The sequence below is a fragment of the Sabethes cyaneus genome, chromosome 3 (genome assembly GCF_943734655.1).
Source record: "Sabethes cyaneus chromosome 3, idSabCyanKW18_F2, whole genome shotgun sequence".
Lineage (NCBI taxonomy): Eukaryota > Metazoa > Arthropoda > Insecta > Diptera > Culicidae > Sabethes > Sabethes cyaneus.
In genome coordinates, this window is record NC_071355.1 from 22222886 (window position 1) to 22357375 (window position 134490).

Sequence of the window (134490 nt, forward strand, 5' to 3'; positions counted from 1 at the left end):
GAAAAGCCTTGCCATTGCTGTTGAGAAGTTCAATGAAGTTGTGGAATTTGGCTGTCCTTGGTAACGTAGAAGCAGCAATCCGCCCTATGTACTTTCCGTATGTTTGTTAATATAGTAGCTGGAAGTACCACTTGATAGATTTTTCAGGTTTTATTTTAAAATGTAGCTCAGTACATACCTCAACCGAATAATTCGATGTATACTCCTTGCCAAGAATTATTTGAGATGGGCAGTCGAATGTTTTTAATCATCGTTGCTTGTTATTGAAATTCAATAAACAACTTAATCGAGCCACAGTCGTTGTTACGGTAACTGGATAATAGTTGCCAGTAAATCAAATATGCGAAACATCGTATAGAAAAATATATTGATTATGGCAACATTGATGCAGTTTATTTAGCGCACCTTAAAAGAGATGTCGCTAGTGTGTTATTTAAAACCTTACACACCATTTGAAAGATATTTTGTATGAACATAAATGTCTGTTCTCTGTGCTTTTACCATACTTGAATGTTTCAATTATAGTTGCGTAATCCTTCTTACAACAAATGGTGCTGCTTGGGATGTGGACGACATGCTGGTGAGCGTTGAATCCAGTGGATGTCACATTGACCCCACGCAAAGATTATCTCACAAAATGATAACTAAGAAAGCACAAAAACTCGCTTCCCTTCAATTAAATTACTCTTCGGCTGGTCTGCGAAAACTAAACAATGTTTAAATTTTTCCACTCAACCGGCAAACAACCGTATTGGCGTATCAGCCGCCATTATCGCTCGTGGAAATCGGATTGAAGGATTACTCGAAGATTACATAAAAACCTTTTACACACTTTTTGTCAATTACCTGGTAGTCTGTTCTCTGTGATAATAATACTACCAAAAACTATACTTATTCAGCTTTTTAGGAGCCATAATGGAGCATAATTCGTCCTCGTAATATTCGGACAGTATTTTTTGACATTTTTGTGAACATCGCACATTTCCTTGCACTTCGTTCTCATGTGTTCTCACGGTAGAAGAACCAGGGAAAAGTGCGAAAAAAAATAAGCGAAAAACAGTTGAAAAACATGTTAAAATATTGCGATTATTATCTAAAATTTTTCTTTCGTAGGTTTAGTTGTGCGCCTAACAGTTGCGCGCAGCTCTGTTCTGGTTGCTCGCAGTCAAAGTATCTCTTTTACACTCACACGAAATTTCGTAAGAAACTGTCAACGCAAGTGATGAGAAAAGCAACAATATTTCTCTCTCGCTCATCAGCTGAATGCTAGGGTAGCTTGCTTCGTGTTTGCCCGTTCAAACATGCACAAATTTTTTGCAAACGCAATCAGCATTTAAATTTTATCATTCTCGGTTAACGTAAAACATTGTGACTGTGTTGTTTGTAAGTCTGTATGTAATAGAACAAAACGAATGTTATCTAAGCAAAGAATAAGAGCATAAACATAGAAAACTTACACGAGCTTACACTGTCAATAATACATGATTTACCTTTGCGCACAACTATATAAAGCTGAAAAACGAAAGATTTTCTCGGGAAGCACAATAATACAAACCGGATTATGCCTTCCACCATTATGGGCCATAAAAAGCTGGATATTGTAAAATCGGTGGTTGCACATTTTTCGTCACACTGGCGATTTTTATCTCCATTTTCGCTAAGAAAAAAAATTAAATTAGAGACCTCCTTCAGCAAGAATTTTCGACTTTCAATGCCGAATCCGTTCGTTCGTCTAATCATGTTTTGTTTACGTTCATATTTTGTGCATAGAACGGGAACGGGAGAACGGCACGGCTAATGTGGATTTTCTTTTGCTTGTTTTGTTCTGTTATCGGTTATCACCCTGATATTTAGTGCCGCCTAAAAAATGGCTTCAATTCCTAACACAAGCGGGGGCGATTCGCCGGAAATCGTGTGCTCCGAGCGTATCAAGTTCCGTCGCTTGCGATCGCAAAACATCGTCCATCGGTTGCGCTACCGGGAGATGGGCCTGGGCGTAAAGTCACCCCAGCATTCGGTGCGAGAGTTCTACCAGAATGTCTATCCCAATCTGACGGTGGTGAACGTGGAAAAACCGCCCTGCTATCTGCGCAAGTTCAGTCCGGATGGGCGCTTTTTGATTGCCTTCTCATCGGACCAGGCGTCGCTGGAAATCTACCAGTACATGGGCTGCTCGGCAGCTGCTAGCCTGTTTCAGGAAAGCGACGATACGGAACTGATCATGAACAACGGTACCGGGGGGCAAAGTTACGAAATCAGAAGTCAAATATTTGATAAACTATTTAAGGTAGGTTATTTTTTGAAATAAAATTAAATTCTCTCAACTGTTATCTGCACTTCGGTTTCAGCTAAGACATGTAGTTAATATGGAGAACAATGAAAAGCAGCTGAACCGAGAATGCAGTTTGTTCACCAACGACGGGCGATATGTGATTATCGGAGCGGCCGTCTTCATTCCAGAAGAAAATAGACCACACTTTTATGAACTATACACGAACAATGAGGCAATCAAGCCTACGGCTAGCTGTCCTTTGGAGGATTTTACCTTATATATTATAGACCTTCATAATGGTCGAATTTCGGACTCGACCGATTTTAAGGTGGACAAAATTATTCTATCACACAATCAAGGTGTTTATTTATACAATGACACGCTGGCAATACTATCAATTCAGCACCAAACCGTGTATATTTACTCGATTGCGGACGGGATATTTATAATGGAACGCACGATTGGAAGGTTCTGCTGTCCTGACGAGAGCTATCTGTATTGCATTGGAACGACGGGTGGTCGATCCGGGAGTAACACCAATCTTCGCGCATTTCGAGAACCAACAATCAACAGTTTAAAACATCGAATGCTGGTCTTCCTGTTTCACCAGGCAAAAATCAAGGTAGATACGGCGGAGGATAAACTGGCACTGCGAAAATTTTACAGACGATTTGACGAATACAGAAATCTTCGCATGTGGAAGATGCAATTGCTAGACGATGATCATTTGCTTATAAAGTACGCTAGTGAAGACGTGGTCACACTGAAAACCATCGAGCCTAACAATCATAGTTCTATGTTTGTGATATATCATATTTGGAAAAATCAAATAATCGGAATATACGGCAATCAGTCGCAGGATCTGCTGTATTTATACGAGAATTTTTGCGACAGCTTTCGCAATGCCAACCTTGCCCACCAGACGCAGTTCACTTGTTCGCCGAGCAATAACATCTACAGCAATCTGATTCATCAGCGCTTCAAGCAAACCATGATTGGAGCCCGTGGAGGGGGCGTACAGGAAGCTACTAAACGTATCCTGGCCCAGCTGCCAATCAGTGCCCAGAGCTACAGCAGCTCGCCTTACCTGGACCTGAGCTTGTTCAGCTACGACGACAAGTGGGTTTCGGCTATGGAACGACCGAAGGCGTGTGCCGAGTTTCCGATTCGATTTTTCGCTCGCGACTCGGGCCTGCTAAAGTTTCGGATCTACGCCGGTGTGCAGAACCAGCAGGCCAGCTCTAGCTCGCGCCGGTTAGTCGCGTTCACCTTTCACCCGACGGAACCGTTTGCGATCAGTGTGCAACGGATAAACACCGACTACATTGCCAACTTCCACATACGACACGCTGGGGCAACCTGCACGTACGATATGCTGCAGAGGTGATGGTTCTTACGGTTGAGTGTGATAGCAGTAGGTATAGGCGGTATTGGACGCAGTACCTCCAAAAATCGGATGTTTTATATTGAAATGAACGGATGAACCAATACAAATATAGAAGACAATTACAATAACAGAAAATTTGACATTGTTTCTTTTTACTGTTAAAATCCAAATCAATCCAATCCACTCGCCATATTTTTTGAAGCGGGAGCAAAACTTGCGATTCTAAAGGTGCGTTTAGCCCAAAAATTGCCCAATTCAAACGCACCTCAAGAGTCACCTCAATAATCCTATAATAAAATAGGTAGGCAGTCAATAAGTCTTTCTTGGATGGTAGTAGCTTAAGTAAATATGAAAAAATAATTTAAAAAAAGGGGCTTTCAAGATTACCCAACTTTTGCTAAACAACCGTAGCATGCCACGTGTTGTTCCAGTTGCCATCTTAACATTTGCGTCATGTTGCCATGGTTACCTGGAAACATCGGATAACATTTGGGAACAAATTTATTGATTATTAATTAGGTAAAAGTCAACATAGGTATTTCTCTATCCTACTTAAAAACTAATAGCTAGAGTTCTAAATCGGGTTTTCAGCACGTTGCAGCTGGCGTCAAAGTCCAAATAGGACACAAAACGGTTGAAATTGCATTGAATGAAGTGAAGACGGTTGGCCGTCAAACCAACCCCAATGTCAAGAAATTCTTCGTCAGACGAGATAGACTTCAAGTTGTTGACGACTGTGTTATGTTCGGCGAACGTATTGTGAACACCCTACACTCTTAAATGATTCTACCTGTAAATAGGTCGGATTTAGTTAAAGCCAGGTTGAAACTACTCAAAATGCCCTTAAAGTGTACAAACTCAAACTTTGGGTAAAAATTTCAACCAATTTTGGCTACTTGCTACCGATAATTGAATTATTCTCTATGACAAATAACGCAATTTTAAGTTCCTACTACCAATTTTTTGGTTGAAAAACTACTCAAAATCTGAGTTTGTACACTTTAAGGGCATTTTGAGTAGTTTCAACCTAACTTTAACTAAATCCGACCAATTTACAGGTAGAATTATTTAAGAGTGTAGATGCCTTCTTGGCCACCCCGTCTCTAGGCTGCTATAGGAGTAAATATCGTAGACACCCTGGGATGGACCGTATGAAATCTATTGTGCGCAGTTACATCTACTGGCATAGTATCGATCTCCTGATCCCAATCGCAGCTGGAATGCCACAGGTGTAGGATGATTTGCCGTTGATGGTGAATGGTGACAACAAACCGAGCGGATTGAAAAACCCCATCACGCAGCTTGCTACAATCCGTTTTGTCGGCCTCTTTCCTTCGAACAGGTACGGAAGTAGCCCTTCGCGGTGCGTCGTGGAGAATGCGAATTCATCTGTGTTCGGATCCCAGATCACTCGTAGAGCTCGCTCTTTCGACGTTTGTTTGCCCTGGTTAAAGTGTACTGGTGCGACTGGTTACGTCTCTCCCAGACTCTGAAGTACTTCTGGCGAGTTAGACATCCAGTTCCGTATTTCGAAGCCTCTCTTTCGGTGTACCGGACGCCTCTCTCGCGCCAGCTTTACTGCTTCTTCGGCGGATTCAACGCTGTCGAAGTAATGCCGTTTAATAATGGCCGCGGCTGCTTCCGGGAATCGACCAGCGAACTCGTCTGCGTTTTTGTTTTTTACAAATTGGACGAACATGTAGAACATGGCGACCCAAAGGTTGCCACGTATATGACATAGATACTCGGGGGAACGTTTGGATCCTTCCTGTAAAGAAACCGCTGCTTTTGTCTATCCTCGACGCGAATCTTCATCTGGTGCAACATTTCCTTCACATCTCCGCCGAAAGCGATTCGCCATTCTCGGAAACCACAGAGAACCTTTACCAACGGTACAAGCATGTCTGGCCCTTTCAGCTGCAGCTAGTTCAGCGAAACTCCTAACACAGTGGCTGCGGCGTCCCACACCAAGCGTACCTTATCAGGTTTTTTCGGGTTTTGTACAACATTCACCCTTATTCTGCGGGTCACGTGGCTCAATACGACAATTGTCACTCGCCGTGACTCGCCACGGCCAGTCGAATCACCTAGGTGACAACCATGTCACCTAGGTGACAATTGTCACTTGATTCGCGGCGACTCTAACATAGTTACGTCACTCGCCTCGCAGAATAAGGGTGATTGAGTGGCAGATACCAGACCTCGTCGGGTGAAAATCCGGTCAGCTCTTCTACTGATAGCCGAATGAGCGTACCCCTTCTTCTGATACTCGTCGATTTGCTTATTCACGTTCTCCTGCAGCTTCGGGTTCTTCTGTAGTCGCTTTTCTAGTTGCTTCATTCTTTTGACAGCCATGGGATAACTGTGCGGGAATCGGGGTTCATCTAATTTGAACAATGGGCCGGTTTCGAAACGGTCACCTACTCGTTTGTGGTATCTCTACAACCGACTGTTCCAGAGCGTAGTGACTTTTGAGGAGCTCATGTAGGTCCTCGTTCGTTATTGCTTGGTGGTGACCGATGAAATTGCCAGTTCCAACCGTAACAGAGTGCCTTGGGCCGTATGCGGTCCACCCAAGTTTGCAGCGAACCGCAATAGGCTCAACACGTGCCCCTACCTTCGCTTCTATCGGAGCAAACGAGTGGATATTATTCAATCCGATTAACAATTCCGGCCGACCGTCGTATGACTCGATTGGCAGGTCCCGCATATGAGGATATTGCGCGGCAAGGTTCTGAACATCCAGTCTTTGATGTGGAAGCATTAACTTTCCAACCGTCCGGACACTGTGCAGTAACAGCTTACCGTTTGCACCGCCGCTAATTCCCGACGCCCAAACATTCATTCGCCGAGATTCCCATTCCTTGCGTGTGACCGTCCACCTTATCGTCAGTCGCTCTTGTACGCCAATGACACCTAGTCGGTCTGCTAGCTTCCGCGCTAACAGCGTTACAGAGGCACCGTCGTCAAGGAATGCCAGTACTGTGATCGAGGTTCCACCGCAGTGAAGCTGTACCGGTACCATCCGAAACATAGCAGTACAATTGGATCGGATGTGTGCACTCAAGCCGACTGTGTTTCCGACGGGATGCATTAGAGTTGTGGTGCTCCTTACAATCTCCGACACTACAACGAATTTTGAACCTACAGGTACCGCTGTGCTCGTTGTGGCAAACGTATCACGGGTCACTATCTTCAACCGATCCACGTACGACGGCTTCTTGATCTTTCGCTGGATTCTTCTCTGCATGGCAGTACAGCGCACCCTTTTCTTTCGGTTTCTTCTTTCCGAATGACGACGATCCGGCTTTGGACTGGTACGCTGGCATGAGATCTACGTCGACATCTGCCTCACAGGCGTCTTCGACAATCTCCATAAGGAAATCCGTCAGAGTGCGAAGCGTCGGCTCCCCTTTGCTCTTCCGGTAATGCACTCACTCTCGTTTTTTCCCGATCAGGAAGCTTGGCGACCAAAGACTTGATGAGCAACGGGTTGACGAGATATTGCCGAAGATCCGCGGATTCTAAGTGTCCGCAAAGTTGTTCCACGGCATTCCCGAAAGGATCGAAACTACGCAGATTATCCGGCTAAGGTGGCTCCAGGTGGTTAACTTTGTCCAGAAGATTCTGTTGTAGTTGTTGCGAACGACCGTAATGGCGACGCAGCTTCTCTATAACTCGCGGAATCGACTCAGGGAGCAATAGTTGATCGGATACCAATTCGAAAGCTTCGTCTTCGAGGGATTCTTGCAATCTCATTAGGTTCTCGTGGTTCATATAGCCACAGGTCTCGTTTGACGTTTTGTAGACCGCATAGAACAGAGGCAATTGCGAAGGTTTGCCCGAGAACTTCGGAAGTTTAAAAGTCAACCCCTTTCTCGCTGCTAGCTGATCCTTTGCCGGTTCTACCCACTTTTGGCTCGCTTCTTTCCCACTTTTCTTCTTTCCCGGTTTGCTCTTCACCGACGGACTGAACACTTCAGACTCTTCGTCCTGCACTTGATCGTCTTCTTCGCTATCAGCATCTTCCTCGTCCTCGGTTTCACTCTGCTCCCCGTGCTCTTTACTGTCCGCCTGCACCACCGTTCTCGAATTCTTCGGCAAGCTTCTTTACGTTTGCTTTGATCAGCTTCAACGACTTGTTTCCTGCACCGGACGATCGTGCTTTACCTTCATCGGCCTTCTTCGGCGTGAATTTCGGCACCTTGATTGTCGACAACTTCACCAACTCTTTATCCAGATCCGCCATCTTCCGTTCGAACGCCTTTTTGTTTGCCTTCATTCGATCGATCTGCTCTTGCCTTTTCCGAAGCATCTCCTCCTGGAACACCATCTACTGTTCTTCTTCTTCGGCGCGCATTTTCAACTCCATTTCCATTTCTCGCGGTCCGGTATCTTTGCCACAAGTTGCCTAATTAGCAACGGGTTAACGAGGTGGTGCCGAAGTCTCGCAGCTTCCAAATCCTCACAGAGCTGCTCCATTTGGGCAGCAGCTTTTTTACCGCTGGAACGACTTCTTTTGGCTTTGGGGCTTTCGGTGCCTTTGCTACGGTCTTTATTGGCTTAGTAGATTCTTGTTCGGGGGCAGCAGCATATTTACTCCAGAGTAGTCTTTCTGATAGCTAGGAAGCTAATTTCAAAACCTTTTTCCCGAATTTGGCCAACCTTGAAACGTCACAATTGTGGCTGGCGGCGATTTACTTCTAAATGACTCGCAGCAAAAATCCGTTGATTATACAAGGTAGTGATAGCAGCAAAAACCATACCGTTCGCTGGCGGACGAGCCGATGGCTTCTTCGGTTTGTTGGCGTCTCACTTGGTGAGCTAGGACGTCTTCGATGCCTTACTCCGGAGAAGCAGCAACAGCTGAAGCTCAACAATTTTCGATTCTATAGGGCGTAAATTAATTTATGCACTACTACGGATTTCCGGATAAACTAACGCGATTGGTCAAGGCGACGATGGATCGAGTAATGTGTGTTGTTCGAGTATCAGGGGCAGTCTCGAGTCCCTTTGGATCTCGAAGAGGGTTACGGCAAGGTGATGGGCTTTCATGTTTGCTGTTTAACATCGCTTTGGAGGGTGTGATAAGAAGAGCGGGTATAGACACGAGTGGCACGATATTCACGAAGTCCGTCCAGCTTCTTGGTTTCGCTGACGACGTTGACATCATTACACGTACCTTTGAGAGGATGGCGGAAACGTACATCGGACTGAAAGCTGAAGCCAAACGGATAGGACTTGTCATTAATGTATCGAAAACAAAATACATGAAAGGAAGAGGTTCTAAAGAAGTGAATGCTGACCTCCCTCCCCGAATTCATTTAGACGGTGATGAAATCGAGGTGGTAGAAGAGTTCGTGTATCTGGGCTCACTGGTTACCGCAGACAACGACACCAGCAGAGAAATACAAAGACGCATTATGGCAGGAAATCGTGCCTACTTTGGACTCCGTAGGACGCTGCGATCGAACAAAATTCGCCACCGCACGAAGTTAACAATCTACAAGACGCTGATTAGACCGGTAGTCCTTTACGGCCATGAGACATGGACTATGCTCGTGGAGGACTAACGCGCCCTTAGTGTTTTCGAACGGAAGGTGTTGCGCACCATCTACGGCGGAGTGCAGATGGAAGACGGAACGTGGAGGAGGCGAATGAACCATGAATTGCATCAGCTGCTTAGGGAACCACCCATCGCTGCCACTGCAAAAATCGGTCGCCTGCGATGGGCTGGGCATGTCGTGAGGATGTCGGACGACTGCCCGGTTAAAAAAGTTCTCAATAACGATCCGACTGGAACGAGACGGCGGGGCGCGCAGCGAGCAAGATGGATCGATCAAGTGGAAGGCGACCTGCGGACCCTACGTAGACTACGTGGCTGGCGAATTGCGGCCATGGACCGAGTAGAATGGAGACGACTTCTTCGTACAGCAGAGGAAACCACGGCCTGGAGCTGATTAAGTAAGTAAGGGCGTAAATTAAATACAATCAAACGGAGCTTAACCCATAGCTCATCTCGTATATATTCTTGTCATCCGTGCTATAGAGAAGCATTGACGTGGGAAGGCAAAAAATGAAAATAATGAATATTCGTCTAATATTACACTCAAATCTCGTTTTACGTCCACTATTGGTCCGGTCGTAAAAAAGTGGACGTTAATTCAAATTTCGGACGTAAAACGAGAGGACGTTCATTCAAGTTTTGGACGTAAAAAAAGTGGACGAATTGACATAATTGGTTCCAACATGAAATAACTCGTGATCTTGACCGTGTAGAACGTTGGTGTTTTCGACAAAGTTGTTTAGCGGATCAAGGGCTTTTCGTCGGATTGTATGGATTATAGAATTGTCTCACTACGTGGCGCTAGTATATATGTAGTAGTCTTATGCAGGCTATATTTTGCGCTGCTGACTATCTAGGAAGTTGCGGTCTTCGGGAAGGTTACTTAAATGACTGCCGCCTTCAAGATCGGTCAAATTTGAATATAGGTCCAACTTTCCCCGGTTAATGAGGCAAATGGGACCTATCGCCATGGTTACGAAAATTCTCCTTAGATTCATTTCATGTAAATCGATAGGCCCTTTTTGTAATTAAATCTACGGAGTGATGGCACTGAAGAGTCTCTGTTCTACAAGAATTTTAAAATAATCATAGGTGTGTATTACACAGTCGAATAAATCCTAACTAAACATATTTGCCCCGGGGTACCTTATATGTTTCAATTACATATAATAAATATAATTGGGTCTACACGGAAAGAAATCTGTTTCTGTTTTCATGAATAAAAAATCATGAAAAGAAAATCCTTGAAACGTTTAGTGATTTTTAGTTTCGCTGACGTGCGCTGTGTGTTAAAAGCGATGAATGCATGAATGAATATAGTGATGAATAGTTCAATGGAAAAATCTGCTACCATGGAAGGAAGAATCCCTTACGATAAAAGTGAAGGAGGCTATGATATCCAATATTCTGGATATGCAAATTACACCATCGGTCTATTTTAATTAAGGCAGTTACGGTGAGGTAACAATGACGACCGTTTTACCCGACGCAAGTGTTGTGGTGAAAGAAGAACCTATGTTTCAGACATCCTCGACACAGTCGAGAAAGCAGAAACGGAAACGCCTTCCGGCTCCGAACATTTCTCAAGCAATTCCTAATATCCACTGATCGATCGATCGATCTAGGTAACTCTGGCAATATGCCATAATTTGTGGCATTCGAGGTATCTCACTTGTTGCTTTTGTCGCCACAGCAGAAGCAATAAGTCGGATGTCATATGTAGCATGCTAAATATTGCCAAAAACTTGTCCAATCTAAGCCCAATCCTCAACCCAATTGTCCAATGTTTTTTAAACTTTGTATCTTGGATAAATTCAACGGTTTCTTCCGCTGGTGGGGGGGGGACTAGTGGAGTACTGTTTATCGCAGTCGGATCAATACAAAATTACTATCAATATAAGTGGCAAAATCTATAGAATCAAAACCTTAAATAAAAAACAGCGACCATGTCTGTTTTAGCAATTGATATTTGTTAAACTTGGTGGCTTGCCGTCCTAAGACAAAGCCTGTTGAACAAAGTTTATCCATGTAACTCGGTTGAGGGCTACCGCTCTCCAATTCCTCGGACATCGAGTACTCTCCGCCAGATCTCGCTCCACCTGGTCTAGCCATCTTGCTCGCTGCGCTCCTGGTCGTCTTGTTCCTACCGGATTTGAGGCGAACACCATCTTTGGGTCCGGCATTCTTTCAACATGTCCTGCCCATCGTATCCGTCCAGCTTTAGCCACCTTCTGGATACTGGGTTCGCCATAGAGCTGTGCGGGTTCATGGTTCATCCTCCGCCTCCATACTCCGTTCTCCTGTACGCCGCCGTAGATCGTTCTTAGCACTCGTCGTTCGAAAACTCCGAGCACTCGCAGGTCCTCCTCGAGCATTTGTTAAGCATTTGTTGTTAAAGTTCATGTAAATAAACCAGCCAGATTTGTCATTTGACAGCTAAATGACGTCATCGTGATTTCAAGATTTCATTCCAAAAGCGCATGATATCATGAGTAAAATTCCACTCACCAGGACTTTTATTGATGGTTCTAAGTTGAAAGATTCATGATTCCACTATTTTACGCGAAAGATAAGACGGCCTGGCGAGGGTGAACATGTACATTCCAGAACCTTCGTTCACCAACTCCTATCCCTACCTCCACGTGGTGCTGGCTGAGGTACGAAACCTCGGTTATCGTACGCTAGCAGGGAAGGGGGCACAGTGGCTCCCGCCCACCTTAAGATGGCAGCCCCGTCAACGGGATAAGGACCTTAGGTTAACAGCCTTTTGTACCGGACAACAAAAAATTAATGAAAATGGAAGAAGACATCTATCTGGATTATTGGCAACGACCTTTGAAAACAGGTTGGCAAAGGGTGAACATGTGCATTCCATAACCTCTGTTCATTAACTCCTATTCCTACCTCCACGAGGTGCCGGCTGGGGTACGCAACTTCGGTTGTCGTATGCTAACAGGAAAGGGGGCACAGTGGCTCCCGCCCACATTAAGATGGCCCCATCAGCGGGATAAGGACCTTAGGTTAACAGCCTACTGTACCAGAACACACAAAAAGTTACCGAAAATGAAAGAAGAAATCTCTCCGGATTATTGGCAACGACCTTTAGCATGAAAAAACGGACACGAATCGGAACATGGAATATACTGACCCTTGCCCAGCAGGGCAAGCTGGCTCAACTTGCAAGGGAAGCTAGCCGCCTGAAGCTTGAAATCCTGGGGCTGAGCGAGGTCCGCTGGCCGGGTACTGGCGAACACAGGACATCATCCGGGCAAGTCTTGCTCTACTCTGGCATACGAGGTGAAAATGCTACTCGAGAAAGAGGAGTTGGATTCCTACTGAGCCCAGGGGCACATGCGGCCCTAATGAAGTGGGAACCAATAAATGAGCGAATAATCGTTGCCAGATTTAGAACACGGGTTAGGAACCTTACGGCAATCCAGTGCTATGCGCCAACAGATGCTGCCGACCTGCAGGAGAAAGAGAGCTTTTACAGCCAGCTGAACAGCGTGGTTGAGAAAATCCCGAAGGGGGACATCCAAATTCACATGGGCGACTTCAACGCGAAGATTGGCTCAAACAACGCGGACCTTGAACGCGTCATGGGGCGCCATGGCCTAGGAGATATGAGCGAAAACGGGGAGCAGAACAGAATTCTGTGGTAATAACGACATGGTCATTGGTGGATCGCTCTTCCCCCATAGACCAGTACATAAAGTCACGTGGGTTTCCCGCGACGGCCGAACAGAAAACCAAATCGACCACATCTGCATCATCCGGAAATGGAGAAGGTGCCTTCTTGATGTACGCAACAAACGCAGCGCTGACATTGCATCCGACCATCATCTTGTTATCGCTGAGATACGTCTGCGCGTCGCACGTGTCCAACGACGGGAGGAGAAAGTTGGGTGCCGCTAGGACGTCCGCCGATTGGAGAATCCTGAGGTGAAAAGGGCCTTTGTTGAACAACTTGAATCTCGAGCCTCGGAGTTGCCACCTGGTGGAACCGTCGAAGAGCAATGGACCGACATCAAGAACGCCTTCATCACGACCAGTGATGAAACCCTCGGCAAAGCGCGCAGCAGGCGGAGGGAGTGGATTTCGGATGAAACTTGGAGGAAGATCGACGAGCGGAGAGAGGCGAAAGCCGGTATTGAGCGAGCGCGGACCAGATCGGCTAAGACAGCTGCCCGTCAACGATACGCCGAACTGGAGAGGGCTGTTAAACGTGCTTGTAGGTGGGACAAGAGAGCCTGGACTAACTCCCTAGCCGAACAAGGAGAAACCGCCGCCGCCAATGGTGATATCCGTTTGTTGTACGATATTTCTCGCCGCCTTAGTGGTGTCAGGATGAATACAAAGATGCCGCTAAAGGACAGAGCTGGTCAGCTATTGACTGACCGAACAGAACAGCTTAAGCGATGGAGTGAACATTTTGAACAACTCTTCCGAGTTTCAAATGTCAGAGACCAACAAAACCAGCAGCGTACGACGCCTACAGTTCGTCGAATAAATCGCGTGAACTCGGAGGCGCCATCGCTGGATGAAATTGTAGCAGCCATCAAGAGTATGAAATCCAATAGAGCGCCAGGGATAGATCGTATTTCAGCCGAAATGCTCAAAGCAAGCATTTCTTTGTCAGCCCAGATGATGCATCAGCTTTTCAGCAATATTTGGGAAACCGCAACTTTTCCGGTGGACTGGATGCAGGGCATATTGGTCAAAGTCCCTAAGAAAGGAGACCTAACGGAATGCGGTAACTGGCGTGGCATCACGTTGCTCCGTATTACTCTCAAAGTACTCTGTAAGGTAATCCTCAACCGGATCCAGGAGAAGATCGACGCTACTCTCCGGCGGCAGCAAGCTGGATTCCGTGCTGGCCGATCATGTGTAGACCATATCACAACGCTCCGCATTATATTGGAGCAGATCAACGAATTCCAGGACTCTCTTCTGCTGGTGTTCGTTGACTTCGAAAAGGCGTTCGACCGACTCAATCACGAAAACATCTGGGGCGCACTTAGGCGTAGAGGAGTTCCAGATAAGCTAGTCCATCTCATCGAGGCTCAGTACGAGGCGTTCTCGTGCAAGGTTTTGCACGACGGCGTCTTGTCTGACCCCATAAGGGTTACTGCTGGCGTGAGACAGGGCTGCATTTTATCACCGCTTCTGTTTCTCATCGTTATGGATGAGATATTAGTTGGAGCAATTGACAGTAGACCAAATCGAGGATTGCCTTGGAATCCTCTAACGATGGAGCAGCTAAATGACCTCGACCTAGCCGACGACATTGTCTTGCTCGCACAACGCCGAAACGATATGCAGAGCAAGTTAGACGACCTCTCCGAGAGCTCCCAGGCAGCAGGTCTCACAGTCAATGTAGCGAAAACTAAGTCTATGGTAGTGTTAGTGAACACTGACAATTCCACCAACTTCACAGTAGCGGGACAACAAGTTGAGCAGGTAGACGCCTTTCAATATCTTGGTAGCCAAACAACGCCCGATGGTGGTACCAAGACTGATATAGCCACACGGATCAGGAAGGCCAGGGGTGCTTTTGCAGGTCTGCGAAACATTTGGCGCTCAAACCAGATCACTCTACGTACGAAAACCCGAATCTTTAATTCAAACGTTAAATCCATACTGCTGTATGCCTGCGAAACGTGGTGCGTCTCAGCGGAGACAACGCAAAAACTGCAGGTATTCATTAACCGGTGCCTGCGATATATTATTCGTGCCTGGTGGCCTGATAATTGGATATCCAATGAGGAACTCCATCGTCGGTGTCATCAACGGCCGATAGCCACAGAAATTCGTGAGCGTAGGTGGAAGTGGATCGGACACACCTTGAGGAAAAGAGCGAACGAGGTTTGCAGAGCAGCACTCGACTGGAATCCACAAGGACAGCGTAGAAGAGGCAGACTCAGAGGCTCATGGCGACGGAGCTTAGCCAACGACATCCGGGCTGTAGACGAGAACCTGTCCTGGCGACAGGTAAAAGCCATGGCGGGTAACCGTCAGCAGTGGAGATCTCTGATTTCATCCCTTTGTTCTGCCGGACCGGCGGACATGGACACATAAGTAAGTAAGTAAACCTTTGAAAACACGGACACGAATCGTAACATGAAATATACTGACCCTTTCCCAGCATGGCATGCTGGCTCAACTTGCAAGGGAAAATGGCTGCCTGAAGCTTGAAATCCTGGGGCTGGGCGTAATCCGCTTGTCGGGTATTGGCGAACACAAGACATCATCCAGACAAGTCGTGCTCTACTCTAGCATACGATGTGAAATACTTCTCAAGGAAGAAGAGTTGGATTCCTACTGAGCCCAGGGGTACATGCAACCCTGATGAAATGGCAACCAATAAACGATAGAATAATCGTTGCCAGATTCAGAACACGAATTAGAAACCTTACAGCAATCCATTTGCAAAACAGTCATCGCCTGCCACACCCAATTAGAAGAACTAAGCATTCTAAATGCCGTTCATCTGGTTTGGGTTCCTGGCCATTCTGGTATAACCGGAAATGAATGGGCTGATGAACTAGCAAGATCTGGAGCAGAAAAGTCGGTTTTCGGACCGGAACCTGCTTTACCAATTGCGGCATGTTGGATAAAACAAAAGATTCGATCTTGGTTTTCATCTGAACATGTACGTTATTGGGAAAATCTTGAAACTTGTCGTCAAACGAAAAGTTTCATTGTTAAGCCTTGTGAGAAGGTTGCGAAATTTCTTTTGCAACACTCAAAGGTAAATTGCAGTATTCTTGTCAGATCACTGACTGGTCACTGCAGACTAAATTATCATATGGCTACGATTCAGCGAGCTGAATCGTTTCATTGTATTTTATGTGAATCCGACTACGGTACACCATATCACGTAATTTGCAACTGTCCTGCAGTAGCACAATTGCGTCATAGGATCTTTGGATCCTACGTCTTAAATGAATCGGATTTTAGGAAACTAAAATTACGAGACATTTTGATGTTCCTTACCGAAAGCGGTATTGAGCTATAAGCTCTTATTTATCATGAGTATACCCCCCAGGGGGTGTACTTTTGATAAGTTAACTACCAAGGATTGCAGTATCCCCTCGGGGGTACAATATCGGTATATATATGTTTGTGTTTGTCCAAATTCCTCATCCACCCCTTCCTATTCCTCCTGTTTTCCTTCCCGTCCTCATCAGATAAATGATGACACGGGCAAGATGGGCAAGGCACAAATCTTCCACATGATTGTGAGGAACGTGCTGCTCGAGCCAACGATGCTGATACCTGATACCTGATACAGCAATCCAGTGCTATGGGCCAACAAATTCTGCTGGCCTGCGAGACAAAGAGAGTTTGTACAGCCAGCTGAATAGCATGGTTGAGAAAAAAATCCACATCGTCGACTTCAAAGCAAAGATTGGCTCAAACGCCAGAATTAAATATAAAAATTATTTTTATATTTTTGGTCTACATAGCATAAAACAAAAAAAATATTTGAACTTTAACACCATATTTTCCCGAAAAGCTTATTGGAATAGCTTTCATTTGGTATCAAAATAATAAAAATCAATTCAATGGTTCAAAGGTGACAAGTTATTAAAGAAGGAAAGCTTGGCAAAAGTTGGAATTTTTGGGACCACTCTTTCTCAAAACGGGGCTCCCTAAGTGTCAAATGGAAAAATACGGGTGCAAATTTTATAGAATTTTTATGGACGGTTGCCCAAGCGGGAAAGAAAGGGATAAAAAATAGACAATCATCTTAAGAACCTTCCCGGTCCCAAAAACCCTTGCACGTTAATTCAAATTTTGGACGTAAATCGATACAACGTTAATTCAAATTTCGCACATTAAATGAAATCACGCAAAATGAAAGGACGGTTCGGTAACTTAAACTACCTTTCCGGAGAAAGGAACTTCTTGTACAACCAAGATCATGAGTTATGGCAAATACAAAAAAAAACATACACTAGTGCCGCCGGTTTCAACCATCTTGAATTTTCCATACCATCTTGAAGGTGGCAGCCATTTGAGTAACCTTCCCGAAGACCGCAACTTTCTAGATAGTCAGCAGAGCAAGATACAGCTTGTGTAAGAATGCTATTTTCCATACCATCTTGAAGGCGGCAGTCATTTGAGTAACTTCCCCGTAAAACGAAATCACGTAAAATGAACGGACGTAAAATGAGATACCAGTGTATCTCAATTTTTAGCATCTGTTAGGGAAACATGTAATCTAGTGTGTTGTAATGGATTTTTTGAAAAATTTCCAATCGATTGATACCAATGTCCCTAGAATCTATTGACGGAGGACTGAGTTATAAGCGTGCAAACTATAACCACTTTTCGTTACATGCTTACATGTTCCCTTTTCATGATAGAATAGTCCTACGTCAAAAATTATTGGTTACATGGGGAATGCCAACAAGCGGTGGGGAAGAAAAAGCGCTTGGAAAAATTATCTGAGCATTGCCACAGAAGGAGATGCAACGAAAATTAATCTAGGAGTACCTACAAACGATAACAGCGCGCCGGCTCCCAATCTCGAAGCGATCTGTCGAGAAATCGGCCAGCTGAAGAAAAATAGAGCCACCGGAAAAGACAGACTACCGGCAGAACTCTACAAAAATGGCCAAGAACCGCTAGCAACGGCAGTTCACTGGATAATTTCAAGGATTTGGGAGGAGGTAGGAGGAGAAACTGCCGGAGTAGATCTTCGGACCAAATTTTTACCATCCGACAGATCGCACAAAAATGTCGGGAGTACAACGTGCCCACGCATCACATTTTGATTTCAAAGTGGCATACGATACAGTCGATCGAAACCTCAGCCATTGCAGATAATGCATGAACGTGGTTTTCCGGAAAACTGACGCGACTGATCAGAGCTACACTCCCGTGAATCGTTTAACAGTCCCATTTTCTATGGAGTTTCCTGCCTGGAGAGATTTTCATCGTGGGCCGAACGACAGTGCGACGAAAACGGTTCTCAACAACCCCACCGGCACCGGAAACAAAGCCGGTTTTGGTTCACATTCGTCAAACATGGTACAGCAAAGTTATTACAGAACAGCGTAAAGTTACATTTCTTCTCTAACTTTATTTGTCTAGACCAAATACTTAAGAGAAACGAACGAATTCAACGTATATTATTAACGCTTCATATTACATACACTTCTAATGAAGTGCAATATAATACAGTTGAAAGAACATTTTACAAAATGTTGCGATATATATAATAGCAAGAATTTATCAACAATATATCAATTGTACATCTCTCTGTGTGACGACGTTCATTTTTTTTCTTGAAATGCGATAACAAAATAATATTTTGTACTGCTTTTGTACGTGCTAATCAACGTTGTAGTTATTCGATCACATCGTTTTCTCTCAATATAATAAAATTATTCGAAGGCATTACAAAGAATGCAATATAGTTCTAGTACATACAATGTACCTTGTACTTCGACCGGTATTTGATGCCCGTACGCACTGCAATCGCCCGATAAAATCCAATTCAATTTGTATCTAATTTGTAAGATTATATAAACAACAAAAATAAGGCAAATTTTCAATAGTTACGTCCCTTTTCAATTTTGTAGTGCAGATTGGAGGGTGCAAAAATTGCCGTTCCATGGTTGCCGGATTGACTGCGCACCCGTTTCCAGTAGTCGTTGCGAACGATTTCGTGAACGGCATCATCTGAAAGCAGCAAAACACGAAAAAAGAAAACCTATCACAAACCGATTTCACCGAAGGTTGGTTGGTTGGTCACTTACTGGGATACTGCACGTACAGCTCGTCGTACGTGATCCGATAGTAGCTGTCCCGGTACACGTTGCCGGCGGAACTGGCCAGCGATTCCAGCCGCTTCTTCAGCCGTGATTGATGAACCTGGCCCTCCATGTGGTAGTTCAGATAGGCGACGTTCAGTCCTTGGTAATCGCAAATTTTACAACCGACTCGCGACGGCAGCCGACTGTCGTCGACCCGGATTGCGTAGATGACGGAGCCGTTGTATAGGTGCCGATCGGCGAACAGCGATACGGCAGCGTCCGTACGAATCTTCATGAAGGCGTAATACTCGGGCGTGTTATCGCGATTATCCAGCGTGAACAGTTCGAGGTTTGTAACGACACCAAAATCGCTAAAATAGTTAGTTGTTTCGTGAATCACCGGTGGATTGGAGCGGAAACCAACCAGTAAAATATTTAGCGTACGATAATTATCTTCGAAGACAACGGTTGGCTCTAGCTGCCGGCGGACTGGGCGCGCGTGCGAATTCAATCTGCGACGCTTCTCGTTTCTGTCCCCTTTAGAATCTTCATCCGACTCGTAGCGCCGTTTTCTGGTGTCGTGCGTAACACTCTCCTTGCCAGCCCATTTGCGCTTAGTCAGAAGAGCAGTTGTACGGCCTTTCTCATCCTCGATCTTTAATATCTTGGAATCACGTTGTATGCAACGTCCCTGTCGTTTCAAAGTGATTTTTAACGGTGTTTTATCGTTTACATTCGCTGTCTTTTGCGAACGGGTAGCCTGATAGCGGTTTAGCATGTTCTTATCTTTCGGAGCCGTTTCCACTTTAATCGTGATCGGTTTTTTCTCCCTCCCATGAGTGTTGAAATTACTTTCGACCTTTGGCTCTTGTTTGATTCTGTTGCTAAGTTTAATGGTTTTCTTTTGGTACTCTAGGTCGGAAGTCGAAGAAACGCTAGGGCCAAGTTTTGCCTTTATGCCGGCTATCGCAGGCTTTGCTACAATTGGAGTAGCGGGAAGCTGTGGTGGACCTGGAGGAGGCGGTGGAAGGTTTTGCACAGTATCGTTTAATTGCGAGTCGTGAACTGAAATAACTTCAATCGTTTTTTCGTTTAAAATAACGTCCGATGTAGATGACACGTTCTCTACAACAGGCATGAATTTTACCGGTTTAGGAGTACTTTGAGCTCCCCGTTGCATCACGTTCGCCTCATCGAACGATTGATGCAGAAACGACAAATCGTTTCGCTCCGATTGAGCCGTCTGCTCTTTTTTAAGTTCTATGGAAGGAACCGTTCCTGGACTACAGTTGTTGTCTCCGGTCAGCGCCATGAAAGCATTTATATCACCCACATCGTTGTAGTAATAAGCGACAAACCTCGTATTATTCATATCCAGTCCGGGTGCGAATTGAAAATAACCATTCCGGTACGGTACATACTTACTTTCAACCTGATTATTGCTACCAACCTGATTGTATTTGATACCAAAGCATGTCGAATAATAACCTCTAAGATTTTCCAAACTTAACGTTTTATCCGGCTCCAGCACAATCCAATGGCCCACTTTGGAGTGCTCGGATTCGCCCACGTAGGCATAAAAATACTCTACTTCTCGGTGCTGCAGCAGCAACTGTTGCTGTGCCAGAATATTGCTGGCCTGTTGCGACGGTAGCTGACCGTAGATTCCCGCTAATGGTGGGTTTGTAGGACGAGGCATCATTTTTGGCAGCGAGAAACCAACTTTCTCAATACTTGCTACGGTATAAGGAGCACACCGGAGTCTGGTATTAAATAAATCGAAAAATATAGAAGGCTGCAAAACTCGAGTTAATATGGTTCTAACCTTACTCTTTTTTGTGAACAATCGTCTTATGGGACAAAGTCAGACGAAACCAAACTTACAACAAAGCAAAAGGAACTTTTGATCCTCCGGTCGTCGGTTGGTCGTTCGTGTGTCGTGTCCTCTCCTCTCCTCCAGAAACAGAGATGCCAGCGTTTTTAACAAAATTTCATTCAAGGGGTTCTCTGCTAGGTGAAATAGCTAGTGCGTAGAAATCAGGAATTACCGCGACCGTTCTAAGCGTTCAAGGGGTTTCCAGAAAAGTGTATAAGTGCGTAGTAATCAGAGATTACTTTTGTAATAATTTCTCGGGAAATTTTTCCAAGTTTTGAAAGAGTATAATCCAGGGGCTTGCGATGGGTGCCATGTTTTTGTTGCCAACATCTCAGCACATCTCGACAAGGTTGGCAGCAAATCTACCTGCCAGACGGGCGCTATTTCTTGATGCATTTCTTGAAATAGCGCCCTTCGTTAAGTCGACTGTCAAACACCGTTCGTTAAGATAGGGATAGCCACCCCATCGGCAGGCAACCATGTTTTCGCTGCCAACATCTCGTGTGTGCGAAAATGAGATAGCATGTCAGCACTGCGTTTCACTCAACTGCCAGCAGTCTGATTTGGGCCCGCTCTCAAATTTTGAGCCCCGGACATGCTGTCGCTGACGTTTACTGCAGCTCGATATAGAGATGTCAATGGGGTGGGGATAGCACCCCGCTGGTATAATCAATATATATAGAATGCCAGTGTCGCTGCACTGAGAAAACTTTTCGTATAGTTTCTATGTGTCCCACACATAGGTTTTTGCAATGTGCCTAGTCAATGAACTTTATATGCCACACAGTTATAATGTATGGGTACGCAAAACTTTTGCACATACTATTCATTTGCGTATATTTTTTATGTGTATAATTGCACATACTATTCATATCCGTATAATTTCTATGTGTATTTGTTGGCGGATTGTGTTTATATGCGGCACATGAAATTCTAGATGATCTTATCATCTAGAATTTCATATGGAAATTTACCATTAGTTATGTGCAGAATATTTTGAGTGTGGTGTTTCATGGATATTTTGGTGGTAAACATGTTGCTGGTTCGTGTCTTGGATACGGGAACTATACATTGCCAAATTGCCCAATAGAAAATTTTCCTCCCGACGAAATACCCCAAAACAACCAAATCGGGTGATTTATCCACCCCGTCGGCAGGCAACCATGTTTTCGCAGCCAACATCTCGTGTGTGCGAAAATGAGATAGCATGTCAGCACTGCGTTTCACTCAACTGCCAACAGTCTGATTTGGGCCCGCTGTCAAATTTTGAGCCCCGGACATGCTGTCGCTGACGTTTACTGCAGCTCGATATAGAGATGTCGATGGGGTGGATTTATCCTACGTGATTTACGGAAAAGCATAAGGATTTTTTATTGGGTGGCCTTTTTAGTTTGACAATCAGATTCCCGTTTCGAATCGATCACTCACACATATGCGCATACAGTGTAAATACGTAATTTTCAAATGTGTGATGTTTACCACGAGCACTGCAGCGACACTGGCATTCAATATATATTGATTCAACTTTTCAAAGGGACTTAAGCCGCAAAATGTCAACAAATGGTTTTTATGCTATGTTACTACAGCCTGAATTCGTTAATTGGGCCACGACTGCACTCCAGCTGATTCGCTAATTGGGCCGACTGACAGTTGTTAGAAAATTCTAAACTCGAAAATTCCATACAATTTTGACATTCAAGTTGTCACATAGCCCAATTAGCGAACGCCCAATTAACGAACCGCCCAATTAACGAACCACCAATTAAAGAAACTTTGCTGTATATAACATGTTATGAAAGCACTTATCCCGCATTTTGCACCTTACTGGACACCGCAGTCTAAAAGTGCGGCTGGCACAAAAAGTGCGACAATGCGAATGCTGGCTGTGAGTGAGAAAGAGAAAGAGTGACAACTGCAATGTTGCTGTTTTCTTTTGTCATATACATTGGCATTAGAGAAAATAATCTGGATAAATCCAGGTACAGCTGCAAAGCACAATATTAGATTAGATTAACGAAAATCGACTCTTCAATAGGCGAATTCGAGCAAAACTAAGAGCAACCGTTCGCTACCTGGTTGTGATTATTGGAACTACAAAAAAAGTGCATTTCCCAAAATACTTGCTGGCGCCTATATGGAACTCGACTTTAAATGTAATATTTTTTTGAATTACCAACAGTGGGAATGATGAAAATGGATAATAAAGGTAAGAAAAAGCATTACCCAGGTAACCAATAAGCATTTTCAATGCAATTTAAAAGCAAGCCAATAAGCATTTAAGTTGCCTTAAATGCTACTTAAATACTATTTTGGCAAAATATGCGACTACTTTACTGCTAGCCCTCTTATAGTGCTGACAATGCTTATTTGCAGCTAGTTATCAACAAGAAGAATTTAAATAGAATTGTGGATGCCAATTTACTACAGTTATGCAGTCAAAAAGCTGATAAACCTCAACCTGCAGTATAAAACGCCAGGGATGCTAATAAACGACTGATTTACTGCTTATTTTAATGCTTATTGGTTACCTGGATACCTTTCATTTGATATATGTTGTTTCTGTTTCGGGAGATTATTATAGAGCTTCGCAAGTGTATTTATGTTTACGAACTGATAGGTTATATGTTTGGTTCTTGGCGCAGATTATGCTAATCACGAAAATAAATCCATTAGCATTTGAAAACACATTGGAAAACACTGAAGACTGAAAATAATTGGTGATTCTCTATCCAGGATATATAAACATTACAGCTGACTCTATGTACTTTTGTTTCATGCGGTACAAAATCAAATATTAACATTTTTCTGCCATAAAGTTAATTAATTCGAATATTTTCACTTACCTTAAAGTAGATAAACAAGTTTCTTCCAATATTTCGCTATCTAAAATCCTGACAATTGAAATGGTATGCATTTTATTTCAGCTTTTTTTCAAAAATGTATGGAGCTTGACAGCGATTTTAATTTTCATCTTTTTTTTTATGCAGCGCCTCCAAGCGGGCGATAGCTTGTCAAAAACGCCTATTCATATGCATATAATTTTCATGTGTACTTCTTGGTGGATTGTGTTTATATGTGGCACATGATAATCATAAGGATTTTCATATGAAAATTTTCCATTAGTTATGTGCGGATTATTTTGAGTGTAGGGAAATGTCATAAATGCTGTTCAAATTTTACGAACACGTCCGCCATTATGGCTCGTAACAAGCTGGATAATACATCGCATGTTTTCTTTCCGCACGTTCACGGTAAAACTAAAGAAACGTGCGATGTATTTGGGAAATGTGCAAAATGCTGCTCAAATATTACGAACACGTCCGCCATTATGGCTCGTAAAAAGCTGGATAACGAAGCCAGATTTGCAGCCGCAGTTGTTCCCTTGGTTGTGCCACAAAGAACAGGTAAATGACGAGATGTGTAAAAGGTTGTTATGAAATCAACGAGTAATCTTTCGACGTTTTTGGGTTGTCAGTGTATCCAGCTTTTTATGAGCCATAATGGCGGACAGCATAATCCGTGGTCGTAATATTTGAACAGAATTTTTGACATTTCGGCATACATCGCTCATTTCATTTCTCCATGTTCACGTGGCAAAACAATCCAGCTTTTTACGAGCCATAATGGCGGACGTGTTCGTAATATTTTATCTGCATTTTTGACAATTCCCTAATCCAGCTTTTTACGAGCCATAATGGCGGACGTGTTCGTAATATTTGAACAGCATTTTTGACATTTCCCCAATACATCGCACGTTTTCTTTCCGCGTGTTCACGGTAAAACTAAAGGAACGTACGGAAAGAAAATGTGCGATGTATTAGGGAAATGTCAAAAATGCTGTTAAAATATTACGAACACGTCCGCCATTATGGCTCGTAAAAAGCTGGATACATCGCACGTTTTCTTTCCGCGCGTTCACGGTAAAACTAAAGGAATGTACGAAAAGAAAATGTGCGATGTATTAGGGAAATGTCAAAAATGCTGTTAAAATATTACGAACACGTCCGCCATTATGGCTCGTAAAAAGCTGGATAAAGAAACGCACGAAAAAAAATAGATAAAAGGGGCAATAAACAAATTCGCTAATCATTAATTGTGTTCCGTGTTTTTCAAACAATCCCGCAATACCAAAAAGAGGTGAATTAAAATTTGACATAACCGCAAAATGTCATCTCTTCAATTCATCGTTTTTCACCATTCAAGCCAAGTGAGCGAGAGCGTTCGGATGCGTGTTTTCGAGTGAAAAATTTACCAGTTCCGCATAGAATTTTCGTCCAGTGAAGCTATAGTGAGGTTGTGACTTTTCGTGGATTTGATCATCTCACCGCACAGTTGCAGAGAGTGTATGGTAGTCGATGTGTTGAAAAAGTATGGCTACTAACAATTATTTCGGATTTCCGCACGGTGCAACGCAGTACGGGTAAGTGAATCTATCGTTAAAGTGCCCGCGAAGTACCCGGGATCCCCGAGGCGGTGAAGTTTCCTGCTGTAGTGTGTTTTCCTCTGGGGAAAAGGCGAATCTAAATCTGGTCAGTGGAAAATTTTGCTCTTCTGGCTAGCATTCGGTAGCGGCTGCCCTGCAGCAGGCTGCGTCGTGATGACATTGAAGTGAGCTTGAGATAGTGAGATAAAGTGGGAAAATGTTTTACTAGAATGAATATGAATGTGAGAACAACGGTGGTTGTTTAGGAGTAATAAGCTTGATAAAATATTTAGATTGCGCGATTTGTCATTATAAAATAATCTGGAGAACTCGGTGCTAATGTAATCTAAAACCTGATTTTTTTTTGTATTTGTATTTTCGATGGTTTCCAATTACACCACAAGTTTAATAAGAAGCAAGAACCTCTTAATCCTTATTGCCCCTGTGGAAACTTATATGGAGTTTAAAATTCAAATTTTCTCAAAATTCTAAATTATCGTAAAAATAAATAAACCTTTTTGAGAGACATTCGAAAATGTTGATTCGTTGGAATAAAGTTTTCTATCAAACCGGGACTCAGTTTGGTGTTCTGTTTAAATAAATAATATTACTGGTATTGTGATAAGACGAACAGGGTGGTTAAGAGGGAAATGTGGTTTACCAGTTAAGTATTAAGTTTCCTAAATGTTTTGGTGGACATCCAAACCTTATGATATTTTATAATGTCCAAACCTGCCCATCATATAAAACTCTTGAATTTTGATAACATGCTAAAGGAAAAGGGTTAAAGTCAGCCTGCGGATGTAAATTTTGTCACTGAAATTAAGTTTATTGGACGGTTTAGTCCTAAAATTTTTCCCATAACATCAAGTATTTCAATTTAATAGTCTTTTAACCGTTAATTTCACTTATTAGTCATTTCTCATCCTTATAAACGGAAACTAAATCGGCAGACGAGGACTTCCATCCCATGGAAAACCCCAGTTTACCCCCTATTTAGTAATTTAGTAAGTACGCGTGTAAGACGAATTGCCTTATTTTGCTACCTACTTGTCGGCCTATTCTTGCAACAACCCTTACGGGAGTTTTACAGTCAGTTTTTAAACCATTGATAGGGAGATATACCGTGGACCCTCGTTCGCTTGACCGTTTTCAATCTGAACACTAATGTACTTGAAAGATTCACCTGTAGATCACTATTTAGCTACTAACTTGTTTGCAAGGTAATTTAGCTTAGTTTTTTTCTTAGCATTGCGGTTGGTAATTATGAGTGTTTGCAAATATATAGCGAATTTGTTTATTCAATCCGGGATGGAACTGGATGAATTTTATCTGTCAGAAGCGAACAGGTTGAAACCGACTTGCGCGTGTCCAGACGCTCAACGAATTGGCAACGAGAAAGTGAACGTTAGAAGTGAGCGAGTTGGACGTGAAAATTTCGGTTATTTGACATAGAACTACGTCTTACCGCAGGGTGTCGATCCAACATTTGGATTCAAGTTAGCGTCACGAAAGCATGAAAGATTTTGAACGCTAATAGCTCTTCCAATTTAGGACGGATATTGATGGTTCGCATACCATTCGATTCATAAAGGATGCAGCAATTGTGTGGCTTAATGAAAAGATTATTTTCTAATCGCTACTCAGTGAAAATTAACGGAAACTTTCAAGTTAAAATTTTCCTATACATTTTCCATATGATAGCCTTGCTTCCTGCTGCTGCTCCTGACTTGTAGGTTTCATCAGTGGTTGTTTTGGAAGTTAGGTTCCAAGCATGGCGGATTTGAAAAGAATGTCTAGTAAAACGTTTATAATTTCACCTAATTAAGCTGTTCACTTGATATTGCTGTTGCAGTTGAAAACCGTAATAATCGACTCGCGACATTCGCTTTTATTCTTGTTCTGTGTGTCGCAACTACGTCGCACGTGGTGCGCTGTGATCGCACATTGATGCGCTGTACAGCGCACCACGTGCGACGTAGTTGCGACACACAGAACAAGAATGAAACCGAATGTCGCGAGTCGATTATTACAGTTTTCAACTGCAACAGCAATAGCGTATAAAACTATGCCGGACCCTTTTGTGTGATCATCAGCACTGCTCATTCTGGACACTGCTCATTCTGGAATACCACAAGGCAGCCATCTTGGTCCTTTAATATTCCTTATCTACTTCAATGACGTCAACTACCTGCTTAAAGGTCCGCGACTCTTGTTTGCTGACGACCTCAAGTTATGCTTAAAAGTCGAAAATCTATCCGACGCCGCTGTACTTCAGGAGGAACTATCGACCTTTGACAAATGATGTGTCGACAACCGAATGCTGCTTAACCCCAACAAGTGTGAAGTCATCACATTTTCCAGAAAGTTGAGCCCATTCGCTTTTGACTACAAGCTGTCAAATACGCCATTACGTCGTGAAAACTGCGTGGGGATACTGCTCGACTCAAAACTTACATTCAAACAGCACATCGCGTACATCGTGGACAAAGCCTGCAGAAACCTTGGCTTCATTATGCGCATCGGCAAGAACTTCAACGATGTTTACTGCTTTAAAGCTCTTTATTGTGCATTAGTCCGCTCCAACCTTGAATACTGTGCTCCAGTTTGGATCCCATACTATCAAAATGGAGTTAGCCGAATCGAGTCAGTGCAGCGGAGATTCATCCGTTTTGCTCTTCGGAGACTTCCGTGGAATAACCCTTTCCAGCTGCCAAGCTACGAACAACGCTGTAGGCTCATCGACCTCCTTCATGTTCGTCGCGATGTAAATAGAGCAACAATTGTCTCCGATTTATTGACCTCACGGGTGGATTGCCCGTAAATATTGCAAAACCTCGATATTCACGTCCGGAGTCCATACATTGCGCAATAGCCACTTTTCACACGTGCCGAATCGACGGACTAACTACAGCAGCTTCAGCACGATTACCGGTCTCCAACGCCACTTTAACCGCTTTTACTCCAGCTTCGAATTTGACGTCAGCCGTAACGTGCAGAAAAATCGCTTTTTTTCAATAGCGCGTAGTTTTTAAGTTAAATTATCATTTGGGCTACAAGGCCTGTTGATGTACAAATAAATAAAAAAATAAACAGAGTATCAGGGAAACCTCAGGCACCAGTTCTACCTGACGACATAGGCAATGTCGCCCACTAAAACACAGGAAGAGCCCCAAGCATAGCCGATAGACCTATGCGTTCCGATCCTGCGCGGGCTCTACGTAATGACCCTGATAACTCTCTGTCAAAGGCCAGGACGTTATACTTTAAATGTGATGGCGATAAGAGGAAAAATTATAGATCGAATTTGTGAACGTGCTTTCCCTGGACATTTTCTACTACTTGAATTTTAAAATGTATAGTGAAGAAGTGGAGATCTCGTCAGCCCCGTCTGACATTGGTTGTCCTCAACCGCGCGCCCGCCATCAATTATCCAGACAACCAAATCTCGGATCATCAGTGATTATCAGAGCTCGACCCATGGAACAAATTTCATCTTATATTTCCCGGGCATTTATGCACTGTCCCAAGATAGGTCTACAAAGTAAATTGAGCGCAGCACGACCTGGGCGTTCGCGGTAGTCGACAGAAGCTTTAAACAATAGAGTCGCACATGCCTCCCAACCCTCGAGATCGAACAGCTAGTGCGTAATATGTATAACGTTTAAGCTCTTGCCTTGGAAAGGCGCAGCCACCCAGAAGGGGAAGCTGCCAAATCTCGCACACTGGGACTCTGGGAGTCGTGGAGTGGGCACAGAAGGCCTCTTTTGTTTCCGAGTCCCAGGGCGTTGTGACGTAATACAGATATTTATGCATTTTATATATTTATATGCGATTGTTTTGATTGATATTTATTCGATTGTAAGCTATCTGCATATAATTGGGCCCTACAGTTCCACACTTTAATCAAAGTTACCGACGAATAGTAGTAGTAGTAGTAGTAGTAGTAGTAGTAGTAGTAGTAGTAGTAGTAGTAGTAGAGGAAAGCCACCATCATTTCAAGGACTTGCCAATGTATGTGGGTAGAATCTCACCAGTCCTTCGTATGGAATAGAGTAGCGTCCTTTGAGGTTCCATAAGTGCTTCTAATACTTAGTTTAATTTTTCATTCTGGTATCCATGTACAGTATTAAAACTCGTTTTGGCCAAAGTTTTTACTAGTAGCAGGAGATGCTTCATAAGCTAAAACAACAAAAAAATAAATAACTTATTAAGCTTACCTATTAGCTAGGCCGTGTGGCTCCGCCGTCTGCTCAAAACCACGGTTTTGAGACCAGGCAGCCGGGAACCACCCAGCATCGCACCTCCTATCTTGGCTACTCAATAGAGCATTTCCAGGTATGGCCACGTGGAGGCGCTAGCTAGGGGCTTGGGATGGCTAGAGCTATATTGGTCGCTCCTCATTTGCCTTCCCCATTTCATATCCGCAATCAAAGTTACCGACGAATGGTAACAAACGGGAATTCGTTTCCAAACACCTTAAACCAACCACTACCAAGTCCCCGCAGCCTGTAGATATATGTTTGCAACTGCGTAATACGGTCAAATGACTGTAATACTTTTCTGAATTTATAAAATCAACTAAAATTTTTAATATTTTGCTTCTACCTTCCTTCAGTCGTCCGCTTTACCTTTTCTTATCCTCTTCATGATTAGCTTTACCTAAATTTCCTTGCTTATCGAGATGACAATACAATCTAGATTACTTCGATCAACATTACCAGAAATATTACTTGACCTAAATGGGAACCTTGTTGGAATGAATTATGTAAAATACACAGTGTTGGGCACCGCTAATTCGCTAACCGATATAATTTACTCGATAATCGTACAAATTTCGCTAATCACTAATCTGCGTCAATTACCTGGAAATGTCAGCGAAATTCGTTTCAACCTAGAAAAGTCCGGGAATGTCAGGGAATTTCATTTGAAGTCAGGGATTTCAAGTTTATTTCAAGTAGCTGGCACATTTTTTCTCAATGCCATCACGTGTGCACAAATGAAGTTTTTGACTCACGTGCAACCAATCTGCTGCGTACAAATTTCACAGAGTTTCGAAATTTAGAATTTCATGAATGTGCGACTGATCCGCTGTTTACCAGACCACGTTTCTCAACAACGGTTGGAACGATTTGCTCGACTTTCGGAAGGGCTCACCGCCTAATTGATCATTATCAATATTTATTGGATTCTTCGATATTGATCGGATATTTAGCATAAAAGTTTTATGCATAACCTGTGCATTTGTTTATTTTGCATGGAAAGTGACATAAAAAGTTCGTGCTAGGCTAGTGGATGTTGAAACGCACAGCGCATATTTTTAGTCTGTGCATCACTATTGTTGAAACAATACATTTTCTGCTTTCTCTGCGGCCAATGTAGCAAGATTCTTAAAACACTATTCTACGCTTCGAGCACAACTATTCATTGGGTCATGGGAGTTGACATTTAGAAAAAGTCCAACTATTAAAACAAAGAAATTTTGCATGTCGATAATTCCAGACTTCCGGACCGGAATCAGACTGTAACCGAAACAAGAACGAATCAAACTGAACCAAAATCAGCTTTTGAAAATTAGCTACAACTTTTAACCCATTTGTACCGGAACCCGGACTTTAATTTTTATTCTGATGTCGATCACTAGTGAAAACCTACGATTAATTCGTTTTCGGAGGATAGACCAATTCAGCCTCAAAACCTTGATTTAGTCAAACAAATCAGTCATATGTTTGAAACTCGACTGGGAGCACAGAGTCGATAGAATCGCAAACCCGAAGTTATCCTGAATATTATAAACTAGCGGCAAGTAGATTGAATAAAAACAAGATCTGGATTCAAATAATACAACGAAGATAAATGGATTCATCAAGAATAAGTAATTAAAGAGTTAACAACCAATTTAGTCTAATAAACACTTTGAAAAGAGAAATTAGCGAGATATTTTGCAACTGGATTTTTTCGAAATACACCTGGAAAAATCGGGAAAAGTCAGGGAATTTTATTTCCACCGGATAATCGACACCCTGGAGGAGTTATAATTCCCCTTATAAAGAGGGGAGGGGTCTCAATTTATCATAGAATAAATTCTTGTCACCGAAAACACCCACATGCCAAATTTTGTTCTATTTGCTTGATTAGTCCTCGAGTTATGCAGAAATTTGTGTTTCATTTGTATGGGAACCCCCCCTTCTTAGTGGGGGGAGGGTTCTCTAACCATCACTAAAACCTTTCCTGGCCCCAAAAACTTCTACATGCAAATTTTCACGCCGATTGGTTCAGTAGTTTTCGATTCTATAAGGAACATACGGGCAGACAGAAATCCATTTTTATAGGTATAGATAAAGGCACTTTCTGAACAACGCAACAATCGCATTTGGTAATTTTTCTCCCAAATTCCATTTAAATTCGTTTTGCTCTGAATAAAAATGAATTAGTAAATACACTGTCTATACGCTCACAAAAATTTTAAGAATATTAAAAGGTTTAGACATTTTTGTAAAAAATCCGGCATATTAATCGCCGCTCAAAGAGTGAGTTGGTGAGAAGCGGAAGAGAGCGCTTGGTTGGAGACCGGCAATTTTTTTTCGCTCACGGTTCATTCATAATGGCTGCCTGAGACACGGCGTTTTTCACACATTATCTCGAAGACGGTCTCTGCTCCAGAAGGTGAAAAATCGATCGATCTCTTTTTACGGCTCCGCAACCTGCCTGGTTGGATGCGCTTACGTTCGATCCTGCCTCGGCGGAACCGGAGAAGCTTCAGTTGTGTGAAACTAGTGTCCCGAACCGGTGCGTATCGCCGTCGTCTTATTAATGTTTGTTGTATTCTGTTCCTCTCCGGCATCGACGACGACGACGATTGTGTCCTGCAGTACTACGGCCACCGGAACAGCCTATCCGACAACGCAAACGGGTTATGCAGTAGCGACTGCGGCCGCACCGTCAGCAGCAGCCACCTACGGAACAGCAGCGGCCGCAACAGCGCGACCAGCCGGATACGACCAGGCCTACCAGACGGCGGCTACTCCCGGAACGTACGCGAGTAAGTAATCTGTGCTTTGCTTTCTAGGTACATACATAGTTGCATAGCGGTGCAATCGGTTCCTTCACCTCTGCCTAACAACGTGCCGTTGTTTCGAGGTCAATGCACTTTTTTAAAGATAGGTACCTATCGTAATGGTAGTTTAGGTTGGAGGATCTCTCCAACTTTAGTTCGCTTCGGAAAGTTCAAACCATGGTGCTAGCTGCGTGAAATGGATGTAAAATAGGACTTTTAGAAGCGTAAAAACATAATTAAACAGATTTAGAAGTATTCGATAGTGACCTATCAACTACAATTCTAATTTTTCCAATTCATTGTGTTTAGGTTTTTACAAAACAATTGATGCAAAAGCTTCCATAAGTATTAATAAATCTTGCGTAACCTCCGCGGCATTAAAAGTCTTGAGTTTTATAACCTTCAGCAAGTGATTTTTTGCGCAGTCTTTAAAGCTAAATTTAATTTTCTTTTTAATGCACTTACCAGCCACGGCAACAGCGGCAACCTACGACTACGGTTACGGTCGTACCACACAAACCTACGACACCAGTAAAACCTACTACCAGCAGGCAGGAGCGGCAGCTGGCTATACGGCGGCCCCGACCGGGTACGACACTTCTGGAGCTGGTACGACTAAGGTAATCAATTTTCAGCCGGCTACCCAGGCCACGTATACGGCTCAACCGACGAGAGCCACTATCCAGACGGCCAAGGCGGCCACCCAGTACGGTGGACAACCGCAGGCCTACGTGCCGCAAACTACCGGCTACTCGCAAACCGTGACCACAGTGAACACAGCTCCCAAGTCGGCCGCAACGGCCCAGCCCGTCGCCCAGAACACTAACACTTATTCCGGATACGAATCGGCGTTGTACAGCGCTGCCACCATGTATGTCGCTCAGCAGCAGAACAACAAAGCCAACAATGCTCTTGGTGGTCAACAGGGACAAGGCGGGGGTTGGCAAGGGTATGTACCTTCGAATAAAGCACTGTTGAAGTGTAGAACAATTTCCGTTATTTCATTTTTTTCAGTTACAAAAAGGTTCCTATGGGAATGCACCCATTCAACAGACCTCGTACGAAGGCTCCCCCTAAGCCGCAACCAATTCACTATTGCGACGTGTGCAAGATCAGCTGTGCTGGGCCGCAAACCTATCGCGAACATCTCGAAGGTCAGAAACACAAGAAGCGTGAGCTTCTGCTGAAACAGGCTACGGAGCCGGGAACTGCGACCCCGGTCCGGCCGCCAAACAGCTTGCACTGTGAACTTTGCGATGTAACGTGCACCGGAAATGACGCCTATGCCGCTCATGTCCGTGGCGCCAAGCACCAGAAGGTGGTTAAACTACACACCAAGCTGGGAAAACCGATTCCGGCATGTGACCCGGCGCCGAACAGCGACGAAAAGAAGGAGGGTGAATCGGACGAGCACGACGAATCGGTTAAACCCGTAGGCAGCGAATATATCGAAGAGATCATGGACGATGAGGGCAAGTTGGTCAGCTTCAACTGCAAGCTTTGCGAGTGCAAGTTCAACGACCCGAATGCGAAGGAAATGCACATGAAAGGTCGCCGTCACCGTCTTCAGTATAAGAAAAAGGTTCAGCCAGATCTGTTCGTTGATGTTAAGCCAACTTTGAAGCAGAAGAAAATGGCCGAAGCTCGAGCCCACCGTCAAGCGATGCAGGAAGAGTACTGGAATCGCCGTCGCATGGCTGAAGCCGAGCTGGACGATGGAGAGCACGGAATGCGTCAGTTTGGACGACATCCGTTCTTTGGTATGCTTCCAGGGCGCCGTCCGGAATCGTCCGACGATCGGCATGTCGTTGCCCGTCATGCTGAGATCTATCCGAAGGAGGAAGAGCTGCAAACGATTCAACGTATCGTTTCGCACACCGAGCGTGCACTGAAGCTTGTCTCTGATGCTATGACCGGTGGCAAGGAGGAAAAGAAGGAACCCGAGGGAGAAAAGAAGGACGGCAAGGAGGAACAGAACAAACCGGACGCAAACCAGATGATATCCTTCCACAAGGAAACGGAAGGTGGCAGTATCCGTTTGCTGAAGGGCGTTATGCGCGTTGGATTGCTTGCAAAAGGTTTGCATTTCTTTTGAAAGTGAGGTTTTGAACGAATTTAACAATTTTTCATATCGTTTCTGAACAGGACTGCTCTTGCACGGTGACAATACTGTTCACTTGGTGGTACTGTGTGCTGAAAAACCGACCACTTCTCTGTTGAAGCGCGTCGTTACCGAGTTACCGATTCAGCTGAAGAAAGTTACCGAGGAACACAAGTACACGGTCACAATGGCTCCGGTTGAGGGTGCCGTTATGGTGTCGGACGGTACGATTACGGTAAAAATCTCGCTCACTTCGCCGCTGCTGCGTGAAGGTAAGTACTGGCGGTTCCTTTCCGTCCGCAAGAAAGCTAGATGTTCTACTTTCTGCCAAACTGCTCTCTCTCTCTATACCTGTAATCTGTAATCGTTAACCTGTACCATCGGCCAGAAGACAAATCACGATTTCGAGCTACCAGTTTCAATGATACCTTCCCGCTCTGCGCAGTCCAAAGTTCAAAGTCATGCGATCTTCGGTTTTTCTTTTGCTTTGCTTTCATTCGTGTTTGAATTTTTTAGTCCAGAAGGGTTGACAAACGAGGATTCAATAATCATTGATGGTCCGCGGAACGTTGTGAAATTGGTGTTTCGAAATCGGACAAATTACGATTTGCTGAGAATGAAAGAAATATGAGAATACGTCACGGGTTCTTGATATTTTTTTCGAAGTGCTGCGTGTATGTTTTAAGTGCTTATACCAAACGGGTTTCGCGAATGGAGTCTATTATGTTTAGAGTTGGGTAAACCGGGCACAATTAAGCCCATATATTTTATAAATTTGAATCGTTCTGTTTTCTTTTATTGGCAGTCTTCATTAAAAAGATAAAACATTAACTACCTTATTTAGAATATCACAATAGAGCATTCGATTCAGCATTTTATACATTCCTAAAACCGTCAGGTTATTTTCAATTGAAGAAATTAGTATGATAATAATCTTAAAGAAATTTCTTATTTGTTATAGTAATGTAAAACTTAGTCATGTAATAGTTAGTAATGTAATGAAATGCTTAGAGTAGGACAATTATGGCGTGCAATAGAATATCCAGGGTCATATAACGCATACAGAATTAGGATTACGGATGGGAACAGTCGGCAGTCCTGTAGAAATCCTCGGATCGACAGAGGGTCGATCTTTGCAGATCAAAACTGAGCAATGATAACTAGCAGCTTGTCGAAACGTTTATCGACGAGAGAACGAAATTGGTATTAATCCCGTCAGGGGCACCCAGTGTGGGTGGTACCTGGGAGCAGTTAGAACGATCGGTAAAAAGAGGCATTGCGTCTTACAGCAATGGATACGACATGAACATCCATTGATGAGGCCCGCACGAGTCTGCTGAAAGAGATGAAAAATGTGGTAAATTTACGAGATCCGACGACCGGGTACGCGTATCTTTCTCTATTCTGGAATAACTGATATCACATATCAGAACATGACCAGATTTAGAACATGGGTTTGAAAGCTTACCGCAATCCAGTGCTATGCGCCAACAGGAACAGATGCTGCTGACCTGCAGGGTAAAGAAAGTCCATAGGTAGTCAGCAGAACAGCGTCGCCGAGAAAATCCCGAAGAGTGATATTCCCAAGTGGACTGGCTAGTTCAATGCGAAGATTGGGTCAAACAACATGATGTACGCAACAAACGCTGCGCCGATATTGCATCCGAGCATCACCTTTTTACCACTGAGATACGCTTGCGCTTCGCACCTGTCCGATGACGAGAGGAGAAAGTTGATTGTCGTTACGATAGGTATAGAGACTACAGACTACAGATGCTACAAAGCACTCAAAAACCGCACAAATTTTGAATCAAAGCGGAGTTACCTTAATTGATAATGGTACTCTCCGTTTTGATTCAAAATTTAGCGGTTTTTGAACGCCTTGTCGGCTCTCCCTACTAGCACAGTTGTTATAAACTAGTTGTGGTAACCGATTAACGACTAATTTCAGTCATACATAAGTTGCAGCAACCAGAAATGACAAAAGTGTGCTGCTTGAGCTGTAATCTATAGTCGCTGTAACGTTAGGTGCGCCCATTGGAAAATCCCGAGGTAAAAAGGGCCTTTGTCAAACAACTTGAATCCCGAGCATCGGAGTTGCCAGCTGGAGGAACTGATGTCAAAGTGCAATGAACCGGCATCAAGTACGTCTTTGATTTCAGATGAAATTCGGCGAACGATCGACCAGCAAAGCCTAGACTAACTTCCTAGTCGAAGAAGGAGAAACCGCCGATGTCAATGGTGTTGTACGATATTTCTCGCCACCTTAGTGGTTCCAGGATAAAAACAAAATTGTCACTAAACGACAGCACCGGTCAGCTACTGACTAAATGAATAAAACATTCGCATCAACTCAGAGGTGCCATCATGGGATGAAATTGAAGACAGCAGACTACTAGAGACAGAGTACATTTCAGCCGAGATGCTCCAAGCTGACTCAACTTTGTCAGCCCAAATGACGCAGCAAATATGGAAAAAACGCAACTTTTCCGGTGAACTAAATGCGGTGACTAAGCGTAGCATCACGTCGTTCTGTATCACTCTGTAAAAGTACTCTGTAAGGTAATCCTCAACCGGATCCAGAAAAAGATAGGCTACTCTCTGGCGGTAGCAAACTGGATTCCGTGATAATCGATCATGTGTAGACCACATCGAGGCTCAGTACGAGGTGTTCTCATGCAAGATGTTGCACAATGGCACCTTGTCCGACCCTATTACTGCTGGTTACTGGCTGGCTACCCCGGTTACTGCTGGTGTGAGATTGCTTACGTATACCAGCAGAGAGCCAGGGTGGCTTTTGCCGTACGAAGAATTCCTCTCTACTGTAGTCGATCCTGGGTTAACTTGTCGCCAAATTCTTGAGCGTCTCGACACACGCAAGTCAGCTTCATCCTTGTCAAGCCATCTATCACGTTGGCGTCCCTCTATTCTTGGTGTCGGTGGCGTTCCTGAAGAGGACGGATTTCACTGCACTACCGTTCGCCATCCTTGCGACGTGTCCGGTCCACCAACTTCCGCCAGGTGTACAATGGGGATCTCTCCAAATAGTGCTTGCAGCTCGTGATTCATACGCCTAGGTCACTCTCCGCTGTCCATTCGTACTACGCCAAGAATAGTCCGCAACAACTTTCGTTTAAATACGGCAAGTGCACGGATGTTTTCCGTAAGCAAAGTTACTGTCTCAAGTCCGTAGAAGAAAACAGGTCGGAATTTCGATGACTTACTCCAACATAACAGCCTCCCAGTTGACTCCGAGGTATGACGCTGGCCTAATAAGCCAGTCGTCGTATGCTCGAATCCCGACTGGGAGAGGCTGTTAGGGTCAATACGATCGTACCAGCTGGCCCTGCAATTGTCCTGCATTCTAACAGCTGGCTGCGAAGTTTGTCGTATAAAAACAGAAGGTCAAGTTTCGATAACGGAATGTGGCACCTAGGCTTTGCTCTTTGCTTTGCTTTGCTTTGCTTTACTTTTCTTTGCTTTGCTCCAACATAATACATACATGAGAGTCATGTTATGATCCACACATCGATTGGCAAGGAATCTAGTTTACTACTGCCGGAGAGCAGCGTCTATTTTCTCCCGGCTCCAGTTGAGGATTACCTTACGGGGTACTTTGAGAGTAATGCAAAGCAACGTGATGCCACGCCAGTTACCGCATTCAATTAGGTCTCCTTTTTTAAGAACTTTGACCAATATGCCCTGCATCCAGTCCATCGGAAAAGTTGCGGTTTCCTCATTGCTAATATATTGCTAGCTGATGCATCATCTGGGCTGACAAAGATGGGTTTGCCACTAGCGGAAGGCTGCAAAAAATAACGTCGTCATTCATCAGCTAGATAGTTGACCCTGGCTCTCTAGTCCTGCTTACAAGACTTCTTAACAGCCCTCCCCAGCTTGGCGTATCGTTGACGGGCTGCTGTCTGAGCTGATCCTTGTTTCGCTAGGCTGTCAGCAAGCTCATTACTCCCGTTTCCGCAGTGTCTAGGCACCCTGAATAATGAAACTTTGTTTTGGCGGGAAAGTTTCCTTAGTTGTGCTGCACTCTTAAACTAATTTGGATGCACACTTGGTGGACTTGAGAGCCAGTCGTGCCCAGGCTGTCTATAAAGATACCTGCTTTTCGGCTACTACATTATTTGAACTTCCACTTCTGTTTCGTGGCAGAATCGACAAGTGCACTCCGTAGACTCATAGTAGAGTTATAGATAGTTTTGATCCTTGAGCTTTGCTCTGCAATATACACAGCATATGTTACCTTTTTTTATAACGGAACAATAAAGGAAGTTTCTGTCGGGAAAGAAGTTCAAGAAGTTTTGTGGCCACCCTGCAGAAGAGAAAACCTATTGTAAAAGCTGCATCGGCTATATCCGGAGCGCGGCGCTCCCTGGTAGTATTATTTTATCTGTCGGTCCATGGACATGACTACTGAACTGCTGGCAATGTTTGTCTTTCTACCTTTCAAAACAATTTATTCATAAATTACAGTACTGAATGATCAAATCTTAAACATGTTTATTATTAATTAATGCAGAAAAGGAAAACCAGTCTTCAGCGAAAATATTTCTGAGATTGAGCTATCTGTTGAAATAAACATGTTACAAGAAGAAATGTGATTTGCGGGGTCGAAAGTTCTATGGCTGAAAATGGGTAAAAGGTAGAAGTTTGATATCTTCAGAAAAATTACGGTTTCAAATCCCCAGCACTGTTTTGGACTTGGTCAGCAGCTTCCCCTATCAGCATACGATCAGCAGTTCCATCGGGGTTGGCTATTCGCATCCCTGTTCGCATTACCAGACACTGGGGGTTCGGTAGCTGCGAGCCTTAGGTTCGCAAAATGCGAAAATTTCGTCGACACTGCACTATGGGCCAGAAATTAAAATTTCGGGAAAAAAATATTTCCGGTTAAACGGCATGTCTTAGTCTTAGCTCAATGTGGCCTTCAGCAACTTTTTGAATAAAAAATTGATGCATATTTTGAAGGGGTCGTCCAATATTTGAGCGTTACTTAAACAACAATTTATGTAATAACTTTTTGAGTAAACTTTTTTTCACCTTTTTGGTTTCGAAATATTAAAGATAAACCAATTTCAAGTAATTTTTCTGAAGATTTCACACTTCTACCTTTTACCCATTTTCAGCAATAGACCTTTGGTTATAAACGACCCCTCAAATCACATTTCTTCTTGTAACATGTTTAGTTCAACAGACAGCTCAATGTGATGTTCTAGAAAATATTTTGCACATAAAAGAGGAATATTTTTGCTGAAGACTGTTTTGCTTTATTTGCATTAATTAATAAGATATAACTGATTTTAGGTTAAAAACATCTGCAAGTATCTGCAATTAGTTTGCATACCAATTTGTAGGGAATTGTTAAAGTTGTCTGCCCAAATGAGTATTTCAGAGAATACCTGGAAATAGTGCGGATTTCTTTTTCTAACATTTTATAACTTAACAAATATGCATCCTAGCGTCAAACAGTCTTCACAAAAAATATGTATTTCAACATACTGAATAACTTCAAAGCAATAAAATAATCGTGTGCAAAGTTATTGAGTGTAATTGAATTTTAAGTGTTCTTTTTTAACACATCATTATATTTCGCAACCGGTTAGAGATAGATAGTAACTTTATTCAGCAAAGTTGCTTATTTTTGTGTGTTCTGCAACTTTTGAAGAAAAAGAACTTTTTAAATTATTTAAGAAAACAAAAGTTTGTATCACCCTAATAGGTGAATTCATGGTCACCCTAATAGTGCAATAAGATGCGCTATATTTTATTATTTTACCTCTCCGAAGACACCACCCTTGAAAAAATACACATTTTTAATCAGACGGTTTTTAACCTAAAATCAGTTAAACTTATTAATTAAGGCAGAAAAGGAAAACCAGTCTTCAGCGAAAATATTTCTGAGATTGAGCTATCTGTTGAAATAAACATGTTACAAGAAGAAATGTGATTTGCGGGGTCGAAAGTTCTATGGCTGAAAATGGGTAAAAGGTAGAAGTTTGATATCTTCAGAAAAATTACTTGAAAATGGTTTACATTTAACATTTTGAAACCAAAAAGGTGAAAAAAAAATTACTCAAAAAGTTATTACAGAAATTGTTGTTAAAGTAACACCTAAATATCGGATGACCCCTTCAAAATATGCATCATTTTTTCATTCAAAAAGTTGCCGAAGACCACATTGAGCTGCGACATGCGGTTTAACTGCAAATATATTTGTCTCGTAATTTTAATTTCTGGCCCATAGTGCTCTGGGTGTAGGGTGGAAGGACTTGACTTAAGTGATCCCTTTTAAAATAACAAATTTTAAATAGTTTAATAAACCGATAAAGCCGTAAAATGTAGACATAAAATCTGCGAATCAAAAAGCATCGGTTCTAGATTGCACCCTTGTGGTACATACCAACTTAAAAACGAATGTTTTTCCTTAACAGATTAGCGGTTAATGCTTTTCTCAATGAAAAGATAACTATTAGATCAACAAGCATTGCATGATGTGTTAAATATATGTTTCAATAAAAATAGGTGAATGCTACGAAAACGAGCAAAAATAAGGGGGGTCAAATGATCGCTTCACGGTCGTTTCAGTGTTAAAAAAGAAAGAAAAATGATTGTCATTCTAAGAAACGTGTTTTCCAACTTGAACAAAATAGACTCCATTCGCGCGCTGTTCAGAATGATCGAATACCATCGAACGGTATTCGTAATAGTGAACAAGTATCAGTTTAATCGTGAGCGGTTATTAGGACGGGCGATGTGTGCACGAAAGAAATGAACACCTAAGCTGCGGCCAAAACAGTTTAATCGATATCTTGCCAGGCATAACACCGATACTGTTGGTTCCTAGTCGCATAGAACTGTATGATAGATAAATTTCGAGTATGACGTTTGTGTTCAAGTTCAAAGCAGTTCATCGGCGGCGTGGCAGGATTCGCACGTTGGTTAAACTATTTTTCGCCATGTTTTGTTGAATCGATGGAGAACAAAATATCTGACGGAATCAACTGGATTCGCTATTTTATGGTGAAAGCAAGATAAAAAACGTATCGGAGCCCAGCAAACCAGCATTTCCGATGACTTTATCTTGCTTCTTATCCGCCCTACGAGCATCATTCCTAGCATTCATCGAAGGATACTTTGTTCTACTCAGTCCATTACCAAAAAAAAGGAAACTATTATAGATAAGCCGTAATTGCAACCGAAGGCATATTACGAAGTGCAACCACGACCATACACCGAAATAACAGTGCACAGAGGAAAAACAAGCAATCTGGATGTCATCGTCTGCTCCGAGTAATTCACACACAACTCACACGATGTTCGAGGATTCTTCACACTGTTCTATATTCTCTCTGCTGAAAGAAGCATTCAATACTCAGATGACATCCACGTTGGTGTTTGGAAAATGATGCATTGAAGATGGGCTTAATAGATTTGATATCTCTAACAATGTCAAATAGAAACCGAGAGAAAGTGCTGTGCTTAATGGATTAGCTAGGTGTACATAAATCTAGCCCCCTGCAGAACTGATAAAAGTAACCACAAATATGATTGCAGAACAACCCTCAACTACCGAAAAAAAACCACACCCCTATGATAGAGCAAAACAAAAACAGGATTTTTGACCATCCAAAACGTGTGTTGTAATCTTTTTCCCCTCCACATCCAATGAGATTAATGGTAGTTGTCGCCGCTTGGTTGCGAGAAACTACAAAATTTAGTTTACTTTTCATTGCCCCCGCCACAGCAGATGACTATCATTGATCCTGAAGCACAATGAAATCAATCAAGAAAAAAAAAACTAACTCGAGTGATTTGTCTTTTGTGCCTCCCAGCAGCAAAAGAACAATAATAATGGTCAAACACCCTGTAAACTGTAAACTGATTTACTTTTTTCTTTATTTGTTATCTTTTCTGGAACAAAAACAAAAAACGAAAAAAAAAAAATCTCGAACACTCTTCGGAACAACCCTTTCAAAACTATCCAACAAAACTGAACAAAACCTACTACCTACTACTACTACTACTACAATCGAACGAACCGCAACCGAACGCGAACGAAATGTAGATGCTAACAGTACCGCTACGACCGACCAGGTCGCTCCGAGCACGGAAGATTTACTGCCACGGGAGCCTTGTCTCCAGGCGCTCGCCGCGCTGAGACACGCGAAGTGGTTCCAGGTTTGTGTGTTTCTACTAAAGTACTTCATTTTAATATACCTTACCTCTACTACCTACTATTATGTTATGATGCCTTCTTTTAGTTTTAATCGTCGTAATACCGTACAGTTTTCTTTTTTTTTTTTTTACTTCTACTGGTTTCATTCGTTGTACGATCTTTTTTTTCTCTAGAGTATTTGAGTAGGTATCTCAAGGTTGGAGGACGGGATTAGTTCTAGATTTTACGATTGAATTAGGTTTTCAAAAGAGACGAATGCAAAAAGAAGGGGGTGGGAAAAGTCCAACGACATTTGCTTTTCCGCGGGGGAAGTTAAAATGAAATTTTTCAGGAAATCAAATTTGTGTACGCGCACGTATTTGAGAAGTGTGTTGGGCTGTCTCAGTCCGTAAATTTTTATCCTTCCACACAGTTTTTGGTTCTCGCAATTTTTATTTCTAAATGTATACTCACTAGTTTAATAATCAGTCTTCTTCGGTAGGTAGTTTTAGAAAACCATTCAACACTCATACAAAACCTGTGTGTGACAGACAGTAAAGGCGTTTTTGTTTTCTTGATAAACCTTTTATAGTTGCGTAAATTTATATCTCCTAGCTAAGACCTAAGCACCGACGTGTAATAAACACAACGTGAAACGAAAAACTAAATAACCCAATCGTGTGTATGTGAGTGAAGCATAAAAAAAAGTTTCTTTAAACAAAGCCATTTGTTTTGGTTTAAAATTTGGTAACGAATGAGGACAATACCAAAGTGTAGATTTAATAAGAGTAGTAATTGTCTAGATTTGGTTAAGCTAAGAGTTGATTCCGAGTTTAGTTAACTAACTGTTTTCCTGCCGTTTCGTTTCTGTACCATAAAGGCTAGAGCAACTGGACTGCAATCTTGTGTGATGATCATGAGAATCATGCGTGACCTTTGCCAGAGAATTCCGATCTGGGGACATATTTCTCAATGGGTAAGATCCGCTTAGATGTCCTCCGAAAAACCATCACCAGCACTAATTGAGTAACTGTCGTTTGTACACGCAGGCTATGGAGCTGCTGATCGAAAAGGTTATTTCATCGGCCGGCTGTCCGCTGACTCCCGGCGAATGCATACGTCGCGTAATGGAAGCCATCTCCTCGTCCCTGCTGATCAACGGTCCCGGCGTGTTGGACCCGTGCGAAAAGGAACACGAGGATGCCCTCGCCGGGTTGAGCAAACAACAGCGCGAGGACATTACCGTGTCGGCCCAAATGTTCCTTCGATTCATCGCCTTCCGGCAGATTCACAAAGTGCTCGGAATGGAGCCACTTCCACCGCCAAAGTTTGTCGGCAATCGCAACTGGCGCTTCACCCGCAAGCGCAGGCGCTCCGGAACCGAGGGAGCCGACAATGAAGGTAAGCGTGCGTGTATTACTGTTTTTGAATTGTCCCAGATTTGCAGCTAATAGCCGTTGTTTTAGCCGACGGAAAAATGGTCAAAAAGGAAGAGAACAAGGGCGAAGGCGGCACCAATAATGCGGTGGTAGACATGGACACCGAAGGTGGCAAGTAGATATGTAGATGATTTGTCGTTAATAAGGTAGGTACTCTGCTCTGCTGAAATTTTAACACATACAACACGTATTATAAAGAGAGAAAATCCTTTAAGAAACTAATAGATATTGGATTCAAAGTAATTATCATTGATTACCTGTCACAAAAGCATGTGTGAGAGATTACACGAAAGAATTAGATTTGAAACATTATAAACAACACGGTGTCTTTAAGCGATATTAAAGCATAGGTTGACTCCTTAATTGAAATGCAATATTCAAAACATAACCAGATGCAGCAAAACTTATATCTTTGCCTCTCTATCCACAACAAACACCAGCGACTATATCAAGTAGGAAGGAAAGCAGGCAATCTATTAAAATTAAACGTCAATTTTCAATTTTCTGGCATTTTTTCCAACGAAATTGCAGAATGTGTTTTAGCCCGGAATCTTTGGAAATGAAAATCAATACTAACTTTAGACTACTGAGAACTTTTGAGAAACAAAAACCTGACACAAAACGAACACATGTTGTATGGACGTATTTTATTCTTACTCAAAAAAAAAATCAACTAACCAAAATTAATAATTAAAATTTTGAATCAATCAAGGAAATCCTCTTAAAAAAATATATAAAACAAACCACTAGACACGTACTAAAGTGATTACTGTCGAGCGCATGAAAGGAGAAAACGTGTATCGAACATTATATCCTAAACTAGGTACGGAAAGAATAACAAACAAAAAAAGTCTAATGCAGAATTGCAAGCGAGCGTGTCTACCAACCAAGCAAGTAGAGTTTTCCAAACTGAAACAAATGTATTAGCAGAACGTAACCAATACAGATAGAATTATCCAATCCAAACACGGAGAAGACACACATACACATACACACACATGTGTACCACACATTTTACAAACTAGGTTTGAGCTGACGCGGGGCGCACGCCCCGTTCCTCGATATAATAATGACAAGTGTAGGTATTTCAACAACAGAGAAAGAGGGAGAGAGAGCATACACATTTTACAACCAACCATCAAAAGTTTGTTGATAGGCAGGCAGGCAGGCAGGTAGCGGGCGCATCCCATGCGCGCGCACTCTAGCGAGCAGCGAGTATGTAATAAACCAATTTGAAGTATTTTCTTCTTGAAGGAAGTTAGGACCGAATGGTGTTGGTTATTCCGGATCATCCGAAACCGGGCACGAACAGTCCGAAATCACGTCCCAAATTCCTAACAACTTTTGAAGATGACAACTCCTGTTAACCAGTGTGTTTAGTTGCGGGTTGAAAACTTGAGCAACGAAAGACCTAATAAGTAACTCGTATCTGAACAATCGACAAAGACTCAAGCGATGAAAAACGGACTTTGTATTGGAAACTCGGAACATAGAACAACGCTCTGGGCCTGATTCGCAGCAGAACTCCAATCCGCTGCTGATTTACTACCAGAACGTGCGTGGACTTCGGACCAAAATCGATAACTTTTTTATTGCTGTAACAGAGTCCAACTTCGATGTAATTGTTTTAACGGAAATCTCGCTTGACGCATCCTCTCGTCAACTGCTTTTCGGGATTGCATTTTCCGTCTTTAAAGGGATCGCCATCAGTAGAACATCGGAAAATCTGATCTTTATTTCGTTCGACTTGTTTCACCCATTTGATTTTGCTGGCGGAATAAAGAATACCATCCACTTTCGTTCGAAAAACCAATCCGTTCGAAATACAGAATAGGGATGTTTCACAGAACGTACTAACGCCTACGGTGTGTTAGATACAAAAATAAACCGTGTAAAAAAAAATCCGTGTTATTTCGAGAAACCGTGCAAAAAAGTCGTGCAAAAAAAATCCGTGTAAAAAAAATCCGTGCAAAAAACGAATTGGGTGTACTACTACGTGTCTTCCCAACAATATGGAATTGGCCTACATGTTTCCTGTTCATAAAAACGGGAATAGGAGAAATGTGAATGACTATCGCGGCATCTCTGCACTAAACTCAATATCAAAACTGTTCGAGCTTGTTGTGTATGCACCTGTATTCGCATTCTTTAAGCAATATGTCGTAGAACGGAGACGATCAACACGGCTTTATGCCCAAGCGGTCCATGACAACCTATCTTCTAACTTTTACGTCCGACGTGATAAAAAGTTTTGACGACCGGTCGTAGACGGACATTATTTACATAGGGGCCATCCATATACCACGTGGACAGTTTAGGAGATGGTGGGGGTATAAAAATGTTCACGCTTGTCCACGGAAGGGGGGGGGGGAGGGGTAACAAAAAATGTCCACGTGGACAAGTTTTTTTTTTTCATACCAAAAACAGAAATATTGCACTAATTATACATATTACCATTAACCATTGTTCAGTGATTGTTTATAACTTAAAGTTTTATCCTCTGATGAGGCATATGTTGACGTAAACCTAGATGTAAACACATGAACCGAGCATTACGGAAGGATTCGCCTTTAGAAAACTTTACGAACCACATCGCGTCGGAAAGGTCATGTTGAAGTAGACGGGCAAACTGAGGTGCTCTGGTTAGACAGGGATACTCTCTATAAAAATTGGTATTTTTCTGTCCACGTGGTATCTGAATGGCCCCTCCCACGGACCATTCCGCTGCTTTCGATAAATTAAACCATCGAACCACACTAGACCAGTGTTGAAAAGTTCATAGCAGCAAAAAACTCAATGAGATTTCAAGCACATGAAATTTCAACCTTTATCACAAGCGAGAAACGCACATATGAATTTCTCTCGTTATTATACGCGATGTTTCTGTTGTTATGCGATGTGAACCAAATTCAGCTGTGATCATTTTGTTTAATTCTTCCACAGCTGGCATTGCATGCAACGAACCAGAGAGCAAAAGAGAATCTACCGTCAGAAACGAGAAATGCAGCTCACATTCATGAATTAAGATGGCAAACATATTGGCGGAATTTATGTTTTACCTTCGCGGGAATCGACATTTTCTTAACTAGAAAGTAACAAGCCTGATAAGAATTAGATAAACATGTAATTTAAATGTGCGTTTTAGTTTAAGTTTGCGATTTATTTAGAGATTCATTTTCTCATGCTCTCACTCAGAGCTACGTATCGCACGAGAATGCTTATGCTGTTCAACAAGGAATTTGTATATGTGCATAGCTCCAAGTAACAGTTGAAGCAAAGCAGAATATGATCAAGCGGGAAGAAATATGTGTGAGTTTTGTACTTTTGCTATGAAAACAGAAAAACTCACGCGTGAGTTTTTTCTGCATAGGATCAAGTTGATTTGGATTTTTGATAAGTCTTGAGATTTCGAGTTTTGAACATCACTGGGAGGAATACTACTACCCTCCTGCTACTGTAGACACCCTTCCAAAATCAGCCTGTATTCGCCTATACTATCAAAATGTTAGAGGACTCCGCATCAAAGTCGACGACTTCTTCATCTCAGTTAGTGATACAAAAGTCGATGTGATGGTTCTCACTGAGACCTGGCTTAATGACCGGTTCCATTCACCGCAGCTGTTTAGAACGGAATATAATGTTTACCGCAATGACCGCGACCCCATTGGCACGGGCAAATCAAGAGTTTGATTGAAGAGTTTGCAGTTTCTAAGCGATACAAAAACCAAGGCATTGGGTTTATACCGTCTTTAGACATTACCCTTCATTATCAAGAGACTTCGCAGCCGGCTGTTAGTATTAGAGTACAGGAAAATTACTACTGACTCTAAGCGATACAGTTCTTCTGCATGCGAATTGTCGATGATCGTGAGATTGAAACTAGCGTCACTAGACTTTCACCTACTATTTGGTAATTACAACCAATCCGGCCTTCGTTGGAATTGCCCAGCTTCTGGAAAAGTTCAAATCGATCATACATACACTGCTGTAAATGGTGCACTTGTGGATACTTTGGCATTACTCGACATGCAGCAGATAAATCCATTCACGAATAACCGTGACCGGGCCTTGGACTTGGTATTTGCTAATGTCAATCAGTGAAGTTGTTAACAAAGTTGTTCCGTTACATCCTCCGGTACTTGTCTCTCTTAGCTGTCCGCCCCTCGTTCGATACAAAGAGGGAGGGTTTATTTCTAATTCCCGTCGTAGTAAGTAAAGCCATTCTAATTTTCATCATTTGTTGGGTAAATTTAATGAATACTACAAAAGTTCTTGTACTAATTTGACTAAAACACACTTACCTTCCGATTCGTGAACTCTGAAATCACTAAAACGCGATTACTAAAGCATATTATTGAAATTACCCAACTGACTTTATTTCTTAAACTCGTCGTACCGCTTTAAAATCCGTCCATAAAAATTTTTCATCGCCCGAACTAAAAATCACTACAATGTTTACAAAGCTAACGCATATGTATTTGTGTAGGACGACATGACAAATGTTATTCTGCAAAATTTCTGCAGGTCAGGCAAGTCTTCCTGGCTGTTGAACAACGAAAATGCCTTACATGAGTTATTTTCATTTATGAATGACGGAAATTGAAACGATTAGTCGACATTTTCTTCGTCGCACGAAAAAACGTACGAAATTTGGCTGGCAGGACTTCTTTAATGATAAAAAGCATTTAAATAGATCTCAGCTCACTTTGATTGATCGCGTATGATAGACAACAAACTAAAATATTAGGGAATAACTAGTTCTGCATAGTGTGTCATAAAAATGGTGCTATTTTTAATAATTTGTGTTGGATAGGACGGGAATAGGCAATTACGACGAAGCAGCAACACACTCTACTTGACGAATGAGAGTTTGATTTCTATCGTACAGATTTTTCTGGTCTGAATGAAGCTTTGCATTCAATGTTCCTGGATGGGGTTGATGTGAATATGGCCGTTTCCCTTTTTAACCAGCTGCTCTTATCATTCTTTCGCGACTTTGTCCCACGACTTAGGCCTAAGCGGTAACCACCCTTGTTAAATTCATTGCTCCGTCGTTTAAAACGTAAGATATCCAGTGCGGCGCTGAAGTATTTCCGTTTACAAGACGCGATCGCAAAACAAGAGTTGGTTAGAGCTAGTCGTCAATACAGAACCCCCCAACTGCCATCTTTACTCGAGATATGTTTCGCAAAAGCAAGGGGTCTTAAACAAAATCGTAAATGCTCTGGGCATTCGTTAACGAGAAGCGCTTCTTGGACTTTGAAACTTCCTGCTCAAATGTCACTTGGTGATCTATCTGCCAGGAATGCTATAAACATCTGTAATCTTTTTGCTCAGCTTTTTTTGTTTTTTTTTTTGTATTCGCTCTAGCCCTTGATGTGCAGGAAGCTCTGAAGTTCGTTCCTGCAAACGTGTGCGATATAAACATAACTAGTTTAACGCAAAATGAAGCTGAAGTTGCCTTGAAGCAATTGAAATCATCGGCGTCTCCCGGGCCGGATGAAATACCTTTGATTATACTGAAAAATTGCGCATCTGCTCTTTCGAAACCTCTACAGTTTATTATTAACCAATCGCTTCTTCAGGAAACATTTCCAGTATGCTATATATATGTACTCAAAAAGGGAAACAAAAATTGCCAATTACCGTGGGCAAGGTTGCTTTGCGCTGGCTCGAAATTATTTGAGATCCTTATCGGTGCCTCGTTGCACAGAAGTTTTCCACAATACATCTAAACTGATCAGAATGGCTGTTTTCCTGGTCGCTCAATTAGCATTAGCACAAATCTGGTGGAGTTCAGCTTATATTGTCTACAACGTGGAGCACAACTCGACACGGTGTATATTAACATCAAAGCTGCGTTCGATCGGGTTGACCACGCCATACTGCTAGCCAAAATAAAGCATCTTGGTGCTTGTGTCGCTTTTGTCCGATGGTTGAAATCGTTCCTTGAAAACCGCTGTCTTGCTGTGAAACTGTGGAACTTTGAGTCTTGCGACTTCCGGAGTACCTCAGGGCAGCACCATCGGACCCTTGCTATTTTCGCCGAATTACAACGATGTCTGCATGATACTTCCTCCAGGATGCAGAGTCGGGTATGCTGATAAACTCAAAATCTACTTTGCAGTTCGCTCAGTCGCTGATTGTATCGAATTACAAAAGCTAATATGTTTTATGGTCATGTTTATGTCTGCCGGTAGCCGTTCCATATCAACCGTCTTTGTGGTTTAATGCGCCTAACTGTTCGGAAAAGGGGCAGTGCCTAATCCAGTATTCACGCGTAATTCTCAGCAGATTGTGGGTTTTCCAGTCAGCCGCGAAAAGAAGCTTTGACTTGTCTGTTTCACGGATGATCGTTTTGTGCGCAAATACAGTCACCCCAGTATTATGGGCCACCCAGTATTATGGGCCAGTCTATACTTTAAGTTAGTTTTATACATAACTATTGAGTATGAGTTCAATAGATAACAGTAACATTCTGCTGCATGGTTGACAGCAATACACGCAATTCCAATGCGTTAATTTTCTTAATTTTCCAAAAGGCGTCAGTAGGCTCCAATCGACTTTCAAATTGTTGTTATTTTTGCGGTTGTTATAAAAAGTCGGTTGTGAATTACAAGCTGAATAGCGGCGTAAATTTGTGTGTCTGAGCGTAAAATGGATGAAAATTGAGGGAATAGGTATGTATTCATAGAATAACGGTGAAACCACCTAGAAAAATGCATTTTCCGTTTTAATATACGAAATTAAACAATGGCCCATAATACTGGGAGCAAAATTGACTTTTCCCAGTATTATGGGTCAAGCATATACATCAACAGTATTCGCTGTTTTTGATTATAATTTTAATTTTTTTCCACAGTAAAACGAAAAAACGTGCAAGGAAAATCAATATACAGAAATCGAAGCTCTATGATTCTGATATATTGCATTACGCTCTTGATCTAGCAAGACAAACCGAGAAAATTCGGGAAGTTGCAAGGGATCACAATCTACCGTACAGTACAGTTCCGCGTTATTTTTGGAAACCACCCAAAACTAATAAGCCAGGACCAAATACTTTTCTTCTTCTTGAACTTACTTACTTTATTTAGTTGGCTTGCCGTTCCAAGACAAAGCCTGATGAACAAAGTTTCTCCAATGCACTCGGTTGTGGGTCAACGCTCTCCAATTTCTCAGACTCGCTCCACCTAGTCTAACCATCTTGCTCGCTGCAACCATCTTGCAAGACGACCAGGGGGTCTTATTCCTACCGGATGTGAGGCAAATACTTTGCAGGGTAGTTATTCGGCATTCTTGCAACTTGTCCTGCCTATCGTATCCGGATAGCATTAGTCGCCTTCTGTATACTTGGTTTGCCATGTGCTATTCTGGAGACCATCACCTTGATGAAGCCCTCTTCATGATTCGAATGAACTTGACAATCTACTCGAAATCCGAACACAGCAATGAGTACCATCCATCATAGATTGAATCAGTTTGATGAGCTTCCTGAAGAAGAAGCTAAAATTGATTCTAATCTCAACTCACTCAGACAGTTGCTGAGCACAGTACAAGATACAGCAAGATCACTAAATCGAGAGAACTACACCCACAACCAACCAACCACCCACACACCCACACATACACACACACGCGCGCTCGCTTTTCTCTAAATAAAACCAGTTTTGTTTTACTGACCCATAATACTGGGAGCATTGACCCATAATTCTGACCAGGTTTAAAAGTGGCCCATAATACTGGGAATGGAACATGCTTACATTTTGTTGTTCTGCAAAAAAGTGTGTGATTTTGGAATAAGTTTGCCTACAGAACATCAAATTATGATATATTCATAACCATTTAAGTTATAAATAAACTGTAAATTATTTAAATCTGTGTTTCTACCAATAATTTTGTAGCATCATCATGCTTAACTGGCCCATAATACTGGGATGACTGTATACTGCTACTAAGTGATGGTCAAAGTCAATATCCGCACCTTGTAAGCAAAGCAAAGCCTGGATGGGTGCTAATTCCGTTATCGAAATTTGACCTGTTTTTATACGACAGACTTCGCAACCAGTTATTAGAATACAAGACAGTGCGGGGTCAGTGCTACGATCCTATTGACTCTAACAGCCTCTCCTAGCCGAGACTCGAACATACGACGACTGGCTTATTAGACCAGCGTCTTACCTCGAGGCCAACTGGGAGGCCGCACCTTGTACGGAACGTATGTTCATAATGTTAGAGAAGAACCAGCCATCTATGAGAACGTGGCTCATCTGGTTCATTGTACGTTGGTCAGGTGATCTCCAGGTGGCTTTTTGGACCAAGCCTCGCAAAGCTGCGGTGTTTATACATCGATGCCGGTTTTCGTTCGTGTCGGTAGGCTATGGGGTCCTATCACCGATCTACATACATTTCTTTCGGTCATACATTTCTTTCCTATCGACCTGGGCGTTCATACCCCCGATGACGGATTGAATGTGTCAAATTCAATCAGTGTCGCGATAATTGGTTCCCAAACAAAGTTATGTTAAGCATAACAATGCGCCTCAACTACCGCAAAAACAGTATAATTATAAAGTACACTACAGTAAAAGTTGCAAGGCCAATTAGAGCAAGACACCGCAGAAAGAAAACAGTCGCAAACTCGCACCAATAGAAGCATTTTGAATCACCCTAGTGTTATCCTTTCTTTGTGCGGCGAGACACACAACTATAGGACAGACAGCACCAGCTATCGCGCTCGGAAGCAAATTTCTCCGAGCGACAGCTGATGCGATGAGCAGCATGTGCTGCGGCTGCGGCCGCGGTGCGCGTGTGTTGAAGAGAGAAAGGTGTAACAAAACACGACACTACGACAGCACCAAACGGCGGAGAGTGCAACAGCTGTGCAGCTGAATGGGAGAGCAGTCCAAATTCAGTCAATTAGATATCGTTTCGCGTGGTGGATGTTTTACGTTGATTGCGCCGTTCAGTGAAGGCTGTTTTGGAATTCCAGTTGAGTGTGTCTACGGCAATTGAACTGACCACTGCATAGATAGGTATACATTTAAAAGTGCTCTAGCTTTTTTTTGTGGATCAAGTGGGAGGTGGAACAGTTCGGTTGCGAGTTGGATTGGTTGTAACCGTGGTTATGCCCATTTTCGCATGTTTTGGCAGCTTCGATTAAAAGATGTGCAAAAACAAGCCTCCAAAAAATAACAACTACTAGTTGCTGTAGGTAGCTGCTGCAGCAGCTGCTCCAACCAATTGAGCTGCCTCTCAGGCCTGCGGATTGCAACGGTTGATTAATTGAAATTAGATGAATTGGAATGAATGTTAGCTTGTAGGGGTTCGGGTGCGAAAATAATGCAGTTTGTTTTTTTTTGTGTGATGAGTGAGTGAATCGCGTAGACACGTCGCCGTCATCGCATGCGAACCTAGCAACCGTGGCGGTGTTTATCGGTGCTTGTTAGCTTTAGTACTCGGGCGACGGGAAAAATGATTTATTTACGATTGTCGTAATAGTGTAGAGAAGTGTAAAAGTGAAGAAAAAAAGCTATAATATACAATGAAGACATTACGACCAGTGAGAAACCACTACTGAAGAATTATTGATTAAATAAAGAATGAAGAATGACTAACACCTTCTTATCAAGCGATTGTAAAATGACTAACGTGAAGTTTAGGAATGCATCGTCTTCGTAGCAGGCGTGTTTATCATCATGTTATCGCTGACAAAGCAGTGTAATCTGATGATAAAACCCACTTTTACATGACTAAATTGAAGTTTTTAAAGTAAAAATTCGTTTTAAGTGCGTGTCAAATTAAAAGTGAACCTCTAGTGCTTTTTTACGGGCAACTGTCTACCATTTATTAGATACGTTACATATTTCGATAGCATAAATTCCTGATGGACCCCTGAGGGCGGGTGTCAACAAGCTGTAAAAGAAAGAAAAATAGTTGAAGAGTGAAGGACACCACTGACTGCAGTACATAACACAGCACGCGACGAGCCTCCCCGAAGGATATTAACTGGTGACTGGTGAGTGAGCATTATTCTCTTTTTAGTCTAGAACGGCTCTTTCTCCGAACGTTCGCTTCGATAGATAGACAAGTTGGTTGGTTAAAAACCAACGACAGACGACACGGGGGGAAGTGGAAACTGAACCATGTGTTCGGTAAAGCGTGGATGTAACGACTCGCGCCGGAAAGGTTCTTAACAATATTTAAAGTTTAAAGAAACCTGCCAGTCCCTCCAGCATAAGACGTACGTATCTACTTTTTCCAACAGATTTCTATATAAAAACCGTCGGAATAGCAGCTGCCAGCCACCATTCGTCCTTCATCAGAGTGGCATTCTTTTCGCTATACATCCGCTCTCGAATTTCTAGCAGGAAGCGGTTCAAACACATGGGGTTGTCACGACACGAGGGAAAAATAGTCTCGCGTTTAGGGGAAGAAAGAAACGAGCAAAAATGCTGCTACGATGTCGGTTTAGGCACAGAAATAAGCGCCCCGCTTTTTGGCGTATCTGAAACACGTTGACGAGCTAACAATGAAACGAAACATTCAAACAGTCACGGAGTGGCCATAGATAGTGATTAGTAACAGTTGAGTATTATGGAACCGTTTGGTGTTATATATTTCAGATTGAAAGCATTGCAAAATAAGATTGCCCGTTAGCAGTATTGCTCTCTGGTCGACATCTCGAGTTGAACAAAAACTTACAAATTCACAATCAATGGCTAAATGTCATTTCAAGCTGGCAGTCAACGTTTTTAAATTCATGCGAGCTTCACGAAATAATGAAAGATTTTGAAAGCTTTTGTTTACCAATCGATTCATATACCTAAGATATAGTAATCGTATGGTATGGTATTAGTATAACATTGTTTTTCAATTGATAAATAGTGAAAAGCAGCGGAAAGTTTTAAAGTCAAATTTTCCTAACCATTTTTAGTGTGATCGCTTTACCTGTCAGGCACAGACAACTATCTGATCAAATCTAAATCATTACAGAGCTATAAAACATCTTTATTTATCAATTTAAAGCCCTGGTACCGTCCTAACACGTTTGGCAAACAATAACGAAACAGACTTCTCGGGTCTCTCGTTTCTGACGTTCCTAAAAACGATTGCATTCTCCGGAAGAACTCGCGGACATTCGCCTTTGCTATGGTATCGCTAATCGTTAAGCAAGGACAGCCTCGCAGGGGTATGGTTGTAGATTTTCCGACCATCGACTACCTCATGATTTTAATTCAGAAACTTTTATGACAATGCACCATCGCTTCCGAGACCGAACGTATTTTTAAAGAGATTTCGTGTAGAACATGACTTTTTCCACGAAAAAACTAGCCTTAACAGCCTTAAAGGTTGTACGAATGGGTGACGTATGACTATATCAGGTCATTAGATCAAAGACTAATGCACTGCATTTCTGGCAAATGTATGTTTATAAGAATTTCTGAGTGCCGTTGTTCAAGTGAATGTTTAAAAGAGAAGAGCGAAATATTTAGATTCAATTCTTCGTTGAATGCAATGGTGGCTTTGACAATACGTGGACGAGGGTTCATAAGTACAACGCCTACAACCATTAAGACATAGATTTCTTTTAAAAATCACTTGTGTGCATCATAAAGGTTGAAATAGTAATGAATGACCAGCCCACAGATTATTGCATTAAATATGATTATGTGTAGCTTGACATGTTTCAATAATCTTACTTTTACTCGCTTGTGACTTTAAAAGGCCATTGGTTACAAATAACATTAAAGCCAAAGCACGTTCATCGTAAATATGACGTGTCATTTGAATGTCCTTCTCTTTTGACATGAATGGCAACAGGCACGTAAGTTAACGGCGTCGATTCACTGTCTTTTGCTCCGAGAAGATTTTACTAGTTTACTTTCACAGCTTACCGCTTATTACATAGCAGAAAATATGGCACATACGCAAAAATTTCTGTTTTATTTGTATGAGAGTCCTTATCCTCCTACCACAGGGGTGAGGGGTCTCAAACCATCATAAAATAAATTCATGCCTCCAAAAACCCCCACATGCCAAATTTGGTTCCATTTGTTTTATTAGTTCTCGAGTTATGAGGAAATTTGTATTTCATTTGTATGGGATCCCCCCTTCTAAAAGAAAGCAAAGGTCCTAATTCACCATAGAAAAAAATCCTGCCTCCAAAAACCCCCACATGCCAAATTTGGATCCTTTTGCTCAATTAGTTCTCGAGTTATGAGAAAATTTATGTTTCATTTGTATGGGAGCCCCCCCCCCCCTCTTTGAAGGGAAAGAGGTCTCAGTTAGAGGTGTGCACAGTCGCGCCGCGCCGCTGCCACCGACACTTTTGAACGTGCCGCCACCGCCAATGATTTAGAACCGGCGCGCCGCCTAGGTCCTTTTTCCCACGCCGACGAAGCAATTCACCCACGCCGACGATATAGCCCAACATTGACAAAAATGCGGGTCAAAATGTTGACAGCACATAGTGAACCCGTTTTGTGAATTCATTCTTAGAATGTACCTGTAATTTAGATTCAATTAAACTATCCTAAGTACCCTGAGTGTTATCTTGCGTCCAACTGAGAGCGAATTGAAATGACCTAACGTAAACGAACTTTAGCATGACGTTTTCTGTCACATTTCTGTCTTGCCTCCCGGTGTTCATTTCTTTTTAAGGAGACATAAGCGATCAAAATGTTTGAAAAAGTCAAATTGTTTATTTCAGATTTTGATTCTGCAGTCTTTTTCGTTTATTTTGATACTAATTTTGTAATGATCCGACCACGGGAAGTAACCAAAAAACGACCGAACACATAAGCATTCCACTGCGGCGTGGAACAACCTCACTGGGATAAAACGCCGCTCTTGCAAAAACTCTATTTTCAAGCTTTATGTACTGGTGCCAAAATTAGGTGCCGGTCTTACCCCTTATACTGAATTCCAGTGTTGCAAGCCCGCACTTGTGTGGTCTAATTTTCTCACACGCGCGTTTTAGTCCTAACGAACACGCCGGCATGAGTATCTACTACGGACTCTCGCTTTTATTTTTTCATGCACTGCGACAAGTTTTTGCGAGTATGTATTTATCTATGAGCCACAGTCGCCGCTCGTCATTGCAATCCAAGCAGCTGACACTCGCGAGGGCTCGCAGTCTTATCCGCGTGTGTAAGTGAGGGCGTAAGGTGAACAAAACAGAAAAAAATGCAGAATAAGTATCCATATATCCTAGTATGCCGCTAGCCCGCACGCGCTGTTGGCTTCTCACAAGTGGTTGGCTTTGTAAGCGGGCTGTGCAGAAAGACACTTCGAGGCTGTGCGCTCGCTAGTAAGTAGGTAGCAGGATGTATGCACGCAGCATCGGTGGTTGCTTATCGTACGCTTGCATCAGTTGCGTATGCGCTGGATGCTGCTTATACTCGCTCGCATGAGACTGGGCATACTTTGCTTCTTGCTCGATTTGCAACATTGCCGATTTCACACGCCAAGTTTCAGGCGCCATCTATTATATGCAATGCATGTAATATCCCTTAATTTAAAAAAACACATTGGCAGAAAACTGAAATTTAAATTCGATCTATAGCAATCGGATGTTCATATGTTTGGTATAAAATCGAAAGATGGGATGGGTCTACCATATCGCATATTCGCAAACATACAAATAAAAAATAATTCAAAGATTTAAGGGTCATTAGAAATCATTCACAAAATAAGCATTATTAGGATTTGTTTTACTTTTCAACTTTAGTTTGATTTTTAAAAAGATTTTGCTTGAACTTATTATCGCAATTCGTGATAATTTAACGGTGTAAAATACTCGCACACCGCCGCCGATAATAACGAACGGCGTGACGCCGTTGATAAAAATGATTCCTGCGCCGCCGCCGCCGATAATCTGACCGGCGCACACCTCTAGTCTCAGTACACCATAGAAAAAATTAGTTGATTAGTTCTCGAATTATCAGGAAATTTGTATATTATTTTATGGGAGCCCCCCCCCCCCCCTCCTAAAGGGAGGAGGGGTCTCAATTGACCATTGAAAAAATTCTTGCCTTCTGAAATGCCAAACATGCCAAATTTGGTTCCATTTGCTAGATTAGTTCTAGATTTATGAAGAAATTTGTATTTCATTTGTATGGGAGCCCCCCCCCCCGTTTAGAAGGTGAAGGGGTCTCAGTACACCATCGAAAAAAATCCTACCTTCTATAACCCCCATACGCCAAATTTGGTTCCATTTACTTGATTAGTTCTCGAGTTCTGAGGAAATTTATGTATGAGCCCCCCTCTTACGCCGTCCATAAAATTGCTTTCTCGCCCACTCCATAAAATTGTTGGCCATTTTATCTTTCCAACGACATATAAATTGTTCAGTTTCGTTCAGTAGTTTAGTAGTTATTAGCATTTGAAATCTTTCATTCCAACGTTACACTTCTATTTTCGTTTTCACAAAGTGCTACCCAGTCCCAGATAGTAAACAAAGACGTAGTCCCACGTCAAAATTCACACTTTACTCAGTCGCGAATTATTGTGCTCCGGTTTGTTTTAACTTTTCTCTTTTTTACTGACTGCGATTCCTCAGCAACCTGCACATTAATGTTCTACCTTCTACTCATTGACGGAGTGATCTGAGCAACAAAATGTTAATACACTTTTTGGCTGCCCATGATATGGGACACATTTTGCACAATGAGTGAGGAAATGGCAAGCCAGAGCGACGGTTAGCTTCATAAAGTTTACCCATGCGTTGCAGGTGATTCTTACAACGACAATGTCTTGTTATCAAACCGGTGTATGTGCTCCAATCGGATTTTAAGAGGTTTAAAAACTTTTGTGCTTGAATTGTTGGTAACTCGCAGTCATACTAACCAGTTTACATGCGGTCCCGGTAAATTTTATCAACTTTCCCATTAACTAGTACATGAAATTCATGTAAGTTACTGTACAGAAGTTTACATGATTTTTCACGTGGATGTGACGTGTCGATTTTTTTGAGTGTGAGAACAATGCAGGCGCTCCACATACTCCGGCTTTTCCTCCCAGAAGATTTGGGTCCGCTGCATCTTCTCTTATTTTATACGAGCTTTCTATGGGCTTGAGGTCCCTGCTGACTGACTTTGGATGAATTACTTATTTTAAGTACCTAAGTTTTTTTTCGAGCTTGGACCGCAATAGTTCTATTTTAGGTTGCAAAAAAATGCGCTTCAACTTTTTGAATTGATTAGATAATTTCGTAAATCACGGGGCTTTAACAATTCAATATTTATAAGCAGTACAATGAGCTCGACTTGAATAGAAAATTTTACTTAAATTTGTGGGCATTCAAGCTGTTCAGATAAGTGTTCTATAAATCTTAGGACAAGTAATATTTCATGATTGGGGCCCAACCAGTTCAAGCTTGAATCGAATAATGTTGTTGATTTATATACACATGTAAAACACCATAAAACCGTGCAACTTATCTTATGACTCGAAAAAATCCAGTTTTAGACACATTCATGTTTAGAAGGTTATTTTTGTTCGTCTATTTGTAGAACTTTGGCATTCTAGTTGCATTCAGAATCACTAAACAAAAGCACATTTTACAATTCAATTTGTATGCATTCAATATATATGACATGTGATTTATACTATCTTAGAGGCCCAACTGATAAACGAGTTGCTTAGGATTTAAAAATCTCGTTGTTTTACCTTTGTTATACTATATAACAAAGGTTTAGAAATTGGTCGAAAAACACGAAATTGATCCGAGGCCCGGAGGGCCGAATCACATATACCAATCGATAGAGCTCGACGAACTGAGCAATGTCTGTGTGTGTGTGTGTATGTGTGTATGTGTGTATGTGCAGCTCATTTTCTATCGCCTGTTTCTCGAAGGTGGCTGAACCGATTTGACCGCTGTTACTTTTGTTTGAAAGGTATTATTGCCTAGTATATCACTATTGAATTGCTTTGCGGTCCGACGTTTCGTTTAAAAGTTATAAGTAATAATGTGAAAACTACGTGACACGCGTTTCTCCGGAACTACGCAACCAATTTTAACGATCTTACTACCAAACGAAAGCTCTTGCTATTACTAAACTTTTTACCAAATTTTATTGGAAACGGACAAGCAGTTTAAAAGTTAGCCTTAAAAAACCACTTTTAATAAGGTTCAAATGATCGCCTGTTTCTCAGAGATGGCCAAACCGATTAATGCGCTATTAGCTTTATTTGGCAGGTAATATAGCCGGATAGATCACTATTGAATGGTTTTTTGATTGGTCGTTTAATTTGAAAGTTATGAGCAATCGTATACACCACACCAAAATTAACAATAATTTATAATGATTTTAACCAAGATAATTTACCTGATTTCAATTATTTTAATATCAAACGAGAGATTTTGACACTACGAATATATATGCAAAATTTCATAATAATTGGTTTTACCGGTAAAAAGATATTAATCCTCGAACGCTTGCGCCAACTTTTGCAACACAGTTACTCGCGCGCAATTAACCAAAACCAAAGAAAACGTGCGCACTAGAGTTTTGACTAGGAAAACTTGGTTTTAAGTTTATCAAACCTTTGAAAGAGTATCTTGAAATTGAATGCTCTGTCATTTGGTAGAATTTAAATTTTGATTAATCCCCCTAAAAGTGAAATAAAAAAATTATTTTTCTTCAGTTTCAATATAACACATTGATGTGTTCTGCAAAGTTTTAGAGCATATTATTACAAGAAATTTTGCTGAAGACTGTAACCTTCTATCTCTTCAGCGAAGACAGAGAAATCTTATTTATTGTTTCTGAATTTGTAAAATCAGTTTTTCTAGTTTAGCTCTTTTTGTAATTGTTGTATGACTTTTTCATGTATTACAAAGTTATACAAATAGTAAAAATACACAACTTTGCTGAAAATAGTATACCTCTATGTTTGCTTGTTTAGGAACTGTAGAACTTTGATTATAAAAATACCCTGATTTTAACCCCGAATTACTCGACTATTAACTGACGGATACATTTTAAACATTTTACATTTGCTGATAGTTTTGCTTCATACAGACGGCATTTTGCCATATGAAGTAACGTGAAAAAATTCCAGTTGGGGCCAATAGCGATACACCTCACATGCTGCTTGCTTCGTTTCTGTGCTCTCGGTTTATGCTGATCTATTTTCCCAACAATTTAAAGTATAATGCATTGAATAATTATGACATTTTGCTCATAACAAGTTTATTGAAGAATATACGTTAGTTACACAACGATTTGTAACTTTATAACAATATGGCGTTCAAAAACCTACACGTGTTATACAAAATACAGCAGCGTGAGTAACCGAAGGTTAATAAAAATTGATGAAATTTATTCTAGAAAACTTTATTGGTGTGAATCAAATAGGCATTACAGGAAATTATGTATAGTTCAAAAATCTATAAACTAGACCTTTACTACGCAATGTATATGTTAAAGAATAATATTTGCTCTTACAACCTACTTTTACTTGCACTTACTCAAATTATTAACAACTTACTTATCCTTATTCAGCAATTTCATGAAAAAGGATCTATCAAAATTTATAAGTGGTCATATTTTGTTCAAATTTTGTAAACGTATTCAATTTTCAAAAATTTTATGTAAACCAACGCACTACGCAACGTTAACCAATAGATGGATTATACTCCGCAGACGTGTCGGTTTCTATCTCAAATAGCAAGTAAGACCGTATAACAAAGGTTCCTTTCACCACTAGGTGGATTAAATCGGGTTTTTTATTGTGAAGCCGAAATTTTTTTCGATGGCAAATCTCGGAACTGCGATTAATTTAAAAGTACTAGGCTATAATGAGGCAAGCACTTCGGAACGGACCAGTGTTGCGAAACCCACACTCGTCTGGTTTAATTTTCTAACACGCGCGTATTTAATCTAACGAACATGCTGGCATAAGCATTCCTTTCGGACTCTCGCTTTTATCCATCGTCGTCTCACTCGTTCGTCATTGCAGTCCGAGCTGCTGTTACCGATTACTCGCGAGGGCTCGCACTCCCGTCCATGAGAAGAATCAATGGCGACGATAAAGAAGAAAAGAAAAAGTAATGTAAAATCTGAATGAGTATGTGCCATCGCGAGTGTGTAGGTAGCAGAATATCTACATACAACAATGGCGGCTGTTTGTCTTACGGTTGCGTAAGTTTTTATAAGCGTTTAATGCTAAGCTTCTCATACTCTCTTCTTTTGCTGTAACGGCGTTATTTCCTCGCCCAATTACGTTTTAATTATTTAGGAAAGTGTCACTATTTAATGAATTTACAATTATTATCCGATGTTGCCGTGAATCATTTATAAGCGTACGTTTGCTCTGGTATTTTGAAGGTGGATTGAAACCATTCTGGCGATATACCAAGTCTAAGTGCTGCTCAATTGTACGAGGACCCAAGAAGATTGCTGTTTCGAGAAACAGCGCAGTGAATCTATTTTTAATTTCACGTCAGGTCTAACATCCAGCAGTGCCGTCCGGCGCAAAACCCACTTAGCCTTTTCTAATTAAAACGGTCTGATGCACATTCTGGACCATGTACTTTATCTGCTTCTTGCTCAGAAATGTTCCGGCGATTGATGCCCTAAAACGAAACTTAATAACGAGAATTGTAAACAGCTGGCCATTGAATGTTTATTAACGCTGGGGGAAAATTCATTCCACCTCAGCGCAACAATCTGACAGATGGACTAACAAGCTGACGACTGCCGCCGGTCCGCCGGTACCGCGGTGCCGGCACCGGTGGTAGTGGTGGCTAGTGTCAGATCGAAGAGCCAATCGCTGGTTTATTGTCTTTCGCTGGCACACCGAAAAATGCACTCCGGCCAACGGAGGTGTAGCCAGAGGTGGATACGATAAACGATTTATACGAGTCCGTCTCGTTCGATCAACGGCAACGGCGGGCGATTGAAAATGCAAACAATTCCCCCTGGTGAAACAAGCCAGAACAAGGCCTGATGGTGGTGTTTATATTTATTTTTCGGAAAATCGCACCGATTCAAAATATTTGCATTCAAAGTAATGATATTCGAGGGTATTTTGCGAATAATCAATTGGCCTACATTGTGGAAGCTGGAAGGTTTTTGTTCGGTCTAGCTATCTGAGAGGCTTCTCGTATCACATTCCTATGTGTAACAGCCCCCAAGGGTATAACATTCGATGGTGGGGCAAACTGATACGTATTGATTCCCCAATTTTTTCATAAACCTTCATCCGGAAACTTTTGAAGCAGTATAGTAGTAGCTATACTATACAGCACAAACATAAAAATTTAAATGGGCAGCGAAATGGCATTGCCTAATGTTTCATGTTTTGTTTTTTTTTATCAAGGAAACACTTTCACTGAAGGCTAAAACCACGCGTGTTCCACGCAGTTGAAGCATTAACCGAAAACAATGTCGGTCCTTCTGCTGCGCAGATTTCGCCTGAAACATGTACCTATTCATTCTGCTTGTACGATGCTTGTTTTTGTGAGGTTCGCGATTTCTGAATTCAGTTATAGATATGCACAGCTTTTGGAACAACTTTTTTTTTGTGTTATTTTGCCACAAGAATGAGGCACGGCACACATTGGGAATCCCGATGAAATGGAAGGCGCTGATGAATAAATTAATTGCTGATGATATTTATGTATATAGGAGAGTATCGCTGCTGAATCTTCCGTGTCTTTGCTTCACCACAAACGACCACGGTTTAAAGTAAAAGACATCAGTGATTCGATAGAATGATTTATTTTGTTGGCAGAATTACGGAGCAATGACCCAGTATCCCCTAGAGAGAACCGACGGAACGCCTCGTTCCAGCTTTGGGGAGACAGCGATGAATGTGCCCTCCGAGAGATGCGTGCTTAGCGCCCATTGGCAGCGCTCGGAATCGGCGACCTAATTTCGCTCGGTTATGCTCGAATAACAGGAACTTGTGTTTGAATGCGGATTTGTCTCTGCAGCAGCGAGACGTTGACTTTTATTTATTTATTTAACTTCAACGATCTGCTTCTTTTCATGTCCTAGTCATCTCTCTTTTAATTGTTTTCTTAATGCTTCCAAAAACTTCCAAAGAGACAGTAAAAAGCTAAGATGAGAAACAAAGATTCTGTTTTGAAACAATTTATTGGCGGGGTAACAGCCTGCAGTGAATCGATAATTACAGACAATAAGGCTCATCTTTTGGCACTTACTTTTGAGGTACAATCGTGTTCGTTTCAGCGTTTGAAAATGCCAACTATAACTAGCGCGCATTGATTCTACCCAACTTACCGTGAACTTCAGCACCACTCGAGAATAATCAATATATGGTTGCTATGGAAGGTACGATACACAAACAATTTCGCTAAACAACTACCTGCCTTGGCTAATAATACCTTGCTGTATCGAATTCCGGACACTTGGGCATTGAGGTGATGGGTTTTAATTGGTTGGTTATTTTTAGAAATTATGCTGTGTGTTATTGCAAAGTTGCATCGAAATTTAACTGAAATTTTTGTCACTAAAATTTATGAATTGACGAATAATAAAAAAATATTCTGCCATTTTTCAACAAATAGAACACGACGGCGGGTCGCCTTCGCTTCCACGTCACTGTTTGTAGTTTTTACAATCTCTTTGGGTGAATATAAAAGTATAGCAAACGTACATTATGGCAATCGTCTTTATGACATCCGTGCGTATGACAAACGCATGGCTAATAGGGAGGCATCCTATTAGGAGATAAGTAAAAATTCAAGATTTTTTTTCAAAAAAATACACGTTTATTGCATTATTATGAAAAATTCAATTTTATTCGAAACATTTTTCATCGAAACATTCATTTTCCCCACTCTCTAGCAATTTGTGGACGCAACGCCAAAAGAATTGTACTTTAGAAGGATAATTTGGAACGGTAGTTTTTTTACAATTGACGAATGGACGATAGAAGAAAGTAATGACATTTTTAAAGTGAAGGAGAAAGGCGATAGAGGGGGGGGGGGGTTAGTGTTCCCTTGTAAGAGACCATCTTCCTCTTTTGTCAACCCTTTGCCCATTCCCGCTACATTTCAACAAATACATTTGTTTGACGTCGTTTTAATAAAGAACAGTCCAGAAGTTCCGGAGTTATGGCGGAACATACATTCATACACACGTTCCTCGTCCCCCTATATGTCGGTTCTTTCTCAGTCAGCTCCCTCTTCTGTCACGTAACTAATTATGCATCGGTTTGGTCAACGAAAATGGCTATAATGGAAATGAAACAAAGGTTTATTTACCATATATTCCTCTTCGGTGGAACCACCCTCTTTTCTCAAAGGCAGTTGCATATCTGCAGTCGGCTTAAATGCAAGAGAAACGCAACCCTATTTACTTATTTAGATTTCTGATTTGTGGGTGTTTTTGGAGACAAGAACTTTTTCTATGGTGAATTGAGACCCCTTCCCTCTTTAGGAGGGGAATTATGACCTGGGAGAGCTCCCATATAAATGAAATAGAAATTTCCTCATAACTCGAGAACTAATCAATGAAATGGAACCAAGTTTGGCATATGAGGGTTTTTGGAGGCAAGAATATTTTCTATGATGAATTAGGACACCTCCCCTTTTTAGGAGGGGGGGGGGGGGGGCTGCCATACAAATGGAATACAAATTTCGTCATAACTATAAAACCAATCAATCAAACGTTCGCTCTTCGTAACCTGGGTTGGCGTGATGGTTTAGCAACATACGTATAGATCTGTGCATAATAATAAATCTAAATTCGCTGAATTGCAGACGCAAAATGAACGATGTACTGTTCCTGAAGGACCTCCTAACAGACCGGTTCTATTCGCCATATCTTAATAAGTCAAGTAACGTTTAACGAAGGTAATAGAAATTTGAGAAGAGTTCGCCAGTTCCAGTTACCTACGAGAAACACGAACTACAGCTTGGACGAACCAGTTCGTCGCATGATGTCTATTGCAAACGACGTACAGAATGTAGCATCGATATTAGACTCTAGACAAACAATTAAAGATAAGTTGAAAGCACATTTTATATAATTTATGTTATACGTTTTTTTGTGTCTGTGATTTTTTTAATGTCCTGTGGATGAAGGGCAAGACCCATATATCCGGATTCCAATAAATAAATAAATAAATAAATAAATAAATGGAACCAAATTTGGCACGTGGGGGTTTTTGAAGGGAAGTATTTTTTCTATGATGAATTAGGACCCCTCTCCTTTATAGGAGGGGGGGCTCCCATACAACCCAAGCAACAATGTGAGTTTTGTTTTACTCTTATGGCGGTTTTCATGACCAACTTTGGTCTTAGATGCTATCAAAAAAGTGTAATGAAACCCAAATTGTTACTTGAGAAATGAAATACAAATTTCCTCATAACTAGAGAACTAATCAAGCAAATGGAACCAAATTTGGCATGTGGGGGGTTTTGGGGGCAGGAATTTTTTTATGATGGTTTGAGACCCCTACCCCTGTGATAGTGGTCCCTTATTTTTAGCATTTTTTTGCACTTCTTGGACTATACCAAGCAAGGCTTCGTGAAAACAAAGCTTAAAAACCTAATAACCTTGTGTAAAGAAGTCCACAGAATCGAATTGGGTTTATCCCATTTAGTTTAGAGCACATAAATTTTATTGGTTGAGTTCCTGACGATACCAAACGGGAAGTCAACCAATAAAATTAATGTGCTCTAAACTCGTTTTTGTCCGTAGGGGAGAGTTGTTCTGAGGAAAATTTGTATATGAAACCACCAATGAACTCCTCAGAAACTTACAAAACTCGAGATTGTGACAAAGATCATCCGAGATTCACGATAAATCGTACAACACAGTTTAATTTGTGGCAATACGAAGTTTGTCGGGTCAGCTAGTAGATTACAAAATTTGGTGCTCAGCACACTTCAAAGACTATTTCTCCTATTTTTATAAAATAAGCTCCTTGCACAATGCGTTTGCCAAAAGATTCATTATTTTTTCTTCTCACACGGGCGAAAGCTAAACTTTGTTTACATTTTGTATAGAAACGTCGTTTGTAGCCGGTGAGTGCTGGAATCGATTGCGAACACTAAGGTTCAGCTGCTTTTTCATTGGACCTTACCGTTTTCATCGTCTTTTTTTATTTTGATCGTTTTGTTGTCTTTTTGCCATCTCTCTATTGTATTTTTGTTCTTGCTTTGCACCGTTTTTGGCGACTTTTTTGTCGCTATTATGGTGTCCTTTCGTCGTTTTTGGTCGTTTCACTGTGTTTTCGTTGTCTCTTCATCACTTTTTTGTCAATTTTTCGTCATTCTGTTGGCTATTACTTTTTTAATATTTTTTGAAACGGTGGTTTTACAATTGATGGATGAACGGTAGGGGAAAGCAATGCAAATTTTTTTTGGAGTGGAGGGGAAAGAGCTGGAAGGTGAGGGGAGAGTGTTATTGGTAGCTACGCTGAAGGTGAAGGTCGTCAGAGTCCAGTTGCTTTTTTACTGATTTCAGTACTTGTTGCCACTATCGTTTTGTTGATAATTGAGTTCCTAGTAGTTGCACTGACGAACTGACATGACACATAGAAGAAAATCCTTTAAAAACCATCGTCCTACCCTCTGTTATGCATGTTGCGGAGTAGCTTGCATTTGCAGGATTTTATGCTGCAGAGTTTTTACATTTGTATGGTTTTATACTGAAACTCGAAGCAACACTCGCGCGCCGCGGTGTGGCCATGTTGCGAAACATGCTTTTTTGAAAAATGAGTGGTTTTTGATTGGACGATGAAATAATTGTAATAATTGGTCAATTTCATGCTCAAATGTTTACGTTGGCATCACTCCATATAAACGTCCGTTCCCTTGGCAACGTGCATCAACGACGGTCGCGGATTCGGAATTGCAATCGAAACGAAGTGAAGTTTTTTCTATCAATTCAAGTGAACAATTTGGGCAAAATGATTATAATATCTCTCTAAATAACTGTTCGGGTGGAAAATAAAATTTTTTGTGCCTCAAGCAGGTTTGGCATACACTTTTCGCTTCGATTTTGCTCTTTTGATTACTGCATCTCAGCCAAGCAAAATTTGAAAAAGTGATGTATGGGGCGTTTGTAGAATTTGTTATTATCTACAATATTGCTGAAGAACGCATTACTGTGCGTTTTGTATTTATGGCGCTATGAGGCTGCTAGTCTCTTGGTAGCAAAAAGAGCGCTCTTTTTGCTACCAATCGCATTGCTGCCCTACAGCGCCGTAAATACAAAAGATAACACTTCACTTTCTTCAGCATTAGTATAGATAATTACTAGCTCTACAAATGCCCCATACATCACTTTCTGAAATTTTACTTGGTTGAGGAGCAGTAACCAAAAGAGCAAAATCAAAGCGAAAAGTGTATGCCAAGCCTAGCCTCAAGTTAAGTTTCGCGAGTGATTTGACGACGGAGCTGAAAAAATTTATGAAAAACCGACGGCGAAAATATGGTGATGAATATTAATTAGTCACTAATCTCAGTATTTAGTGTAATTAATGACCGAAATAGTAATAGAACTTATAGAATGCAATGTTTAGTGCTTCGAGTTGCAAGATCTTATTACGGCTAGCAGATTAATTGAATTTTATATTTTTGTGATGGTTTCCCGAGTCTATGGGAGCATGTTGGTACACTGAAGAAGGGAAGGGAAGGAGAGATTTTCGGAGTCATCTGACTGCCATAAATGGACTCAGACGACCTTGTCGTTAACAAGTAGTCGTTATGACTCCTACCTTTTGTCCAATGCTGGAAGGTACATGGGTCGCACCAAGTTATAATCTAAGATTATAACCGGATTTGAACCCAGAGCACCAGGGCATGTGGCTCGCTGCCCGTGTACCTTTGAACCGCAGAGACGCTGGCGTAGCCACCAATAACCCCCCCCCCTCACCTTCCCGCTCTTTCCCGTCCACTCCAAAAAAACTTTCATTGCTTTCCCCTACAGTCCCTCCATCAATTGTAGAGCCACCGTTTCAAAAAAATATTAATATTAATGCCTGGCCGCATTTCAAGGTCAAAGACTAAAAACACGAGTTTCGTCTATTACTTTTTTATCTTTTAATTCTTCTTTCGTTGTCGTTTAAGCATGTTTCACCGCATTCAGCGCAATTTCGTGGTCTTTACGGCGTCTCTTCGTTGGTCTTTCTTCGTATTTTAAATTTCTTTTCGTCGCCTTACTGCAGCGTTTTCTCAAGGCTTAAATGTTCTCAAGGCTTAACAGTTTGTCAAATGCAAAACTGATTCGATTGGCTGTATCGTAAGCTTCTAAATAGGTGATGCGCGGGCACGTAGTACTCCCAACATTTCTGCAAGATCTATCTGATGGTGGAAATTGGGCGGGGAGTACCTTGTAGGCGGCGTTTAACATCGTTATGCCGCGATAGTTGCAGCAGTCGAGCTGATTCCCCTTTTTGTAGATGGGACAAACCACTCCTTCCATCCGTTCCCCAGGTAGCTTCTACTCCTCTCACATCCAGGGTAGAGCCGTTGCCAGCGTTTCTCATGTTTGCAAAGCTCTTCAGGTAGGCGGTCGTTTTCAACGGCTTTGTTGGTTTGCAACTTCGCCATTGACGTGTTCATCGAAGAACTGCTTCCACCTGTCGACCACCTCGCGCTCGTTTATGATTAGATTTCCTCCCTCGTCCCTACACATGTCAAGTTTTGGTGTGTAGTCCTTACGAGATTGGTTCACCTTCTCGCAAAACTTGCGCCTGTTCTAATTCTAATCAAGAACTAACAAGAACGAGAACTAATCAAGCAAATGGAACCAAATTTGACATATGGGATTTTTGGAGGCAGGAATAGTCGTAAAAAAGTATTGAATATCTAGCGAATGCCGCCAAAAGGCGGCAGTGAACACCAAAGGGTTAACCAATGTTAATAATTGATATCAAGGGAAAAAGTATAAGTGCCCGGAATTTCGGGTGGGACGGTACCGAAGCGGGTCAATTATTCATACAGGAACTTTTTTGTGTGTTGATAGTGAATATGAAACGACCGAAGGCTAACTAAGTAATTGAGATTACAATAGGTTCAATTACATACTTTTTGTCGAAAAACTTCGGCTCACTAATGGTAGGGCGTATAAGTTTGGTTACATCTAATTATATACCTTATCACGTCGACCAAAAATTTGCTGTGTAAGAAACATTCATAAACATCATTAAAATTATTAGATTAAAATATTGGTTTTCTACGTATGTCTAAATTGAGAACAACTTTTGCTTAATTCAATTTCCTGTTTGAACACAAAAAATATTTTAGCTTTTAATAATCAGTAGCATAATAACCATTATTCGTTGTGCTTACGATGAATAGAACCTATTTGCTACTTAAAAATCAAGTGAAATTTAGTAGGTTTGATAATGTCGGTTTTACATAATGCCGAATGGTAATTCTCATCTATTGAAAATCTTGATATCGGTTATAATAAAACTAACAGGCTGGTTTATTATGACAATAATTTCTCGATTATGGCGCAAACATTACACCATCGATGATGGCCATTGTTCTACCGTGTTTCGAAGTGATAAATCAAACTGTGTTTTCATAAGAAATGCCACAAAACAAGTTTCGACGGTAGAAAGCGATCATAATCGAGCTGCTGTGCATCCTAGTGCTGGCCAGTCATGCAGGACGTAGGCCTACAACTCACTCGTAGACGCACCGCTGCGCCGTCGGAATCGGAATGCTGTCGTTCCACATGATAGGGCAACAAAAGTGCGGTACTTTTGCGGTTACTCCCGTGGGCCAATGCGTACCTACCTATGCACATCGCTGACACTGATTGTAGGTACGCGTTGTATCTGCCGTTATCTGCCGATGCAGTTGTATCAACCTATAATATTAGCTAATTAGAGGCACAGAGGCCAACTGAGCACCGTTCGATATGCAACTGTTAGGCATATTTGAGTTTTGAATGGAAATTAATTTTATAAATATTTTGATTGATACCTGAAATTTATTATGAAACGGTACATACTGTTTGGAGATTTCTGAGACAGCTGGGAAATTGGCGACGAGTGGCCCAAATCGAATTGAATGGAGACGACTGTTTGAAACGACGACGACGAGGTCGTTGCTGTAAATTAAACGTTAACCGCTATAGCTAGCGAGCTAGCTAAAGTGACGAAAGAATTCCGTCGGTGTTAATTTATCGGCGGGTCATATGCGTTTCCGTTACGCTTGTGTGACGGTGTCAATTGAAATCTGCGGATCCCTCGGAGCCGGTATCGAAGGAAATTTGCGGTAAGGCTGTGTGTGGCTTACGCTGAAAGAAATAAGATCGGCTCTGGTCGTGGATACATGGTTTAATTCCTGATAAGTCGATCTTCCAAACAAGGGTGTGAAACTTCTCGGATTTCAATTTCAATTGAAACAATGTTTCTACCTTTCGGAAAAATATCTATTAAGTGACGGTACATTGCATTTGATCGATATCAAATCACCAAAGCAATCAAATTCGAGTGGTAGAATATACCAAGTATCATGAAGTTGTTTCCCTAGCAACAGGTTCTATAACATAACAAAAGTTCAATTTTTACACCTCATCCGATTCATTTTGAGTAACTTTCCCAAACAGTTGTCCGGTCGTTTTAGTAATTCAACCTTTCACAAATGCCAATAAAATCAACCAGTTTTTGTTCAACTTGTTCGATTTTCTATATCATCGAGAGTGAAGTAGGTACCTATAGGTAGGTATAAGTGAAAAACAGGCAGCGTAAAATGTGCAAATCGTCGTTTGCAGTCTGCATCGTCTGAACTGAGTACACGATTACACGCGGAGTGGAAATGGATTTCCACTCCAGCTGCCAACTCTGTCTGTGCAGGTTTTCCACCGAAAGCCGACAAGTGTGGCAGTGCATAGTAGGTAGTTTATCCCAGTTGGTCACGTGCCAGAAGCGATGCTGCAAAGACGTAACCTTGCTTTGCGAGCAACTATGCACTGGGTGCAACAGGTTTGCCCGATTGACCTGTCAGGTTTGATACCATTTGGAGATATATTAAGAAAAATAGGAGAGAACTTCTAGACTAGTTATTAGGATGTATACGAAACTATCGGAGCATAGTAAAAATGGTTGTGCCTTAATCCGCAGAACATTTTTTGGGTCATCGAAAAGCTATACCGCAGAAAATATTTTTTTGACGTAGGACTACGGCATACCGGAAGGTATCATTCCATAATTTAGATTCTAGGGCTTGTCTCTGTTTGGCTGTCGTTGAATCGTCTCTTCGTCGCCTTTTCTGCATCTATTTTTAGTCTTTCCGTCCTTTTTGACATTTTTTGTCACTTCTCTGGCGACTGAAGGTTCTTGAGCGTTTTTAGTGGAATACAAAGATTGAAATTAAAGAAAACTTTGAAAAACTTTGATTTTGAAAAGGAAAGGAAATGTCTAATGCGAAGAATGATTAATTGGATGAATTGGAAAATTTCGATATAAACCAAAAAGATATCGTGGCAATGGCAGGTAGTGTTCGCATCCACGTTCTTTCGGTCGATACCCGAAAGTTTTACTAACTAAAGTGCCGTCGCCAGTTATATAAGGTATTCTAATAACTAAATTAGGATACGAGATACGAAAGTGAAAACCTAAATTAAAAGTGGAATTCATCGTGAAGTCGTATTTTTGTCGTCTTTCGATTTTAATTTTCATCAGCCTTTTCGCCTATTTGTGATAACTTTTCCGCCATTTTTTCATTGTCTTTTCGCCGCCTCTTCACCATATGTTTGTCGTCTATTTGCTATCTTTTTGCCATTCTTATGTTGTCTTTACATTATTTTTTGTTGTTTTTTTCGACGTGGTTCGACTTTCGGCGTCTTTTGTCTTCCCTCTGTCTGTCTGTTTTATCGCTGTTTCATGATCGTTTTGCCATCTTCACGATCACATTTCCGTCGTGTGTTCGTCATTTGGTGGCCCCGTTTTTACATTTTTCGTCAACTTTTCGAACGCCTTCTTAACGTTGCGTTGTCGTCTTTTTAGTTGCTGTTTTGGCACCTTCATTTTGGCATCGTCATTCAGACGATTTTTTTTTCGTTTGTTATCATCTTTCCATAATTTTTTGTCGCCTTTTCATTACCTTTTTGGCACTTTTTCTCGCTGTCTGCGTTTGTTTTGAAGACAATCAAAACTGCCACAAAAGACGATCATTAAGGCTGTCACAGTGGCCTTTCAACCCTATTGGCATTCTTATAAAAAAAACACCCAAAATGTTGTTTTCTTTACCGTCATTTCATCGTTTTCTTTTGTTGTCTATATTCTTCATCCTTTTTGCATATTTGACCGGCATTTTGGCGCTTTTTAAATCATTTTTTGTCGCTGTTTCCCGTTTTTGTTGGTTTTTTGGCGGCTTTTTGCCATTTTAGTCGCTGTTTTGACTTCTTTTCGTCATCATGCTTTCTGCCGTATATTCGCCATTTTTTGCTTGCTTTTTTGACGCTCTATAAACGTCTTTTTATCGTTTTTTTTTTGTTTTTTTTATCGCTGTTTTGCTGTCGTTTCGTCGTCTTCACTCATCATCATTTTCAGGTTATTTCCGTTCATCCGTTATTTTTTCGAGCTTCGTTTTGACATTTTCGTTGATTTTTTCGGTGTCGATTTTTTGTTGCTGTTTTGGCATCTTTTTATCGTCTGTTCTTTGTTTTTTTATTGTCATCTTTTCGTGGTCTTTTGTCATCGTTTCGTAGTTTATTTTGTTGTCTTTTCGTCTATTTCTCGTCAATTTTATCGACACCTTGTTTGTTGTCAAGACAAAAACAAGCTGTCTTTTTACTGTCTTTTCGTCGTCTTTCTGCCGTATATTCGCTATCTTTTCGTCATCTTTTTCGCGTATTTTGTCACCTTTTTAAAGCTTTTTAAATTGTTTTTTTTCATGTTGCTTTTTGTTCCTGTTTTACCATCTTTTTAGCGTCTCTTCATCGACTTTTCTGCATTCATTTATAGTCATTTCGTCATCTTTTTGCTGTCTTTTCGATACCTTTCCACATTCTTTTTGTCGTCTCTTCTATTCGTAACTTTTTGGCATTTCTCTGCCATATTTCTGTCGTCTTTCAATGGTCTTTTGCCACCATTTCAACGTATTTTCGTCGTTTTTTTTAGTCTGATTTTTCGAGCTTCGTTTTTGGCACTTCGATGATTTTTTCAGTGGCATTTTGACATTTTTGTCGGTATTTTTGTTGCTGTTTTGGCATCTTTTTGTCTTCTTTTCTTCGTTTTTATTGGCATCCTTTCGTTGACTTTTGTTATCGTTTCGCCATTCATTTTGTTAATTTTTCGTCTACTTCTGCAATTTTATCGTCATCCTGTTTGCTGTCAGGACAACAAATAGCTGTCTATTCGTCGTCTTTTAGTCGTATATTCGCCATCTTTTCGCCGTTTTTTTTGCGTATTTTGTCGTCTTTTTGAAGCTTTTTAATTGATAACAAAAAACATGTTCGCTTTTTGTTCCTGTTTTACCATCTTTTTATTGTCTCTTCATCGACTTTTCTTCATCTATTTATAGTCATTTCGTCATCTTATTTTCTTTTCGATACCTTTTCACATTCCTTTTGTCATCTCATTAATTTCTTCTATTCGTAACTTTTTAGCATTTCTCTGCCATTTTTCCTGTCGTCTTTTAATGGTCTTTTGCCACCATTTCAACGTATTTTCGTCGTTTTTTTAAGTCTGATTTTTCGAGCCTCGTTTTTGGCACTTTTCGATGATTTTTTTAGTGGCTTTTTGGCAGGTTTGTCGGTATTTTTGTTGCTGTTTTGGCATCTTTTTGTCTTCTTTTCTTCGTTTTTATTGTCATCTTTTCGTTGACTTTTGTCATCGTTTCGCTGTTCTTTTTGTTATTTTTTCGTCTATTTCTTCAATTTTATCGTCATCCTGTTTGCTGTCAACGCAACAAAAAGCTGTCTTTTTACCGTCTTTTCGTCGTTCTTTTGTCGTCTTTCTGCCGTATATTCGCCATCTTTTCGTCGTCTTTTTCGCGTGTTTTGTTACCTTTTTTAAGCTTTTTATTTGTTTTTTTATCATGTCATTTTGTGTTCCTGTTTTACCGTCTTTTTGTTGTATTTTCGATACTTTTTCGCATTTTTTTGTCAACGTATTTTCGTCGATTTTTGACTTTTTTGTCGTTTTTCACTGGATTGTACGTTTCCATCATCTTTTTAATTTTGACACCTCTCCGACACTTTTAAACGCCTTTGCTCGCGTTTTTGTTTGCCTTGTCCTATTTCGTTTTGGCCTCTTTTCGTCATCGTATTGTTTTTTCGATGCCTTTTCGTCATCGACACGGAGATCTTTTTGTTGTTTTTTTGTCATCTCTCTGTCATATTTTTGTTCTTGCTTTGCACCGCTTATTGTCGACTGTTTTGTTGCTATTTTGGCGTCTTTTTGTCATCTTTAGTCGTTTTATCTTCAATTTTGACATCTTTTCATCATCTTTTGTCCTCGTTTTGCCGTTTTTGTAGTCTCTTGATCACTTTTGTCAAATTTTTCCCTTTTCATTGTCGCGTTTAGCATGTTTCGGCGACCTTTGAGACGCTTTTAAAACCTCTTTTGACGTAGAATTACGTCTTACCGCAGGGTGTCAATCCAAAATTTGGATTCAAGCCAGCGTCACGAAAGAATGAATGATTTTGAGCACTAATAGCTCTTCCAATTTAGAACGGATTTTGATGGTTCGCGGTGGCTCGCGTACCATTTGATTCACAAAAATTACAGCAATTGTATGGCTTTCTTGAAAAGAGTGTTTTCTAATCGCTAAATTTAGTGAAAATCAGCAGAAACTCGACGGACGACGATTAGATTCACCAATTAGATTGATAATTGTCAGTGCGGAAGAACGTACGCTAAATATAGTATTATTTGATTTTTGTTGAAATCAGAACAAGAAATGTCTCTTATTAATGGCAGTAACATATGAAAATTTAATTCTTTTTCCTAGAATTTTGTTAATAGTTGGGTATATAAGGGAGATTTCTATTCTAAAAAACAGCAATAATTCTAATTGAGGGCTCGCTAATTGGACGGTTCTTTAATTGGGTGTTCGTTAGTTGGGTCATTCCATGAATGTCAAAATTCTATTGAACTTTTGAATCTAGAAATTTCTAACAACTGTCAGCAGTGCAGTCAGGAGTCCAGTCGTGACCCAAATAACGAATTCAGGCTGTATTCCGATTTTGGCACTGATAAAAATATTTGTTTTTCGCATCACAAAGTACCCAAAATACATTACAAAAATACGAAACAATTATTTAGCACTATTATTTACTTAGCGGTATTTTACGCCACAAATAAGTCAATATAGTCTGAAAACTTTCCTTCAACATTCAAGGTGTCTTCGCAAAAACCCGCCTAACGTAGTTCTACGCCAGCAACGCGTTTGTGTCTGGAATACAACCATTCTGATTTTTATCATGTTTTTGTTCTTTTTATCACTGTTTTGGCGTCTTTGCACTGCATTTTCAGGTTGTTTCCTTCGTATTTTTCTTGTTTTTCGTTGTCTTTTTGTCGACTTTTCATCGTACTCGTATTTCGTCATCTTCTCATCACCTTTCAATTTTTTAAATCTCTCGAACGAAAATTCGCATTTTGCCATACACCAACGGGGTATGTTTTGTCGTTCTTTCGTCGTCTTTAGTCGTTTTATGTTTGATTTTGTCATCTTTTCACCATCTTGTGTCGTCGTTTCGCCGTTCATCGCTTTTTTGTCAATTTTTCGTCATTCTGTTGATTGTCAAGGCAACAAAAATGTTACCTTTTTACTATTTTTTCATCGTTTTTTCATTGTCGCTATAACTTTTGACGCTTTTTAAAGCGGCTTTTGTCATATTTTTGCTCTTTTTGTGGCTGTTTTGGCGTTTTTACACCGTATTTTCATGTTGTTTCCATCATATTTTTGTCGTTTTTCACTGTCTGTCAACTTTTCGTCGTATTTTTTCTATCTTTTCATCATTTTTTAATTTTTATCGCATTTTCGTTCGCATGCTTGTCATATTGCAACCAATATTGAAAATTAAGTCTTCTCTTTCTGCAATGCAACGCAATGATAAATTTATTAATTTTCTTATTTTTTGTTTCCATGCAAATAATTTGATAAGCAAGCTCCTAACTCTTTAAACCCCAACTTTGCGTGGTCCTACGTTAACACGGTGGTAGTGTCTCGGATACAACCTTCAACTTTTTTGTCACACGAATCGGACAAAATCCTAAAATCAATAAAACAACACTATGAGAAAATTATATCGCGTCATACTACCTATCATATACTTCTGTCACGATGGCAATTAGTGCATAAAACATTAGAGGTGCTAAAATCCTACCGGTCCGGTCCTCGTACCGTGATCGTGATCGGACCATGGCCGGTTGGTGTGCGGCACACCTAATAATTTCCTTGTCACGCCAGTCGGTGTTCCGTTCGAGCTGATTAGCCAACTTGCCAGCCAAACCACCAAACCAACCAACGGTTCCAATAGCTATCTATTTGCATATTTGAAAACACTGAAATAGATACGGACGGCAATGGAAAATCGAACTCGATACGTTTGACTTTCTATGACTTTCATTGCACTTACGTTGGAAGGCACGAAGTTGATTCCGCGTTCTCGTATAGTAGACCGTCGTCGTCGTCGTCGTCACGTTGCTCGATACCTTCAATTTTCCGATTCGAAGGGTACCTACGTTTGTCGATGGTAAACTTTTTCCACGTAGTTTGGTCGTCTAAAAGTAAATGAGAATTTCAAAAACAGACAAATACTAATTAGCGTTATTAGCTTCTGAAGAGAAGAAATATAAATATTCCAAAAAACTGGTACGACTGGTACTAAAAACTGGTATTCAAACGAACGAAAAGGTATTCTAATATTGCAATATTGGACCAAACGTTGTTTTTACTCTATTACTTACTGCAACACCGCAGCGTGCAGTGTGGGACAAACTGCAATGGAGCCAACTAACGTATTGATTTTCTGTTTCGTTGAAAAATTGAAGGGGATATCGGATGGAATTCGAACGGACGTACGTACATGTAAGCTATCGTCGTTGGCAAACATATAGGGTTATATGAAGCGAAAGGATTGAGTAAAATAATATTTTACAGTGTGAAACTTCTATGAAAAGCCAATTCAATTCAGTATAATGTTTCCCTTTCTCTTCCTTGATCTTCCCTTCCGCAGGGTATCCGCAGCGCTGGTGGGATGTCGTGAACCAGTTGAAGAAAGTTGCATTTCCATAAAGTGGCCTGAAACTTACTCGTAAAAGTGTAACTAAACAACCAAACAAAGGAACGAACTGTCTAGGAAGAGCTATGAGCGCTGCCAGCATACTAGAACTGCAGACGTGGATTGTGTACCAGAGAATTGCAGCCGAATGTGCCCACTGTTTGTGTAAGTATTATTCCCTTGCTTTTGATTATTCCCCAGTGGCAAATTTTTCCTCTGATACATGTGATGGGAGGTCTAGGAATGATAGCAAAACTTCCACTTAGCAGCTGTGTGCATTTGGTTTATACAATACACGAAAGGCTCTGAAAGTCAGGGCTTGATTTTATCATAAAAAATTGATGCTACTTATTGTTTCATAATTTTTCTGCCTACGTTATCATCTTTTTTCGTTTCCTTTTTTGTCGACTTATACTGGCCAGGTATTTTTACTTTACTTAAGGGAAGTGAATTCATTCGATTTCCGTTCTTCACAAAAACACATTTTAGCGCCAAGTGTTTTTCACTTTCTTTTAACTTTTTTCCCCAAAGACTCATTCACTACAAAGTTTTAAAGGCAACTCACATGAAATACTGCACCAGAAGGAATACAAATGGAAAATGCTCAGCTCAGCAATATTAGCGAGGCGAAATCCTGTAGTTCGATTTATCAACTTTTATTTCGTTTTTACGAAAATATTTTCATCAAAATTTGTAGCGTTTGAAGGCCTGGCTTCGAATCATGAAGATGCAATGATGACTGCCGTGGTCACATTATACTCAAAAAAATAAACAAATGATTTTTTCTGGTTGGTTTTGCATTCCATGGCATGAATAGAAGCGGTATCATTTGAATACTCACGGGAGCATGCCGAACCATTTTTGCGTTCGTGCCCAGCGCGAAGGGTTAACGAATATATTCTTGTAAAGTTTTTTTTGTGCACAGTTCGTGATCGGCTCGAATGGATTAGCTGGATAGTAGGGCAATGCATTTAAGGGCACATAGACGACTATAAATTTCGGAAAAATCACTTTTTTCTAATTTCATATTTCGAATCTTAATATTGACTTTGCCGCTTATTTTGATACTAATTTTCTAATGATGCGACCGCGGGAAGTGGATGAAAAACGATTATTTTACGCACAAGTATTCCAGTGCCGTGCTTAACAAACTCAACGAAAGAAAATGTCGAAACTCCTGTAAAATGAACCGTGGGCAAGTTCGATCATAGAGGAAATGACTCCGAAGAAATCGTCTTATTGCTCTCCAAAAAATACATTTTAAAACTCAAAAAATTTCAAGTAAATCTTCGATTAAATTCAAATAACTTTATCAAGCTGACCGTTTCAGGGCTGTCCAGCCCTGTTCCGTTCCGTCCGAACGTAATCTGTGCTGTCTGCTTCCTTATTTGCGAGCTGCAACCGCGACCGCGACCGTGACCGCCGCCGGGGCACCGTATCAAAAGAAGAATATCTTTTAAAACTAGCGATAAATGCGATACAAGAACTTGCGAAGAAGATTTGCGACAGAGTGGACGACAGAAGAAAGTAATGAAATAAATGTGTTTATAGTATCCAAACAGATTGGTACAAAACGTGAACGCTAAATTACGAAAGTGTTCCGTTCCCACGCATCACATCTTTACAACGTGCCCACGCATCACATTTTCATTGATTTCAAAGCAGCATACGATACAGTCGATCGAACCCAGCTATGGCAGATAATGCACGAATACGGCTTTCGGATAAACTGACGCGACTGATCAGAGCTGTCATTGGATCGAGTGATGTGTTTCGTGCGCATCTCGGGGATACCCTCGAGTCCCTTTGAGACGCGGCGAAGGTTGGGACAAGGTGATGGCTTATCCTACATGCTGTTCTGTTCAACATCGCTCCATTGGGGGTGATCGGACGAGACACGATTTTTACGAAGGGTAGACAACTTGCAGGGGCTCTGCAGATGACCTTGCTGTCATAGCCAGAAGCTTTGCAACGGCGGATGCAATCTACGTCAGACTGAAAGTGGAGTCTAGGAGAATTGGGCTCAAAATAAATACGTCGAAGACCAAATTTGTGAAAGGAAGGGACTCAGAAAGAACAACCGCGCATCTCCCGCGGACGGTAACCGTTGACGGTGATGAACTAGAAGTGTTAGATAAATTCGGATTTTTGGGATCGCTGGTGACTGCGGACAACAATACTAGTAAGAAGATCCAGCGGTGCATTCAAGCGGCTAAATCGGGCCTACTTTGCCCTTCGCAAAACGCTACGGTCAAGAAGCATACGCCGTCAAAACCCTTAACAGACCGTTAGTTCGTTATGAAGTTGGAGCTGTGACATTGCTCACGGAGGTCGTACGCGCCATTGTCGTGTTTGAGCCGAAAGTGCTACGGACGATATTTGGCGGAGTACAAACTGAAAACAGAGAGTGACAGAGACATGTAAACACAAGCTACAAGCATTGGTAGCTACGCTTAACAAGTATATATATGCTTGACCGCATTTCAAGGTCAAGACTAAAAACACGAAGTTGGTCTAACTTTTTCGAGCCAATATTTTTTTGATTTCCTCCAAGAATCGGTTAAGGGTTTTTTTTATGTATTTGATAAGTTTTGAAGGACTTGGCTGTGCTGTTGAGAAATCTATAATTTTTGTCAGTGGAAAATTGTTTTTCAACGTTTTATCCATTTTATCCATCATTGTAAAGTACTATATAAGTAAGTTAAAGGCTTTTGAAATATGCGTTGTGCATTTTTATGCTTTATATTGGGCTGACGGTCAAATAAACATTGGCGTCCCTACCGGTCGCTATTGTCTTGTCTTGGCCATCATTTTCGACAGAAATTGGTCTAAATTTAATGCTTGATGTTGGAAAAATACCATATGTACAAAAATATGGATTTTATTTTTATTATTGTAAAAACGAAAAATGTCTCAACCTGCAGCAACAATTTTTTTCGCGAATTTTAAGGACTTCCACGGAAACGACCTGAAATTATTTTTCTAAAATCAAATTATTGCAATTTATTCTGTATAGACAATAGAAATACCTTTCCATTTGAAATAACTCATGATATGATACTGTCAGCTGGAAAAAACACTGAAGCGATCGTATTTCCCTGGACCTGACGGTATCCCAGCGGTGGTAGTCTTCGCTCGTTGAGCAATGACGTTAGTGGAGCCTTTGTGCCTTATACTCAACAAATCGTTCGAGGATGAAAAATTGACAATGATCGATAAGCAGTCACTCATGTTTCCTGTTTTCAAAAGCCGGAATGTTCGCAATTATCGGGGTCTTTCTACTGCATCGAAATTAATTGAAATAGTAGTGAGTAGTTTTACTGACCACCAAGGATTTGTGCCTGGTTGATCTGTAAGCATGAACCTTATGGATTTTAGGTCTACCTGTTTCTCCCACATGGAACAAAAAGCGCAAATCGCGTAATCTATACTGATCTGAAAGCAGCGTTTGATCGTATTGACCATAAAAGACTACTACAGAAAATTTCGCGACTTGGCGCACCCTGGAATTTCACGGAATGGCTCAGATTTTATTTATACGACAGAGTTCTGCTTGTGCAGCTTGACTGGTGTTATTCTTTCCGGTTTACTAATTTGTCGGGTGAGCCTCAAGGCAGCAATATGGGACTTCTCCTGTTTGTGCTGTTTTTCAACGATATCACCTTGATGCTTGGAGTTGAATGCAAGCTAATGTACGCTGATGACTTGAAATTGTATTCACCGGTTCGCTCTATAGATGATTGCATGCGGTTTCAGAAGCTTTCGGATATGTTCGCAAACTGGTGCAGCAAAAAACTGGCTGGTCATCAGCTAAGTAATGATTTTCCATCGCATCGCTAGTCCGATCTTCTTCAACTATCAAATAAATGTACATGTAATTTTAAGTGTCGACCAAGTCAATGACCTCGGAGTACTGCTTGATGTCAAACGGACGTTCAATTTATATCGAACCACGGTAATATCAAAAGCTATCAGGTCAGCTTGGCTTCATCACTAAGATTACCCGTGATTTCAGCGATCCTTACGGCTTATGCTACGAGACTTGCCTTGATTCAGCAAATCTTCCACCGCACCCTGATAGTTGTCGTCTTCTGGATCTTCAAACACTCGAGCGGCGTAGAAAAGATCTTAAATAGTGAGATCGATCCGAGCGTCGCAACGCTCCCGCTGATCAAGCGGACTTCTGCAGCCTAGTTTCCATCGAACCACTTTTAGATGCTACGAACCAATAACTGCCTGTATTTAAACTTTCTCTACAGTTGAAATCCTCTTTGAGTTCCGCGAACCATCACATAAGTTCGCACATAAATTTAAATTAGCTAATATTAGTTTTTTATAAGCATAACTAATCTATACCTATAAAAAAGGACTTCTGTCTGTCTGTCTGTCCGTATGTTCCTTATAGAATCGAAAACTACTGAACCAATCGGCGTGAAAATTTGCATGTAGAGGTTTTTGGGGCCAGGAAAGGTTTTAGTGATGGTTAGAGACCCCTCCCCCCACTAAGAGGGGGAGCTCCCATACAAATGAAACACAAATTTCTGCATAACTCGAGAACTAATCAAGCAAATGGCATGTGGGTGTTTTCGGTGACAAGAATTTATTCTATGGTAAATTGAGACCCCTCCCTTCTTTATAAGGGGAATTATAACTCCTCTCCCCTTTCCGCTGCCATACAAATTTCCTCATAACTCGAGAACTAATCAAGCAAATGGAACCAAATTTGGCATGTGAAGGTTTTCGAGGGAAAGAAAATTTTCTATGGTGAATTAGGACCCCTCCCCACTTTAAGAGGGGGGGGCTCCTGTACAAATGAAATACAAATTTCCTCATAACTCGAGAACTTATCAAGAAAATGGAATCAAATTTGGCATGTGTGTTTTTGGAGACAAATTTTTTTTCTATGATGAATTGGGACCCCTCCCCACTTTAGGAGGGGGGGCTCCTATACAAACGAAATACAAATTTCCTCATAACTCGAGAACTAATCAAGCAAATGGAACCAAATTTGGCATGTAGGTGTTTTTGGAGGCAAGAATTTTTTCTATGATGAATTAGGACCTCTGCCCACTTTAGGAGGGGGGGGCTCCTATACAAATGAAAAACAAATTTTCTCATAACTCGAGAACTAAACAAGCAAATGGAACCAAATTTAACATGTAAGTGGTTTTGCAGGCAAGTTTTTTTCTATGGTGAATTGAGACCCCTCTCCTCTTTAGAAAGCGAGTTATGACCCATCTCCCCTTTAAGAGGGTGGGCTTCCATACGAATGAAATGCAAATTTCCTCTTATCTCGAGAACTAATCAAGCAAATGGAACCAAATTTGGCATGAGGGAGTTTTAGATGGCGGAAATTTTTTCTATGGTGAATTACGACCCCTTCCCCTTTTAAGCGGGGGGGGGGGGGCTCCCATACAAATGAAATTCAAATTTCTTTATAATTTGAGTACTAATCAAGCCATGGAACCAAATTTGGCATGTGGGAGTTTTAGATTGCAGAATTTTTTAATGTGGTGTATTACGACCCCTTCCCCTTTTAAGAGGGGATCAGCGTATCTGCGTATCCATCATTTTATACTGCACGTTATTGTATGTTAGCTTTTTGACTGCATAGGTGTTGTAAATTGGCATCCAAAATTGTATTCAAATTCTTCGTGTCGGTAATTAGCTGTAAATTAGCATTGTCAGCACTATAAGAAGGTTATCAGTAAAATAGCTGTATATTTTGCCAAAATAGCATTTAAGGCGACTTAAATGCTTATTGGCCTATATTTGAATAGCATTGGTGATGCTTATTGGTTACCTGGGATGCTTTCATAGTTACGTAACTGCCAAAATGAATCATCTAAGGTTGAATTCCTCAGAAACTTGCAAAACTCGAGATTGTGACAAAGATCATCCGAGATTCATGATTTATGTACAACATAGGTTAATTTGTGGCAATACGAAGTTTGTCGGATCAGCTAGTATTCAATAGAACAATTATGCCAGTTGAATTTAACATTAACAAAGAAACAAATCATTCAATTTTAAAATGCTGATAGAATAGCGGCGATAAAAAAATTAAGGGTGCCTGTGCTTTAACCCAATCCCTCCTAGGTATAAACGTTAGTTCCGCCAATGGAAAAATGGGTTTTTTTAAATTTGAATTCTGAACCGTTCACCAAGGTTTTATCTACCGCCCGGACCATGTTCACTGCAGATCTTGTCTATTGAACAGATTTTTTCGTGAGTAAAAATGATTTAAACGAAGAGAATTGATAAATTTTTTACCAAAAAAGTAGATTAAAAAAGTGAAGATTTCGTGATACGTTACCAATATGAAAAAATCCGATTTTTTCGATCTATTTTCACTACAACCCCTCCTTGTAAAGTGTCCCCGCCCCCTTTCGCCAAGCCTCTATTTATAATTTTCTCATTCAGCTCAGTAAATTGCCTTTCTAAAACATCTAAAAATTTGAAAGTCCATCTAGTTTTCCATCTAGCTAAAATATAGCAGTTTAAATGTTTGGGGTCAAACCGAACCTAATGTACAGCCAACGTAAGTATTTTGACGTAGGATTATGTCTTTGTTTACTATACTGGGACTGTGTAGCACTTTGTGAAAACGAAAATGGATGTGTAACGTTTGAATGAAAGATTTCAAATGGTAATAACTACTTAACTACTGAACGAAACTGAACAATTTATGTGTCGTTGGATAGATAAAATGTCCAGCAATTTTATGGACGGGGTAAGAGAAGAGGGTGTAAGAGGGGGGGGGGGCTCCTATACAAGTCAAACACAAATTTCCTCAAAACTCGAGAACTAATCAAGCAAATGGAACCAAATTTGGCATGTGGGGGTTTTAGAAGGTAAATTTTGTTTCTATGATGTACGGAGACCCCTCCCCTCTTTAGGAGGGGGAGTTTCCACGCAAATGAAATACAAATTTCCTCATAAATCTCGAACTAATCAAGCAAATTGAATTAATTTGACCAAACCTCGTGATTTTAGTCATGACCTTGAAATGCGGCCATGTATATATTAATATATTATTATATAATATTAATATATTAATATATTAATATGTATATATTAATACACGATGGTTCTACGTTCTACAATTGATGAAGGGACGGTAAGGGAAAGTAATGAAGAGAGATTTTTTGGGAATGCACAGGGGAAAGAGTGGAAAGGAAAGGGGGAAGGGGGGTAATAGGTAGCTACGCTTAACAAGTTGTCGTTGTGACTCCTACCTTTTGTCCAATGCTGGAAGGTGCATGGGTCGAACCAAGCTATAATCTGAGATTATAACCGGATTCGAACCCACAATACCCGCCAGGGCCGTTTTTTTCTGCTGGACTAGCATAGGGAAAGAAACCCTCACTCGAGTTGTTTACATTTTGCAGATTTGCCCTTTTGGTGCCGATATGCCAGAAATGCAGTTTACATTAGTCTTTGATCTAATGATCTGATATTGTCCTACGTCATCCTTTCGTACAACCCTTGGGCTGTATACCTTGTAGTTTTTTGCATAGACAGACAGAAGGTTAAATTTGGTTGAAATCTTTCGCTTGCGTAGATTTTCTCTGATAGCAAAGACAATGCTCGAATGTAGAAGAAGGACCTATGGACTGTAGATCCGTAGATCACTGGTTCAGAACCGGTTCGAAGGACTAAAATGTAGTTTTTCCCTGATAGCAAACGACACAAAAAATGCTTACCAACGTAAGAAGGACGATTCTTCCGTTATTATTTGCTAGGAAACTTCAAGGCCACTGTTTCAGACCAACAGAGCACGATCTTTTACCGAAATAATAACGCAATCTATAGCTATTACTTAAACTATATAGTCGGTGTTAAATCAGATCAGACCAAGTCGCAAAATTAAAAAAAATTAGAATCAAGAATTTGCTAACAGCCAGAACCATGAGATGCTTCGATCTGGGAGCATACGCCGCCGCACAAAACTGACGATGTACAAAACGCTAATCAGACCGGTAGTCGTCAATGGACTTGAGACAGTAACTTCGCTTACGGAGGACATACATGCCGTATTTGAATGAAAGGCGTTGCGGACTATTTTTGGCGGAGTACAAACGGAAAGCGGAGAGAGGCGGAGGTGTATGAATCAAGAGCTACAGACACTCTTTGGAGAGATTCCCATCGTACACCTGGCGAAAGTTGAGAGATTACGGTGAGCCGGCTACGTCACAAGGATGCCAGACGACTGTGCAGTGAAATCCGTACTCTTCAAGAATCCCACCGGCACCAGGAACAAAGGGGCCCAACGTGCTAGATGGCTCGACCAGGTTGAAGCCGATTCGCGTGTGTCGAGGCGTGCAACGAATTGGCGACGAGTAGCCCAGGACCGAGTACAATGCAGAGGAATTCTTGATACGGCAAGAGCCAGCGTACAAACCATACAGAGCAACAAACTTTGAACGCGTTTTTCTCGAAATCAGAATTTTGTCACTTGGTTCGGTCTAACTTAACGCCGACCAGATTTAACTATCTATATTTGGATAAAATGTTTATTAGAATTCACGAGCTTGAGAAAAATGCTTTTTGTTCAGACTTCAGGTTGTTCGAGAATATGAAAATTTTCATTTCGTCTATTTAGACCACCAAACAAACTTCCGTTGCCAAGGAAACCTGTTGTATCAGCGCCGGCATGGGGACATTTACATTTTACGAACTCTAGTATGGACAACAGCTTCTCAATCCCTTTCTCCCACTACGAATACTGCCGATTTATTACATCCTCTTGTTGGTTACTCCAGGTTATTTTAAGTTAAGATTTTGGATTTTAAAATGGCTTCGGAAAACGACATTCGATTTTTGCTTGTTAACTGCTTTCATTGAATACCTAAATTATGAGAATTTTATGTAAATCTCTGTCAAGTCCCACACACATAGACCACTCTGGTTGCGCTCAGACCAAAAATGGAAAAGTGAAAAAAGCAGAGTAAAAAGCCGATTTTTCGAAATTTTAATTTATTTGCAGAGTAGATCTACGCAGCTAGATACGGTTTATGCAAAAATCACATTTTCGATCAAAATGGTCAATAGGCAGACCACTCCTGGTTCCGTTCGTGACGGTTCATGTGTCTTTTGTTGTATGCATCTAATCATGTCTTGAGTTCAAAGTGTATTATGCTGATTGCAAGAGAAACTTTCGCATCAAAAGTGCGCAATCGCTCGTAAACGGGTTTTAGTTTTAGATTGAATCGTGTCGGTATCTTCGGCGCACTTTTTCGCCGTACTCCAAAGACACTTATATACGATTCAATCTAAAATAGCATTATTTTAATGAGCGACTGTGCACCTTTGAATGTAAAATTGTTCTTGCAATCAGCAATACTAAATCGTTGATATATTACCTTTTGGTTTTGCACTTTTCTATCTAGTTACAATATATCTATTACGTTTATTACGTTCCATTATCTTACATTTGTTTATTTTTGTTTTTTTTTCTGTTTCTTTTTTATTGCAGGATATTATTTTCAACGAAACAACAATAGCTTATCGCACAACACATCTTAAGTTCGTTTGTGTTATTAGTAACGTTCGACTATCGCCAGCCAGCCGACCACTTGAAAGCTTTTACATGTTGCAATACCTTGCTAGTGGTGGACTCTCGAACAGCACAAGAAAAACACCGCTCGAGTTGATAAACAACAACTTTTTTGCCTATTCGTTATCGTCGTTATCAATCTTCAGCAATTGAAAGTGACTGCTGACAGCAGATGATTCGGATTGATTGAAAAAGTAGATCGCTGCTGCGTAAACGTGTTTTGTGTGTTGTGTATCGGCAAAGGTACGAGCGGAACCGGACGAGCCGAGGGGATTTTTTTTTCAACCTAAAGGACGGAATATGTTACCGGTTTGCTGAAGGTCGCTCGTGACGGCACTGCCGAAAAAAAAAACAAAAATAAAGAAATTGTTTGCTGCTACACCGGCGGCGGCCGGTTTGACCTTAATTGAAGTGAAAACATAGCTGTCGATTTATGTGTACAAGTAGTGAGTGACGCGCAGTAGAAACAAAGCAAAACACATTAATTTCCAAACATTAGGAACGAACTCATCTGGCGACAACAGCAAACAGTATTCGACCGGAGAACCCTGACGGATACATTTCCTTTTCCACAGTAACTAATTTGTTGGAATTAACGGTTTCCAAAACGGCTGAACTTCGTCTTTTCTGCTTGTAGGAGGAAAATGATCGATACCGGTAAGTTTTTAATTTGAAAAAATCAAGATAAAAAAACGGACTTCCAGCGCACAATTCTATTCCGTCCCGCTGGTTGGTTCGAACATTGCGTTTAGTTAGTTAGAAGCTGTGTTGATCACATCGTACTTATGTACGTATATGGAAGCAGGCGCACTCAGTGAGCTGTCGAATTCTTCACGCTCGTTTGCACTTTGCGTGCGTTGGCCTCGGCGTACTGTTAAAGGGTTCTAAGCGACGCTCGTTTGTAATGTGAATAATAATAGTAGCGAACAGCACAGCAAGCTGTCTTTCGGAACAGTTTCAGTCAAAGGTTTTGCTTCAATTCGCTAATTAGCTAGTCGGGCATCACCGCCCACGACGAGGAGACACGTCAAGCGCTTCTAGTGAGATCAAAGGATGATTCATTTTAGGGCGAAACATGCGAAAAGGGTCCAAATCCAAAATGTGAATAATCCAAGTGGGAGTTTTTTTCCTATGCTTATCCAGCGAAAAGAAACTCTCACTTTGAGTTTGATTAAACATAGAATTAAACTCTTCCTAGTTCTGTCCAGCGTCGCAAGAATCAGCGTAATTAGTGTCCTCGGAAAACCATGTTCTAGTATTATCTGACACAGCTCATTTCGTTTGACTGAATCGTACACCGCCTTAAAGTCCACAAACAGAACAGAGGAATTTGTCTACCGACCCTCGTAAGAGACTGGCTTCAATCAGTCAGGCTTCAATTTGGTCAAAATTGACCATTTTCGATATCTCAATTATGCCATATTCTGGACTTAAATCAATCAGATTTAAACAATTTAATATCTACTAGTACTGACTGGAGAGCGAAACCAGGTAACGAAACAACGCGAGGAAAAGCATTTATGTTCGGTCGTTCTTTTTCTCTTTTGTTTGAATGGTTCAATAAAACCTGTGCATTGTGGTGTGGCGCTGCTGGAATCTGTTAACCTGTGCTTGTTTTTTTATTCTTCATTAAATTGATTGCACACATTCTCGTTGAAGAGAGCTATTTTATGTGGGAATGAATGCATCTTGCTTAATGGAGCTGTAATCAAACTGAGATCTGTCGTTTATTGTTCGTTCGCGTGATAAAACAGGTGAAGGATCTGCAAGCAGCGGCATAAATACCTACATAGTTGCTATCACTATTATGTGGAGCAAATTGTTGACAGCTTTTATTTGCTTCTTTTCATTACCATTTTCACAATCAATTGAATGTTTGTTTTCTGCATTCCATTCCATTGTAGCTTATGGACTTGGAATTCATATCGTAGAGTAACGTTTTTCTGACAAGAAACATAATGTAGTTTTTCTCTACAAGCTATAGAAACCTCGAATTCGTAGTGATTATAAAACACCAAAATGCACTTTAGCCAAGCTGTAGGACATACAAGAACTTCGAGCTTGATTTTCACTTTGTTTTCAATTTGAGTTAAAATGCATTTATGCCACCGTGATAAGCATAAGAGAGGAATCTCACAGTCTTGATCACAGGAGGTTCAACCAATTCTTAAGCTACCGTTTCATTGTTTTATCGCCCAATGCTTCTCTCTTAGCCGAAGCTGGCGACAATTTGGTGGATGCTATTAATTCTTTTGGAATGATCAGAACTTCATTGTCGTTTCACCATTGGGGCACATTCATGCTGTAACTGGACCATCATGAGACTTAATGAAGGGTAAAGCCCGTTTGTTGAGGCACTCCCATTTGTATACTTCCAAATTCATGGTATTATCACATAACAAAAAAACGCAGGTTTTCTTGTCACTGAAACAGAACTTACCCACTAAAACAAACCGCCTCTGCTAGGAACTTTGCCGCGAGCGGAAGCATTGTAGAATTTGACCCCCGGAAATTGACAGCAATCGGCTTTCTGACCACTCTTTGTTGTTGGAGTTGTTTGTGTTGTCTAAGTGGTCGGTAACACTTGTAGATTTTCCGGAGATGGATTTACCGCCCGGATGGATTTACTGCGGTCAGCATTCGGTTTTTAAACCAAATCATCATCGAGATATTGGGAATTGGGATCAGCCTCACTGAAAATATATAAAATACACCAGCAACCCAACAGTAGATAATTAGGTATTTTATATAATACTTACTACTTACTTAGGTGGCTTGCCGTCCTAAGACAAAGCCTGTTGAAGAAAATTTCTCCATGTAACTCGGTTGAGGGCTACCGCTCTCCAATTCCTCGGACACCGAGTACTCTCCGCCAGATCTCGCTCCACCTGGTCTAACCATCTTGCTCACTGCGCTCCTGGTCGTCTTGTTCCTACCGGATTTGAGGCGAGCACCATCTTTGCAGGATAGTTGTCCGGCATTCTTGCAACATGCCCTGCCCATCGTATCCGTCCAGCTTTAGCCACCTTCTGGATACTGGGTTCGCCATAGAACTGTGCGAGTTCATGGTTCATCCTCCGCCTCCATACTCCGTTCTCCTGTACGCCGTCGAAGTTCGTTCTTAGCACTCGTCGTTCGAAAGCTCCGAGCACTCGCAGGTCCTCCTCGAGCATTGTCCATGTTTCATGCCCGTAGAGAACAATCGGTCTAATAAGCGTCTTGTACAGGGTGCACTTTGTACGGGTACTTGGTCTGCTCGACCGCAATTTCTTGTGGAGCCCATAGTAAGCACAACTTCCGCTGATAATACGCCTCCGAATCTCACGGCTGGTATCATTGTCCGCCGTTACCAGTGAGTCAAGCTAGAAAAATTCATCGACTACCTCAAACTCATCGCCGTCGATCAGTATACTACTGCCCAAGCGGTGTCGTTCGGCATCGGTTCCGCTGGCCAGCATGTACTTTGTTTTAGACGTATTTACCTTTAACCCAATCTTTTCTGCTTCGCGCTTTAGTCTGGTGTACTGTTCAGCCACCGCCACAGATGTTCTGCCGATAATATCCATGTCTACGGCAGAGCAGACGAATTGACTACATTTGTTGTATATCGTGCCCCGCGTGTTGATATCCGCTCGGTTCATAACACCTTGTAGTGCTATGTTGAACAGCAAGCATGAAAGACCATCACCTTGACGAAGCCCTCTGTGTGATTCGAATGAACTTGACAATCCACCCGAAATCCGAACACAGCACTGTGTACCATCCATCGTAGATTTAATCAGTTTGATGAGCTTCCTGGGGAAGCTGTTCTCGTCCATGATTTTCCATACCTCTTTCCGGTCGATGGTATCATATGCGGCTTTGAAGTCAACGAATAAATGATGCGTGGGAACTCTGTATTCACGGCCCTTTTGGAGGATTTGCCGCAGTGTAAATATTTGATCCGCTGTAGACCGACCTTCGACGAAGCCGGCTTGATAAGTTCCCACAAATCAATTCGCAATTGGTGATAGACGGCGGAAAATGATTTGGGACAGCACTTTATAAGTGGCAATGAGAACGGTGATCACTCGATAGTTCTCACAGACCAACTTGTCGCCCTTTTTATAGATCGGGCAGATAACCCCATCTTTCCACTCCTCCGGTAGCTGTTCCGTATCCCAAATTCTAACAATTAGTCGGTGCAGACAAACGGCCAGCTTTTCTGGTCCCATTTTAATAAGCTCCGCTCCGATGCCATCTTTTCCAGCTGACTTGTTCTTTAGCTGCATGATGGCCTCCTTAACTTCGCCTATCGTTGCGGCTGGCACCTCTTCCCCGTCTTCCCCGCCTGGGCGCCATTTAGGTGTTCATCGAAGTGCTGCTTCCACCTATCGGTCACCTCGCGATCGTCCGTCAGAATACTGCCAGTCTTATCCCGACACATTTCGGCTCGCGGCACATTGCGCCATTGCGGGATCCGTTCAGTTTCTGGTAGAACTTCCGCGTTTCCTGAGAACGATGCAGCCGCTCCAACTCTGCATATTCCTGCTCTTCCAGGTTGCGCCTTTTCTCCCGAAAGATTTGGTTTCGCTGCATCTTCTTCTGTTTGTGTCTTTCCACGTTCTGACGTGTGGCACTGCGCATCTTGGCCGCCCGCGCAGCGTTCTCCTCATCCATCACCCTCCTACATTCATCGTCAAACCAATCGTTCCGCTGATTCCGGGCCACATGCCCGATGGAGCTCTCCGCTACACTGCTGATGGCTGTTTTGATAGTGTTCCAACAGTCCTCGAGAGGGGCGTCGTCCAGCTCGTCCTCTTCCGGCAGCGCAGCTTCGAGTGAATGCGCGTAGTTTGCGGCGACGTCTGGCTGCTTCAGCCGCGCGAGATCTAACCGAGGCTGGCGTCGGTACCGAATGTTGTTCACAACGGAGAGTCTTGGGCGCATCTTAACCATCACTAGGTAGTGGTCCGAGTCAACGTTAGCGCTTCGATAGGATCTGACGTCGATAATGTCTGAGAAGTGCCGACTGTCGATCAAAACGTGGTCGATCTGTGATTCTGTCTGATTTGGTGACCTCCAGGTGTACTTGTGATGGATTCTGTGCTGAAAAACGGTACTACGTACGGCCATATTCTTGGAGGTGGCAAAGTCGATAAGTCTTAGGCTTATTTCATTGGTCCGCTGGTGTGCACTGAACCTTCCAATCACCGGTTTGTATTCCTCCTCCTGGCCGACCTGAGCATTGAAATCCCCGATGACGATCTTGATATCATGTTTTGGGCAGCGCTCGTATTCACTCTCCAACTGCGCGTCCTCATCCTTGTCGTCATCGGTACTTCTGAGGTGAGGGCTGTGCACGTTGATAATGCTTATATTGAAGAATCGGCCCTTGATTCTCAACCTGCACATTCGAGGATTGATTGGCCACCACCCAATCACCCGTTTCCGCATCTCGCCCATCACTATGAAAGCTGTACCCAGCTCGTGTGTGTTGCCGCAGCTCTGGTAGATGGTATGTCCATCTCTGAACGTACGTACCATTGAGCTCTTCCAGCACACCTCCTGCAGCGCTACGACGTCGAACTTGCGGCTCTTCAATACGTCGGAGAGCACTCGAGTGCTCCCTTGGAAGTTGAGAGATCGCCAGTTCCACGTCCCGAGTTTCCAATCCATAGTCCTTTTTCGTCGCGTGGGTCTATTCCGATTGTTCCAGTAAGAATATATTTGTTCTTCGTTCCATACTTTAATATTTTTCGTGGTGACGGCTTGCAAAGCCTGTTACACCAACCCCCTGTTTCGCCGGAGGGCCAACGAAGCTCAAAAGAGCCCTCCTTTCCTGTCAGCATACGACCTTGGCTTCCACCGGGATGGGTTACCCGATCTCCACCAAAGTTGCTCGTATCCCGGCTGGTACCACGAAGCGGTAGGAATAGGAGTTGCTGAATAAGAGGCTATGAACCACTGTAGGGTCTATTTTATGCTTACACGTGCACAAGGTACCGACGGTACGCATTATTCAGCCGTTTACCAGCCAGGCGACAGACATAAGCCTCTTATATTTATGATGAAATGAAATATGTATATAGATTTTCATGAAATCGTCAATAATTTTTGGTTCGGAGCTGCATATTTCTGCGTTCTGCGCAAACTGCCTCTCCAACACAGAACAGAAGTGGAAGTAGAAATCGAAACACGTACATGCTACTTTCCACAGATACTAGCGAACCTGGCGGTAGCGAGTTACTTTTTTCCACGAAAACACACGAAAGCATGTGAAATCTGATATGCGATTGGCAGTGAGCATTCTGCTTATATTGCTGTTATTCACTTCTAAGCGAAAACCTTCCCAAAGAAAAATAAAAACAAAAAAGACTGTTACCAGTTTTGAACGCCGAATCGTTGGGACTTCCACTTCTTTTCTGTGTCTCCAACCAAGGTTGACCCCCCGGGCAGTTGGTGACACGGTATAGGCTTTTTATTCAGAGTGAGTACACGGGTAAACGAAGGAAGCGTTTAGGAAATAAGGTTCTTTGGTTAATTTGGATCCCCAACAGCGTCAGGACCTTACATTGTTGCTTGGACAAACTTCAAACTGTATGCTATGTTCATAGCATAGAATAGCATAGCATAGCATAGGCAACCGTACATGGGTGGCTGATATAGTGTACCCGTAAGTACACCATACACCTGGCCATGTCCTTACGGTTGTAGAAATGGGTACGTTAGTTGTACACCTACTTTAAGAGGATGCGCAAAAACTCACGCAATCTTCATAGCCCAAGCAACAAAGTGAGTTTTATTGTACTCTTATGGTGGTCTTGAAGACTAATTTTGGTCTTAAATGCCATCATAAGAGTGTAACAAAATCCAAATTGTTACTTGGGAGATGTTCATGTACCCAGTAATGTAGGGGGAAGTCGTCTATGCTCGGACACTTTGAGTTTTTAAGATAAAACACAAAAATACCGGCTTTATTACCTCTAATTACACTTCAATGTACAGAAACAATATTATAAGCAAAAAAATACAAAATACAAAAAAAATTTGCGTTGATTTTGAAAGTAGATAGTATTTTGAGTACAAATTAGCTCAAATCAAATCTTCTATGCTCGGACATGATAAACTAATCTATTAAAACAAGCATCAATTAGAGAAAAAGATCCTAGAACAATTTAAAACTCCAGCACAGACCTTGTGACTCCAGTCCTGGCAGGTTTGCTGTATGAAAATTGAATGAAGTTCTATTCACATAAATTTTTTGTATGACATTTACTCGATTCTCTTTGTTTTAATGGTTGAACCGTTTGACAGTTCTCATTTGTTTACTTTTTGAAAAAAAGCCGTCATAATTGGGACACCAAAAAATCTTGCAATTTACTATTGTTCCATGCTTTCCGAATATTTTTATCAATCTTCGTTTTTGAGAAATCTTAGTGTCCGGTCATTGAGGCTGTCCGGCCATAGACGACATCCCCCTACGATATGAATATAATATGAGGTATATAAGCATAGAAATAAAATGAAATGGAGCATATATGGGCAAAAATAGAACAATCTCACCAGCAATCCATCGAATGAAATATAGTTGCGTCATTTGAGTCTCCACCAGTGCATCTAATATCCAACAATTAGTTTAATTCTTCCTTCTGATATCAATGTGCCTTATATAAACCTGTCACGGCCAAAGTTTTCACTGTACAGTAGGAGCTGCTTGATGAGCTCTATCCATTACTGGCTGCCTCGCCGCATTAGACTTAAAACTGAACATGAACACGAAATTAGAGACACGAAGTTTAACTTGAAATTAGAATTGTTCCATGTTTTCACCTTTTCTGTGTTCGTTCTTTTTTTATCACGCGTTTCCTGTTTCATTGTTCCACTTTTATTTGTTTTCGGTTCCATTTTTTTTCTTATTTTAAGTCCTCATGTTAAGTGTTTGTCCTCATGTTTTTCTCTCATTTTTTGTTATTTTCTTTCTCGTATTCCAATATTTTTTTGCTCTTTTCCCCTCTTCGTTTCCATTTTTCGTCTTTTTCTAACCCCTTTTATCTCCTTTCATTTTGATTTTTTTGCCTTCGTCTGTCCTTTTTTTCCTCTTTATGATGCCTTGTTTTTCCTTCTTTTCTGTCACGTTTATTCTATTGATGATGGCTTCCTTCTTTCTATTTCCTCTTCAGTTTTCTATTTTTTTTATTTAGCGTTTTGCGTTTTTTCTTCCATTTTACCTTTGTCTTTAATCCGTTTTTCTCGCCTTTTTCTCCTTTTATATCCCGTTTGAACTCTTTCGATTTCCTTCTTCCCTCTATCGGTTTCCTTTTTATCTCTCGCTGTTCGTCTTTTCCCCTTTTGGTTTCTCTTTTTTTCTCTCGTATTTTCTGGCTGGGAAAGGGAATACCCTTTCTCGTCTCGTTTTCCCTCTTTTTTCTCCATCGTTTTCCGCTATTCCGCTGTTTCCTTTTTTCCTATTCCTTGTCTCTTTTTTTCATGTCCTGTCAATTCATCCTTTTCCTTTGTCCCGAATTACCTCCGTTCCAGTTCGTCTTCGTTTTCTTGCTCGTTTTCTATGGCTTCTTTATCGTTTTTCCTTCTATTCTATAGCTTTTCTCTTCCACTTCACCTTTTTATGTTTTCTGTTATCTTCCGTTTTACCATTTTTAGTTCGTTTTGCTTTTCTTCTTTTTCTGTCTCATTTTCCCATGTTTTCCCAATTTTATTTTCTCGTTTTCTTAATCGTTTTTCCTTCTTTTCTTTAGTTTTTCTCCAGCGCTTTCTCTTTTTCTTTTCTTTTCTATTTTACCTTTTTCTTTTCTCCTTTTATATCCCGTTTGACCTGTTTTCTAATTTTTCCGTCTCTATCGCTTTTCCTTTTTTTCTGCCCGTTGTTCTTTTGCTCCGTTCCTTTTCTCTTCGTTGATTGTGCTGATTTCCCTGAGTCCTGAATCTCCTCCGTTCCGTTTTTTGTCTGGTTTCTTTCGTTTTTTTCGTGTTCAGACCCATTTTTCCTCTGTTTCTGTTTCGTTTTTTGACATTCTCTGTCCCGTTTCAAATTTTTCGGTCGTGGCTTTCACCTTTTCTCACTTTTAACAGCTTTTCTATCCCGTTTTTCGTTTTCGTCTGTTTCGTTCTTCCTCTCCTATTATGTCACGATACGCTTTTCTTTTTCGTTTTATCCTTTATGTCTTGCGGTTGCATTTTTTTCCTACTTAAGTGTCCTGTTTAGTTGCTTACTGGTCCGAAAAGAACAAAATCTATCTCGCAAACTAACCCATCTGACGGTGCCTTGTCTGGCATTGAATGTCTTAACAATATCATAGTTCGACAACACTGGGGTTTCCATTCTCAACGCCTTCAAATCCTTAGTTTCACTGCTAGTTCTCACGGAAATGTTTAAAAACAAATGTTTGTTTCCGGGTTTTATCTAATAGTATAACTTCGTTGAAACAAAAAGATGCGTTATGCGTTTTCCAGCACTGAAAGAGGCAACATTTAAAGTTGAAAAAAAGTTAGCAAATCGCTTCCGGATTGCTATGATCGATACAAAAAGCACACAAGATGCGTGTGCTGCAGAACGATTTTGACAGAAAATGTGTAATGTGTGATGAATAATATTAACCTACTGTAATTTCTAATGATTATTTGCAATATCTACAAAAATTATTGAAGCTTGCCATTCATTACTAATTAAGCTAATTTTTCCTGTTTCCAGTTATGACCGATAATGCCTTCAAAGCCAGAGACATCGGTCTTCGTGCACAGAAGAAAATTCTGTCTCGGATGGCCACCAAGAACGTTGCCAAAGTGTTCATTGACGGTACGACCGCTTCCCTGCTGGACAACGTCTACCGGTTAGCCAAGACACATGTAAGTGTTAAGTTTTCTATTTTCCCATAACGTATAAATCCTATTCACATTATCCACTGCATTCCAGACCGGCAGCAAGAAGGACGCCGAACGTCTAGTCAAGAACGTGATCAAAATCGTGATCAAAATTGCCGTCCTGCACCGCAACAATCAGTTCAACGCCGACGAGCTGCGGATGGCGGACCAGTTCCGCACCAAGTTCCAAACGCTGCAGATGGCCATCATATCGTTCTACGAGGTGGACTACAGCTTCGATCTGAACTATCTGCTCAAGTCGCTGCAGGCGGTGCACGGGTTGTGCAAGTCGTGCGTCGAGCGCCACCTGACGGACAAATCGATCGGCCGTATCGACGAGGTGTTTGCGTTCTTCAGTGATCCCACACTGCTGGAGACGGCTTTCCGGCAGGATTCGCCCTACCGGGAGCTGATGGATAAGATCATTGCCGATCTCAACAAGGCGATGGAGAATGGGGATATTTAGGGTGGGACTTATTTTCAGTTTTTTTTTGTTGGTGTAAAAGTATTTTGAGAAAAGGCACGGGCGGGTGTTTAACCGTCTTGTTGCCCAATAATTTGTATCGTTTTTTGTTCTACTGTTTAACTAGTTGTAAAGGAACAGCCAGAGTGGGGTTTCATTGCACCGAAACACAGCTGTTATTAGCTTGAGCAAAGTTATTTTAACTTATAATAGACGATTATTTATCAACAGTTCAATAAACGTTGCTTGCCACTTAAATGTCTAATAGCGTAGGAACATAAGAAAATTGCCTAACCTATATATTAGAATTCTGATACTTTTCAATACGGAATACGGAGCTAGATCATACTCAAAGATTGTTTTAGTCATTACTTGTGTAAAGAAAAAGGAGATTGTCTGACACTGTCATGTTGCTTTAATGTATAAAAAACAGCAAATTATCAAGAATAGTACATTTGCGATAGCATATAGTGCTTGCTGGAGGACGAAAGTTTTAATTTCCAAGAAGAGCTGTAAATAACAGCATTGAGTGCACTGGCCATTTTTTGCGCACTTTCGAAGAATCAGCGTAAACTAAATATTTGTTCCAAGCTGTTGGAACGACTTAGGCAGATTCAAAATTATTATTCCTTGAGTTAGCCACAATACCGGAATTGAGTTGAGATCCGATATATCATGATAACTTGACAACATGTAAAATTTTTATTAAACAGTTGCATACAAAAGCTATGCTTTCCGCGGTATTTATACTAGATCTTATCACTAAGTTAAACAAAAACTATCTAAGTCAGTCGTACTAGAGAGAGCCTATTTCTGCGCAAAACACAGAAAACTCATATCAAGGCACACAAAACAATTTACAGTCTATAGGGACTGTGTAAGATGTACTTAAAATCACGCACTGAACAATAAACAACAAATATTTCTAAGTATGATAGATAGTCAGTCAGTCAGTCACTGAGGACTGTGGCACGCCATGTTTAACACGTACTAACATACCTAAAAACCGAACTTATAGAGAAAAACACATCACTCGGCACACTCGGTGAAAAAACTAGAAAAACAACGGAAAAAAACACTCACAAAATGGACCAGTTATTCTCCTGTAGTACTTCAGTTTACAAAACAGCTAGCTAAAAACAATATCAGTTAGGAAACGAAAATGAAAACCTAATCCAATCACTGCACACAAAACGAAAATTCGAAATACTCAAGTTTCGTTGGAAACGATGAAAACAAAAAATAAATGAGAAAATTTGCTTATAACATTGATGGAACATGCAGCAGTTTACAAACGTTCAAATTCAGTTTGCGAGATTTACGAGATGATATTTTGAATGATTAACGCTGGCAGGTAATAAAACAAACGGCGGTGATCCAGTAGAAGAAACGGATGTTTCGCGGTTCGCGGATGTTCTATCATTACAGTGAAAGAACTGTCCACTTTATTTTTTTTTTCATATTTCATATTGTAAACGAGACATACCTAAAAATACTTTTTTGTGCACCTCTAGTCACTCCTGCCCTTCAGGAATCTTTTAATTACCAACACGGCAATTTCTTTCATAACCATAGTAACCACGTTTGTTGATCCTAGCAACCTGTGAACACACGTGTTCGATGTCCGTCCGTTGCGGTAAGTTGTACTTGCATAGTGAAAAATGGATTCGCGTGTTTTTTCGGAACAGGAATTCCAGTCCAAGTCATCGATTCAGCACTTTCTTTGCCTACGTAGTGTTGAACGTGTCATTTATTAACTGCACACTTTCCTCCAGGAAGTATGGATATGGCGATGCGCGACTAGCCACCAACACCGACCGGTGAGTACCGAATAAAATCTGTTGCACTCGTCGTGAATTTTTTTTAGCAAGGCAATTGCCCAATTTTTAATTACACTTAATGACCAATTCGTGCGAGATAATCATTAAAGCATCGTTTGAGCCATCGGAAAGCTCGTTATATCCTCATTTAAAAAGCAAACAGTAGGAAAAAAAGTTAGTTTTGGATAGAAAATTTTTGTCGGATTACTGGTACACCGGGTGCACGGCACGTCCCTATTACTAATGAATAAGGGTCATTCCATGCCAAGTGACTGAGAAAAAGTTCAAACGTGTAATCGACCTTCACGGATTTGAACCAAATTTTGCCAGATTGTTCGTTTTCGGTCAGAAAGTAAAAATCCAAAATTTGATACAGATCGAACATTGCCTCGATTAATGCGAACGCCTCCATTTTTAAGGAAAATACCCGATTTTGTCAAAACGTCTTTTTTTCTCTCAAAAATTTCAACTTCATCGTATTCCGCAGATTTTTTTACATAAGAATCACTCATCGGCCCCGAGGTATTCTTTGCCGATCCCGAGATACAGCGTTTTAAAGCATGCAATTCCCCAGGCACGGTGTCGCAAGTAACAATTTCAGGTTGATCAAACGCTTTTATAGCTGATTTTAATCAATCTAAGGCAGAACTATGGTTTAGGTTTAGGAATAAAAACCTTTCTTCAGCTCTTAAGCATCTAAATCTGGTGATTTTATCAAGCTTCGGGCTTGTTAATAGCTGCTTTCGAAGCCGCAATGAAGCTTAATAGAGGCTTTTGTGCGCTTTTAAATAGCCAACTTGCGCAATACTGTCAATTCTATTTTTAGAACGCGAAATAGTTTTGCAATATGCTTTTCAAGTCGCTTAATCAACTTCTTATCAACTTCTTATCAACCTTTATACAGCCAAAAAAAAGCCTAATGAAAGCTTCTACTGTACACTTTAACATCTTTAAGCAGCCATAAGACAGTTAGATGTTTATGGCTGTTTAGAAGCGGATTGTTTAGCAGAAAAATATAGTTGCCACTGCCCCTCTAGCGCATAATGTTGGTGCCAATATGTTTGCCACTGCCCGTCTGGTGCAAAACGTTTATGGCAATATTGTTGCCACTCTCTCGCAGGATCACTTTTAAGAAACTGATCAAGTTCTACCATTTAAATCTACAACTATACGAAGTATTCGTTAACATTTAGCTTTTTTTTTGCTGGAAAAATAGTTAGAAAACTTAAAAAAATTGGTGGCAACATGTTTGCCGCAGCCCGTTAAGCCCAAAATGTTCTCGAATATTGGTTTTTGGATAAACCCGCATAATCTATCACAAGACGCCGTAAACTGAATATTACCATTCAAAAAGTTTCCAATTCAATGGTTTTTCTACGAATTTAAACTTACAAATTTACTGTTGACACTCAAAAACCAAGATTTGTTTTCATAAAAGTGGTTCGTAAATTACCATTTTTGCAAATTTAGCGGTTCAAAAACATTGAGAATGTTGCCAAAGGCTATCTGAACATATTGAGTACAAAAAATGTTAAAACGATATTGTTAGAAAAGCAAAAACTATATTTTTCGTTGGACACAATATAGTTGCCACTGCCTTATAAAGGGTTAAGCCTGTTTATCAGCTTTTGAGAGAGAGAGCTGGTTTGAAGAACTTAAAGAAACGAAAAATTTCGACAAGAATCTTTTCGTCGAAGCACTTAGAATGAGCGGTGAGCCTCTGAGTCGAAGTGCGGAAGGGGTAACGAACATGTTGGTAAGGGCATGCCAAGAAAGCTGGCACCCAAGAGCCAACGTCGACCAGTGTTTTGGTGGGATGAGCAACTCAGCAACCTCCGCATCCGCAGTAGTTGCCTCAGAGCCAGAAGACGAGTACAGAGAGCGGGAACTGCGTCAAACCTAGAAGAGCGTAGGTCGGTGTTCCAAATAGTAAGAGCCGCACTAAAAAGAGCGATACAACAAGCAAAAAGGACTGCTACAAAGAGCTGTGTCGTGACGCTGATGCTAATCATTGGGGTACAGCTTACCGGATTGCGATGGCGAAAGTCAAAGGACCAAAGATGACAATGGAGTTATTACCAGAAAAGTCAAAGGTCGACGACGAAGACGCCGAGAGGGTACAAGTCTTCAACGAGGAAGTGCCAGGTCCTGACGGGATTCCCAATGTAGCTCTAAAGGCCGCGATCCAAGCATTCCAGGACGTATTCAGGACGATGCTACAGAAATGTCTGGAGGAAGGTCGCTGCCCGGACATATGGAAGACGCAGAGGTTAGTTTTATTACCGAAGCCGGGAAAGCTTCTTGAAGATCCAGCATCGTACAGAACAATCTGTCTGCTGGATACACTTGGGAATCCGTTAGAAAGGTTTATACTCAGCAGGCTGACGAAATTTACGGCGAGCGCACACGGTCTGTCTAAGATGCAATTTGGTTTTCGGAAGGGCAGGTCAACGGTTGATGCCATTCGTACTGTAGTGGAGAAGGCCGAAAAATCGGCCAAACAGAAACGAAGGGGCGATCGATATTGCGCTGTGATAACGGTCGATGTCAAAAATGCCATCAATAGTGCCAGCTGGGAGGCCATCGCCGCGTCACTGCACAGAATGAGAGTCCCCAGCTGCCTGTGCAAGATCCTGAAGAGCTACTTCCAAAACAGAGTGCTAGTCTACGAGACTGCTAAAGGTCAGAGATCGGTTAACATTACGGCGACAGTTCCTCGAGGTTCCACCCTCGGACCGACCCTCTGTATAATGGGCCAAAAGGGCAATGGTCGTTGGTTTTGCGGACGACATAGTACTATCGGTAGCAGGAGAGACGCTGGAAGAGGTTCCCTTTAACACCTTTAAGCAACTGTAAAACGGTTTGACGTTTATGGCTGCTTAGAAGCGGATTGTTTAGCAGAATCCGCTATTAAGCGTGTTTATCAGCTTTGGATGAAAGCTGGTTTGAAAAAACTTTAAGGGGGGACCCTACTCTGGAAAGTCGAAAAAATCTAATTTTATTTTTTTGCATTTTCGAAACATTGATACCTTCGGAAATGTCATGTTAAAAGGTTTTATTGATATCTGATTTCGTTGAAAACTTACGGAAAATATTGTGGAGTCAGCTCAAGGGAATCCACTGCTGTACGAAACTTTGAACGCGTTTTCCCCGAAACCATGTTTCTCTAGCTGGCGGTACGTGGATCTCTGAATGAATCTAGTCGACCGATTTGGCTGAAATATTTTTTCATCATGTAAAAATGAATTATCTAAATTGTTACGTAGCCGTTTATTGATATCTAATTTTTTTATGAGCTCTTAATTGGCAATTTTTGACGAAAAAACACCTTTCTTTTAGAAAATTTTGGTAATTTTTCGAATTTCCAAAAACCGCTACGAAACAATTTAGGTATTGATCTAAAGCTTCAAAATCATCCTTGAAATCTGTTCTACGATACTCCGTTGGTTCCCGGCACGTACCGCCTGCAAGGAACTATTTTCTACAGGGCATTCACTCGCCCACCTGCCACCAGCATAATAATCACTATTCTGGTATCCAAAAAATGCAAAATATATCTTCAAATATACCTTAACCAATAACCGAAATATTCCAACACTTAACTATAATTCTAACAACTGAAAAAAATTACGAAAATCTATTATTTTTCGGTCTTTCAGAGGGGATACCCGCTTGTTTCGCTCCGTAACTTTTCCCTTAAAAGATAGCTACTTTCTTTCTTCAGTGAAGTTGCTCAAAACAATATGATCAATAAATGTTTCTCACCAATCGAAGACGTTAAGCTTGAAACTAAAAAGTTATTTTTCCTATCTGTTACGTTATCCCCTTAAGCCCTACTTTTCTAATACAATTAGAAAGTTCTCACAAATCAAAGAAACATCGCGGAAGACAGTAAGTTGATATCTTTAATAGTTTCGTCACAAATATCGATGACCGTCTTCTTTTGAATCCGTCCCACTGTGCGCCGCAGCGTGCGGTTGGCCAGAGAGGTCCCCGTCAAGGGCGCTAGCTCTTGGGGGACCTAAAAAGGGCTTGTAAGGCAGTAATGCATTAGCAATAACAAATGCCATTAAAAAACTGGACTGATTTTAGCAATTTCTCATGCCACGTTATCAGTTGATTTGCATGCAACAGCCATGGCGAAAACAGTCAAACAACTGCGCTTGATGCTTTGTTCGTACTGCTAACGAACATGGACATTTTTTTATGCGAGCCTGAACCATTGCGACCATTAGTTAGATCTATTGTGGTATACTCCGACTTGCTGTTTGCATAATCAGTTCGTTCTGCATTGCTGCATTGACACAGTATATGTTCTGAGGTCTCGATCTCAAAATTACAGAATCGACATACAGGGTACCGGCACCAGTTTTCGCGTTTTCAGGAAAAAAATTAAGACTAAATGTTTGAAAATATGATTGTAAATGTAAAATTTGTGATGCATATTCAAGCACCAGTTTTCGACCCCCGAAGAGCCAGTTTTCGCCGCTCCCGTGCTCCAGTTTTCGCCACCCCTAGAAGCATCGTTTGCGGCATGTTCTAGTCTGGAAATTCATAAATATATTTATGTATTTTTCAAAAACTAGAATCAGTTTTCAGTTCCATGAAAAAAAAGAAAATGGAAATCCGTTGAGAAATAACCCGGGTTCAAATCCCAACTCCGCAGAAGTCACGAATGACCCAAAAGTTGGTTAAAGTGACTATAATCTAAACAAAAAAAAAATATTGGCACTGTTTTAGGAACTAATTCACGGAAGTGGCTACTTTTCATCATTCGAATTCCAGTTCAAGAAATATAAACGTGCAGAAGCCGAAGAAACCAGTTTTTTTAAATAATTTCCGATATCCTTTAAATATTCAGGAAGAACCAGAGAATATACCTCGGCAAATGCAACCTGCTGGGGAATTGAATTTTTTTCTAGACTCTGTACATTTATTTCTAATTTATGAACTTGCTGTTCTTTTACAGAAGAATGTATCTCTATCTTTAAGTCACAAATATGGAGATCCAGCGGCGTATTCAGAAGGTTCGCTGCGGTTTAGAAGCATAAATGGCCAAAAAGAATGCTGCGTCAACGATTCCGTCAGCGTTATTCTGACAATTTTCCCATGGGTTTACTGTCAACAGCAGTAGATTCCAGAAACACCGATGGTTGCGAAGTTGGAATCATCCCCGCTGCCAGCATCGCCCAAAATTCCCAAATCGAAGATAGCCATGAGCGAGGAAAAATTTTCACCTGACAAACTAGACGATCAACATCAAACCAGCGTCCCACAAGTGATTGAAATATTTGAGAGTCCGATTCCTACAACCCTTCAAACGCAAACCGTCGAGGCAATTGCTGGAGGTAGCACCACAAACGCTACGGAAATGCCACCAAAGCTGACTGCTGCGGAGTACATTATTCAGAACAGTCGTAAACGGTCCCTGTCCGCTAGTGATGCTGAAATATCGAAAAAGAAAGTGACATTCCACAGCCCGGCCAACAGTACCAAAAGTGTCAACACTACGGGCAGTAACCAACGCAAACGTTCGCTGTCGGAGCATAGAGATTTGGCAGCCAGTGATGGTGTGAAACCGGCAAAGGTGACAAAACTGCCCAAATTTAAATCAATCCATCGGCAACAGTTCAAACGCATGGAGTTAATCGAAGAGTTCCACAATAGAAAGGTCCAGCGTGCGAAGGTCTTGGCTAGCAGGGGTAGTAAAAGCCCAGCGGCAGCTGCGCTGGCAAAAACCGATACAAACACACCGCACAAATCGACAGCAGTTCCTAGCAAGTCACCATTCAAAGCCGGAAATGGGACCACCTGAACTGGATCGAAATCGTTTATCGCACGGCCGATAGTGACCCTCAGGCGGCAGCTCGAATAGCAGCAACGGCATCCCCGATGGAACGCGTCGTGTCAGCGAGCAAAGCCGACACAAGGAAAGTCAGATCCTGAAAGGTGTCCGAACCAACAAACGGTTTGAGCTTCTGATGAAATTCCGTGACACGCAGGAATAGCCGTGCTATTATCAACCAGAAGCAGGTGTTTTATCGCTAGTTGGCTTACGATAATTGGCATAACATATTCATTGCTTTAAACAAAATTTTATACTTAACCAATAAAATACGATTCCAAAACCTGTTAAATCGTGTTTAACACGTACTAACATACATACAAACTAAACTCATAGAGAAAAACAAATCACTCGGCACACTCGGTGAAAAAAACAGAACAACAGCGGAAAAAACACTCACAAAATGGACCAGTTATTCTCCTGTAGTACTTCTGTTTACAAAACAGCTAGCTAAAAACAATATCAGTTAGGAAACGAAAATGAAAACCTAATCCAATCACTGCACACAAAACGAAATTCGAAATACTCAAGTTTCGTTGGAAACGATGAAAAAAAAAATAAATGAGAAAATTTGCTTATAACATTGATGGAACATGCAGCAGTTTACAAACGTTCAAATTCAGTTTGCGAGATTTACGAGATGATATTTTGAATGATTAACGCAGGTAATAAAACAAACGGCGGTGATCCAGTAGAAGAAACGGATGTTTCGCGGTTCGCGGATGTTCTATCATTACTGTGAAAGAACTGTCCACTTCATTTTTTTTTTCATATTACATATTGTAAACGAGACATACCTAAAATACTTTTTGCGCACCTTTAGTCACTCCTGCCCTTCAGGAATCTTCTAATTGCCAACATAGCAATTAGTCTTATAACCATAGTAACCACGTTTGTTGATCCTAGCAACCCGTGAACACACGTGTTCGACGTCCGTCCGTTGTAGTAAGTCAAATTTGCATAGTGAAAAATGGATTCGTGTGATGTATCGGAACAGGAATTCCAGAGCATCGATTAAGCACTTTCTTTGCCTACGTAGTGTAGAACGTATCATTTCTTGATTCGTCAAGTTCCCAGCAAAGGCGGACATGGCGATGCGCGACTTACCACCAACACCGACCGGTGAGTATCGTATAAAATCTGTTGCGATTTTTTTTTAGCACTGCAATTTTTAATACCTAATACCTAGTGATCAATTCGTGTGAGATAATTATCGTTAAAACAATGTTTGAACCGTCGAAAAGCTCATTATATCCTCATTTGGAAAGCAAACAGCAGCAAAAAAAAAGTTCAGGAGAATTTTGGATAGAATTTTTTGTCCGATTGCCGGTAGCGGGGTACACGGCAGGTGCCTTACTTATTTACTTAATTGGCCTAACGTCTTACGACAAGGCCTGCGCAGTATAATTTCTTCATCTGTTACGGTCCATGGCAACTGTCTCCAGTTCCACGGGCACCCAGTGCTCGCCAGATCTCGCTCCACCTGGACTTGGTTCGCCGTAGGACGCGCGAGCTCGTGTTTCATTCATCGCCTCCATACACCGTTCTCTTGCTCTCCGTCAAAGATGATTCTTAGCACCCGTCTTTCGAAAACTCCGTGTGCTCGTAGGTCCTCTTCTAGCAGTGTCCACGTTTCGTGCCCGTATGGGACAACCGGTCTAATTAGCGTTTTGTACAGTGTGCACTTTGTATGGGGCTCAAATTGGTCGACCGCAAGTGTTGGTGGAGTCCGTAGCGGGCCCGAAAAAGCCTGGGTGCTAATTCCGTTATCGAAATTTGACCTTCTGTTTTTTATACGACAGACTTCGCAACCAGCTGTTAGAATACAGGACAGTGCGGGGTCAGTGCTACGATCCTATTGACTCTAACAGCCTCTCCCAGCCGAGATTCGAACATACGACGACTGGTTTATTAGACCAGCGTCCTACCTCGAGGCCAACTAGGAGGCTGTAGCGGGCCCGACTTCCGCTGATAATACGCCTTTTAATCTCACGACTGGTATTGTTGTCCTCTGTTGCCAGTGAGCCAAGGTATACGATACGAACTCATCGACTATCTCGAACTCATCCCCGTCGATTAACACGGTACTGCGCAAGCGGGCCCTGTCGCGCTCGGTCCCGCCCGCCAGCATATACCTACTTCGTTTTAGATGTATTTATCTTCAATCCAATTTTCTCTGCTTTGCGTTTTAGTCTGGTGTACTGATCTTCCACCGCCTCAAATGTTCTGCCGACAGCATCCACGTCGTCAGCAAAGCAGATAAATTGACTGGATTTATTGAAAATCGTGCCCCGCATTTCGATCGCCGCTCGCCTTATAACACCTTCAAGCGCAATGTTGAATAGCAGGCAGGAAAGACCATCTTTTTGTCGAAGTCCCCTGCGAAATTCGAATGGGTCCGACAATCCACCCGAGATAAATAAAATAAATAAAAAGAAAATTTATCCAATTTAATTCTGCTAAGTACATTTCATTCTTGACAGATACAGACAGACAGACTGTTCGAAAACAGACACTGAGGAAGCCTGCAAGTCGTAGGCGAAATACAAATCTGTCAAGAATAAAATATACATAGTAGAATTAAATTGGGTAAAACTTTTTTTATTTAATTTCCAGGTTTCGTATTCTACTAAGACGCTCCAAAAACTTCAGTCAATCACTTGATGCAAACAGCCGGCCAACATGTCCGGGCCCATTTTAATAAGCTCCGCTCCAATGCCATTCTTTCCCGCTGCTTTGTTGTTCTTCAGCCGCTGGATGGCTTCTTTAACTTCCCTTATCGATGGGGGTGGCACATCTTCGTCGCTTGCTGCACCAATGTGGTCAGCACTTCCTCCGCTATCATGGGCTTCCGCCTGCACACCATTCAGGGGCTCATCGTAGTACTGCTTCCACCTTTCGATCACCACACGGTCGTTCGTCAAGATACCTCCATCTTTATCTCTGAACATTTCGGCTCGCGGCACGAAGCTTCTGTTTGTATCGCTCCACATTCTGACGGGTGGCTCTCCGCGGCATTTGTACTCGCGCTACGTTCTTCTCAGCCAATATCTGCTGGCATTCCTCGTCAAACCATTTGTTACATCGATTCGGTGTCACACGGCCTAGGATGTTCTCTGCTACGCTGTTTTCACGGCATTCCAACAGTCTTCAAGAGGGGCTTTATCCAGCTCACCCTCTTCCAGAAGCGCGGTTTCGAGATAACGCCTAGCTTTCGGCGACTTCCGATTGCTTCTACTTCGGTTCTTCTTTCACTAGGTAGTGATCCAAATCGATGTTAGCGCCCGGATTTAGATTCTGACGTCGATAATGTCTGAAAAGTGTCAACCATCTATCAGAACGTAGTCGATTTGCTGTGTGATTTCCAGGTGTACCGATAGTAGAGGTTATGCTGGAAGAAGGTACTACGTATGGCCATGTTCTTGGAGGCGGCGAAGTCGACAAGTCTCAGGCCGTTTTCGTTCGTTTGCGGGTGAGCGCTGAACCGTCCAATCACCGGTTTGAATTCCTCCTCCTGACCAACCTGAACATTACAGTCCCCGATGATAATTTTGACATCATGTCTTGGGCAGCGGTCGTATTGACGCTCCAAATGCGCGTAGAATTCGTCTTTGTCATCATCGGTACTTCCGAGGTGAAGGCTGTGCAGGTTAATTATGCTTATATTGAAGAATCGGCCCTTGATTCTTAATCTGCACATTCGGGGGTTGATCGGCCACCACCCGATCACCCGCTTCTGCATCTCGCCCATCACTATAAAAGCTGTACACAGCTCGTGTGTATTGCTGCAGCTCTGGTAGATGGTATGACCATCTCTCAACGTACGTACCATCGTTTCTTTCCAGCATACCTCCTGCAGCACTACGATATCGAACTTGCGGCTCTTCACTTCTTTAGAAAACAAGTGGATACTTCCGAGGAAATTTAGAGACCGACAGTTCCATGTTCCTAATTTCCCATCGTTAGTCCGTTTTGGTCGCCTGGGTCTTTGCCGATTGTTCCGATTAGAATTATTTTTATTACTTACGGAGTCCATTGCTTTGATTTTTTTAGTGGTTCAGGCTTGCAATGCCCGCAACCAACCCCACAGTATCGCCGGAGGGCCAACGTAGCTCGAAGGAGCCCTCCTCTCCTGTCAGCACATGACCTTGGTTTCCACCGGGGTTGATTACCCGAACTCCACCGAGGTTGCTTGTATCCCGGCTGGTACCACGAGGAAGTAGGGGTAGGAGTTGCTGGGTAAGAACCGCACCGCATCGTGATGGCAAAGATCAAAGGTCATGTGCCAACTAGGGAGCTGTGCTCGGATAAGCTGAAGGCTATTGTGGATGAATTTTTCCCGAAGAACGACCCTACGATGTGGCCGCCAACGTCGTATAGTTTAAAAGAGGCGGATAATGTTGAAGGTCTGTCAGTCTTCAGCCAGGAAAGCCTGCAGGACATCCAACATCACATAGACCGACATGTCTGCTGGATACATGCAGAAGAACTCCTGGAGAGGATTATCCTAAACAGGCTGACGATGTACACAGAAGGTGAACACGGTCTGTCAAGCATGCAGTTCAGATGCCGGAAATGAAAAATCCACTGTAGATAGTTAGACTAGACGGAGCGAGATCGGGAGGCGGGTACACGGTGTCCAAGGAATTGCAGTGCGCCAGCCCATAAACGAATTAACTGGAGAAATACAGTCTGTTCATCAGGCTACATCTTAGGAAAGCCAATTGAACAGAGAACTTTCTAATGAAATAGGATTGTCTTTTAGACGCATAATCCAATGAACTGCTCAGAACTCTGCAACTTGAAGACAATTTGCGCAGCAACACTTACCTGATGAAAATTTGTTCATACAATCGTCAATTAGCAGACAGACTGTCCCTCTTTGTGCACAGTTCCATGCGTTTGAACTGTTGCCGATGGATTGATTTAAAGTTGGGCAGTTTTGTGACCTTTGCCGGTTTCACACTATCACTGGCTGCCAAATCTCTATGCTCCGACAGTGAACGTTTGCGTTGATTACTGCCCATAATGTTGCCACTTTTCTTCAACCGCTCGTCGATGGTATCTACCAGAATGGTACTGTTGGCCGGGCTGTGGAATGTCACTTTCTTTTTGGAGATTTCAGCATCACTAGCGGACAGAGACCGTTTACGACTATTCTACTCCGCAGCAGTCAGCTTTGGTGGCATTTCCGTAGCGTTTCGGGTGCTGGTGGTGCTACCTCCAGCAATTTCCTCGACGGTTTGCGTTTGAAGGGCTGTAGGAATTGGACTGTCAAATATTTCAATCACTTGTGGGACGCTGGATTGATGTTGATCGTCTGGTTTGTCAGGTGAAAATTTTTCCTCGCTCATGGCTATCTTGGATTTTGGAGTTTTGGGCGATGCTGGCAGCGGGGATGATTCCAACTTCGCAACCATCGGTGTTTCTGGAATCCACTATAATCGACTCATTGTCACGGTCGTTCTCCGTGAAGGTGCAATTGGTGGGTTCGGCGGCGTTTTCCTCATCATCGAGATCGATGTCGGTCATATCTGGAGGTTTAGTTTCCGTCAGATCATCTTCTATCTCAGGTGCAACTGATGTGTTTGCAGATTCTGCTGGAGTTTCTTCAGGATTATCAGTTGGTTCTTTGATTGATTGATCGTGCAAAGCTACGTCGTCTAAATCATTATCGATGACATGTGTTGTATTAAACGAGCCATTACTAGACATGAGCACTGGACTAATCAGCTGTTCTGTTTCCAACATTGCTGCTGTTCCTTCGGTAGAACTTTCTAGAAATTCCAAGCATTCGAAATGTTCATCTCTACTGTTGTGCTGAAAACCGGTATACATGCCCTTAGCGAAGAGCGCCGATCCAGCAGATAGTGATGATTTGATAAGCTGACAGCCTTTAGTGTAGCATAACGAAAGTATAAACAAAAGATCTGTTGAAAAGTTTAGATTCATTTGTTCTCCGATTAGGTATCATTTATTCCTAAATTAAAATACTAGTGAAGCAAATAACTTTATCGAAGTTCGTCCGCAAAATAATAACGGTATTGATTACGTATCTGTGCGGTAAATTATTCATCTAACTATCTCTTAGGCTAGTTAAATAAAAAAGAATGTGCAAATTTCAGGTTAAAGTGCAAGTGGCTATCTTCGATTGAATTAAACTGTTTCGCTCGTAGAATCTATTACATAAAGGGTGCGCGCCGTTAAGCCGCCATCCAAAGCAAAGGTATATTAATACAATATATTATTAATGTGAATATCTAAAGCTAAAGAAGAAAAAAAATTTAACTATGTTTAGATTAAAAAGCGTTTCGGAAAACTCGCCAACCGTTTTGTAGTACGAGGTTGTAGGGAAAAAACTATTAATTGTAAGTGAAACAAATTTGATTTAATATCCAAATTATTAAAATAAATATTGATTGCAGTTTAAGCTGCTTTTGAAGCTGCTAAGGAAACGTGGTGCATTTTCCTCAAGGTAAATCCGAACAAACTTAAAAATTAATAGTCGGATTTGTACCTAACCTCTAACGATGGTGAGAGCTGGAAACTTTACGTTAACCCCGTGCAGTAGCTGTGGGAATACGTCGGAAATCGACGAAGGCATGGTTGCCTGCGACAACTGTGATATGTGGTTTCATTATCGGTGTGTACGCGAAACTGAGGAATCACTTCAACACCAAGAGAAATGGTTTTGTCCGTCTGAGACCTGCAAAAAGACAGGTGAAGAGTACCTCAAAAAGGCAGACGATGCCAGCAAAGGAGCCAAGCCGAAGAAATTGCCCGTACCTGATGAACAATCGGACAAGTCTAGCACCAAGTCCGACCGTCAACCGATTTCCACTCTGGATAAAAAACTAAAAGCGTTGGAGAAGGAGCAAAAGACGAAAGAAAAGGAAATAGAGATGGAGCGAGTACTGAGGGAAAAGCGGATGCAAATGGACCGAACCCTGAAGGAAAAGCAACTGCAAATGGAAAACGAGTTGAGAGACAAGGAAATGCTGCAGGAGAAGGAATTATTGGAAAAGGCGCTGCGAGACCAGCAAGCTCATGCTGATCGTATGCAAAAGATGCGGGATACGTATAAAAATGCAATGATAGACGTTGCGAGCAATGCTGACGCGCGTCATCAAAATAAAAAGGCGCAGAATGAACCGAATGTCGATAAGAGCATGTCAGCATTGGAGAAGGAAAATACCACTACACCGTTGCGCAATCCGAGAGTCACAGTACACAATGTATCGGAAAAGCGACAAACAGCTGGCGTAAGAAAACGACGTGAAATCGCGGAATCAGAAAGTTCGGAGGATGAGTACGGTTCCACTGGAGAAAGCAGCGACGATGATAGCGATGATGAAGAGGTCGAAAGCGTTAATTCGACACCCGATTCGGAAAGCGACGAAGAGTTGAAATCGTCGGAAGAAAGTTCAAAATTGCGGAAGAAGAAGTTAGCCTCAAACGGGCTGGGGTTAAATCCTACTAGGCCGACCAAAGCTCAGTTGTCTGCGCGTAGCGGAATCACGAAAAAACTTCCCATTTTTACGGGAAAGCCTGAAGAGTGGCCTTTGTTCATTGGCAGCTACGAGGCCTCTACCAAAGCTTGTGGGTTCAACGACGTGGAAAATTTAGTCCGCTTGCAGGAGAGCCTGAAAGGCTCTGCCTTGGAAAGCGTTCGTGGACAACTGTTGTTGCCTAAGTCGGTGCCAAAAGTAATTAGCAAATTGCGTTTACTCTATGGCCGTCCGGAGCAGCTGTTGCATTGTCATCTCGAGAAGGTGAAAAGATTGGAGTCCCCAAAAGCTGAAAAGCTAGAAACATTTATCCCATTCGGGAATGCGGTGGAACAGTTATGTGACCACCTGGAAGCAGCAGGGCTGAACCAACATTTAATTAATCCGCTTCTAATTCAGGATTTGGTGGACAAGCTGCCGGCTAGAGACAAGCGAGAGTGGGTGCGTTTCCGCAACAAACGAAAAATTCAAACGTTAAGAACGTTTTCGGATTTTCTAGCCAAAATCGTGCTAGAAGCGTGTGAAGCCAACGTAGCCGTCGAGTATGTGCCAGCATCCAGTAACAAATATAGGGGTGCCAGAAAAGAAAGGTCCAAGGAAAGGGGAGCGGTGTTCAACCATAGTTACGCTGAAAATCCGACGAATAACCAGATATCTAGCGCAAAACCGTGTAAAGTCTGCAAAAGAACGGATCACCGTCTTAGATTCTGTCAAGACTTTAAAGCACTAGCCTTCGCCGATCGCATGAAGATTGTCGAAAGATGCAAGCTGTGCAAAATTTGCCTTAACGAACATGGTAACGCTCCATGTAAATTTAAAATAAAATGCAACGTTGGGGAATGCCGACAGCGCCATCATCCGCTGCTACACTCAGCTAATAACGAAGTTGTCATCAATACACATATACGATCGTCGGGATCAATTTTATTTCGAATCATTCCAGTGACTCTGCATTGCGGAGAAAAGAGCGTAAAAACGCTAGCGTTTCTCGACGAAGGTGCCTCTATCACCCTGGTAGAGCGCTCGATAACTGACCAACTAGGTGCTGAAGGAGTCAAGCAACCGTTGACTATAAAATGGACTGCTGATGTCACGAGAACTGAACCTGATTCTAGAAAGCTGAACCTGTGGACCTCCGCTCCGGGAATGAATGGGAAAATATTGCTCAAATCTGTACAAACCGTCGCAAAACTTCTGCTGCCAAAACAGGCACTCAACGTCGACGAAGTGACTACTAAATATAACCATCTCTGCGACCTGCCTATCGCATCGTATACTGACAGTCATCCTGGCTTGCTCATCGGTCTGAACAACCTACATGCAATTGCTCCAATAGAAGCTAGGATTCGGGATGTAGGAGAGCCAATAGCTGTTCGGTCGAAGTTGGGGTGGTCTGTTTACGGTCCATTGCCCAACGGAACAAGTAGTGAAAACACCATTGGGCACCATGGTGAAGTGAGCAACGAGGATATATACAATCTGTTAAAAACCCAATATAGGCTGGAGGAACCTATGGCGGCTGTAATTCAAGAAACGAAAGATGAGAAGAGAGCCAGGGAAATTCTACAGCGCACTACAGTACGAATTGGTGATCGATTTGAGACCGGTTTATTGTGGCGTACCGATGATCCTGTGTTTCCTGATAGTCTTCCGATGGCCCGTCGAAGGCTAAGGCAGTTAGAACAGCGCTTGGTAAAGTGTCCGGAGCTTTATGAGAAGTTTCGACAACAAATAGACGGATATCTGCAGAAGGGATACGCTCACCTGGCGACGTCGAAAGAATTAGCGGAAACCGATCATCGGAAGCGGTGGTATCTTCCACTCAACGCAGTTGTAAAACCGAAGAAGCCTGGAAGTATACGTCTCGTGTGGGATGCCGCAGCTACGGTGAACGGGGTGTCCCTCAACAGCCAGCTACTCAAAGGGCCTGACATGCTGACACCGTTAACATCAGTAATCAGTCTTTTCCGTGAGCGTCGCATAGCGTTCGGGGCAGATATACGCGAGATGTATCACCAGCTGAAAATACGCGAGGCTGACAAGCAATCACAACGATTTCTGTTTAGGAAAAACCCACAGGATGAACCGAGTGTGTACATCATGGATGTTGCCACGTTTGGGTCGACCAGTTCTCCATGTTCGGCCCAATACGTCAAAAATCTTAATGCATCAGAGTTCTCAGCAGAATATCCGGAGGCAGCGTCAGCAATCATCAACAAACACTACGTTGACGACTATTTTGATAGTGTAGATACGATTGAAGATGCAGTACGTCGAGCAAAAGAGGTAAAATATATACATTCGAAAGCAGGCTTTGAGATTAGAAATTGGGTCTCGAACTCTGCGGAAGTGCTCCGTTCCTTAGGTGAAAATGATCAGGCTCCAGCTATCCATTTTAACGTCGACAAGTCTACAGAAAATGAACGGGTTCTTGGAATTATATGGAACCCACGGCAAGATAATTTCTCTTTCGCTACTGACCATCGTCCCCATCTTAAACCATATTTTGATGGCAGTGAACGACCAACTAAACGACTGGTGCTAAGTTGCGTGATGGGTTTTTTTGATCCGCTGGGGCTTCTTGCTCCATTTACCATCCACGGGAAAATGCTCATCCAGGATCTTTGGCGTGCAGGTTGTAGTTGGGATGAAGAAGTGGATGCTGAATCGCTACAAAAATGGGAACGCTGGACTAGTCTTTTGTCGCAAGTAGAGAACGTTCGTATTCCACGATGCTATCTGGGCGATCATCATTCCTCCAATATCGACTCTCTTCAACTGCACATTTTTATGGATGCAAGCGAGCAGGCGTATGGTTGCGTTGCCTACCTGAGGGTCGTAGTGAATGAAAGGGTAACGTGTCGTCTGATAATGTCTCGTAATAAAGTCGCTCCGTTGAAACGACAGTCGGTTCCACGGCTCGAGTTAATGGCGGCAGTTTTAGGTTCCCGACTGTCGTGTACCGTCAAAGCCAACCACTCTCTTCCTATTGGCAAACAGTTTCTCTGGACAGATTCACAGACGGTACTTAGTTGGATCCGCTCCGACCAATTCAAATTCAAACAGTTTGTGGCGTTTCGTATTGGTGAAATACGGGAAAATACGAACGTCTCCGACTGGCGCTGGGTCCCAACGAAATTAAACATTGCCGATGTATTGACAAAGTGGGGACAGGGACCGCCGTTAGAATCAAATAGTCCCTGGTTCAAGGGACCAGATTTTTTGTTGGAGCCCGAGACTCGATGGCCGATCAGAACGTTACCGGATGTCGATACCGAGGAAGAAATGCGTGCCTGTTTACTATATCACGATACAGTTCATTCGTTTTCCGTGGTCAACGTCGATTCAACGTATCGTTGGGTTCGACTTCTTCGAATCACGGCTAGTGTGCTCAGATTTATTGCAAACTGTCGTAGGAAGAAGGCGGGTCAACCAATTGTAGTGTCCATGGCGTCTCCGGCCCAGGAACGTCTGCTCAAAGCTAAGCCACAGTTCTATCAGCAACCTCTTCAGCAGGACGAGTTACATGCGGCAGAAACTATCTTATGGAGGCAGGCTCAACACGATGTATTCCCGGAGGAAGTGAGGACGCTCGAAAGAAACCGGGACAGAAAACCGGAACAAACTCCTGATCGAATTGTTAAAACCAGCCCCGTCTACAAGCTGTGTCCAATTCTTGACACTGAAAATGTTATGCGCGTTGGTGGTAGATTGCAGTATGCGGACTGTGCTTCTTTCGACGTTAAACACCCCGTTATACTGCCTAAAAATCACGCGGTGACCGATAAACTGATTCTCTTTTACCATGAAAAGCTCGGCCATGGTAATCGAGAGACAGTGTTCAATGAACTGCGCCAGCGATTCCACATCCCCAAGCTGAGGTCGGCGATAGCGAAGGTAGCGAAATGTTGTATGTGGTGTCGAGTTAACCGTTGTCAACCACAAGTACCTATGATGGCGCCTCTGCCTGTACAACGCGTGACGCCACGACTTCGCCCGTTCAGTTCGGTAGGCGTGGACTACCTGGGACCCGTGGAAGTATCCGTAGGTCGGCGATGTGAAAAAAGATGGGTGGCGCTTTTCACCTGTTTAGTGGTGCGCGCAGTCCACCTTGAAGTAGTGCACAGTTTGACAACGCAATCGTGCCAAATGGCGATCCGGCGGTTCATGACCGACAGGGGAGTGCCGGATGAAATTTTCTCCGATAATGGCACAAATTTCAAAGGAGCGAAAAATGAATGGGAGAAAATGCAACGAGTCGAATATGAATGCGCAGAAACCGTTACCAGTCCAACGATGAAGTGGAACTTTATTCCCCCAGGTACCCCGCACATGGGCGGTATTTGGGAACGCATGGTGCGATCGGTGAAGGAGATATTGCGGACGCTGGAAGACGGTCGAAAGTTGACGGACGAGGTCCTACTGACATCGTTGTCTGAAGCAAAAGACATGATCAATTCTCGTCCTTTGGTTTATCTGCCTCAGGACTCGGAAAAATCCGAGGCAATTACACCAAATCATTTCCTTCGTGGTGCTGTAAAGGGGGCGGACCTGGTCGTGGACGGTTCTACGGACTTCGCAGAGGCTCTGCGGAACGCGTATAAGCAATCGCAGCATTTGGCTGATAAGATGTGGGAGCGCTGGGTTAAAGAGTACTTGCCAACGTTGAATAAACGACCAAAGTGGATCGAAGACCGAAAACAAATGGAGGTAGGAGATTTGGTATTTATCGTCGATGGAAAACACCGGAAGCAGTGGATCCGGGGAATCGTCGAACAAGTTTGTTTGAGCGGCGATGGCAGAATACGGCAGGTAGAAGTTCGAACGGCTAAAGGTGTTTTCAAGAGAGCTGTGGCTAATTTAGCGGTTATCGAGATTTCTGGTAAATCCGGCACTTCCGGTGATGGACCGGAACCGAAGTTACGGGCTGGGGTGTGCTGAAAACCGGTATACATGCCCTTAGCGAAGAGCGCCGATCCAGCAGATAGTGATGATTTGATAAGCTGACAGCCTTTAGTGTAGCATAACGAAAGTATAAACAAAAGATCTGTTGAAAAGTTTAGATTCATTTGTTCTCCGATTAGGTATCATTTATTCCTAAATTAAAATACTAGTGAAGCAAATAACTTTATCGAAGTTCGTCCGCAAAATAATAACGGTATTGATTACGTATCTGTGCGGTAAATTATTCATCTAACTATCTCTTAGGCTAGTTAAATAAAAAAGAATGTGCAAATTTCAGGTTAAAGTGCAAGTGGCTATCTTCGATTGAATTAAACTGTTTCGCTCGTAGAATCTATTACATAAAGGGTGCGCGCCGTTAAGCCGCCATCCAAAGCAAAGGTATATTAATACAATATATTATTAATGTGAATATCTAAAGCTAAAGAAGAAAAAAAATTTAACTATGTTTAGATTAAAAAGCGTTTCGGAAAACTCGCCAACCGTTTTGTAGTACGAGGTTGTAGGGAAAAAACTATTAATTGTAAGTGAAACAAATTTGATTTAATATCCAAATTATTAAAATAAATATTGATTGCAGTTTAAGCTGCTTTTGAAGCTGCTAAGGAAACGTGGTGCATTTTCCTCAAGGTAAATCCGAACAAACATTTGTGAACATTTTCCCTTAAGTCTTCATCAACTTTTAGCGCTTCAGAAAAGCTGTTACTTGCCGACATTTCTGTATTTTGGGTAACAGTAGGAGCGTTGTGAACTAATTCATCTACAGTAATTTCAGTACTGAGCGTATCAAGATCTTCTTGTGGTTTACCCTCATCCGACTTAGTCTCAATTAATTGCTCAGGAATCTGCTGTTCTACTGTTCTACTGCTGTTGACAGTAAACCGATGGGAAAATTGTCAGAATAACGCTGACGGAATCGTTGACGCAGCATTCTTTTTGCAGCGAACCTTCTGCATCTTAACGTTGCACACATGAACCAGGGCGAATTTGTACGGTTGTTCCACGCACAAAAGTTTTATAACCCGCACTTGGTAGGGACGAGTGGTGTTCCATAGAGAAAAATCTATTGGAGTGCTTTGCTGCCCTTCTGAGCGGCAGCGGGAAACGTTGACCAAAGCATCAGTAACAGGGAAACCACCACGACCAGTGAGCCGAACATTCCGTGCGAATACTGCTATTCTGAACGACGACTGCAACTGCAGAGATGATGTGCTGCAAAATATCCCCGTGTCATTTGGCGAATGGCGACACACGCATCGGTCATTAAGAGTAATTTAAAATTAGGCTATACACCTATTAGGCCAGCTCAGCAAAAACAAAACCGCCCAGTTAGTCCTGCAGAACTTGATCCCAATAAATGATTTTGGGATCTAATTAAAGGACCTCTTTGTAAATCACGTTTCAACGGTAAATTTAAAGAATTGGACGAAAGGATCGGAAATTATTGCAAAAATGGCCTGTGCAAAATTTCTACAAAGCGCTCAGTACTTATCACCTCCCGCAGAGGAGATTAGTGCCATCGTAATGGCTAGATTGTAGATAATATTTAATGAATCAGTAATGCGGTTAGCGAATAATTGCGAACATAAACCAGAACTTTTTTCACCTCATCCCAAGTGAGCAGCCATTCGAAACAACAGTACTGCGAAAATGTTTCGCCATAGAGTAGCTCTGGCGTGGTTGCTCGTCAGCGTGCTTCCGGCCACATTTTCTGCTAATCGATCGAGCAATATTCCATCAGATTTTTCTTCGTGGAATTCTACACGTCCCTACCAAGTACAGGTGGTGAAACTCCTGTGCGTGGACCAACCGTACAAACTTACCCTGCTTCACGTATGCAACGTTAAGCTGCAGAGGGGTAAGCCAACCCTGATGAACTGTGACTTCACTTTCCTTAAGCCGCAGAATGTTATCAACTTGGCATTTACGCTAAACTACAAGTATACCCGATGGCAACCGTTACTGATCCAGACGGATTTTGAAATGTGCGAGTATTTTGAAAAGGACTGGGGCAAGGGAAACAACCGAATGGCAGACTATGTGATTCACGCCGTCACGTCGCAGGTGAACTGGATTGAGCGATGCCCGTATTATGTACGATCAATTCCGGGTGTAATGTTACGTTATGTGGAAGGTGAATTACGAGTTATTCTCTTTTTACTAAAGGGTCGCTACAATATCACCAATTACGAGGCGAGGATGAATCTCCTACCGTCGTTTCTTCCGGCTGGCGAGTATCGGGTCGATTGGCGTTTGTACGATGCAGATAACATCACGTTGATTTCGATTCAAGCGTTCGTGAACATTAGAGCCAAAGGGATATTCGATATATCGATGGGCTGACGTTTGACAGCATCACTGAACGACACCTTTCTTTATCACTTATACACTTATCCAATTATACGATATTGCTAAGCGAAACGTTTATGTTTGTTTATCTAAAGAACATCCCAGAAACGCAGGTCGTGTACGATACTAATAAATTAGCAGGAATTCCTTTTTTAAAAACCCTTAATAAATGCAGTCGTCATCTTCAGCATAGAGCCAGAGTGGTTCGTGCCATTTCAAGCCTAAGCTCCTTAGGCGTCTCAGAGTCAGCATCCTCGCGATTCATACACTTCCGCCAGTCCCCGCTTTCATTTTGTACTCCGTCAATTATCGTCCGCTGCACCTTCCACTCGAACACATGTGTGTCCTCCGTGTGTAGCGTCACTGGTTCAAGACCGTAAGGAACTACCAGTCTAGTGAGAGTTTTGTACCGGTCATGCTTCTTGATTGTAATGTTTTACGAAGGGCGAACTAGACTCGATTTCCTACTTGGATGCACCGCTGGATCTGTGTTGTTGTCTGCGGTCACCGGCGATCCCAAATACACGAATTCATCTACCACTTCTAGTCCGTAACCGTCAACGGTTACCGTCCGTGGGAGGTGCGCGTTTGTCCTTTGAGCCTCTTCCTATAGCGATGCTGAACAGCATGCAGAATAAGTCGTCACGGGTGCGCGACGTTAGCCATAATTTACAAAACCCCCCGCATCCTCCGCATAATTATTTAACAAGGATTTTCCTAGGTCTACTGACTAGTAGGGGCTATCCCTTAGTTGAGTCCGAACAAGCGGTAGCGAGTAAGGACAGTATATCCAACATTTGAGCTGGTCAAAAGCCACGAATACTTTATATGACATTCGGCTATTCCTGATGCCACCATTCGTGTGTTGGTCATTAGATTTACTGTGCCATTTGTTATTTCATCCATTTGTGTTTCACCCATTCGTAGGTAATCCGACTCACCCTATATGCAATGCTGTTTTGATTCGAGTCGATTTGACTTCTTGCAAGCTAACGGAGGATTACCCAACGTCCATTATGTCTGCCATATATTACACCTTCCGCCCATTATGCCTAACGTCCATTATGCCCATCGTCTATTATGCCTAGCGTCCATTATGCCTACTCAGGCATTATAGGCATTATATTATTTATTTCTTCAGCATATAGTTGCACAGATTACTCGCTAACTTAAGGCCTTATTTCTATGTTTATAGGTACAAGTCGAACACGCTTGACGTTTCATCAAAAGTACGGCAGCACATAGTCCACGGTTCATTGTGGCCATAGTTAGTACGATGGGAAAGAAAAGCCGAGCGTTGCCAATGCCTTAGCAATAATCGTGGATACATGCACCGTGAATCTGACTTTCGTGTCAATGTAAATGCCCAAGTCCTTAACAGTATGGACACGAAGCAAGACACTGTGTCCTATACTATACTCGTGATGCAGCGGCTCGCGTAAATGGCTAAATGATATGACCCAGCATTTTGAAACATTGATTTACATGCCGTTCAATGTACACCAGCGTGAAAGTGAACAAATGTATTCCTGGAGGACGCAGCAGTCAAGCGAGGTTTTTATTTCACGAAATACCTTCAAATCGTCTGCGAACATCAGCTTAGACGATCGTAGTTTACTGCACAAATCGTTAACGAAGAGAATAAAAATTAAGGGCCCAAGATGGCTTCCCTGAGGAACACCCGATGGTATCACAAAACTGGCCGAACTAACACCGTTAATGCTGACCGATCGGTTAAATAGGACAGTGGATGCACTGAGTAACCCAGTTGGGTAATCCAAAGCATCTCATTTTGTCAACTGCGAGTGCGTGTGGAAGCATGTCGAAGGCCTAGCTGAAGTTAATATAAATGGCATCAACTTTCCGTCTTTCTTCGATGCTGGAGATTAACGAGTTCACAAATACCATCAAACCAGTCGTGGCGCGTTTCTTTACAAAGCCATGTTGATGTTCAGATATTATTGGCCGAACCGCACAATATACCACATTAGATACCACTTTTTCGAGAACTTTGGGAAGACAGCTTAAGATAGAAATCCCACGGTAGTTTTCGATATTATGGGTGTTACCAGCCTTATGTATTGAAGTGATGGAGGCGACTTTCCACACTGTGGGAAATACTCCACTAACTAGTGAGAGGTTGAAAATAATTGAAACAGGCGAGGCGAGGGACGTGGCGAATTGCTTAATGAACGAAGGTGGCAATCTGTCTGGACCCGGAACTTTAGAGGAGTCAACATTCAAAAGAACTTCCTTCACTTTTTCAACCGAAACGTTCAATTGCGGCAGATGTATATCGTAACGTACTATACTGTTCAACCAATCTCTATGTTCGTCCGAACCGAAGAATGGACTGGAGGGGTGTTCGAGTATACATTTCCAAAAAAGTTTGCAAAGAGGTCTGCAGCTCCTTCAGCAGCATCAGCGCGAGCTTCCTTGTAGAACACGTCGTGAGGTACACCGTCATTACGCCGCAGCTTTTTTACGAAAGCCCCAAACGACGACGGATCCTGCTTGGCATTCGACTCATTTCGTAATAAGTATTCGTGGAAGGTAGTATTCAGCCAATTGTTGAAAAGCTTCTCCATGTCACGAAGTAAGCGCTTGATTTCCTCTGAACGTTGTTTAAAATAGCGTTTCCTCGTTTTACGCAATCTGTTCCGAAGATTCCGTAGTTCAGAGGTCCACCAAGGTTGATTGTAAACAACGCAGGTCCTGCGTCGTCAATCCGCTAGTAGCGTCGTCCAATCTATTGAGCGTAAGCGAGCGTGAATCGAAGGTTCGTCGCAGGAGGTAAAGTCGTAATTAAACCAGTCTTTTCCAATGTCGTCAGTATTACAAATATAGTCAAGCTTAATAATAAAATGTTTGTGATGAGCGTCAACTTTTAAAAGTCAACGAACGAATCAACGAAGATGTAATACGTGGGCACGTTGTATTCCCGATCTTTCTGCAAGACCAGTTGGATGGTAAAAATTTAGACCGCTGTGCGCGAACCTTAAACTTGCCGGGCGTTTCTCGGTCATGTTTATGGTGCTCTGCTAGTAGGTGGTCCTTACCAGTGTTTGCTAGCCTTCAGCAACCAAATTTCTCGTTTGACTTCTTAGCGATCAGAGCGTTGGGATATTACTAGCCTCCAGAGGCACTCCGAAATAAATTTCCGTTCCGATTCCTTCTATAACTTTGCCATTGAGGTGTTCATCGAAGAACTCCTTGCTCCTGTCGACCACCTTTCGCTCGTTTGCGATCAGATTCCCTTCCTCGTCCCTACACATATCAGGTTTCGGTGTGTAGCCCTTATGAATTTGGTACACCTTCTCGTAAAACTTCCGCGTGCCATTAGCTCGGAATAGTTGTTGTAAGTCTTCACGATCTCTGACCCCGTTGAATTAATCTGGTCCATTGTACGTTGGCCAGGTGATCTCCAGGTGGCTTTATGGATGCCTTTGCTTGGGAAAAAAGTGCTTTGGAAACATGCGTGTAGTCATGTTTTTGCGTTCCTTCTTCGTTTTATTTATCAATTGCTCCTTAGTTTTCGCGACAAAATGGTTGGAGTAGATCTTACGCTTCAGGTTTGCCCAGAAATTCTCGATGGGACGCAGCTGGGCGACGTTGGGCGGGTGGCCCGACTTCGATATTCAACCGCTCCATCTCCTCCAACAATCGCTTCGAGTAATCGGCCGACGCCAGATCCGGTCAGAACACCGCGTCTTTACCCTTATGGTATTTTTGATGAACGGCGCAACATCCAGCAGGCACTTTGTACTATAAATTTGGGTGAGACAGATCTCGTCGTCCATCACCACCGCCACGTCGCTATTCGCCGGGAAAATCGTCTTGACCGTCTTATTCAGCCGCTGCCGCAGCTCCGAAACCAGTGGACGGGACTGTCGCTTCCCGACATGTCTACCGTCTATGTTCGCCAGGTACTTTTTCACTGTTTGGCCGGTTGCACCGACTTTCCGGCCAAGCGCACGCCGCGATGTAGCCACTTTTCCCTCGGTTTTTTTCTTCAGCACGCTTTGGGGCTTCTTGTTGCTCAGGATCGTCGACCGCCCGGTACCGGGCTTTCTTTCGATGCTCTGGTTGTTTTTCGATAGTGTTAAGGTGTTGTAGATGCCGGAATGGGCGTATCCGGCGTCTACAAAGTGCCGCACGATGTCCGTTTTTGACGCGGCGTTCTTTGAACGCGCACACTTCTGAACGGAGTAGCATCACTGTTTTGGCCATCACGGTAAGAGTTCGACTGATAGAGCTGTCAAAGTTTTTCTGCTGCCTCATGGGTTACTATGATTGGTGTTGCATGGGTCCGCAGGAGGCGCGCGTTTATCTTCTTTGATGTATTTATTTTTATCCCAATCCTCCCAGACGCCGCTTGCAGTATGGCGTAGATTACTTCCGTCAAGTTACTGGCAAAATAAATTCATCGGCGAAACCTAGGAGTTGCCTACCTTTCGTGAAAATCGTGCTTCTCGTTTCGAAACTCGCTCGTCGGATCACCCCCTCAAGAGCGATGTTCTACAGCATGCGGCATAAGCCGTCATCTTGTCTCGATTCTCGCCGCGTATAGAAGGGACTTAAGTGTCTCCGAGATGCGCACGAAACGCATCACTCGGTCCAATGTAGCTCTGATCAGTCGTGTCAGTTTGTCCGGAAAACCGTGTTCGTGCGGTCCCGATCGACTGTATCGTATGCAGCTTTGAAATCAATAAAGATATGAACGCATATGGGCGCGTTTCACTCCCGACGTTTCTGGAAGATCTGTCGGATGGTAAAAATCTGGTCCGCAGTTGCGCGAGCCCGCCTGATAATTCCCCGATGTTCAGGTGCAGCTGGCTGTTAGGCGACTGTCTCCATGATGGCGCCAAGAAATTCAATGCTAGTCAAAACACCGTCAGGATTCTTCGCTGAGGAGTTCGATCTTTACGGACCGGTATGCAACCAAACATTCGAGAATTCGATGCTTGAAACAGCACCTGCCACTTAGGTTTGCATGCTGTTGACGATGATGACGACCTGACCGTCGTTCGTTTATCGTACATGATGTGCGTTTCTGGGTTGGTCTTTAGACAAACAAACATAAACGCTTAGATTTGCAATACAATGTAATATCATATATTAATACTGGATAAGCTTAATAACAGACGAAACTATTCTTTAGTGATGCTGCCAAACTTCAACCCATCGATAAATCGAATATCCCTTTGGCTCTAATGTTAATGAAAACCTGAACCGAAATCAACGTGGTATTATCTGCATCGTACAATCGCCAATCGACCCGATACTCGCCAGCCGGAAGAAACGACGGTAGGAGATTCATCTTTGTCTCGTAATTGGAGACATTGTAGCGACCCTTGGAAAAAGTAGAATAACTCGTTATTCAGCGGCCACATAACGTAACATTACGCATTGATCGTACATAATACGGACATCGCTCAACCCAGTTCACCTGCGACGTGACGGCGTGAACCACATAGTCCGCCAATCTGTTGTTTCCCTTGCCCCAGTCCTTTTCAAAATACTCGCACATTTCAAAATCCGTCTGGAGCAGTAACGGTTGCCATCGGGTATACTTGTAGTTCAGCGTAAATGCCAAGTTGATAACATTCAGCGGCTTAAGGAAAGTGAAGTCACAATTCATCAGGGTTGGCTTACCCCTCTGCAGCTTAACGTTGCATACGTGAACCACAGTAAGTTTGTACGGTTGGTCCACGCACAGGAGTTTCACCACCTGTACTTGAAAGGGACGTGTAGAATTCCACGAAGAAAAATCTGATGGAATATTGCTCGATCGATTAGCAGAAAATGTGGCCAGAAGCACGCTGACGAGCAACCATGCCGGAACTACTCTATTGCGGAACATTCTTACAGTACTGTACATGTTGTTTCAAATGACTGCTCACTTGGGTTGAAGTGAAAAGTTCTAGTTAATGTTCGCAATTTTACGCTAACCGCAATATTCATTCATTAAGTATAATCTAAAATCTAGCCGGTTGCGGTTGCACTAATCTACTGCACTAATCTGATGCTAGTCTAACAAGCCAGTCGTCGTATGTTTGAATCTAGGCTAGGCGGTGCTGCTGCAGTCCGTAGGATCTTTTGCGCTAGCCCCATAATTGTCCTGTACTCTAATAACCGGCTGCGAAGTCTGTAGATAAAGAAGGCTCAAGTCTCGAAGACGTTTATAACCCAAGGCCTTGCGTTTTTTTTGATAGGTGAGCTATTCTATGTTGTGAGGTAACATTAATTTACTAAGAAAATGTTGCAAATGTTCTAAACACAATAGCACGTAATTTTCTTTACTCGATGCATAAAAAATTTTGCCATCAATTGGTGCGAAAATATTGAAAATCGACCGATAAATCTCTGAGTTATTAGCACTCAAATGCTAACCAATCTCATAAGGCTGGTTTTTTTTTACTGCAACCACAATTGGAAGATTTTTGATAACACCTAATGGGTGATGCGTTTAGCAAACAATAATTGGAGCCATTAACCTAAAAAACTTTTCACTTCATCCGAAATGAGCGCAACCATTTAGAACAACAGTATCGCTAAAATGCTTCGCAAAATCGCAGTTTTTCCCTGGCTGCTACTCGCTGCCCCTTTTTTCCGCATGGAACACTACTAGCCGACCCTACCAGGTACGGGTGACAAAAATGCTGTGCGTGAACCAACCGTACAGATTTGCCGTGGTCCACGTATGCAACGTTAAGCTGCAGAGGATTAAACCAACTCTCATGAATTTGCACATCACTTTGACTAAGCCGGTGAAGGTTATAAATTTGGCATTTACCATGAACTACACCTACAACAGATGGCAGCCGCTGCTGATGCAGATCGATTTCGAACTTTGCGACTATATTGAGAAAAGTTGGGGAACTGGCCGGCTTTGTGATTAACGCCGTCGCAACGCAAGTGAGCTATGTTCAACGATATCTGTATTACGGAAGATTGAGCCTAGAGTTGTGCACTGCGAAGGCTGGATTGTAACGATATTCCTCTATTCGATAGGGCCGATAGAATATCACCGATTTCGAAGTGAAGACCAACCTCCTGCCGTCGTTTCTTCCGGCTGGCGACTATCGGTTCGATTGGCGACTGTACGTCGCAGACAACGGCACGCTGTCTTCCATCCAGGCTTTCTGCAACATTAGAGCCAAAGGGATATTCGATTGGTCGATGGGTTGATGCTGAGTGGAGTTTGACAAACTTCACAAAAGTGTACTTATTTTTCATAATATTAATCTTATTGCTGCAAATTAAAAAGTTTATCGCATTCTCCACGAAGGTTTACGATTCACGAACGAAGGAAAAATGCCAATTCTACAATAAAAGAAGCCCATGTTCAGAGATAATCGATTGTTCGATTGATTATCAATCGAAAATAAAATGCAACTGCTAAGCAACGACAGTAGATTGTTATCAATATTTTTAATTGCTTAAACGATTTTAAAAGCTTTTAATCTATTTCGGTGACTGCAATACAATTCAAAAACACTGACGTGCCTTCTCTGTAAAGTTTAATGTGAAGAAAATTTTTTTTGACGTAGGACTACGTCTTACTTTAATAGGGTGGCACGTTGGAGAAGCAAAAATGACCGCGACACGACAAAGTGATAGATTTTAAACGCCTATAGCTCAGCCAATTCTGAAAATATTTTTATGGTTTGCATACCATTCGAATCACAAAAAATCAGCCTTTTGTATAGTTTTTATTAGAAGATTGTATTTTGTATGTAACTTCTGGAATTTTCACGTAAAGTTGAACAATTTTTACAAATTTCCTACAGTGTTCGTTCAATTGTCGCCATAGTTACCATATGAAATTGTTATTAATAACATACAATCAATTTAAGTGAGAAGTGAGTGATTTTGTGCATCTGATTCTACAATGTCTCAATTGCTTCTAGCAAAATATATGCGTAAATACCGCAAGCGACTCCGTAAGCAGGCATTATTAGCTGGACCAGCAAGACGCCAGCGTTGACGGTGGCAGAGCACTGTAAATTCTACCATTTGAGAAGAAAAGGAAATCGTAGTGATTCAATGTATTTTGAAGTGGGCAAGACATGGTTAGATGGTGCATCGCACGAAATAGCCCTCCAACGTTGAAGTGTTGCGTGAGGTGACCGCTCCGGCGCACGTAGAGGCCAGCGTATCGCCTAACGGAACAGGTGAGTCCTATAGAAGCCGAAAAGATGTAAAAATGTAGGGTACGGGATCAGTCATCAAACATTTTCGACTTGTTTATGGATATACCATTCCATGCTTTCAACTTGCCGGATAGAATATTATAAAAAATAATGTAGGTTCAAAATATTAATATGTGAAATACTCGCAACCTGTTCTTTATTATCATTGCTCAAATTTGAAAACGACTCCATTGGAAAGGTCTTGCGGGTCAAATCGAGGCCCGCTGTGTACTCTAAGCATGACGTTCTTCAGCCCGATTGGACACCTTTTGAAAAGCGATCTGCAAATATTAAGCTAAGTAGTAGCATTAAGTGCAAACGCATACAATTTCCTTTAGTAGGTGCGAATGCTCTTACTGTACACAAGAGCCAAGGCGGCACATTTTCTGAAATCGCGTACGAGTATCGCAAGGGACAGGAACAGCAGTTGGTGTACGTGGGAATGTCAAGAGTTACATCGATTGAAGGATTGTACGTGGGAATGTCCAGAGTTACATCGATTGAAGGATTGTACTTGACGAATAACAGAAGCATATTTAAGTTTTACCATGCCAAGAGAACTGCATCACTGAGAATCCAGAAATTACGGACGCAACTTAGGCGCCTGGAAAACCACAAATTGGTTACTTTAGGTACTGAACTTCTATAATTTATATCTAACGTAAGCCATTTTGCTGTACTGCTGAGCCTGAATGTACAGAGTCTAAACGCACGCACATTCAACAGATATTTCAACCGATGCGGTTCTCAGACAGGCAGATCGCAGATATCCTTGCGCTCAGCGAAACATGGATGGACAGTAATGAAGTTATTTCCATATCGACATTAGTGCCAGGAGCTTTTCCTTACCAACCGGTAAGGAGATGACACCATGTAAGTTTCTGATTAGCCAAATCAATTTTTTTAATAATTGTCACTCTGTAGTGTTAATTTACCACTATCTTAACCAGAGACAATGTGATTTCTTCCCTTGAACCCTTTAAACAATCCAGTTGAAATATTCGGACAAGCGACATCAACTCGATAATGTTGCCACTGGAAATCAAATGTAAGAAAAAGAATGAAATGTATGATTATACCATACATTACTTTAATTCACAGTGTCAAACAGAAAACTTAAATCATCAGCATTATCATGATGTCTGATTTCGACCCCACGCTGCTCTAAATGACGGTTGTGCCAGATTGCTCATAATTTACACGATGCGAAGTTCTGCAATATGTAATGTAATGTAATGCTTTTGTAATGCTAACACTATGCTTTTTCCCTTCAGCACAAAGTAGCCAATCCAATCGTTTCAGTTAATTTTAAACTTTCAAAATGGTTCTTTTCAGAACCATCATAACTGTCAATGAAGAGTATTATGATTTCCATTAGCAATCAATTTTCTCATAAGTGTTTTTAGTAAGGTGTGTCTAGATTGGCAACTAGTGGCATGCAATTGTTCCTAACAGTTGCTGATGTTTCCAAGTAACTATGGCGAAGTACCACAAATGTGCAGGTGGCGACAGAAGCAGCATTGAGCAAAAACTAGCAACATATCGCATTCCCAACGTAGCCAAAATTGCCCATTCTAAACGCACCTTTACATTAACTTTGCGTAGTCCTACGTTGAATATGCGGTCGTGTCTTAAACACAACCCCTCTGATTTTTTATTCACTTGCAACCGGTGGTTGGTTCGCCTCAAGCAGGATTGAGGTAATCCTCAATGGTTGCTCTCCAGAAAAGCAAGCAAAAGACGGAAGAAGACACAAAGAGAACAAACTTAAGAGAGCACGAAAGAATACGTGACAAAAACTTAACAAACGGGATAGAAAAACGAAAGAAAAAACATGACAGAATGGGAAGAAAAAACACATAAAAAGGAGAAAAACAGGTGGAAAAAAAGAAATTGAAAAGGAAGAAGAGGGAAAACGAAGACTTTACAGCAAAGAAAGGAAGAGAAAAGAAGAAAATAAAGAAAAGGCAAAAAGATAACAAGGAACGAGAACAAAAATGATGATAAAGATAATAGGAAAGGAACAAAAAACCAGGACAAAAAATGGGATAGAAAATGAATGTGTTAAGAAGCGAAAAAATACGAACATCGGAACCGAAAAAGTCGAAACGGAACAGAAAATAACAGGACTCAGAAAAAGGACAAAAAACGGGACTGCAAAAGAAGAGAAAAAGAACAGAAAAAAAGGAAACAGCGAAAAAAATAAAAACGAGAAATAGGGAAAATGAGACAAGAAATGGGATACAGAATAAACGGAAACAATAGAAGGAAAAAGAAGAATTGTTGGAGGAAAAAAAGTCAATAAAGGAAATGTGGAAAATGAAAAAAAAGGGTCAAACGGGAAAAAGATGGAACAAAAATTGGGAAACATGAAATAAAACGGAAAAACCGAGGAGAAACAGGAAAAAAGTGAGCCAACAACGTGACATCAAAAAGAGAAAAAACGGAACAGACGAAGACAAAAAAAGGAAACGCAAGAAAGGGAAAAAGAGATTAAAAAAGTCGCAATATGAGAAATAAAATACCAAAAAACGAGCAAAACCAATGAGGAAAATAAGACTGAAAATAACAAAAAAAAAAGAGACAGGACACGAAGAAAAACGGAACAATGAATCTGGAAACCCGGGACAAAAAAAAACGAAAAAAGATAGAGAAAAGACGGAAGGAAAGTGATAGCAAAAGCCAAGAAAACGGTACAGAAAAGAAGAAAAAATGGAACAAAAAGTGGAAAAACGCCACTGGAAAAGAAATAAAAAACGAAACAGAAAAGAGGTAAAATGTGAGAGAATAAGACGAAAAATGTTAATCCTAATTTCAAGGAAACTTTGTGTATAATTTCGTGCCCCGTCCGCTTTTTACTTGCACACTTCAAGTTCAAATTAGTACAAATTCAAGTCTAATTTAACATCCAATGTCAAGTTCAATTTCAAGTTCGGAAATATGTTCGATTTAAGGCCCAATTTCAAATCTAATTTGATTCGACCCATCCAGCGTTGCACGAATCAGCGTAATTAGTTTCGTCGGAAAACCATGTTCTAGCATTATTTGCCACAGCTCATTTCGTTTGACTGAATAGTACGCCGCCTTGAAGTCCATAAATAGATGATGAGTCTGCAAGTTGTACTCCCGGAACTTGTGTAGTAACTGACGCTCTCCACTAGCGGTCTCACTCTACAGAATATGATACGCTAAAGCACTTTATAGGCAGAATTGAGTAATATTAAAGCCTCAATATTTTTACACTCGAGTCGATGTCCTTTTTTTTGGAAAATATGGCAAATGAGGCCATCCAACCACTCCTCCAGCATTTGTTCTTTCTCCTAGATACTGACAATGATCCGGCGGATTACTTCGCACAGCCGCTTGGTTCCCGCAGGTGCAGTGAGCATGCGACTCCTGGCCTGGTTGAGGAGTATAACCACTCCACCGGTAGTTTCTCCTCGAATACGAACGTATGACTGACATAATGACCCAACAATTTGCATATCCCGCGCAAAGTTGTCGGGAGACAGCTTGTCAATCCTTCTCAATCTCTATCCTGTTCTTCGCCGTTCAACAGTACATGAAAATGTATCCAACGCCTTTGGGACAGGTTTTACAAACCTAATACAACGAACAGATCGAAAATCGTTTGAGATCATACAACGAAGTCAACTTTAGCATGGTTATTATAGAAGTTGGAATGGTCCGGTTCCAGATTCCAACGATCGTTTGATAGAACGCAATCCTCCGCCCCCGGAAGAACGTAATTCGACGCTGACGCGTCACAGTATAGTAGCCAGACACTTATGGAATCTGGTTCGGTTTTCCTCATCTGCCACTCGTTGGAACTCTGAGCAAGCTTGCACACTGAACATAGCTAAAGCTGAATACTTTACGCGAATGAGTATTATTTGAAAGAACAATCAACTATAGTTATTATCATGGCGAACGGACTCAAAGCGAAGTTCAAGCTGACTCCGAAAATATTCAGCGACCATTTCGTTTATAGCGATGGTATAATAAAATGGTATCGGGTAGCCACATGTACTGAACATTGTTGGACAAATTCTTGCTGCAGCTGCTTGGTTGTCTTCTCAAATTATAACCGGAAACTTCATCTCCTCGCCAATCCACTGTAATTGTTTTAATATCCATAGCTCCTGACCACTTTCCGCAAGAGATATATATATATTTTCAGCTTCGGTGGTTGAAAATGCCACACAAGACTGCTTCCGTGCTGCCCATGCGATTGGTGCTCTGCCAAGTTAAAACAGGAAACCGGTATTCAATTCGAAAACTAGACTCGACAAGCAGCCCAATCGTGGCTCTTGCCCATTTGTCCCCATCTTCCTATTCTAAAAGTTCCGCTTCAATGCCTTGAACCGTATCTGTTCCGAGTCGCCCCGCACGTCGCTGACTAGGCTCCACAAACTTCCACAGCTTCTCGCGTACCAATACTTCGAACCTTCAGCCAGAATAATTCACGTCGTTAAGTTTTTTGATTGATATTTTTCCAATTTTGTTTCAGTTGTCAAAAATTTTCTTCTCGCTCTTCAAGGCAGACTTGATATATCTTAGTTCTTCAGCAGTAGCCCATAGCCTCCTAAGAAAGCAAGAAAAACGCGTCTGCTTGAACCCAACTGAATGCGTAAAGAATGAGTTTATTATTTGAAAGAATGGTTAATATTATGGCTTGCTATTTCCGTTGTTCCTTTTACAACTTCCTTTTCGAGAAGCTCATCTTTATCGGTATTGAGCCACCTCAGGCCTGGAAACAAACGCTGAGTTGGCATGGTTGCAGTTGGCAGCTGCACGAAAAGCAAACATGCAAGAAAAACGACCAGTGCAACCCAAATAACCAAAGTGTATAATAGCCGCGCGTAATGCGCCATGCGTGATAAAATAATTATACGAAAATTGATATTGAAAAATTTTCCGAGGCTGGACAAATGATTCAGTGAGCAAATTCGACGCAATGGAGGCAGTTCTGTGGTTGCTGATCAGCATATTCCCTACTCCGTCTTTTGCTGGCCTGACAAAGGACAAAATTCCCGTAGACTTTTCTGCGTGGAACACAACACGTCCCTACCAAGTCCGGATGACGAAACTATTGTGCGTGGAACAGCCTTACAAGCATACCGAGGTTCATGCTTGCAGCATTAAACTTCAGCGAGGCAAGCCAGCTCTAATGGATTTTTGCTTCACATTTACTAAACCGTTGAATGCAATACATTTGGTATTCACCACAAACTACAAGTATACCACCTATCAGCCGTTGCTGATGCAGCTAGAAATCGAATTGTGCGAGTATTTTCGAAAGGACTGGGGCAAAGGGACCAACAAAATTGCCGACTTTCTCGTTAATGCTGCCTCCTCGCAAGTGACCTGGATCGGACAGTGTCCATATTATGTACGATCACCTACCTTAGAAATGTACCTAACTTCCCCGGGCCAATAATTTTTCTTTCTTTTAAAGGGTCCATACAACGTTACCAACTTCGAACTACGAAGCAACCTACTGCCGCAATTCCTGCCGGCTGGCGATTATCGGTTCGATCTGCGATTCCACGACGCCGACAACGGCACGTTGATTTATTTGCAGATTTTCTGCAACGTTAGAGCCAAGGGCATTTTCGATCTGTCGATGGGATAATATCCGTAATGATCCGTAATGCGAATAATTTATCTTATAGGTACCTACCCAACGTTTCAA

At 41.9% G+C, this 134490-nt stretch overlaps 5 protein-coding genes across 11 annotated transcripts; 4 read left to right on the forward strand and 1 right to left on the reverse strand.

Annotated features, from left to right (window-relative positions):
* The first annotated feature begins 1822 nt into the window (after positions 1–1822).
* LOC128741685 (DET1 homolog) lies at positions 1823–3799 on the forward strand. Its single transcript, XM_053837648.1, has 2 exons — positions 1823–2287; positions 2349–3799. Exons 1-2 carry the CDS (start codon positions 1868–1870, stop codon positions 3657–3659), a joined length of 1731 nt encoding a protein of 576 aa, XP_053693623.1. The 5' UTR covers positions 1823–1867; the 3' UTR covers positions 3660–3799.
* A 14988-nt stretch (positions 3800–18787) lies between these two features.
* LOC128739375 (uncharacterized) lies at positions 18788–20694 on the reverse strand. Its single transcript, XM_053834859.1, has 2 exons — positions 18996–20694; positions 18788–18918 (listed from the first exon to the last, which is right to left on the reverse strand). Exons 1-2 carry the CDS (start codon positions 20692–20694, stop codon positions 18788–18790), a joined length of 1830 nt encoding a protein of 609 aa, XP_053690834.1.
* Positions 20695–25089: 4395 nt separating this feature from the next.
* On the forward strand, positions 25090–47105 carry LOC128741682 (zinc finger RNA-binding protein). 3 transcript variants are annotated; one of them, XM_053837646.1, is made up of 9 exons: positions 25090–25288; positions 32164–32333; positions 32817–33297; positions 33363–34426; positions 34494–34721; positions 42530–42642; positions 43500–43595; positions 43669–44020; positions 44086–45309. In XM_053837646.1, exons 1-9 carry the CDS (start codon positions 25239–25241, stop codon positions 44175–44177), a joined length of 2646 nt encoding a protein of 881 aa, XP_053693621.1. In that variant the 5' UTR covers positions 25090–25238; the 3' UTR covers positions 44178–45309. The 3 variants fall into 3 exon arrangements, with proteins under 3 accessions (XP_053693621.1, XP_053693620.1, XP_053693619.1); XM_053837645.1 differs by lacking the exon at positions 25090–25288 and adding an exon at positions 47002–47105 and having other exon boundaries at positions 31992–32333; positions 44086–44204; XM_053837644.1 differs by lacking the exon at positions 25090–25288 and having other exon boundaries at positions 31993–32333.
* A 5893-nt stretch (positions 47106–52998) lies between these two features.
* Positions 52999–99483, forward strand: LOC128741568 (tumor necrosis factor alpha-induced protein 8-like protein). 5 transcript variants are annotated; one of them, XM_053837489.1, is made up of 6 exons: positions 52999–53090; positions 53930–54073; positions 78189–78398; positions 87712–88449; positions 97484–97638; positions 97706–99483. In XM_053837489.1, the coding sequence occupies exons 4-6, from the start codon at positions 88437–88439 to the stop codon at positions 98117–98119; spliced, it is 582 nt and encodes a 193-aa protein (XP_053693464.1). In that variant the 5' UTR covers positions 52999–53090; positions 53930–54073; positions 78189–78398; positions 87712–88436; the 3' UTR covers positions 98120–99483. The 5 variants fall into 5 exon arrangements, with proteins under 5 accessions (XP_053693464.1, XP_053693463.1, XP_053693461.1 ...); XM_053837488.1 differs by having other exon boundaries at positions 53006–53090; positions 53909–54073; XM_053837486.1 differs by having other exon boundaries at positions 53021–53090; positions 53845–54073.
* Positions 99484–112311: 12828 nt separating this feature from the next.
* Positions 112312–120594, forward strand: LOC128739377 (uncharacterized). Its single transcript, XM_053834860.1, has 2 exons — positions 112312–118221; positions 120034–120594. Exons 1-2 carry the CDS (start codon positions 112312–112314, stop codon positions 120592–120594), a joined length of 6471 nt encoding a protein of 2156 aa, XP_053690835.1.
* The last annotated feature ends 13896 nt before the right edge of the window (positions 120595–134490 follow it).

Excerpts from the sequence above, each read along its gene's own strand:
- LOC128741682 (XM_053837645.1), top strand. The coding sequence starts at position 32,105 with ATGTTTGTTGTATTCTGTTCCTCTCCGGCATCGACGACGACGACGATT. Across the intron at positions 33,298-33,362 it reads CAAGGCGGGGGTTGGCAAGG|TTACAAAAAGGTTCCTATGG; the intron begins GTATGTACCTTC and ends CATTTTTTTCAG. Across the intron at positions 43,596-43,668 it reads GGGGACATATTTCTCAATGG|GCTATGGAGCTGCTGATCGA; the intron begins GTAAGATCCGCT and ends TTGTACACGCAG.
- LOC128741568 (XM_053837489.1), top strand. Across the intron at positions 97,639-97,705 it reads ACCGGTTAGCCAAGACACAT|ACCGGCAGCAAGAAGGACGC; the intron begins GTAAGTGTTAAG and ends ACTGCATTCCAG.
- LOC128739375 (XM_053834859.1), bottom strand. The coding sequence starts at position 20,694 with ATGATGCCTCGTCCTACAAACCCACCATTAGCGGGAATCTACGGTCAG. Across the intron at positions 18,919-18,995 it reads GCTGTACGTGCAGTATCCCA|ATGATGCCGTTCACGAAATC; the intron begins GTAAGTGACCAA and ends TGCTGCTTTCAG.
- LOC128739377 (XM_053834860.1), top strand. The coding sequence starts at position 112,312 with ATGGTGAGAGCTGGAAACTTTACGTTAACCCCGTGCAGTAGCTGTGGG. Across the intron at positions 118,222-120,033 it reads AACCGAAGTTACGGGCTGGG|GTGGTGAAACTCCTGTGCGT; the intron begins GTGTGCTGAAAA and ends TACCAAGTACAG.
- LOC128741685 (XM_053837648.1), top strand. The coding sequence starts at position 1,868 with ATGGCTTCAATTCCTAACACAAGCGGGGGCGATTCGCCGGAAATCGTG. Across the intron at positions 2,288-2,348 it reads TATTTGATAAACTATTTAAG|CTAAGACATGTAGTTAATAT; the intron begins GTAGGTTATTTT and ends CTTCGGTTTCAG.